Source organism: Entelurus aequoreus, linkage group LG01 (assembly GCF_033978785.1).
Source record: "Entelurus aequoreus isolate RoL-2023_Sb linkage group LG01, RoL_Eaeq_v1.1, whole genome shotgun sequence".
Lineage (NCBI taxonomy): Eukaryota > Metazoa > Chordata > Actinopteri > Syngnathiformes > Syngnathidae > Entelurus > Entelurus aequoreus.
In genome coordinates, this window is record NC_084731.1 from 25,478,847 (window position 1) to 25,623,025 (window position 144,179).

Below are 144,179 nucleotides of genomic sequence, written 5' to 3' on the forward strand. Positions count from 1 at the left end.
GCATCAAGGAGGGTGACTCCCTCATTACAGACAAAATGGAGGTAGCTAGCAGACTTAACGCCTTTTTCACCAGCATAGCTGCAACTCTTGTCAACAAGCTGTCCCACCACTCTGGTCGCTTTGGTGTAGAACACATTAAAGCCTTCTACAGAAAGCTAGGAGTATCCAACGATGATTTCAAATTAGAAATGGTCACAGCTGATGAGGTGTTTAAAAAATTGAGCGCGCTCCACCCTAACAAGGCCACCGGCCTTGATAATATTCCCTCCAGATTCCTCAGGGACTCTGCCTCCATCATTGCCCCGATCATCACGCACATAATAAACCTATCAATTACACAAGGCCAAGTACCAAAAGATTTTAAAATAGCAAGAGTAACTCCCCTCTTTAAAAAAGGAAGCAAATTGGAACCTGGCAACTACCGACCTGTTTCTATTCTCAGCTCCATTTCGAAAGTAATGGAGAAAATAGTTTATGAACAGGTCGATAGTTACCTTGCCACTAATAAACTCATGTACAAATTCCAATCCGGCTTCAGAACTAACCACTCCACTGACACATGCCTTCTCTATCTGACCGACCACATCAAACATGAGGTGGACGCGGGCAAATACTGCGGCATGGTCATGCTGGACCTTCAGAAGGCCTTTGACACCGTTAACCACGCTATACTGTTGGATAAGCTCAGAGCAATCGGATTTAACAAAACCTCTTGGAGCTGGATGCAGTCTTACTTGGAGGGGAGGGAGCAGGTGGTAGAGGTGAACGGCACCGTGTCCCCTCTCGGTGAGCTGTGGAGTCCCCCAAGGCAGTATATTGGGACCTTTACTGTTCCTAATATACATAAACGACATGTCATCGGCATGCGACTGTGAATTGTTTTTGTTTGCGGATGACTCTGCCCTGCTGGTATCCGGCAAGGACAAGTCACAGGTGGAGAAAATCCTCAGTGCTGAGCTCTGTAGAACTTGCACCTGGCTCGCTGACAACAAGCTATCCATCCACTTGGGTAAAACAGAATCCATCCTGTTTGGGTCCCACATCAAACTTAAGAGAGTCAATCACTTCACCATAAAAGTAGGTGACAGTGTCATCACCAGGAAAGATGAGGTCACCTACCTTAGTTCCATTCTAGAGGCTAACCTTTCCTGTGATAAAATGGCAGCCAAGGTAATCAAAAAGGTTAACCAACGAACGAGATTTCTCTACAGAATTTCCTCTCTGGTCAACAAAAGCACCTTGAGGATTCTGGCGGGAACTCTCGTTCAACCCTTTTTCGATTACGCATGCACCTCCTGGTACCCTAGCACCTCCAAAACCCTCAAATCTAAACTACAAACATCTCAGAACAAGCTAGTCAGGTTACTTCTAGACCTCCACCCCAGATCCCACCTCACTCCTACCCACTTCTCTAAAGTGGGCTGGCTCAAGGTGGAGGACAGAGTTAAACAACTTGCACTGACCCTAGTCTATAAAATCCGCTACACCTCCCTGATACTGAAGTACATGTCAAACTACTTCCTTAACGTAAATGACCGCCATAACCACAACACCAGGGGGTGCTCCACTAACCACGTTAAACCCAGATTCCGAACTAACAAAGGTCTTAACTCATTCTCTTTCTATGCCACATCAATGTGGAATGCGCTCCCAACAGGTATAAAAGAAAGGGCATCTCTATCCTCCTTCAAAACCGCAATAAAAGTTCACCTCCAGGCAGCTACAACCCTAAACTAACACCCTCCCCGGATTGCTAATAATCAAATGTAAACAATCAAATGCAGATTCTTTTTCTTATGCCTTCTGATCTCTCTCACTCTCTCTCTCTCTATGTCCACTACTTGATGTCCATATCCCCCCCCCCACCCCCCTCCCTCCACACCCCTGATTGTAAATAATGTAAATAATTCAATGTGATTATCTTGTGTGATGACTGTATTATGATGATAGTATATATGATAGTATCATGAATCAATTTAAGTGGACCCCGACTTAAACAAGTTGAAAAACTTATTCGGGTGTTACCATTTAGTGGTCAATTGTACGGAATATGTATTTCACTGTGCAACCTACTAATAAAAGTCTCAATCAATCAATCAAAACAAGCTTTGCACACCTATCTTTGGGTAGTTTCGCCCATTCCTCTTTTCAGCCCCTCTCAAGCACCATCAGGTTTGATGGGAAGTGTCGGTGCACAGCCATTTGGGATTCAAATCTGGGCTCTGCCTGGTCGTTGGCCTGCTGAAAGATGATCCATCGCCCCAGTCTGAGATCAAGAGCACTCTGGAGCGGGTTTTTATACAGGTAGTCTCTATACATTGCTGCATTCATCTTTCTCTATATCCTGCCTAATCTCCCAGTTCCTGCCGCTAAAAACATCCCCACAGCACGGTGCTGCCACCACCATGGTTTACTGTAGGAATGGTATTGGCCTGGTGATGAGCGGTGCCTGGTTACTTCCAAACAGGACGCAAAATAATTTTGTTTGTCATGGTCTGAGAGTCTTTCAGGTGCATTTTGGCAAACTTTTACGAAGGAATGGCTTCCGTGAAGTGAATTATATTTATATAGCGCTTTTCTCTAGTGACTCAAAGCGCTTTACATTGTGAAACCCCATATTTAAGTTACATTTTTAAACCAGTGTGGGTGGCACTGGGAGCAGGTGGGTAAAGTGTCTTGCGCAAGGACACAACGGCAGTGACTAGGTTGGCAGAAACGGGGATCGAACCTGGAACCCTCAAGTTGCTGGCACGGCCACTCTACCAACCGAGCTATACCACCCCGTCTGGCCACTCTACCATACAGGCCTGATTGGTGGATTGCTGCAGGGATGGTTGTCATTCTGCAAGGTTCTGCTCTCCTCAAAGAAGATTGTTGTAGCTCTGACAGAGTGACCATAGGGTTTTAGGTCGTCTCCCTGACTAGGGCCCTTCTCCCCCGATTGCTCAGTTTAGACGGCTGACCAGCTCTTGGAAGTGTCCTGGTGGTTCCAAATGTCCTCCATTTACGGATGGTGGAGGCCAGTGCGCTCATTGGGAACTTCAAGGCATCAGATATTTTTCTGTACTATTCCCCAGATTTGTGCCTCAAGACAAAGAAAGTCTCAGACGTCTACAGACAAATTATTCAACATTATTCTTGGTTTGTGCTCTGCCATGCACTGTCAAGTGTGGGGCCTTATACCTGTTCCAACCAAATGAACTTACCACATGTGGACTCCAATTACGCTGTCGGAACCGCTCAGGATGATCAGTTAAAACAGGATGCTCCTGAGCTCACTTTCGCGTTAAAAGGCTGTGAATGCATGTAATTTCTTAGTTTGTCATTTTTAATGAATTTTCAAAAATTTCTAAAAAAAAACGTTTTCACAGTGTCATCATGGGGTATTGTGTGTAGAATTTTGAGGACAAAAATGAATGTATTAAATTTCGGAATTAAGCTGTAACATAACAAAATGTGGGAAAAGTGAAGCGCTGTGACTACTTTCCAGATGCACTGAATGTATTTGTTTGTTGATTCATACATCTTTTTACTGCATCGGTATATAAAGTCTTTTTGGTGGGATCTGATCATCATTCATGAAATTACCTTTTTAGACTGACCTGGTGATACCGAAAATGGTAAAAACAACTAAACGTATCCACAGTACAGTCTAGCGGGAACTACAACTCTCGTTCAACCCTTTTTCAATTACGCTTGCACCTCCTGGTACCCTAGCACCTCCAAAACCCTCAAATCTCGACTCCAAACATCCCAGAACAAGCTAGGCAGGTTACTTTTAGACCTCCACCCCAGATTACACCTCACTCCAACCCACTTCTCCAAAGTGGGCTGGCTCAGGGTGGAGGACAGAGTAAAACAACTTGCACTGAGCCTAGTCTATACAATCCGCTACACCTCCCTGATACCGAAGTACATGTCAAACTACTTCCATAACGTAAATGACCGCCATAACCACAACACCAGGGGGAGTTCCAAAAACCACGTTAAACCCAGATTCCGATCTAACAAAGGTCTTAACTCATTCTCCTTCTATGCCACATCAATATGGAATGCACTCCCAAAAGGTGTAAAAGAAAGTGCATCTCTATACTCCTTCAAAACCACACTAAAACAACACCTGCAGGCAACTTCAACCCTTGACTAACACCCTCCCCCCTCCACATCCCACCTCCCCGGATTGTAAATAACGAAATGTAAGTAATCAAATGTATTTCTAATGAATATACTTGATCTTATGCTACCTGAACTCACTATGTTCTCTGCTCGCTGTACATATCCTACCAAGTCAGACCTACACTGTTTCAATGCCCATTTCTCTGATGATGCAATTGTTGATGACCGAAGTGCTGATATCAACCAAACCCTCCTCATCCCACCCCCCAGAATGTAAATAATGTAAATAATTCAGTGTATATACTCTGATGATTAACTTGTGTGATGACTGTATTATGCTGATAGTATATATTTGTACCATAAATTGATTAACGTGGACCCCGACTTAAACAAGCTGAAAAACGTATTCGGGTGTTACCATTTAGTGGTCAATTGAACGGAATATGTACTGTACTGTGCAATCTACTAATAAAAGCTTCAATCAATCAATCAATGTGAATACTGTCCAGATGCACTGAATGTATTTGTTTATTGATTCGTACATCTTTTTACTGCATCGGTATATAAAGTCTTTTTGGTGGGATCTGATCATCATTCATGAAATTACCATTTTAGACTGACCTGGTGATGCCGAAAATGGTAAAAACAACTAAAGGTATCCACAGAAAAATAAATAAATAAATAATAATTGGTGAAGTAATCATATGAAATATAACTTACTTCACCAATTATTATTTATTTATTTATTTTTATTGTGATTACTTATGTAGTATATTGTGAATAAATTGAGATCAGGAAGTGAACAAAAGTTTTAGCAACTGTTATGTAAAAGAAAAGGGGTAAAGAGAAACTGGAAATTGTGATGTATCATGTTGTATGCTTGCATGTTTGAAATAAACTCAAACTCAACTCAACTCACCATTAAACCCAGATTCCGATCTAACAAAGTTCTTAACTCATTCTCTTTCTATGCCACATCAATTTGGAATGCGCTCCCAACAGGTGTAAAAGAAAGGGCATCTCTATCCTCCTTCAAAACCGCAATAAAAGTACACCTCCAGGCAATTTCAACCCTAAACTAACACCCTCCCCGGATTGTTAATAATCAAATGTAGATACTTTTTCGTATGCCTTCTGATCTCTCTCTCTCTCTCTCTCTCTCTCTCTCTCTCTCTCTCTCTCTCTCTCTCTCTCTCTCTCTCTCTCTCTCTCTCTCTCTCTCTCTCTCTCTCTCTCTCTCTCTCTCTCTTTATGTCCACTACTTGCTGTACATATCCTACCAAGTCAGACCTACACTGTTTCAATGTCAATTGTTGATGACTGAAGTGATGATAACAACCAAACCTAACCCCCCCCCCAACCCCCCCTCCTCCACATCCCACACCCCGGATTGTAAATAATGTAAATAATTCAATGTATATACTCTGATGATTATCTTGTGTGATGACTGTATTATGATGATAGTATATATCTGATAGTATATATCTGTATCATGAATCAATTTAAGTGGACCCCGACTTAAACAAGTTGAAAAACTTATTCGGGTGTTACCATTTAGTGGTCAATTGTACGGAATATGTACTTCACTGTGCAACCTACTAATAAAAGTCTCAAACAATCAATCAATCAAACCGTCTCTGAGAAGGCAATGGAGAGAAAGCCTGACATCTAACGGTCAAATAACATATTGCAATTATCGGTGTAATTATTTAAACAGCTTTCGGTATCATTTTTTCATTTGATAATTATGCTTACTTTGGTATGTTATTTGTGTTATCACATGTGCACTATTTATGATTTGTATTTTTCCATTGTTGCTATTATTCTTTTTTTTTTCTCGTTTGAGCACATTATCGTAAATATTATTTATTTTTGCTTTTTCACTTTTATTATAGTAAGTTAAATACCATTAAAATATATGAGAACGTGACTAGAATTGTTTGTGCAACATAATTGTGGCGGGCATAAATATTAATACAGTGAGTGTGGGCGTGGTAACTTTGTAATAAAAAAAACAAAAAATATTTTTTTTTTAATGCTTGATTGCGGTAGTTTTGAATAGACGCACATGTTGATTTGTGTGGCGGCGAAAAAACAAGCCACTGCAACATTGAAATAAAAAAAGAGATTCAAAAAACGGATGTCGCCATCTTTAGTAAGGGACAATAAACCTTGGACGATATTGCAACTTGTTGTAATTTGTTCTAACTCATATTAAACTGTGCCGCCGTGGTAAAAATCGAGTGTTTGAAAAATCCCCTCGTCGCAAGTGGAATCGTACACCGATTTAATGGCGCAAAAATAAAACCGTATATTCGTTTATTTCCAACATAGTCAGCAAGTTGGTTCTCGGTCGCCATGTTTGCTTTGGGTGACGCCAAACTCTCTGCCATTTTCCTCCGCCTCTGGTTGTCAAGAAGATGGCAGCTTCCAGGCAGGCATGAGAGGAAATATTTCTTCGCAAATTGAATGAATCTGGATTATCACCACAACCTTAGACCGCCCGTCAGTGCTTTTTCAACTACTGCATCGAATTAGGTACGTATGGGTTGCATAGATCCGCTCGTCTGCATTCTGTGGTGTTTTGTTGTTGCAAACCGCCCGGCCATTTTTCTTGAGGGAGCCGTAGAACTAGGCCAAATGGTGAAAAGATGGCTGCTTCCACTGACGGCATGAAACACAATAACATTCGGTTTATGCACTTGGACGCGGTTTAGCTACATTCTAAGAGTCGTGTTGCAACGTTGTTCGTATAAGGTAACGTGTGCATGTCGGAATAGATTAAAAACACATTGCATTTAATTGTAAAATTGCGCGACGCTTTGACAGATGCTAGCCGCTCAAGCTAACGCTGTTAGCACATGCTAATGGTTGAGCAAGTAGCCGCTAGTGTGAACAAAAATGCGAGCTGTCAAATGTTTTGTTTGTTTAACTGTAAATGTGTGTTGCAACACTGGACCTTTGCAGTACTTTGTGTGGTACAGGTGAACTTAATTGCCGTGTGCTGTTGTTAGTAAATGCTTCGGAACGGCTCTAGCGAATGCTAAGTTTGTTAGCTACAATATGGCGACTTCCAGAGAGGCATGAAAAAAGCCGACTCCTGTTTATGAGTTTTAACCGTGATTTAAACGTGAGTTGTCGTTTTGTATGCGTCTCCGTGTTGACACGGTGTGTTATTTTTCCAGTTGCTGTATATTTTAACGGTTCTATGTAAATGTATTCGGCGGTTGTGTATTTTCCCCTTTCATTCGCTTCCGCCATTTTTCAGACTGGCACTAAGCGTAAGCGGGGGCTTGTTTGGTTACAAGATGGCTGCTTCCATGAATCGTATTCAATGGTTAGAAACAACTCAAACTTGTTTTAATAGAGATTTTATTAATCCACTGTTTTGTCCTACGAAGTATCAACAAGTGTACGTGACATTAATTTCTCACATTTTGTGAGAGGGGTTTATCTCAAAACAAAGCTAACTGTAAAGTGAGAGGCGCACCAACTGTCAAGTTATAATTATTTTCATTCTACGGGTTATAGTCGTCATTTCGGTGAATTAATTCCCCGGTTTTATTTTCTGACAGAATCATGTCTGTCCCTGGTTCTGCGGTGACTGGGACCTCGGCGTCGGTTCTGCAGCCGCGGTGGAAACGGGTACTCGGATGGTCCGGTCCTGTCCCCCGGCCCAGACATGGCCATAGAGCCGTGGCGATTAAAGAACTGATGGTTGTGTTTGGCGGAGGAAACGAAGGGATCGTGGATGAATTGCATGTCTACAATACTGGTAAGAATCATTTTTTTCAACTTATGTTTACTCCTTTTAAAGCAGAAATGTACATAGAAACATCACTATAAAAATGTTAACCCTAACCCTTTTTTAATATGTATTGTTTACGTCTAGAAATGAGACTAAAATGAATGATTTGAGTGCGTGATATTAAGTTCAGGCCCTAAACAGTGTAGTCTACTGTGTCGCCCCCTGCTGGAGAAGGGTCACTACTGATTTATTAAAAAAGGCGGGCTAAAGTAAAATGGATGATGCTCGTTCAAGTACTTGCACAAATGACTTGACAGCTGATGTAAATCTGTTTGTATGTGGCTTCAGGGCTTACATACATTTAATGCTCCATTGGGGGCAAAATGCTATTCGATTTTTTTCATGACTAAATGTTAGGGGTGTAACAGTACACAAAAATTTCGGTTCGGTACATACCTCGGTTTAGAGGCCACGGTTCGGTTCATTTTCGGTACAGTAAGAAAACAACAAAATATACATTTTTTGGTTATTTATTTACCAAATTTGCAAAATCTTCCACCAAAAATATTTTTCTTAGTGGAATATTTGATGTGAAATAATTGGAATCTTGGATAAGTCAATAATTCATAATAACATTGATTTTGATTCAATATTATGTTTTGAGCAATGACAGTTTGAAAGAAAAGAAAACAGCTTTGTTTTATTAGTCAACATTGCCACTTTTTCTAAATTACATTTCACCTTTAAGCTTTTTTATTTCACTTTTGTTATGTTTTTGTTTATTTTAATAGTATTTTTAGAATTTGCCGTGGGCCTTTAAAACATTAGTTGTGGGCCGCAAATGGCCTCCGGGGCACACTTTTGACACCCCTGCTATAGATAATAAAAAATTAAATCTGATAAATCTATCGATAAAAAGCAGAGCCTTGAGACTCATGCGCGTTTATCATAACTCTCTCTCTCTCTCTCTCTGCTCCTCCCTCACGAATGCTGCTGCGCACACAATTTGTTTTGTTTTTTAACCCTGAACGTACATTGAAAATACACACAACCATAACTCAAAATGCCGGACATTTGAGGCATTTAAGAAACACCGCCCGGACAGCCCTGCAAAAGAGGACATGTCCGGTGAAAAGAGGAGGTCTATACCTAGCCCGGTCGCAGCGATCGGTTTCACCGGACATGTCCTCTTTTGTGGAGCTGTCAGGGCGGGGTTTCTTAAATGCCTCAAATGTCCGGCATTTTGAGTATTGTTTACACTACTTAATATGTCCGCGTGGAAACTCGTTCGGTACACCTCTGCACCGAACAAAACCCCCGTACCGAAACGGTTCGATACAAATACACGTACCGTTACACTCCTACTAAATGTCCCTCTGATATAATTGTTTTTAATTCCCAGCAACAAACCAGTGGTTCATCCCTGCTGTCCGCGGTGACATCCCACCGGGTTGTGCTGCATATGGATTTGTCTGTGATGGCACGAGATTGTTGGTGTTTGGTGGTATGGTGGAATATGGAAAGTACAGCAACGATCTTTATGAACTCCAGGTAACTCATTTATTTCCACTTGGCTGTCTGCAAATTGTTTTTGTTTGCACGCACACAAATATATATGGAGTAGGGCTGTGAGAGGCGGTCAATTTCACTTCAAAACACACTCCAATGGAACTTTAGAGAAAACTCGGGTAATTTGCTGGAAATGCAGCGACAAACTTTTTTTGGTCGGCTCACAACAAGATTTGAATAGCATCTTAAAGCAAATCACTTACATGACGATGCCGCTAGAACAGTGGTTCTTAACCTTGTTGGAGGTACCGAACCCCACCAGTTTCACATGCGCATTCATTAAACCCTTCTTTAGTGAAAAATAAAAATACAAATTATTTTTTCAAATTCAAGACATTTATGTTTTTTTACTGGTGCACAAAATGAACCGTGCATGAACATCAGCTTGTTCAAAGAAAAAAAACAACACAGTGCATGAACTCACAACAAATTACACACCTGCAAATCAGATGGAAAATTAGAGGGAACATTGTTTGGGGGTATCCATAATACGCCGATAGGGAGAAGTTTTTATTTACACGATGAGTCGAGTGTGTCTTCACCGAACCCTCAGGGTTCGGTCGAACCCAGGTTAAGAACCACTGCGCTAGAATGAATGCTACATCGATACCAACTTAACCAAATAGAGAACGACAACTTCAACACTGGAGTTTACCTGCGTCAATGTTGCACAGATAAGTTAAACGTAGCCTTTCGCTAAATGGGCAGCCAGCCTATGTAAGCTACTTAGCATCAGTGAAGACAAGGTGCTGAAAGAAGTCATTCATATCACCACAGCTGATAGCATTGTACCAAAAATAGAGATCAGCACTTTCATCTGAAAAGGTAAATAGCTTGTTTTAAGAATTGGTTAAAGAAAGAGTAAATGCTGATTTAAATAGTGCACTATGTAAAGTTCTTTATGCGAGTTTTTTACTGTCTGTACCTTGTTTGCTATATTATTGCAAATATTTTGATAATGTCAACTTATTTCTGAATATACTTACTGTCAACAAAGTTTTGAGCAAATTAATGACTTGCAGTTAAGTAAAATGTTCCTGACAACAAAATTGCATTTGTGTCCAAATATTGGGGTTTTTTCTTAAGCAAATTTTTAACTATGCAAGCAAGTAATACCCTGTGATTAATCATGATTCTTCACAATTCAAGCTCGTGATTAATCTGATTTAAAAAAAATAATAACATGACAGCCCCAAAATATACACTTTCATTAATGAGTGTTGAAATGGCTTGAAATTCTGGTTGACACAATCTTCCACTATAGTTAAATCATCTTTAAGTGTCTGGAATTTGCATGTACATCAATTTAATCAATTAACAAATTTGCGGTTGGTTTCTTTTTTAGGCCAGCAGATGGGAGTGGAAAAAGTTAAAAGCCAAAAATCCCAAAAATGGCCCCCCTCCCTGTCCACGTCTTGGTCACAGTTTTTCTCTGGTGGGAAACAAATGCTACTTGTTTGGTGGACTTGCCAATGACAGTGAGGACCCCAAAAATAACATTCCCAGGTACTGTCACTGATGTGTTTGACCTTGTGTTTTTCTGTTCTGCGACGTGAGCATGACTAATGTGCGGTATGATTGTTCTCAGATACCTGAATGATCTGTACATACTCGAGCTCCGTGCTGGATCCAGTGTGGTCACATGGGATAGTCCCATCGCTTACGGAGTTCTGCCTCCTCCCCGTGAGAGCCATACGGCGGTGGTTTACACAGAAAAGACAAGCAGAAAATCTCGGCTTATAGTCTATGGAGGGATGAGTGGATGCCGTCTTGGAGATTTGTGGACTCTTGATATTGGTAGGCTTATGACCTGTTGGTGTAATATACTTGAGGGACAGTGGATGACAGCCCTTTTAAGACATTGTGATTTTTTATTTTTTTTTCATAATGTTGAATAACAAATGTATTATTCTTACCTCCAGATACCCTGACGTGGAACAAACCGTCAGTAAGCGGTACAGCTCCACTTCCCAGGAGTCTTCACTCTGCCACTACCATCACAAACAAGTGAGACAACTACTGTTCCTAGCCACCACACACTTGCTTATTGGTGGTTTGTTTTGAATTCCCCAGATAACATGCTGTCTTCCCAAGCATCTCAATGTGATTCATGTGTTCGCTGTGCAGGATGTATGTTTTTGGTGGATGGGTTCCATTGGTAATGGATGATGTTAAAGTTGCCACACACGAGAAAGAGTGGAAGTGCACAAACACTCTGGCTTGCTTGAATCTTGGTAAGTCTGACTCCATTTTTATATATTATCTTAAAAAGTATTTTGAGGGTGCAAGTTAATTTTTGTCAATTGCCTGTAGACACTATGTGTTGGGAGACCGTGTTGATGGACACCCTCGAAGACAACATTCCCAGGGCTCGTGCTGGCCATTGTGCTGTGGCTATCAATTCCAGGCTGTATGTTTGGAGTGGCCGTGATGGATACCGTAAAGCATGGAACAACCAAGTCTGTTGTAAAGACCTTTGGTACCTGGAAACTGGTATGCTTGTCTTGAATGTTTTTTTGTTTTTTTCCACCATCTTGTCTTAATCAGATTTGTTAACATTTATTGTTCTTTATGCCACCAGAGCGGCCGCATGCCCCTGCTAGGGTGCAGTTGGTCCGTGCCAATACAAACTCCCTGGAGGTGAGCTGGGGTGCTGTATCCACTGCAGACACGTACTTATTACAGCTGCAGAAATACGACATCCCTGCAACTCCAGCTGCAGCCTCGCCAGCCATGAGTACAACCCCTACACAGCCTCTGAACTCTCCTAGGAGTCCTGCACTGGCTGTTGCAGCCCCCTCCCCACAGAGCCTGACACAATCTGGTATTACAATTGTCCTTCCCCCTCTAAAAGGAAGCTTGACTATTTACGCTTTGTACATAAAAGCTTATTGCATATTTGTCCATTTTTACAGCTGTGCTGAAGGTTGCTCAGCAATCTGCCACAGGTGCATCTCTTGTCACAGTCCGCCCAAGCCAACCTGGGAAGTCCCCTGTCACGGTGACGTCCCTTCCCCCAGGTGTCAGAATGGTTGTTCCTGCCCAGGCCACCCAAGGAACGGTATGTCCATGTTTAACATTTGTTTGTAATCGTGTGGAGCGATGTGTAAGATTACTTTCCTCTGATTTCAGCCAATTGGAAGTAGCCCACAGATGAGTGGTATGGCAGCACTAGCTGCTGCCGCCGCAGCAACACAGAAGATTCCGCCTTCCTCTGCAGCAACCATGCTCAATGTTCCTGCAGGCGCCACAATTCTTAAAACCGTAGCCGTTTCCCCTGGCACAACCACAATGAAAGTGGCTTCCCCACTCATGGTACGTATTGAAACTGTTTATTTTTCAAATGTCCACCCACGTACAGCAGTCTCGAGCCACAACATGTGTTTGTGTGACTTCAGGTCAGCAACCCCGCCACCCGCATGCTGAAGACTGCTGCAGCCCAGGTGGGCACAGCAACTGGCTCCTCTCCCACGACGACCACCAGGCCTATCATCACTGTGCACAAGTCTGGTGCGGTCACTGTGGCTCAGCAGGCCCAGGTAGTAACCACTGTGATGGGAGGAGTCACAAAGACCATTGCCCTGGTAAAGAGTCCCCTTACCATGGGCAGTGGTGGCACTCTGGTAAGAAGAAAAGCAGATTCTGCACAACTAGGAATGTGTGTAATTAACAATCAGTGTCAACATTTTTTAGATCATAAAGATAATATTGTGCTATTGGCTACATGTTTAAGTGCTGGAGAGACAGGCATTTGCATGCTACATGGCAGCAACATTTTTTTGCTCAAACTTGTTTGCAGACTAAACAATGAGGTGTTGGTTGGGATTATTTTAAACTAAATATTTTTGTTTTCAGCTGTCACTGGGTCACATTTTTCAGAGCTTACTGTACTTTGCAAATGCCCATCCCTAGATAATGAATGGTGTTGTGAGCATCATTTGATGAGTTCATGCACTTTATGAAAATTTCAATTACACTCTTGATAAATGTGTTTTTAACATGCTGCCATACATTACAATGGTATGTTTTGTGCATGTTGAATCACTTGTGAGTTTGTAAAGGCCTTAGAGACACTTGTGATTAAGGACTATATAATTAAACTTGGATTGATTGATGAGTGACAGCTCGTGAGCACTGGGGGAGTAAGGAAATGTTGACCTAAAGAGACTGCGAAATGTTAGTGATCTGAATGACAATGAGTCTGTTAAACTTTGATGAGTTCAGTTTTTATTCTTATGTTCGTAGATCTCCAACCTTGGCAAGATGATGTCAGTGGTTCAAACCAAACCAGTGCAGACATCGGCTGTCACAGGCCAGGCTTCCACTAACCCTCTCGCCCAAATCCTACAGGTCAGTTGTCTATAGTAGAGTAGGAAGAATAATTTTAGATTCTTGCTCAGTACCTCAAACGGGCAGAAAAATATTTTTCGCCAGACTGTTTGCGTAACTTTTGCCTTTTCGCTCACTAGTCCAAGGGTTCCCTGCCAGCCGGCACCATTCTGAAGCTGGTGACCTCGGCAGATGGAAAGCCTGCAACAATCATCACCACTTCCCAAGCTGGAGGCGCAGGAAACAAGCCCACAATTCTCAATATCAGTGGGGTCTCTCCAAATACTACTAAACAGGGCCCCACTATCATTAAAACCATCCCGATGTCGGCCCTCATTAACCAGCCTGGAGCAACAGGTCTGAATTTCTTAACTTTGTTACAGTCACATAACATTTAAACTGTTAAACAACAACACAGTTTATCACATTTGAAACCAGATTTAAAATTTCTCTTATTGTTGGTCATTACATACTAAAAAATACTACAACTTGCTTTTTAGGGCTAAGCTTGTAACAATTACGACCGTGACATAACACCTAAAAATGAATGTCCATTAATTGTTTTGTCGGCCCTGTAGGTGTAACGAGCAGTACAGGCATCAAAACCCCAATAACAATCTTTACGACTAAGGTGATGACCACTGGAACACCTGGTAAAATCATCACTGCAGTGCCTAAGCTGGCCTCTGCAGCGGGCCAGCAGGGATTGACCCAGGTACACAGCATTAAATTCAATAGAAAAAAACAATTGCTGATACTTTGTGATGCTACAGACTGTGTGTGTTTTATGGCAAATAATACTCATACTGAATCTTGCCTGTAGGTTGTGTTGAAGGGCGCTCCCGGCCAGCCCGGCACTATTTTGCGCACTCTTCCCATGAGCACAGTTGGTGGCGTTCGACTCGTTACGCCAGGGACAGTATCCGCTGTTAAACCCACAGTCACAACCCTCGTTGTCAAGGGAACTACTGGTATGAAAATAATTAAGTAGCAGTATTTATTTTATATTTTTTTAAATAGCCTTTGCTTTTTTTTTGTATTCAACTCTTATTTATCTCCTACCTAGGTGTGACGTCTCTTGGCTCAGTAACCGGTACGGTCTCCACGAGCCTGGCAGGTGGTGCTGTGAACACGACTAACGCATCACTGGTTACTCCAATCACCACGTTGGGGACCATTGCTACCCTTTCCAGCCAGGTCATCAGTTCACCTGCAATAACCGTGTCAGCTGCCCAGACCAACCTAACGTCTGCCACCACACTGCCCTCGTCCACCATCACAGTGCAGGTGACATGCTGATATTTTTTTGTGTGCTTTCAGCCTTGACAATGTAATATTTTTTCAACTGAACAAAATATAGGCAACCTTTTATTTATGCCTTTTTAAAGTAATTTAATTTCTGAAATTACAAATAAACTGCCTTCAGAATAAGAATGGCAATCAAAAAGTAAATTAATATTTCAAGTAGCTAGAATGATTTTTAAAAATGCTTACATTTTTCATGATTTTCCTCTGAAGCAGCCCACCCAGGTGACATTGATCACAACTCCCAGTGGTGTCGAAGCCCAGCCGGTGCAGGATCTCCCAGTGTCCATCCTGGCTTCACCCACCTCGGACCAGCCCAGCTCCTCTGAGGCTGGAGCTGCTGGAGACGGGTCGGGGACAGTAACATTGGTCTGTTCTAACCCGCCTTGTGAGACACACGACACAGGAACCACCAATACAGCCACGACATCCTCTGCCACCATTGGAGCAGGGCAGGTGTGCTCCAACCCACCCTGTGAAACCCATGAAACGGGAACCACCAACACAGCTACAACGGCGTCATCAAATATGACTTCTCTGCGCGTGTGCTCTAACCCGCCATGCGAGACACACGAAACTGGGACAACCAACACGGCTACCACAGCATCTGCCAACATGGGAGGAACCCAACAAGTCTGCTCAAACCCTCCCTGTGAGACCCACGTGACCGGCACCACCAACACATCCACCCAGGCGTCTTCCAACATGAGCGAAGGCCAGACTAGTACAGTGCAGAGGGTTTGCTCCAACCCGCCTTGTGAAACCCACGAGACGGGGACAACTAACACGTCGTCCACAGCCACCTCCAGCATGGCAGGAGACCAGACCAGCACGTCAACTGGTGCAGTTCAGAGGGTTTGTTCTAACCCACCTTGTGAAACACATGAGACTGGGACCACCAACACAGCCACTACTGCCACCAGCACTCTTGAGACAGGAGAGACCACAGGTACTAAGACTTTTATCTTTTATTATCACTGGTTTTTGCATCGTGTGTTTATTCTAGGAATGTAACGATATGAAAATTACGTATTACAGTTATTGTGACCAAAATGATAAATGATAAATAAATAAATAAATAAATAAAATAAAAATGATCACAGTTATCATTAGGGATGCTTACCAAATTTGATACTTTCAAAGGCACCAACCGAAATCCGTCAGTACTACCGAGTATCGATTCACGTGAAATCAAACAGTGCCATATTTCGATACTTTTTGTTGCACGCGACATCACGTGCGGCTGCAGTCTAAACACCGACTCACGTACATAATCATTCAAGAAGCACTAAGGACGGACTCAGTCAAACTCCTTCCAAGTACCGGTATGGTACAACTTTTCAACACCAACAAAAAGGTATGCTTGGTGGAAAACACTCAAACGTAAATAAGGCTCCACTCTTCCAAAATGCGCTAGCTTGATGCTAATTTACATTGGATTTCCCAGGGCAGGCTACTATTAGCATTAGCCATTTGACATGACGATTTCAACACCTCCAAATGTGGTAATGAAATCTACAACTAAGATGAAAGTTACAAACAGCTGGTGTGTAAGCACAATATTTGCAGTGTAAACACTTTTTCAGGCACAACAAAACACATTCAGCTTCCCGAAAAAAGCTACTTCAGAGTTAGCTAGCCTATACAGTACTGCCATCCAATGTCTTAGAAGTGCAACTGCAATGCAAACTCAAACGGTATAGGAAAACAAGATGTAACAACTGGACAGCAGTTATCATAAGTAGCTAATTTTTAAATGTTACATTGAAAATAAAATGTTATTCTCAAACAATTAACCTTTATCAACACACAAAGTATCAAAAATTGCTATTGTTGAATACCGGTATTGATTCCCAGGAATGTGTACTTTATCGGTTCAAATGTAAATGGTACCCATCCCTAGTTATCATTATCGTAGTTTTGTGCAATGATACACACTAAAATCTTTTGACCAAGTTTTTTTTTTTAATACCTAAAATAGACACACTATTAGAAAATTCACTATGTTACATGTTTTGTGTTTCTTATGCTTCACTGATAGTGTTTTAGTCTCAGTATTTTATTATTTTATTGGCTAAGCTTTTATTGTTTTAAATATAAGTTTGTACTGTAGCACTGTAAAGATTTATTTAAATGAAAAGTGCGCAACACATATATTCTAATAATATTCCTGGCAAGTGTTGTGGTGTACTTCAACGCACCGATAAAACACCTTGGTTTCGTAATCCTCTGAGTATAGAACGATCACTTTGTTCTATGAGAGCACAACTTGTAGGTTAAATATGCACAATTAAATAGCATTGTTGCTCAAACAGCAATGTGTTTATATAAGAGTAGATCGGGGAATGTTGTTTATTAATGGGTTAAGACTTGAATAAATCTTGTTTTCATGTTAGCAGCCAAAGTAGTGGCGCCAGTCAGTCCAAGAGTTTATCAAAGTGCAGTTACCATCACAGTTTTTCAATAATTTAAATTTAAAACAGTAACAGTAACCGTCGGGAGTATTACTGCGGTTATCAATATTATAATTTATTGTTACATCTCTAGTTTATTTACATGTTCTTGCATATTTTATTTATATATATATATATATTTATGTTATATTTGTCTGTCAGCAGCACAGCAGCCAGAGGATGTAACTGAAGGCACCAGCAGCACTGAAGAAGCCTCCTCCACCGCAGCAGCTGGCGTAGTTACCACCACCACCACCACCCAGGGCAGGGCCATTACGACTGTCACTCAGTCTACACCTGCCCCCGGACCCTCTGTACCTGTAAGAATAGCTCCCATTGTGTAGCAAGATAAAGCGAATCTTGAACTGTTGAAGCTGCTGGTGGAATTTAGTTAGATTTTTTTTCAATGTCCATTCTCCTCTAGTCGATTTCATCAATCGCAGAAGGCGGGAGTACTGCTCCCAGCTCAACAGACGAACCCATGCAGACTGAAGAAGCAGCATCAGCAGAAGCCGCACCTGCAGTGGAAGGAGCGACTCCCATGGAGACTCAGGCAGAAGTATTTTAAACTTTCATGTTACTATGCATGTTTAAGTAGAGAAACTATTTTTGTAAATGATCAAAGCAGACAGTTAGGGATGGGAATTGATAAGATTGTTCTGTTTCTGATTCCCCTTTCGATTCTGCTTAACGATTCGGTTCTTTATCGGTTCTCTTATCGATTCCCTTTTGGATAAAAAGATAACAAATAGATGGATTACGATCAATTGTGTTTAGGTCAGAGCTAACATGACCTTACAAAGCCAACAGTGGGGTCTTAAGGGGCACATAGCATAGAAAAAAACTTTTGAAAATAAATATATAAAATAAATTCTGGAGAATTCAACAAAATAAATCCTGTGGAAATTACACAAAAATTTAACATTTCATAACCTTTTTTAAAACTTTTAAGAATCTTTGTCATCTACCTAGGAAATATATCGTGCAAAGGTTTGTTTAGATATACATGGTGAAATTAATATGACATAAGCTCATAACAGGCAAAATGAGATATTTCAAACCTTCTTTTGATATAATGTTGATGTTTACTGCTTACATCTTATGAAAACCTTAGAATTATTATTTTTTTCTTACCTCAGCAGTGATCATCAGAATTATATTAAATAAAGGCTTGACATATGTCACTTTGCATGTAATGAGTTAATATCACATATTAGTTATGAATTAGTAATGAATGGACTTTTACATGATAATTTTGTGGGTTTCACCTGTATAATATAATGACTGGGCGAAAATGTGGTTGGTGGAAAACATACAACTTTTCTCTGACAACAATTGAACATTCACTTACCGATGGAGCAAATTGTTGTAAGCTTTTGACCACAAACTTAGTCACTGCTCAGTGACATTCGTCGTTCCTGGTGGAGTGGCACTCTTCCCTGCCGCAGTGAAAGCTCACGGCAGAAGTGAACTGGAGTTATTACTCCACGCCTCCAAACCAGTCAGAATATTTCTTCTCATGCTCATTTGAAGGAGAAGACATTTATTTCAATTTAATAGGTAATAGCGCTAAAATAATCGGCTATATTTTACCTGTTGTATTTACGTCAGATGACTGCTGCTGCCTGGGATTAGATTGACATTGCTACATTTATGTTCAAATGTTTCAGCATATTGCTTGTATGTCCTTCTCTTAATGAAACCGCAACCTTGGAATTATTAAAAGTAGTGCGGTTGCTTTCTTTTTTAGTAAAATGCTGGTAAACTTTGGTTCGCCCTTTCCACCCGTGCAGCACCGTGTTGCTGACGTCAGTAAGCACGTTGCATAATGACGTCATCCCCACCCGGAATAACAGTTAAGAGAACTGCAAGATAAAATACAAAACGATTCCAAGGAATTTATATATTGGGAACAGAACCGGTTTTCGATTCCCATTCTCACAGCATTACCACTGGTACCCAAACAAACCTCTCCAGTCCATCACTCAAATACGTCCGTGTGCAACATTAAGCAAAATGTCCTAGATCTTACAAAAGCCTGCTCAACAAGGTAAATGCGGAACATTATTTTTACATAATTTCAACTACTGTAGTTTGTAGTACAGCTATTGTGACAAACAATATTTTGTATCTAAAATTGTGTTGTTTTTTTTTAAATGTAATTTTAAGTGTTAAAATTATGGTGTTTTGGAAGGGCACAGCACGAATAAAATTGATTTTAAATTAATTTTCAATGGGCGAGGCTGATTTGAGATACAAGTTTTCTAGGATGCAACGGCAAATGGTATTAATGATAACTGCAGTGAAACGCCTGACGGTTAATATCACCATTTAAAATTAAAATGATCGAAAAACAGTGATTGGTAACTGCATTTTGATAAAATCAAGGACTGACTGGTGCCAGCTTGCTAGCTTAAATGCTAACATGAAAACAAGAAACATTAACATTTTTCTCCATTTAAAAAAACGACATTCCTCGTTGTAGACTTGCATAAACACTGTTGTTTTAGCATCTAAGCTATTCAATGGTGCACACTGAACCTACAAGCTGTGCTCTCTTAGCACAGATTGATTGTTCTCTTGATCAAATATGAGATGGTGGTTTTTAACGTGGCGTCCTGCTCTGTTCAGTGGTCCTAGAACGCACCAACGCTCGCCAGAAATAATAATATATTTTCTTTGTCACACACTTTTCATTTAAACAAATCTGAAAGTGCTACAATACATACAAATATTTAAAACAATAAAAGCTTAGCCATTAAAAAAGATAAAATACTAAGTCTAAAACACTATCAGTGAAGTATAAGAAACACAAAACATGGAAAGTAGTGAGTTTTGTAACTGTCTTTTTATTTGTTATTTAAAAAAATAACTAATATTTCAGTGTGTGTGTGTAAATGTGTACTTTTTGAGTACATTTAACAATACCGCGATAATTGTAACTGTGATAGTTTTGGTTTCACGATAACTGATATCAGTACATAGGGTTGTAACGGTACACAAAAATTTCGGTTCGGTACGTACCTCGGTTTAGAGGTCACGGTTCGGTTCATTTTCGGTACAGTAAGAAAACAACAAAATAAAAAAATGTTGGTTATTAATTTACCAAATTTGCAAAATCTTCCACCAAAAATATTTTTCTTTGTGGAATATTTGATGTGAAGTAATCGGAACTTTGGATAGGTCAATAATTCATAATAACATTGATTTTAATTCAATATTATGTTTTGAGCAATGACAGTTTGAAAGAAAGAAAAAACAGCTTTGTTTTATTAGTCAACATTGCAACTTTTTCTAAATTACATTTCACCTTTAAGCTTTTTTATTTCACTTTTGTTATGTTTTTGTTTATTTTAATAGTATTTTTAGAATGTGCCGTGGGCCTTTAAAACATTAGCTGTGGGCCACAAATGGCCTCCGGGGCACACTTTTGACACCCCTGCTATAGATAATAAAAAATTAAATCTGATAAATCTATGGATAAAAAGCAGAGCCTGGCAACGCACGCGCGTTTATCATAACTCTCTTGCTCTCTCTGCCCCTCCCTCACGAATGCTGCTGTGCGCACAATTTGTTTTGTTTTTAACCCCTTCTTAACCCTGAACGTACATTGTTAATACACGCAACCATAACTCAAAATGCCGGACATTTGAGGCATTTAAGAAACTCCGCCCGGACAGCCCCGCAAAAGAGGACATGTCCGGTGAAAAGAGGACGTATGGTCAGTCTATCCTAGCCCGGTTACACCGGACATGTCCTCTTTTGCTTGCGGGGCTGTCCGGGCGGAGTTTCTTAAATGCCTCAAATGTCCGGCATTTTGAGTATTGTTTACACAACGTGCAGTACACTACTTAATATGTCCGTGTGGAAACTCGTTCGGTACACCTCCGCACCGAACCGAAACCCTCGTACCGAAACGGTTCAATACAAATACACATACCGTTACACCCCTATCAGTACATCCCTAGAGTGTTTTGGGTTACATGCTCAGTCAAGGAATGGAATGTGCTTTTAGAGTTGAGGTACTACAGTATCGTCAAATTGAAGAGTTTCGGCTGTCTCTCAATGTTATATATAATTGCTATAATGTTTTTTTATCAGGGTGACGCGTCAGCAGTAGCCACAGCCACAGCCTTGAACCTGCCATCAGAGCTCATGTCTGAGGGCCAGGGAACCACACTGATGGTGACGGGCCTGTCTGACGAGGAGCTGGCTGTGACTGCTGCAGCAGAGGCTGCCGCCCAGGCAGCAGCTACTGAAGAAGCTCAGGCCCTAGCTATCCAGGCTGTCCTTCAGGCTGCACAGCAAGCCGTTATGAGTAAGTCTTTATTTACCGGTAAATAAATCATTTTGCAAAAACCCAAAATGTTGTGTCTGTATGTAAAGACACTTGACAAAAAACACTGTTTGCGCAGATGAAGGTAATGCAGCTAGAGATGCCCAGCAAACTACCACCATCCCCATCATGTTGACTCAGCAGGAGCTTGCAGCGCTGGTGCAGCAGCAGCAACAGCTGCAGGAGGCCCAGGCTGCTGCCCAGCAGGCCGCCGTAGATACAAGCGTGCCCACTGAGGGCCTCGCTCCTGCCGACAGTCTTAACGACCCATCTGTAGAGAGCAACGGACACAGTGAGATGGCTGCTGCAGTCACGAGTGCGGTGGCCTCCCTGCTGCCTCGTACCACTGCAGAGAGTAAGAGAGAGCACTTTTTTCTTCTTCCATTGGTGACGTTATAACCATCACATGTGGATTGATCCTGTGTTTTCCCTCTACCTCAGCGCTAGCTCCTTCGAGTACTTTTGCACCCTCTGTACCGGTGGCGAGTCCCGCTAAACTGCAAGCAGCAGCTGCACTAGCTGAAGTAGCCAATGGCATTGAAGGCGAGGTGAGTCACACTCTTGCCGACTATGGTACAAAAAGTCAAATTGAACTGAATGTGTAGCATTTTGTCTGTACACAGAAGCCAGCCCCACAGCCGGCCCCAGTTAAGCCCGTTGTGAAGAAAGATAACCAATGGTTTGATGTTGGGATTGTCAAAGTGACAAATATGGTGGTCACTCACTTCTTTGTGCCCGCTGATGATTCTCAAGGAGACGTAAGTATCTCCAGTGGCCCCTTTTTTATGCTTCATTCACTAATATGTACTGATCCTACCTTTTTTATGTCCAATAGGATGACTCGGGCGTAATGCCAGACTACGGCCAGATGAAGAAAATGGAGCTTCAGCCCGGGACTGCATACAAGTTTCGTGTCGCTGGAATCAACGCTTGTGGCCGTGGAGCCTTCTCAGAGATTTCTGCTTTCAAGACTTGCCTACCTGGATTCCCTGGGGCACCCTGCGCCATCAAAATCAGCAAGGTAAGCTCACAAGTAGTGACTGTGGTTCTTCTGTGTTGATTAACAATCCGTTCCAAAAGGTCCAATGAAATATAAGTATACTAAATCAATTTTCTCAGAATACGAACATTCAAATATAACTAAGCTGTTCCAACTGCAACCTTTTAACTAGGAACCTTTGCATTACAATCCCACTGCAAAAGACACTACCTCTGTACTTTGCTACCTGTGTTTAATCTTGAATTCAATGGTGTTTTTCACTTTATTCATCAAAGTGCTGTCACTCGAACTCTCTTTGGGCCCCATTGTGGCTTATTTTCCAGTTGCACTCAATTTACAAAAGTCACAGAGAGTTGATTTGCCAACGCCTGGGGTTCTTTGGAATGATACATGGGCAGACAAACTAATTTGTTAAGCGCAATGTTACGCTGTATGAAAACTAGGGATGGATACCTTTCACAGTTGAATCAACATGGTATTAATTCCCGGTAGCTGGGAATCGATATCGGTACTCAGTGGTACAAATATTCGATACTTTTGTGTGTTTGTGTTAACAAAAGTTAACAAAAGTTAATTTAATCATTAAAATGGTTTTTATTAATGAACATTTACCAATGTTAGATTATGATAACTTTGCCGTACAGTTTTGATATCTTGTTTTCTTACGCTTTTGAGTATTGTACAGCAGAATTTGCAAGCAGTTACAATTTTAATGTTAGTTAGCAGTAGTATGTGTTGTTTAGTCGGGAAGTAGTCTTTACCAAGAAGCTAAATGTGCCAGTCTAGCTTTATGCTGAGTCCTACAAAGTGTTTATACTGTAAGTATTGTACTTATTAGACACCAGCTGTTTGATTGTAACGTGCATCTTAGTTTCATTACCAAATTTGGAGGTGTTGAAATTGCCATGTAAAAACGTTAATGCTAATCAGTAGCATGTCTGGCAAATCCGATGTAAATTAGCATCAAGCTAGCACATTTTGTTAAAGTGGGGCCTTACTTTACGTTTCGAGTGTTTTTTTATCAGGCATACCGGTACTTGCTTTGTTGCCATGGAAAATTGCAATATTACCTAGAGCCCATTTGGCTGGGTCCGCTACGCTAGTTTCCCCACCAAGACATCACAGGCAACAAAGGTATCGAAATATGGTACCATTTAATATTACGTGAATTGATACCTGGTAGTACCTACCGAATTTGGTCGGTGCCTATAAAAATACCAAATTTGGTACCCATCCCTAACGATAACCAAGACTGCATACGATTCATACGAAAAATGGAGCATACAAAACCGAGGCACTACTGTAGTTCCTCAAAAGTTTTTGGCATTGAAGTTTGGACATGTGAATACTGCAACACTTCCTTGTCTCATACAGAGCCCGGATGGCGCTCACCTGACCTGGGAGCCTCCCTCCGTGACGTCAGGAAAGATCATCGAGTATTCCGTTTATCTGGCCATCCAGAGCAACCAGACAGCTGAGGCCAAGGCCTCCACCCCGGCGCAGCTAGCATTTATGCGTGTGTACTGTGGACCCAACCCTTCCTGCTTGGTGCAGTCGTCCAGCCTCTCCAACGCCCACATCGACTACACCACCAAGCCTGCAATCATCTTCCGTATCGCTGCCCGTAACGAGAAGGGCTACGGTCCAGCCACTCAAGTTCGATGGCTGCAGGGTAAGATCCACCTTTTCACAAACTGATTGTTGGATAAAAGACTGCAACAGTGAAAATGTTGAAACTAGGGTTGCGTGATGTACAAACCCTGTTTCCATATGAGTTGGGAAATTGTGTTAGATGTAAACATAAACGGAATACAATGATTTTCAAATCCTTTTCAACCCATATTCAATTGAATGCACTACAAAGACAAGATATTTGATGTTCAAACTCATAAACATTATTTTTTTTTGCCAAATAATTAACTTAGAATTTCATGGCTGCAACATGTGCCAAAGTAGTTGGGAAAGGGCATGTTCACCACTGTGTTACATGGCCTTTCCTTTTAACAACACTCAGTAAACGTTTGGAAACTCAGGAGACACATTTTTTAAGCATCTCAGGTGGAATTCTTTCCCATTCTTGCTTGATGTACAGCTTAAGTTGTTCAACAGTCCGGGGGTCTCCGTTGTGGTATTTTAGGCTTCATAATGCGCCACACATTTTCAATGGGAGACAGGTCTGGACTACAGGCAGGCCAGTCTAGTACCCGCACTCTTTTACTATGAAGCCACGTTGATGTAACACGTGGCTTGGCATTGTCTTGCTGAAATAAGCAGGGGAGTCCATGGTAACGTTGCTTGGATGGCAACATATGTTGCACCAAAACCTGTATGTACCTTTCAGTATTAATGGCGCCTTCCCAGATGTGTAAGTTACCCATGCCTTGGACACTAATAGACCCCCATACCATCACAGATGCTGGCTTTTCAACTTTGCGCCTATAACAATCCGGATGGTTCTTTTCCTCTTTGGTCGGGAGGACACGACGTCCACAGTTTCCAAAAACAATTTGAAATGTGGACTCGTCAGACCACAGAACACTTTTCCACTTTGTATTAGTCCATCTTAGATGAGCTCAGGCCCAGCGAAGCCGACGGCGTTTCTGGGTGTTGTTGATAAACGGTTTTCACCTTGCATAGGAGAGTTTTAACTTGCACTTACAGATGTAGCGACCAACTGTAGTTACTGACAGTAGGTTTCTGAAGTGTTCCTGAGCCCATGTGGTGATATCCTTTACACACTGATGTTGCTTGCACTTACAGATGTAGCGACCAACTGTAGTTACTGACAGTGGGTTTCTGAAGTGTTCCTGAGCCCATGTGGTGATATCCTTCACACACTGATGTTGCTTGTTGATGCAGTACAGCCTGAGGGATCGAAGGTCACGGGCTTAGCTGCTTACGTGCAGTGATTTCTCCAGATTCTCTGAACCCTTTGATGATATTACGGACTGAAGATGGTGAAATCCCTAAATTCCTTGCAATAGCTGGTTGAGAAAGGTTTTTCTTAAACTGTTCAACAATTTGCTCACATTTGTTGACAAAGTGGTGACCCTCGCCCCATCCTTGTTTGTGAATGACTGAGCATTTCATGGAATCTACTTTTATACCCAATCATGGCACCCACCTGTTCCCAATTTGCCTGTTCACCTGTGGGATGTTCCAAATAAGTGTTTGATGAGCATTCCTCAACTTTATCAGTATTTATTGCCACCTTTCACAACTTCTTTGTCACGTGTTGCTGGCATCAAATTCTAAAGTTAATGATTATTTGCAAAAAAAAAATTGTTTTTATCAGTTTGAACATCAAATATGTTGTCTTTGTAGCATATTCAACTGAATGTGGGTTGAAAATGATTTGCAAATCATTGTATTCCGTTTATATTTACATCTGACACAATTTCCCAACTCATATGGAAACGGGGTTTGTAATAGGCTATATACACTACAGGTCAAAAGTTTGGACACACCTTCTCATTCAACACGTTTTCTTTATTTTCATGACTATTTACATTGTAGATTGTCACTGAAGGCATCAAAACTATGAATGAACACATGGGTAAAAAAAACTGAAAACATGTTTTGTATTCCAGTTTCTTCAAAATAGCCACCCTGTGCTCTGATTACTGCTTTGCACACTCTTGGCATTCTCTCGATGAGCGTCACCTGAAATGGTTTTCACTTCACAGGTGTCATAGTTTTGATGCCTTCAGTGACATTCAACAAGGTAAATAGTCATGAAAATAAAGAAAACCCACTGAAATGAGAAGGTGTGTCCAAACCTTTGGCCTGTGCTGTATATCCATTCATACAGTATATCACTTCAATTTTGTTTTCAAGTTTAAGCTGTGGTGGCTTTTATTTTGCCGTGGCGGGGCACCACGATTAACTGCATGTGGGCCTCACCATGATATCGTTATGGCAGGAGGCTGCAGTACATATATTTTAGGCCGTATTGCCCATCTTTAGTTGTGACCCATGTTCTGCTTTGTAGAAACTGGCAAAGATGCTGCCTCTGCAAAACCAGCTCCCAAAAGACCAGGCACCTCTCCTGACACGTAAGTACCTCGTTTTCCCTTCAGAGAGCGTGTGGCCCATGCTGTACTTACTCTGCTGTTTACATCCACTCTTCCAGCAAGGCTACTGGTCCAAAGAAAGCAAGGACGGACCAGTGAGGTCGGCCAAGCGATTCTTCCCCTTTGTCCATTTCCTTCTCCTTTTATCAGGAAGACTGAGCTTCACCCCCTCTTCATCCTCAATGCCATCCTTTATCTCGTCGTCCTCCACCTCCAAGTCTCAGACCAGACGGCAGAAGAAGCGAATAAAGCTGAGATGAAAGTCAATCTGAGCGATGTTTCTGTAGATAAAACCCTCTTTCGTCCTCATTCTGTTGGCCGTGCTATTTGTAGAGCAACATAAATCTAGAAGCACATTATCCTTTAAGTCCAAATCCCCCCTGCCGTCATTTTAATTTTTTATTTTTGTGGCTTGTTTCAGTAGTTGAGCAGTATAGAGAAGCATTTACATCTTTCACAAACTGGGAGGCAGCCTGAGTGCTATGTTACTACTTTTTTTTGTCTTTTGTGAATCGTTGGGGATGTAGAGAGAGACTACAAGAAATGTACAGTGTTGGAACGAGGCATTCGATTAAATGAGAGGAAAAATCGGTATGGAAACAAATAAAGCACTTGTCCTTAAAGAGAGGACATCATCCACCCCCCTTCCTGTATGCTCCACTTTGCTTCATGGAGTCCATCAAGTCATCGTAGTGGACTCTTGGTTGCGTCATCACTGTGCGATTTTTACCCCAAGATGAGGACTGGTGGCATCTGGACGTGGACAAAAAGGAACATATTTGTAGAGTCGACCGTGAACTTTGCTACGACTGAGACTTGCAGCACACACAAAAAAAAAATCTTAAAAAAATAGCAAGCAAATGGCGCCTTGTGTAGTTTATTTTTGTATTTTTTACGCTTTTTTTTTTTTCTTCCTTCGTGTGTGTATGTTGTCTGCATTTTAAAGAAAAAACATCACTTTTTTTTTTTTTAAAGTATTGTTCTCACCTCCCCCATCTTCCGATAGTTTGTGGGCAGATTGGTGGCCGTTGAAGTTGCCGCTATATTTTTAAAAAGTCAGCATTCGGTGGGTTGTATTTTCTCGTTAACAAGACGGGCCGTGAGAGAGTGAGACTTTTGTATTTGTTCCAAGTAGAACCGCAGAGGTTATAGGACTGAAGGGAACTTTAAGTGGACCCAGGGAGAGATTTTACTTTTGTTTACTGCAACTTCTTTAATGTGTTGCTTTGTTTTGCCAAACATGGAGTTTCATACCCACCCCTTTAACAACCCAATCAGTTGCTTTTTACACTCATGAATGTGGTTTCTCTTTCTTTTCTTTTTTTTTTTGTTTTAGAATGTCAAATTATATTAGCATTCATATTTCCCTGATCCAGGGATGTATGTGAGTCCATATAATGTTTTTTTTTTCTTTCCTTCCACAACTGTATTACAGACCAGGCCAGCTGTGATGTGCAAACTTGGGCAGAAAGCTTCCAGAACGTGTAAACTAGTTCATTCATACAGCAAGAATAAAACAAAAACATCTTGGCCTTTTTGTATAATTACTGTTTTTACATCATGGTCTTCTCGATTGCCTTTTTGTGTCTTTACTTGTGAGAGGAAGAAATTCTATAAAATATATACATATAAATATATATATAGTCTCCCTAATTGTTTTCAGCTTGTGTCCAGTCTGAATGACGTCACAACGTACCAACTTGTTCTGGGAAAGCACATGTCTGTTTTTAGCCAGGCTCATTTTTCTTGTGATGATTCTGGCCAAGCATTGCCTTTTTTTTTTCCTTTTCTGATCGCATCTGCCCCACTTCATTTTTCTGTGTGTGTTGGTGTGTCTGTTGAACAAAACTAGACATGCATGCAAAAGCAGTGTATTTTGGTAGTGATGCCTTAAGTTAGTTCATAAACTGAAGGTTGTACAAGAAAAAAAAATACATTTAATAAGTTTGTTCCTCTCTCCATGTGGTATACAATTGTGTCCTTTCCTTCCTCAGTACCTTTGCAGGGTCACTCTTTTTGCACCCTTGTTAAATAGGTCATCATCAGCGGTGCCCAGATGTCGCTGAACTTTGACCTCCCGCGTTGGGACGAGTGCTCCTCCCAAGCACTGACGGTTGTTTCTCTCGGCCGATTGCAGGTTACCTGGAAATGTCCTGTATTTTCCAATGTGTGTTTTTTTGTACTGTAGGAAGTAATGTATCTTTTATCATCGAAAAATAAACATGTTAAACATACGGGTGCTTTGTGTTTATGCGTCAAACTGTGTACTTCACAGGTGTCAAACTCGAGGCCCAGGGGCCAGATGTGGCCCGCTACTTCGTTTTATTTGGCCCTTGAAAGCCTGGAAATAATATGTATTAATAAAGTACTGTAACCTTTCTCATTAAATGTATTCTTTATATTTTTTTGGGGGAAAAAATGTACTCCATGTAATTGCAAATTATGTTACCTTAAATATTCTGTAATTATGCAAAAATATATTATCAAACATTCAAATCATTTTTTTAAATAGAAATACATAATAATAATGATTTCAAAGCAAGTTATCCATCAAATTGTGCAATGTAAAAGTAGCAATATATTTCATTGTGAAATTTACTGTGTTTTTTACAGCATTTTTCTCTACATAAAAAAAACTACTTTTTTCACAGTAATAAACTGGTGCCGTTTTTGGCATTTACAGTAATTCACCGAAAAATTTACAGTTGATCTGCGGTAAAAAAAAAAAACAGAAAACAAACTGGCAGCTCAGGTGCCAAAATTTTACTGTAAAATTGATTTTTTTTTAAATTTACAGTAAAAAAAACAAAAAACATTTTAGAGTACAATTCTGGCAACTGAGCTGTCTTTTAAAAAAAATATTTATTTTTATTTTTTTTTACCATAAAAACAGCAGTACTGTTTTTCCATGTACAGTAATAAACACTACATTTTGAGGTGAAATTATTGCAACTTACCATATTTTTTTTACATTTTTGTTTTTCAAAAATCTAAAATCTACTAAAAATGCATAAAAGAATTGTGCGATGTAGAAATAGTAATAGATTTCATGGTAAAATTGTGAAATTTACTGTGGTTCTTACAGCATTTTTCTCTTAAATGAAAAAAAAACAGTACTATTTTTCACTGTAATAAACTGTGGTGCCGTTTTGGCATTTACAGTAATACACCAAAAAATTTACAGTTGTTGATTTGCGGTATTAAAAAAAAACAAAACTGGCAGTCAGGTGCCAAAATTTACTGTCAAATTTCAGTTTTTTTTTATTTACAGTAAAAAAAAACTCATGTCAATTTTACAGTAAAATTCTGGCAACTGAGCTGCCTTTTTTTATTTTATTTTTAACATAAAAACAGCAATACTGTTTTTCCATTTACAGTAATATACACTACATTTTGAAGTGAGATTAATGCAATTTACCATATTTTTTTTACATTTTAGTTTTTGAAAATATATTAAAAATGCATAAAAAATTGTACAATATACAGTAATACACACTATATTTTGAGTTGTAATTATTGCAACTTACCATATTTTTTTTACATTTTAGTTTTTCAAAAATCAAAAATCTACTAAAAATGCATTAATAAATTGTGCAATGTAAAGGTAGCAATAGATTGCATGGTAAAATTGTGAAATGTACTGTGGTTTTTACAGCATTTTTCTCTGAATGGAAAAAAAAACGGTACTTTTTTTTCTTTAATAAACTGTGCTGCTATTTTGGCATTTACACCGAAAAATCTACAGTTGTTGATTTGTGGTATTAAAAAAACAACAAAAAACTGGCACTCAGGTGCCAAATATTTACTGTAAAATTGCATTTTTTTAAATTTACAGTAAAAAAAACGAATGTAAATTTTACAGTAAAATTCTGGCAACTGAGCTGCCTTTTTTATTTTATTTTTAACATAAAAACAGCAGTACTGTTTTTCCATTTACAGTAATATACACACCATTTTGAGGTGAGATTATTGCAATTTACCATATTTTTTTTTTACATTTTAGTTTTTCAAAAATCTACTAAAAAATGCATAAAAATTGTGCAATGTAAAGGTAGCAATAGATTTCAGGGTAAAATTGTGAAATGTACTGTGGTTTTTACAGCATTTTTATCTGAATGTAAAAAAAACAGTGCTTTTTTTTTTACTGTAATAAACTGTGGTGCTGTTTTGGCATTTACAGTAAAACACCGAAAAATCTACAGTTGTTGATTTGTGATATTAAAAAACAAAAAACAACTGGCAGTCAGGTGCCAAAATTTAACTGTAAAATTGCAGTTTTTTATTTACAGTAAAAAAAAAAGAAGAAGTAAATTTTACAGTAAAATTCTGGCAACTGAGCTGCCTTTTTAAAAAAAAAAAATTTAAACATAAAAACAGCAGTACTGTTTTTCCATTTACAGTAATATACACTACATTTTGAGGTGAATTTATTGCAACTTATGTTTTGTTTTTTTTACATTTAAAAAAAAAATAAAAAAATAAAAATACATATAACATGCATTTAAAAAATTGTGTAATAATAGTATTCACTGTTAGAAGCGGCCCTCTGGGGCCAAACATAACTGCGATGTGGCCCCTCAGTTAAAACGACTTTGACACCTCTGGTTTACTTCCACTGACAAAGGATGTGAAATCCTCTCTTGCATCATTATCATAAACTAGTACAACCACGTGGTTTCTCCCAGCCAATCAGAGAAGAAAGGTCATCGGACGATAATACGAAACATGTGTGTAGTTCATCAGTTGATCAAAGCAATTATTCAACTTACTGACAGTTGGTTTTCCTATTTTAAAAAGATATATATTTTTCTTCTTTGTAAACTATAATCATCAACATTATTAGAAAATATAATCTGAAAATGTTTTTCTCTGAATGTAGTGAATTAATGCGAGATTACACATTGTGCATAATGTTACATTTTATTCATGTATTTAATTTGTATTATTGCATCTTGTTTGTTGAAACACAAATATTTGTTTCATATGTTCTGAAGACCTCCAAAAACTAATAACTGTGCAGGCGGTGTCGGAATTTGCCACTAGAGGGCAGTATAGTCTATAGTTGTGGCATTTGTCTTCTGGAAAACTTCCTTGTCCGTCAGATTAATTCAAATTTAAATCTTTCGCACGAAAATGACTTAGTGTTTCGTTCGACTCTTTAGAATAATTGTACTAAATTTGACTTTGGGACCTGTTATGTATATTTTCAACTACCTCTTGATAAATGTCGCCACCTTGTGGTCTTTAATGAAAACGACCGGTCATTGCGTTTATGTTACGTAACACAAGCTTGAGCAGTACAACATTTTGGGTGATTTTAACCTGCAAAACAGGCTTGTAGGGAGGATATAGCCTCTGTATTTTTTCCTGACCTGAAGTATATATATATATATATATATATATATATATATATATATATATATATATATATATATATATATATATATATATATATATATATATATATATATATATATATATATATATATATATATATATATATATATGTGTATATATATATATATATACATACATATATATATATATATATATATATATATATATATATATATATGTGTGTATATATATATATATATATATATATATATATATATATATATATATATATATATATATATATATATATATATATATATATATGTATATATATATATATATATGTATGTATGTATGTATGTATGTATGTATGTATGTATGTATATATATGTATATATATATATATATATATATATATATATATATATATATATATATATATATATATATATATAAATAATTGTGTTTATTTTTATTTTATATAATTACGTTATACAATGTAGGTCAATTTATGCTAATATCTGAACAAAATACCCACATATTAGCCTCGTATTATAGATAACAAAGCAAATTAGATTAATTCATGATTCTTTTCATGTTGATTTTATTTTTATTTATTATTTTATTCACCCTCATAATTTTATGCATCATTAAGGCACTTTCATTTCATTGCATTTTATTTTTTTATTTATCTCCTTCATTGATGTGCATCTTTGATCAATAGACAATTAAACCTCAGCAACTAAACACACATTTACACACCAATGCCTGAGAAGGAGCAGGATGAAGAAAATCTTATATTTTCCTGCCCCCCTTCAACATAATACGTAGCCTTACTTAATGGATAGCATACAAACCAAACAAATATATCCAAATATAATGAAAACAAACAAAAAACACACAAAAAAAAAACCACAACAAGTGCAAAACTTCATTAAGTACAAACCGAACAAAAAAAAGTAATATACACCTCACGGGATGATACAAAACAAATACAAAACCAGACAAAAAAATAGGTAAAATAATAAATATAAAGCAAAATGTAAACATTTATGTCCATATGATCTTATTGTTCTGTCTTGGGCCAGTTACATGTTTTCATAGTTTTGTGTGTAATAGTTTAATCTGGAATGGGTTTATTTTGACTTTAGAATATGTTGAGGGCCGATAAAAAAATAAAGCTCAGAGCCGCAAATGGCCCCCGGACCGCACTTTGGACACCCCTGGAGTAAACATTGAATGAGTAAAAGAAATCACATTTTTAGACGACAAAATTAACTGCAAATCTCATATAAAAATATCTAAAATAAAATAGTGAGAAATATTTCAATAATGAATAAAGCAAAACATGTTCTGGACCAAAAATCACTTCATATTCTTTACTGCTCGCTAGTGTTACCATATCTGAGTTATTGTGCAGAAATATGGGGAAATATCTACAAAAGTACACTTCATTCACTAACAGTGTTACAAAAAAGGTCAGTTAGAATAATACATAATGTTGGATATAGAGAATATACAAACCCTTTATTTATTGACTCCAAAATACTGAAACTCAATGATTGTGTGCATTTGCAAACAGCTAAAATTAGGCACAAAGCAAATGAAAACTTGCTACCCAAGAATGTACAATTCTTCTCAAAAAAAGAGGAAAAATATAATCTTTGAGAAAAATGTAACTTACAACATTTGTATGCACGTACAACACTTACAACATTTAGTATATCAGTAATCATCCATCCATTTTCTACCGCTTGTCCCTTTTGGGGTCGCGAGGGGTGCTGGAGCCTATCTCAGCTGCATTCGGGCGGAAGGCGGGGTACACCCTGGACAAGTCGCCACCTCATGCGGAATTAAATTATGGAATGGATTAAGCATTAAGAGGCTATACAAACTAAAAGTGTTTACTTATTTATGAGAACTTCAATTATTGTTCATTTATCCATCCATCCATCCATCTTATTCCGCTTATCCGAGGTTGGGTCGCGGGGGCAGCAGCCTAAGCAGGGAATTATTGGGAATTATTATTGGAATTATTATTAACAAATTATTGTTGATTTATGTATTTTGTAATTATTTAAAAAAATTAATTATTTTTTTTTATAAATGGCTGTAATGATAATGTCATCGAGGGATTCCTAATCACTCCTATGTTGTAATTGTTATTAATATCGATGCTGTTGTTGATGTTATTAATTTTTGTTTGACTACTTTTGGATTGTTTTGTGTCATGTTTGTGTGTCCGCTCAATTGCTCTGTAGATTGCTATTCCGAATGTTGCTGGGCCGGGTTTGGTTTTGGAATTGGAATTGTATTATTATGGTATTGTTGTGTATTGTTTTGTTGGATTGATTAATTAAAATAAATAAATAAATAAATGAAATAAAATAAATTATTGTTGATTTATGTATTTTATAATTATCAATTCAATCCAATCCACTTTATTTGTATAGCACAATTAAACAACAAAAATGTTTCCAAAGTGCCGCACAACAATAATGATTTTATTTTTCATTTAATATTAATTAATTTATTTACTGCTGTGTTACAAATAAAGAACAAACAAATGTGTTACAAACTGCTATAATACGAAAAAAAAAGGTAGGATTAAATAAACTCTGATTCCTCCTACTCCTTTTCGGACATGTTAGAATGAAAAACTGGAAATATGTGATGCAGCACATTGTAATTGTATGCATGTAGGAAATAATGTGACACCATAACCAAAACCAAAAGTCTATTCAAAATGAACAAACCTTCCTTCATTCCACTGAAAAGTGGTGTTTTTATAGCCAGCATGGACATAGAATGTCATGTAAAAGTCCCCAACATACTTAAAGTCAAGTGTGTGCACATGTGTGTGTGTGCGTGTGTGTGTGCGTGTGTGTGTGTGTGTGTGTGTACTGTGGTGGACGTCCCAGTAGGTCCTGCGTGGCAGAGATAAGACTATTTTCTACACAGAAGTTGATTTCCAGAGAACTGGCCGTCAGTCCCATGAATCCCCTGCAGTGACACACCACACGGTCCATCTCCAAAAGTAGTGCCACCACTACCCCACTACCCCACTGGCCCAACGGGGCCGCAACTGCCTCAACTTGTGTCGGCCGCTTTGCAAAACCAACAGACGCTTTGCAATGCGTTGTGTGTGTGTGCGTGTAGTGTGTGTGTACGCGCATGTGTGTGTGTGTAAGTTGTGTACGACAGCGAGCGGCTAATTCCTGGCCTCCCTCCTTTCATCGTGATAAGCTCTTATCTGAGGGCAGCAGCACACTCACACTCCCTGCCCAGCTATCCTCATCTCACACACACTGACTGCTGCCCTGCCTTTCCCTACACACACACGCACACACACACACACACACACACACACACACACACACACACACACACACACACACACACACACACACACACACACACACACACACACACACACACACACATATGCACACACACTCTCCTCACAAAAAAACTTATTCCTGCTAAACTTCTACATTTTTGCACCCACCAATATTCCGTACAGTCTCTCTCTCTGTGACACTCTAAGGCAGGGGTGTCCAAACTTTTTCCACTGAGGGCCGCACACGGACAAATTAAAGCATGTGGGGGACATTTTGATATTTTTCATTTTCAAACCATAACAAAATATATGGATTTTTTTTTAATTTTACTTTTAGGGGACCCGGGGATCATAAAGGGTCTCAGTCATTAAAATGTTAAAAATAAGTCAGATTATTATTTTTTTTTAAATTATTTAACGCTTACAGTAAATCTCTATATCAACTTCAAGTTGATATAAAGTAATACAAATTAAAAAAAATGTTTTATGGCTTTTCTGTCAAAAACAACTTAGTTTTTTTTATAGTAAAACTGAAATATGCAATATTTAGTAATTAGAGCCCTAAAAGATCAATAATGCAGGACACCATGGATTTTAATTCTTTCATATTTTTGAGTAATCACAGTGAAAAGATAAATAAAAAATCACTAAATATATTTGGGAAAAAAAAATTCTGTTAAAAAACGGTCATCTACTGGCAGCTACGGCTGCCAAACGAAAACCATAAATATTAAAGTAAAACATTGTAAACCAAATAATGATCAAAAACATTATATTTACAGAAATTTTCATGAAACGTTGTGCGGAAAAATATCGTAATTTTACAGATTTTTACAACATTATTTAGATCAACCACCTTTAATAAAGTGATGATGCAAACAGTTATGCAGAAAAATAACTTTATTCTACAGATTGTTAGTATGGACATAAACTTTTATATAACAAGCTACATATTTAATGAAAGATAATTACTGTAATTTTACATGAATTTGAAAGTAATTTAAGAAAACAGAAAATGCTATGTATAATTAATTTGGTATTTTTCTGTAAAAGAAATAGAAATATACATAGTTTGTCATTACTGGCATATTACTTAAAATAACAGGGGGATTGTTTATTTACAAAAAATGTCTTCAATTCTACAGTTTTATAAACTACTTAAAAAAAATAGAAAAATTACAGTAGAAATTTAGAGTAAATTAACCATAAAAATAGGATTTTTTTTTTTTACAGTGTAGGTTTTTCTTTTACTTTCAACACTTAAGTTACGAGATCAACTTCAGATATATCTGTCGATTTTATGCTGGAACAATTATTTTGTTTGTTTGATGCGCTTTTGTCAAAGAAAACATTGATGTTTTTATATGGCAACCACACAATATATGCAATATTTACCACATAAAACATTTTAAAGTGAAATATTTGAAGTAATTGGAGCCCTGAAAATAATTCATTGTAACATGGATTTTTTGTCATTATTTTTTTTTTGGAGCAATGGCAAAAAAAGAAAAATAAAGAAAGACAAAAGAAAAAAAAAACAGCCTACGTGGCAGCTTTTGTGTCAACATTGCAGCTTTTTCTCGTTAGATTTCACCGCATTCCAATTTTTTTAATGTTCTTTTTTATTTTTACAATAGTATTTCCAGAATGTGTGGCGGGCCGGTAAACAATTAGCTGCGGGCCGCAAATGGCCCCCGGGCCGCACTTTGGACATCCCTGCTCTAAGGCAAGGGGTGTCAAACTCCTTTTTATTGAGGGCCACGTTGCAGTTTTGGCTACCCTCAGGGGGCCGGCCGCTTGTAACATTAATTTAAAAAAAACATACGTGTCACATGATGACCTCTGCATTTGATTAATAAATGTATATTTTTCCTATACTGTAAGGGGAAACAATCTGTGGATTTTGCAGTAAAAATAAGGCAGAATTTTACCTTAAAATGTGCAGTAAAATGGTCACACTCTATTTTACTGTAAAATTCTAGTGATTGAGCTGCCAGTTTTTTGTTAGTTTTTTTTTGCATAAAAATATGGTTGCTGTTTTCACAGTGTATTTTGATTGATTGATTGATTGATTGATTGATTGAGACTTTTATTAGTAGATTGCACAGTACAGTACATATTTTGTACAATTGAGCACTAAATGGTAACACCCCAATAAGTTTTTCAACTTGTTTAAGTCGGGGTTCACGTTAATCAATTAATTTACTGTAAATGTAAAAATGGTACCACAGTTTTTTTCTTACGGTAGGCTTCTGTTTTTAAAAAAAATACAGTACAGGCCAAAAGTTTGGACACACATTCTCATTTCAATGTGTTTTCTTTGTTTTCATGACTATTTACTTTGTAGATTGTCACTGAAGGCATCAAAACTATGACAACCATCCCAGGTGACTACCTCTCGAAGCTCACCAAGAGAATGCCAACAGTGAGCAAAGCAGTAATCAGAGCAAAGGGTGGCTATTTTGAAAAAACTAGGATATAAAAATGTTTTCAGTTATTTCACCATCTTTTGTTAAGTACATAACTCCATTCATTCATAGTTTTGATGCCTTCAGTGACAATCTACAATGTAAATAGTCATGAAAATAAAGAAAACGCGTTGAATGAGAAGGTGTGTCCAAACTTTTGGCCTGTGCTGTATATTGTCATGTTTACAGTGTACAATTTGATGGATAACTTGCTTTGAAATCATAAGGTTAAGTAGATATTTACGTATGTTTTTACCCCAAAAAAATGTTTCGGATGTATATGATAATATAATATCTGTTGCATTATTAGATGGATACATTTTAAAAGATATATAATTGCATGCAGTACATGTCTTTTTTTCCCTGTCTAAATAAAAAAAGAGAGAAATATAAACTACTTTATTGATGCATATTATTTCCAGGCTTTCACGGGCCATTCAAAATGATGTGGCGGGCCAGATCTGGCCCCCGGGCCTTGAGTTTGACACCTGTGCTCCAAGCTCACTGGCCACCATCCTGTTTGAAGCCTCAATGTGACACACATTTTTCGCACTAGTGCTAATTGTTCTTCATCAAAATATATTTAGATAAATATGAATAGTTCAAATTAAAGCTTAAAGGTGAAACTGCACTTTTTTAAAAATGTTTGCCTCGCAGTCACAATCCTTATGAAGGAAAATAACACATTTTCTTTTTTTATGCATTTTAACTCGTAAATAAATGTGAGTGTTTGTTTATGGGCGCTTAAAACAACACTCAAACAGCTCCATTGAGGTTGTATAAACATGCTGTAAGTATAGTGTATATGTAATGTAGCAACAGCCAAATTCATAATGACATTTAATATTTACATATTTTGCTCAATTTAAGCATAGAGCGACAATATATATATGTATATACAAACGTATATACATATATATATGTATATATATATATATTAATTAATATATATATATATATATATATATATATATATATATATATATATATATATATATATATATATATATATATATATATATATATATATGTCTCTCTCTCCCCCTCTCTCTCCCTCTCTCTCTCTCTCTCTCTCTCTCTCTCTCTCTCTCTCTCTCTCTCTCTCTCTCTCTCTCTCTCTATACACATCTGAAAACAGTTTAGCTCGTTACAGAAGCTACAAAACTGACCTTTCTTTGAGCAGATTGAGTTTCTGGAGCATCACATTTGTGGGGTCAATTAAACGCTCAAAATGGCCAGAAAAAGAGAACTTTCATCTGAAACTCGACAGTCTATTCTTGTTCTTAGAAATGAAGGCTATTCCACAAAATTGTTTGGGTGACCCCAAACTTTTGAACGGTAGTTTATATATACATACAGACATATACATATGTATATATGTATGTATGTATATATGTATAATTTGTATATATGTGTGTATATACATACATACGTATATATGCATGTATATACAGTATATATATATATGTCTCCCTCCCTCTCTCTCTCTCTCTCTCTCTCTCTCTCTCTCTCTCTCTCTCTCTCTCTCTCTCTCTCTCTCTCTCTATATATATATATATATATATATTTATACTTTCACTTTTATACATAGATTTTTATATATAAATAGTTGTCTTTTTGTTTTTGTTGTTGTTGTCTTGCCCCCACAATTTCCCTCTTTGTCTTGTTTTTTTTCTTCTCTTCTTTCTCTCCGGTCCATCTGTACTAATTATATCCAAACATTTAATAAAGTCAAATACAAATGAGGCAACAAGAGAAGTATCCCCCACTTCTCTTTTGTAAATCCGTACAGCAGCTATGATCATCTACATCAACAATATGATTTGCCTGAGTGGCTGGACAGGACAGATTAAAAAAAACAAATAAATAAATTTAAAAAAAGTTATTGTTTTACTTGGGACGTCCCGTGGGCCATGTTGTGTGCACTGGCCCCTGGTAAAATCTTCATTACCTACTTAATTTACAGTGAACCCGAGGGCGGTGTGTACTTCCTAATAGTTAGTGGTCAGCCTGTTGAAGCACCGACCTGCAGGTTTGGAGCATTAATGTACAAAGATGCTAATACTGGCTCTCACGCCCCCCTAAGGGTGCACCCCCACTGTTTGAGAAACCCTGGCAAAATATGTGACAACAAACCCCAACCCTAAACAAGTAGCACAGCAGCTCTATAAAATAATCACATTCTTTGAACATATTTGTGAAGTGTCTTAAAGCAAAATGTATTACTACATTTATTGCTACGTTACACCCCACATGGCTGAAGATTTCACATTGGTCACATGTTTTGGTCTTGTATGTATGTTTGGTATGATTATTGCAAATCTTCAAGATGCAATTTACTAATCACATTTGAATAATAAGATATTGAGACTGATCGGGTGGATTAAAAGCTTCCTTCTCAAAAAAAAAAAAAAAAAGTATAATATTTATATATATATATATATATATATATATATATATATATATATATATATATATATATATATATATATATATATATATATATATATATATATATATATATATTGTATTTATTTTGTATTTATTTATTTATTTGTGTTTTATTGTATTTTGTAAAAAATATTTTGGGGTCGGGGAGGGAAACACAAAGTGTCTGTTTTCTCAGTATCTGTATTATGATTTCCCTATCAAATGAATAAATAAATACTATTAACAAAAAAAAAAAAGATTCCTTCTCTGTAAATGTAAACATGTTGGTAGGTAATAGTCGATGGGTATTGGGTGGGTAGATTTTGAAATGAATCGTATTGTACTGTATATTATATGAGCCATAAACTCTATACTTCAATTTCTGCTTGACTTATGGTTTTAGAGCAAGTTATCCATCAAATTGTACACTGTAAAAATTACAATACATTTTACTGTAAATTTTCTGATGTTTTTTTTTACAGGAAATGTTGCCAACTGAGCTGCGAGTGTTATTACTGTAAGATCTATGGTTGGTTATTTTTACTGTTAATGGTAAAACTGTGAGGAACTCGCATGGCTGCGGTATTAGCGGCCCCAAGATGCAGGAACCAGGAGAACGGGGAGCAGGTAAGAAGAGTTTAATATACTCAAAACAGAAAAGGAAGCTGTCTTGCATGTAAAAGTCCAACAAACATAAATCAATCTTCGAGGACTGAGGAGTGCTGGAGACAGGCATAAATAGAAACATGCTGATTGGCAGCAGGTGTGGACCCTGGACCGGCTGCCAATCAACAGCAGATGAGGAAAAAACACAGCACTCAACGGGACGAGCAGGAAATGGAAACAAATAAGAGCACTAATGGGAAGTAAATACAAAACAAAGAAGCACAAACAGACAGATCGTCACAAAAAAAAGTGTCACCGTTTTTTAGTGGTAAAAAATTGGCAGCTCAGTTGCCAGAATAAAATAAAAACGATGGTAAAGTTTTTCCATTTAATTTAATATGTTGCAAAAAACACTGTACATTTTATAGTAAAATTCTGGTGATTGAGTTGCTAGTTTTTTACTGTAAAAAATACAGATTTTTTTTTACGATGTATGTAAAAAAAAAAAAAAAAAATCAAATGCACAGGCAAATGTATATATAATTTGTTGTTACAAGAGCAGCCATAACTACAATGTGGCCCTCAATGAAAATGAGTTTGACAACCCTGGACTGTTTACCAGTCAATCACATGACACAAACAACTAGTAAAGATGAATCTTTTAAGTGTGGTTTGATTGGCATACTTTTCACAAATTATTTTTCTTCCCGTCCCCTAATTTCCCTGAAAACTGTAAATGAACAAAGAGCAGAAAGTTGCGGAGCTGCTTTGACTATCAAATGGCCGCCAAGCACAGCGGACCGGTCCACGTGCAGGCCGTGCGCTATCAAAGCGTATCTCTCTCCATGGCTGCAGTGCTTTGCATCGCCATGACAGTCTTTTGTATTTTAGATTTGTTTTATTCACTTGTCTGTCAAACTCTCCATGCGGTGCTTGGGAAGTCGGGGGATCCAAATAGCAACACGGTCGACGTGTTTATCTCCTTGATGGCTACAAGTCAAAGTTTGGAGCTTTTTTTTTTTAGTTTTGCTGTGACACCAGTCAAACTATGAACGATTTACAGCCTTAAAGGCCTACTGAACAGAGATTTTCTTATTTAAACGGGGATAGCAGGTCCATTCTATGTGTCATACTTGATCATTTCGCAATATTGCCATAATTTTGCTGAAAGGATTTAGTAGAGAACATCGACGATAAAGTTCGCAACTTTTGGTCGCTGATAAAAAAGCCTTGCCTGTACCGGAAGTAGCGTGACGTCACAGGTGGTGGAGCTCCTCACATCTGCACATTGTTTTCAATCATGGCCACCAGCAGCGAGAGCGATTCGGACCGAGAAAGCGACGATTACCCCATTAATTTGAGCGAGGATGAAAGATTTGTGGATGAGGAAAGTGAGAGTGAAGGATTAGAGGGCAGTGGAAGTGATTCAGATAGGGAAGATGCTGTGAGAGGCGGGTGGGACCTGATATTCAGCTGGGAATGACTAAAACAGTAAATAAACACAAGACATATATATACTCTATTAGCCACAACACAACCAGGCTTATATTTAATATGCCACAAATTAATCCGCAAAACACCTCCCCCCCTCCGTCCATATAACCCGCCAATACAAATCAAACACCCGCACAACACACTCAATCCCACAGCCCAAAGTATCGTTCACCTCCGCAAAGTTCATACAGCACATATATTTCCCCAAAGTTACGTATGTGACATGCACATAGCGGCACGCACGTACGGGCAAGCGATCAAATGTTTGGAAGCCGCAGCTGCGTACTCATGGTAGCGCGTATCTAACTCAAAGTCCTCCTGGTAAGAATCTCTGTTGTCCCATCTCCACAAGCATGCGTATCCAACTCAAAGTCCTCCTGGTAAGAGTCTATGTTGTCCCAGTTCTCCACAGGCCAATGGTAAAGCTTGACTGTCATCGTTCGGGAATGTAAACAATGAAACACCGGCTACGATGTAGCCGCTACGTGTTTGTGTTGCTGCAGCCGGCTGCTAATACACCGCTTCCCACCTACAGCTTTCTTCTTTGCGGTTTTCATTGTTCATTAAACAAATTGCAAAAGATTCACCAACACAGATGTCCAGAATACTGTGGAATTTTGCGATGAAAACAGACGACTTAATAGCTGGCCACAATGGTGTCCCAAAATGTCCGCTACAATCCGTGACGTCACGCGCAAACGTCATCATACCGAGACGTTTTCAGCAGGATATTTCGCGGGAAATTTAAAATTGCACTTTACTAATCTAACCCGGCCGTATTGGCATGTGTTGCAATGTTAAGATTTCATAATTGATATACAAACTATCAGACTGCGTGGTCGGTAGTAGTGGGTTTCAGTAGGCCTTTAAATTGAGAATTCAGGACAGGGACCGGGGGAGCATACCAGCCCCACAAGTTCAGTTCAAGACGTGGGAGCCAAAACACCATCACCCCACACCAAAGTGCTCCTGTTGTGTAGAACAGTGTTTTTCAACCACTAGTGTGCCGTGGGAGATTATGTAATTTCACCTATTTGAGTTAAAAGTATTTTTTGCAAACCAGTAATTATAGTCTGCAAATGATGTGTTGTTGTTGAGTGTCGGTGCTGTCTAGAGCTTGGCAGAGTAACCGTGTAATACTCTTCCATATCAGTAGGTGGCAGCCGATGGTTAATTGCTTTGTAGATGTCGGAAACAGCGGGAGGCAGTGTGCAGGTAAAAGGCGTCTAATGCTTAAACCAAAAATAAACAAAAGGTGAGTGCCCCTAAGAAAAGGCATTGAAGCTTAGGGAAGGCTATGCAGAACAACACTAAAACTGAACTGGCTACAAAGTAAACAAAAACAGAATGCTGGACGACAGCAAAGACTTACTATGGAGCAAAGACGGCGTCCACAATGTACATCCGAACATGACATGACAATCAACAATGTCCCCACAAAGAAAGATAAAAACAACTGAAATATTCTTGATTGCTAAAACAAAGTATTTATCGCTGAAAGGAAGACATGAAACTGCTACAGGAAAACACCAACAAAAGGAGAAAAAGCCACCAAAATAGGAGCGCAAGACAAGAACTAAAACACTACACACAGGAAAACAGCAAAAAACACCAAATAAGTCATGGTGTGATGTGACAGGTGGTGACAGTACAACTACTTTGAGACAAGAGCTATAGTGATGCATGCTTGGTTATGGTTTAAAGTCATATCCAACAATTGCGACAACGACTTTTTACTGTCAACTGAGTTTCGTTTTTTAATGATTTCTGCTGGTGGTGTGCCTCTGGATTTTTTCAACGCAAAAAATGTGCCTTGGCTCAAAAAAGGTTGAAAAACACTGACATAGAAGACCTTGGACCATTGTAAAGACATTGGCAGATCCTTGCATCGACGTTCAACCTTGATAGCAAACAGAACACTGGGCTCCAAACTTACATAACTAAGACATTCTTCAAGGCACCTTTAAGTCCTCTCCTTTTTGGCAGTTACCAATATTTTTCGCAATGTCATTTAACTAAAGTGTTGCTGTAGTTTGTTTACTTCAGTCAGTCAGTTGTTCGACTTCTTTAGTTCTGCTAGTGGTGTTCCTCAAAGTTCCGTTTTAGGTCCTCTCTTTTTCATCATGTAAGCCAGGAGTGTCAAACTCAATTTAGATCAGTGGTTCTTAACCTGGGTTCGATTGAACCCTAGGGGTTCGGTGAGTCGGGCTCAGGGGTTCGGCGGAGGTCAAAACACACCCGACTCATCGTGTAAATAAAAACTTCTCCCTATCGGCGTATTACGGATACGGTAACAACAGAAGTCAGACTGATTTGCAGGTGTGTAACTTGTTGTCAGTTTATGCACTGTGTTGGTTTTGTTGTTTGAACAAGGTGATGTTCATGCACGGTTCACTTTGTGCACCAGTAAAAAAACATGGTAACACTTTAGTATGGGGAACATATTCACCATTAATTAGTTGCTTATTAACATGCAAATTAGTAACATATTGGCTCTTAACTAGTCATTAAAAGTACTTATTAATGCCTTATTCGGCATGGCCTTATTATAACCCTAACCCTCTAACCCTGGCCCTAACCCTAACCCTAACCAAATAACTTTAAAGTAAGTGTTTGTCACTTACAATATGTTCCCCTACTGTCCAAAAAACTCTAAATTAAGTCTTTGTTACTTAGAATATGTTCCCCATACTAAAGTGTTACCAAAAACATATAACTTTGTCTTGAATTTGAAAAAAAAAAACATTTTATTTTTCACTAAAGAAGGGTTCGGTGAATGCGCATATGAAACTGGTGGGGTTCGGTACCTCCAACAATGTTAAGAACCACTGATTTAGATCATTTTAGACTGGTAAAATCACGGCACGATAACTTAGAAATAAAGACAACTTCAGATTGTTTTCTTTGTTTAAAAATACAACGAGCACAAATGTACAAATCATAATGTTGTGTTTTTTTTTTACACTTACATGTTGCGTTTAATCATTTATTTGTCGCTATTTATATTTTCTGAATAAATTATGTGATAATGAGTCAACTCATTAGTGTCTATCAAGATTTTAAAAATTCTATCAAAATCAAATTACAGGATGTTATTTATGTAGTTTGAACATTTTCCTCGACCGATGTACTAACATCATGTGGTTTATTTTGTACATATGTAGCATCATCTACAAAGATACAAAGAATTGCTATTGCGACATCTAGTGGACACATTTAGAACAGCTGTTTCTTTCATTCAAGAATTTCAGGTCAATTTTTATACTTAGCAAACTCATCCCGTGGGCCGGAGAAAACCTGTTCGCGGGCCATACGTTTGACAGCACTGATTTAAGCTATTCAACTGGCGAGTTCAATTCAAACAACTTTTGAAAGACTCACATTTTTGCAGAAGGTCCTTAAAGACGGCAAAGCACTCCTGTAGCTATGACCAAAATATAATGTCTACTATAGAGGAAGTTAGTATACAATGCATACAAAATAAGAATAATAGTAAAGAAATGTGGCCCCCGAAATAATTTAGTTGAATATATTTGATTTAGGGTGTTAAATGTGCTCCTGTTACACACATTGTAGGACTTTTTTCAGTCTGGATGGAGGTGTGTCTCTCTAAATGCTGTCCCCAATCCCTCCCACACGCTGTTGGCTTGAAACTTTGCTGATGGTTGGAGAAGCTGTTTTTTTTTTTTTCTCCGTTTTTTTTTTTGAGTCAATGAGAAGGCCATTGAAGTTGTGCCACCCTCCACCTGACAGAACACATTTCACCCTAAACATTTTAAGCCCAGTCCAACTCTCCCTCAAGCGTGACTTGTCAATAAGGTAGGTGACCCCCTAAGTGTGTGTGTGAGTGTGTGTGTGCATTTCAAGATGATTCAAGAGATTCATATCTTTAATTTCTCCTAATATTGGAGCATTTATTGACTTTTAGCTCATTTAGATCCATGTCTAGGTTGTATACCGGTTTCAATTTCATTTGAGTTCTTGGATAAAGTTGACTATTTTGTCTTGTTTTGTATTTGTTTGTCCCTGAAGGTTGATGGTGACTGTGGAGGATATTTTGTCGTTTTAAAATGTGTTTATTCCATGTTAATATATTTAGTTGCAGAGACTAAAATAAGGTCTGCACTTTATTGTGAAAATATGATATTCAAACGTTAACATTTTTTTGGAGTACATTAAAAACTATATATTTTTGGGATTTTGTGCATTTAAACAATTCAAATGATGTACAGTATTAGAATAATAGCATTATTAAATAATAAAAGGCATAATAAATAATATCATAGATAATATCAAGTATAATAAATACTAATATAATAAAAAAATAGAATACATAATTGATAATAAAAATAATACTTTTTAAATAGTATGATTTTCACTGTAATAATAGTAATATTCATATTATTTTGCATGGCTTTCATGTTTTTGTTTGTTTGTTTTAAATAGAATAAAGGTGGAGAATTGTTTGAAAATGAACCTATTTCCTGTATGATGCTGGGAAAGCGCACATTTTTTCCCAAGTCATTAAAGAAAAAAGACAACAACATAAAACAATACCAGTGAAAATGCTATTATCCTAATAATAAAACAATTAATAGTGGTCAGGGTCAAAGATTATATAAAAAGCACATTTAAAAACAACAGTTCAAGATGCCCAAAGTGCTGTATAGTAATAATTACAAAGAAGAAAAACAACAAATTGATAAAAGACTAAATAAATAAATAAATAAATAAAAACAATCTGAAAGTTTAGATATAAAACAATTAAATAGCTGATAAAAGCAAATAAAACTGAATGAAATATTTAAACGAGTAGTAAAAAGTGCTGTCAAATGATCAGTTTTTATAATCAGATTAATTACACTTTTTAATTTGGATTAACCGTGATTAATCCCAGATTATAATTTACTTGCAAAATTTAAATTGACCTAAAAAGACTCTAATATTTGGACACAAATGCAATTGTATTATCAGAAGGTCATTCAGGATTTTTTTTAATATATGTTATATTTAGTATTTATTATTAATATATTAATACATTTTTTTTAGCATATTCTAATATTACTTGAATGCACTACGTGTATTTTCTCAAAACTTGCTAACAATTTTATCTAAAATCCAGTCGCAATGTACTTTGGATTGAAATTGAACCTGACCTGATCACTCGCCGTAAAACAACTGTCGCCTCTCAGGTAAAAATCTGCAGTTAAGGTAAAGGAACATGTTTGGTCCAAAAAATTGCGTGATTAATCTGCTTATTTACATGATTAATGCAATACTTTTGTTGTGATTAATTACATGTCTTAACTTGTTATTTTTAGCATCTTTAATTTTGTATTTTCATTTTGGATGATTGATTGATTGAAACTTTTATTAGTAGATTGCACCGTACAGTACATATTCCGTACAATTGACCACTAAATGGTAGCACCCGAATAAGTTTTTCAACTTGTTTAAGTCAGGGTCCACGTTAATCAATTCATGGTATGATGACTGTCCAGCATGCTTATTTTGGCAATTTTTTACAGAAAGCTATTCTTTGAGACCATTGCTGCTGTGTAGTTGCTCAGAAAGACGACTTTAATTTGTACTTTTGCACTTTTATCAGAGTTAAAAATGTCAAAGAAAATAGCCTTGTTATGCAAAACACAAATGTCCACTGCAGAAGACGGTGGTTCTCAGGAGACATGTTGGCCTACACAATGTTTCCAAGTGCCAAAGAGCCCAACAAAGTATTGGTTTCATCCAACAGTTTGTGTAAATCTGTGTTCAAGTATACTTAAAGTGGTGTTTATTTACCAAGTGCTAAAAGACAAAACAATCCTGTCTTTACTTGGTTGTTGTTGCACTGGACTGATCACCAGTCAACCACAGGATGGACACTCAACCTATGGACAGATTATTACTTTTTATTTTCACTGAACCACACCTTCTTTGGACTGTGTCAAATACTTTATTTGATTTAATACACATTTTGAAGTTAATCCTCAAAACACACAACCGGTTTCCCTAAAGTGACAAGTGAGACATATTCCACTAGGTGTAACATGGAGGATTGTTCAGAGCCATCACACTGGGTGTCTTCATCACTGCTGGGCTCGGATCCTCTGGCGGCCTTCTCCTCTGAGTCCGGTCTGCTGCCTCCAGGAGAAAACGGCGACACCTTCTTATCCTGTCAGGACACAGATTACACCAGCCTGTCCTCCTTCTTGTCCAGTCCCAGTCAGAGTCGAGCACAGTCCACCTATAGACACAGCTCGGGTCAGTGCTCACCGCTCACCTATCAAGGCATTCAATCGATCGCAACTGGACTGTTCAGTTTGTCATAGAAGACTGATTGGTCAGATGGAATCCTCATTTGGACTTTAGGTCAAATCAGTTACTTTTTCGGACTATTGGTCTCGTCCAAAGGAGGACTAGATCTGACCAATCTATGTCTAAGAGCATAAACTGATGAAAGCTGCTAGGTTCTAGTACCATAGTTCTGACTAAATCTGAATCTATGAGCATGAACTGATGAAGCCTGCTCTGATGAGAGGCGAAACGTCTAAACCAGTGGTTCTTAACCTGGGTTCGATCAAACCCTAGGGGTTCGGTGAGTCGGCCTCAGGGGTTCGGCAGAGGTCAAAACACACCCGACTCATCGTGTAAATACAAACTTCTCCCTATCGGTGTATTACGGATACGACAACAGCTGACTGATTTGCAGGTGTGTAATTTGTTGTGAGTTTATGCACTGTGTTGGTTTTGTTGTTTGAACAAGGTGATGTTCATGCACGGTTCATTTTAGGCACCAGTAAAAAAACATGGTAACACTTTATTATGGGGAATATATTCACCATTAATTAGTTGTTTGTTAACATGCAAATTAGTAACATATTGGCTCTTAACTAGTCATTATTAAGTACTTATTAATGCCTTATTCGGCATGGCCTTATTATAACCCTAACCCTCTAACCCTGACCCTATCCCTAACCAAATAACTCTAAATTAAGTCTTTATTACTTAGAATATATTCCCCTAGTGTCCAAATAACTCTAAATTAAGTCTTTGTTACTTAGAATATGTTCCCCTAGTGTCCAAATAACTCTAAATTAAGTCTTTCTTACTTAGAATATGTTCCCCTAGTGTCCAAATAACTCTAAATTAAGTCTTTGTTGCTTCGAATATGTTCCCCTAGTGTCCAAATAACTCTAAATTAAGTCTTTGTTACTTAGAATATGTTCCCCTAGTGTCCAAATAACTCTAAACTAAGTCTTTGTTACTTAGAATATGTTCCCCTAGTGTCCAAATAACTCTAAATGTAGTCTTTGTTACATAGAATATGTTCCCCTAGTGTCCAAATAACTCTAAATTAAGTCTTTGTTACTTAGAATATGTTCCCAAAGTGTCCAAATAACTCTAAATTAAGTCTTTGTTACTTAGAATATGTTCCCCTAGTGTCCAAATAACTCTAAATTAAGTCTTTGTTACTTAGAATATGTTCCCCTAGTGTCCAAATAACTCTAAATTTAGTCTTTGTTACTTAGAATATGTTCCCCTAGTGTCCAAATAACTCTAAATGTAGTCTTTGTTACTTAGAATATGTTCCCCTGGTGTCCAAATAACTCTAAATTAAGTCTTTGTTACTTAGAATATGTTCCCCTAGTGTCCAAATAACTCTAAACTAAGTCTTTGTTACTTAGAATATGTTCCCCATACTAAAGTGTTACCAAAAACATATAACTTTGTCTTGAATTTGAAATTATTTTTTTTAAAATTTTTCACTAAAAAAGGGTTCGGTGAATGCGCATATGAAACTGGTGGGGTTCGGTACCTCCAACAAGGTTAAGAACCACTGGTCTAAACAGTCCAGTTGTGATCGATTGAACGCCCTGAAATTGCAACGACCTGGATGAATGAAATCATCCTCACCCTTTGCACCCTCAGGGCATTCAGTTGATCACAAGACTGTTCAGTTTGTCTTAGAAGATGTTTCACCTCTCCTCCAAGCAGGCTTCATCAGTTCATGCTCACTGACTCAGATTTGGGCAGACCGAATCCTTGTTAGAACTTTTGGTCAGATCTAGTCCTTGTTCGGATGTTGGGTCAGATCTAGTCTGAGTGACGACTTTAAGTCTATAACCATGCACTGATGAAGCCTGAGCCTAAACATTTTCTGACACAAACTGAACAGTCCAGTTGTGATCGGTTAAATACCATGAAAAAAAACCATGACCTGTATGAATGAACGCATCCAAAGACATCCTTGGAATCATTTCAGAGTTTGATAAAGGATTTACATGACTTCTGTTCTATCTAAAAGTCCGCCAGGTGTTTTCCTCACCGAGCCTCTTCAGTAACTTCCAGTTACTGGACGGATCGACCGGTCACTCCTTGGGCTTACCCTACGACTCCACAGCCAGCACCTGGAGCAGCAGTCCTCTGACTAAAACCACACTTCCGACTTCTTTGTACACGGGGGTCTCTTCCTGTGTCAACCCCACCAGGGATGGATACTTGTCTCCAAGCAGGGAGAACAGGGATAGCCCCCAGCCTCAGGAGGGTCTCAAGGCAGAGCGTTTGAGCCCGCTGGAAGGGTCGACGTCCTGCGGCAGTTTTCTCAACCTGACCCCCGCCGCCGGGAGTGTGTACACGCCGTCTCCCCAATCCCATCCGCACATGTTGAGCCCTTACAGCTCGTACATGACGGCCTCGCAGGAGTACGGCGTGGCCAGCTACTACAGCAACCCCGGGGCCTGGATGAGCCCGCAGTACTCCCCGAAACTTTGCAACAAGATGAGAATATCCACGCCGGGTAAGAAACCTGATTATAATACTTTGAAAACCATCTAATCCAGGGGTGTCAAAAGTACGGCCCACGGGCGAACAGGTTTTATCCGACCCGCGGGATGAGTTTGCTAAGTATGAAAATAAGCCAACATTTTGGAATGAAAGAAACCGCTGTTCTAAATGTGTCCACTAGATGTCGCAATAGCAAGAAGATTATTCTACATATGTAAAAAAAAACCAACACATGATGTTATTGCACCTGTCGAGGAAAATGAGCAAACTACATAAATAACATCCTTTAATTTGATTTTGATATTTTTTTTATCTTGATAGATTGAAAATGAACACCAATGAGTTGACTGATGAACATTATCACATAATTTATTCAGAAAGTATAAATAACGACAAATAAAGATGCAATACTATTAACCGCAACATGTAAGTGTAAAAAAACCCTAAAAACATTATGATTTTTACATTTTTAGAATGTACTTGTTCTGTTTTTAAACAAAGAAACAAAATTTGAAGTTGTCTTTATTTTTAAGTAATCGTGCTGCGATTTTACCACTTGGGAATAGATTTTTCTCCATGTGGCCCCCGATCTAAAATGAGTTTGACACCCCTGGTCTAATCATTCGTGATGTCACCCAATTCAAGAATGCAACAAGAGTGCGTCTACACGCACACACTGTATTCATTAAAATACTAACTAATTGTACATTAAAACATTCACAAGCAATAGGAATAGTCTCGTTTAAGTGTCAATTATTCACATTATTGTTGGTAATGGTGCCAATATAAATAATAACAAAGCAAATCCAACATTTTTGAGACCCCAAAGATAAAACGCTTGCTTTCATGTTACATTTTACAAATGACAAATTGTTTCGAAACGTAAATAATCGTACAAAATATTAGTGTGACCATATTTGGGGCCATTGATGCACGCCGTAATAGGATAAGATAGGACCAACTTTACTTATCCCCCAATGGGAAAATGTTGTGTTTGGGGTGCAGAGTAACAAAGTAAAACGTAACGAAAAACAAGGAAAAACTAAAAACTGAAAATGAGTAATAAACTACATGAGGCAATTCCTGAAGGAATTGCGCGTGAATGCTCCAATGCTGAAGTTGAACTGAAATCCTGGAATTTTTTATAATTGATGAATTAGAGCGCACAATTCCCAAACAGGCTGAATATTTTGGAGTTCGCACAGTTAGAATCAGATGAAAAATGTGGGACTTGTGGAACTTTGAAGAATGTCCCATTGATTTCAATGGAAATTTCCCCCAAAATTGGAATTTTGGGAAAAGCGGGAATTTTTTGGAAAATGGTAAAAAACTTGTATGGTCTGAATGAGTTGAAATTGTTGGTGTTAGAATTTTTAAATCAGTCGAGAAATGTTGAAGTAGTAACATGTTGGGTTGAGAAATGGTATTACGGAATTCCTGAAACTTCAGGAAAACCAGGAATTTGTCCAGTTCAAAAAACAACTTCCTTTTTTGTCCTGATTAAGAGAAATGTTTTGACGGTGGAACGGTTGAAATGCGTTGAAAAATGTAGAAGGAGTAGTCGCCAGAATAAATGGTGGAAATAGGGCTTTGGAAAACCAGGAATTCTGGAAAATCCTGGAATTGTTTTGAACTTGGAAAAAAAGTAGTTTAAATTTCCAGGATGGTGCAATGTGTTGAAGGTAGAATAGTTTGAATCGTTTGAAAAATTTGGAAATGGTGGAAGTTTGAAAAAATGGCCAATTCATTTTGAATGGGAAATGCTTTGGAGCATTCACACAATAATACATGTATGTATCAATGATACAACCAAAAACTTGTCAGGTGATTACTACGAAAGGCGAAAACTTGCGATATGAAATCTATCTTTTCCGACACACCCCGGATCCAAGTCGTTAAACTATTGATCAAATATTTTGTTTTGTTTGTACGCCAGAAATGCAAAACTTTACTGCCTGCCTTCGACGCCTTTGCAGACGAACCCAAACAAATGCCACAGTTCCTTTCAAAGCAGTGAGCATTCGCTTTAACAACCTAATAATCCAGTCACGTGCATTTTGCCAATGTTTATGTTCACATAGCCCAATTATAATCAGACTAATAATGGCATACACCATGGGTCTGAATCTGTTTTTTGATATCTGTAGAATTACCTTGATAGGGATAAAAATGCCTCAAATGTACATATTTTAAAAAAGTATTCAGTTCAATAGAGGAAGATTGTGTTATTATTCTATTCTATTATTATTTTCTGTCACATCCACTTCTAGAGACCTAAAGGCGTCCCCCATCTTCAAAAAAATCTATTTTTTGTTTGTTTTTGAAGCGCAACATAGACATTCTTAGAAAAAGTTGAACATGACAGGCTAATAAAAGGCTAACATAAATCCCAGAAGTTGTCCACCTATTCTTAGGATCGGTAATGTCAAGTCCATGGACAACAAGAAGATAGCAAAAGCGAAGTAACCTGCCAAACAATAAGAGCTGAAGTTATTCTTAAACTGGAGGAGTCAGTTCCTTCAAAGCAGTGAGCAATCGCATGAACAACCTAATATTAACCTAAAAATGCCTCAAATTTACATTTTAAAAAAAATATTCCGTTGAATAGAGTAAGATTGTGTTATTATTCTATTCTATTCTATTATCATTTTCGGTCATATCCTCCTGGAGGACAGAAATGTTCCGCAACACCCGTGGATTGAATTGCCAACTTGATACTATTTATTTATACAAGGCACTGTGTGAGTTACATTCACCTGTTGATTAGATTGAGCACGGCTGCCACCTAGCTGCAGGCTTGTCTATCGTTCTAACATAAATACTAGATCAGTGTAACTTAAACATAGGACCCATTGTTGGGCCTCGAGCTCCCCCTACAGGGCCGCCAAAAATATCTTTCTCAGCTGTGGTCTGTTTGGGCCGCATCGTTACTCAGTTGTAATAGACTTTTTCCACCACTTGTGGCAGTAATGACAACATCAAACGAACAGAAGAAGTCTGGAGCTAAAGCCAGAGATGTTTGTCAAGCGCAAAAATTATGACTAAAGTGGTGAAGCTATATTTTCATTTGCGCTTTAGTTTATTGACAGTTAGTTAACAACCACATTCATTAGTCATTTAGTTTATTTTAATTCAACACAACATAATTGCATTAAAATATATTTTTGTCATTTATTTTTGAGTTACTTCCTTTGCATTAAAATGGTTAGTATGTATTTTTCTAATCAGCCTGACCTGAGATTTAGACCCTAGGATTTAAGTGTTAAATCAATAATCTTTGTGATTACACATGTTTTTATATAATTTGACATAATTGTAAACTATAAGTAGGTTAAATAAGCTCGGGGGACGCTGGGGACGGCGTGGCGAAGTTGGTAGAGTGGCCGTGCCAGCAATCGGAGGGTTGCTGGTTACTGGGGTTCAATCCCCACCTTCTACCATCCTAGTCACGTCCGTTGTGTCCTTGGGCAAGACACTTCACCCTTGCTCCTGATGGGTGCTGGTTAGCGCCTTGCATGGCAGCTCCCTCCATCAGTGTGTGAATGTGTGTGTGAATGGGTGAATGTGGAAATACTGTCAAAGCGCTTTGAGTACCTTGAAGGTAGAAAAGCGCTATACAAGTATAACCCATTTATCATTTATTATTATAAATATAGTTATTAAAAACGGTTAAAATCAAGAGTAAGATTACTAACTCAGTGTTCATATTTGAGTTGGCCTCGAGGCCCTAACTTTCCACTACAGAGGGGCCCGGGACCAACTCAAATATTGAGTTAATAATCTTACTCTTGATTTTAATCATTTTAATTGATTGATTGAAACTTTTTTAGAAGATTGCACAGTACAGTACATATTCCGAACAATTGACCACTAAATGGTAACACCCGAATAAGTTTTTCAACTTGTTTAAATCGGGGTCCACGTTAATCAATTCATGGTAGATAACTATATTTGGCCTACTAATAGTTTACAGTTTTGTCAAATGATATAAAACCATGTGTTAATCACAAAGATTAATGATTTAACACATAAATCTTAGGCTTAGGTCAGGCTGATTAGAAAAATATGTACTAACCATTTTACTGCAAAGAAAGTAACTCAAAAATGAATGACAAAAATATATTTTCATACAATTATGTTGTGCTAGATTAAAATAAACTAAATGAGTAATTAAACTGTTTATAAACTAAAGCGCAAATGAAAATATAGCTTCACCACATTAGTCATAATTTTTGCACCTGAGAAACATCTCTGGCGTTAGCTCCAGACTTCTTCTGTTTGTTTGATGTTGTCATTACTGCCACAAGTGGTGGAAAAAGCGTATTACAACTGAGTAACGCTGCGGCCCAAACAGACCACAGCTGAGAAAGATATATTTTGGCGGCCCTCTAGGTGGCGCTCGAGGCCCAACAATGGGCCTTATGGTTAAGAAACACTCATCTAGTATTCATGTTAGAACGATAGACAAGCCTGCAGCTAGATGGCAGCCGTCCTCAATCTAATCAACAGGTGAATGCAACAAAAAGGTTAGGAACCACTGTGTTTGTGTCTATTTGAGAAACACTGGTGTAACGGGTGGCAGAATGGTGAACCGCATTCCCTGATGCCTCAAGAGTCGCACTGCACGATGAGCTGACAGCTTGCATGTTTAGCTAATTGGCTAGCACACTTGGCTCTCAAACAGGGAAACTGGGGTTCAAGGTGATTGATTATATGATTGAGGCATTTTTCCTGTGACAGGACCACAAGTCCGACAATAAACATCCAACATTCTGCCTTTAAAAACATTGAAAATGTTGTGTTTCTAGTATGAATCCAGCATTATGTTCATTGTTAAGGTTTCGCAGCAGTGCAGTCCTACACCATAATAAACATTATAGTTTGTTTTAGGGTTGTAGGGTATACCGGTGTTAGTATTGTACCGCGATACTAATGAATCATATTAGGTACTATACCGCCTCTAAAAAGTACTGGTCCCCCATCCCCCCGAGCCCCCATCATCATCACGTCATGACATTGCTGGTTTACAAGCAGAGGAGCATGTTCGGCAGCGCACAATCACGGAGTACTTACAAGCAGACAATGTGTGTAGACAGAAAAGGGAGAATGGACGCAATTTGGCTCAAAAACTAACAATAAAGGAGAAGTTGTAACACTGAAATGCCCACTGGAAGAGGTACTTTAAGACATGGCTAGCTAGTTAGCGGCTAACATCCAACCCCAGTCGGCAGAGTTTTAGCTTCTTCTAAATCACTTATTCTCGTGTCCATGGCGACAAATAAAGTATGTTTCTTACAAGTATCATCCCTGCAGGACAAGGAATAGCTAAACATGCTTCACTAGCTTCAAAATGTAAACAAACGCCATGGGTGGATCTACATCTAACAGCCACTGTAATGATACCAAGTACAGGCGCGTATTAAGTCAATGCTACTATGATTACGTCGATATTTTTTGGCATCACAACATCTTCTTTCGTTTTTAAAAAATGTATATTATGTTTATAAACTCATGAAATATGTCCCTGGACGACTTGCATCAAATTGATACCCAAATTTGTGGTGTCATCCAAAACTAATGAAGAGCATTCAAACAAGAGAAGAATAAGTGATTATTACATTTTAACAGAAGTGTAGATAGAACATGATAAAAGAGAAAGTAAGCAGATATTAACAGTACCGGTAAATGAACCAGTAGATGAATAATTCATTTTCTACCACTTGTCCTTGATAATTTTGACAAAATAATAGAATGGAAAATGACACGATATGTTACTGCATATGTCAGCAGACTAAATTAGGAGCCTTTGATTGCTTACTTACTACTAAAAGATAAGTTGTCTTGTATGTTCACTATTTTATTTTAGGACAAACTTGCAATAAGAAACTGTCACGGCGGGGGTTTTGCAGCTTACTGCGAGGTTTGTTCTCCCAGGATGCAAACGGACTATTCCGGACAAGGCGTGCAGGTAAAAACATGATTTAATTCTCAAAAACTCAAAAAGGTACAAAAACGGAAAACAAGGCGAAAGCACAACGCGCTGATCGCACTTGGAGTTAAAGTAAATACTTAGCATAGACTATGGACATAGAGAACTTATGAAACTGTGGCATGAAAGAAACACGACTTACGTAGTCCAGGCATGAGACAAACAATGACGTCAGGACGACTGACTGGCAAAGGCAGGCTTAAATAATGTCTCTAGATTGGAAACAGGTGCGCGTCCCGAACACCAGAGGCAGGGGAAAATCATAAGTCGCCATGGTAACTAAAACAAACAAGGGTGCACAAAAACAGGAACTATTGGAGTCTAGAACTAACAGAACATAACAAAAACATGATCCGGACCACGGATCATGACAGAAACATAGGTTTAATGTACTCTAAGATTTTTTAGTTAAAATAAAGCCAATAATGCAATTTTTTGTGGTCCCCTTTATTTAGAAAAGTATCGAAAAGTACAGATACCAAAATATTGGTATCGGGACAACACTAGTTTGTTTATTATCATATTTTCACTGGTTCTGGAATAAAGTATTGAAATTAATAGCACTTTTTTGTAACACAGAGGCCCGAGAGTGTGTAAACTGCGGAGCCACAGCGACCCCCCTCTGGCGCCGTGACGGAACAGGCCACTATCTCTGTAACGCCTGTGGACTGTACCATAAGATGAACGGCCAGAACCGACCTCTGATCCGACCCAAGAAGAGGCTGGTAGGACAACCTGGGAGGGGTGCTTTATAAAAGCAGGGGGGGTGGAAAGAAAAGAAAGAAAAATGTATTTGTGTTTCAGATCGTGAGCAAGCGGGCCGGCACGCAATGCGCCAACTGTCACACGAGCACGACAACGCTGTGGAGACGCAACGCCAGCGGCGAGCCAGTGTGTAACGCTTGCGGATTGTACTTTAAACTACACAACGTGAGTACTAATCGCCCGTATGTTGCAACATCGCAAATTAAACACAGACAAAACCCTTTCACAGATCAACCGGCCTCTCACTATGAAGAAAGATGGCATCCAAACACGCAATAGGAAAGTGTCCAGTAAGAACAAGAAGAGTAAGAAGGCAGCGATGTTGGAGACGTTCGGAGAGATCCCCCAGCCGTCCTCCATGGAGGACAACGGCGGGCCCTTTGGCCTCAACCCCGCCGCTCTTCTGTCGTACAGCCACGCCCCGCACCTCATGCCGACCCAGTCGCACCTGCACGCCGCCGCTCCTTTACCGTACACGCACCACCGCAACATGGGCATGGTGCCAACTTTAGTGTAAACGAGACCCAGTTATTATGTAAATACTCAAGCATACTTGATCTAACTGTCTTTTTCTATTATTCACAGCGTGAAGTTGTTCGTATTTGTGGTCAAGGCCTGTTTGTTCAGTGTGTCAGCACATGTAAATAACAAGCAAATGAATAAAATGTGTGAATTGAAATCAGGAGGGCTGCGGAATAATTTAAATGATTAGTTGCGTAAACTGCCTTGAATGTTTGTTTATGTTTAATAAACTTAATTGCACCATAGTGGTTTATTCAAATTCACCAAAAGCACATTCAATCGAGCTAAATTACACCTAAATTATGCGGGGGGAAAAATTGATATTGTTTTTTTAATTTTCAGAGGTCAAAGGGTAATTTTTTTGACCTTTCAGTAAATTGTTGGTCATAATTTTTGTTGTGTTACTCCAAAATACATGATTTTTAAAATGTTATTTATGTTTATTTCAACGTTCAATTCTTTATACTGGCAGTTATTCAACAATACCCCCAAAACCAAACAGGACATATAAGTCCTTTATTCTTCAAAGGGCATAAAAAAGACATTTTGGAAGCATATTTTTTTTCACTTTTTTTTGCTTAATTAACTTTAACCATAAACAAAAAATGCTAAACATTTAATGTTTTTTATTTATTTATTATTATTAACTCTTTGAAGGCTTTTTCATCAAATGATAACCCTGATCAAAAGGCTTTTAAAATGGTCAACATAAAATATAAAAATATGTTTATATTATTATTATCCTTTTTTTTTTTTAAGACCGAATTTTATTAAAATTTTTAGCAAAAATTAAAAAAAAAAAAAAAACACCCTTCAAAAACTTAAAGACTTTTATGTCCTGTTTTGTTTTGAAGATAATTAAAATTGAAGACGGGGAAATTAAAAGTGTAGTGTCAGCTTTGGATCGATACTTCAGTGGTTTAGTTGACATTTTTGTTGTTGTTTACAAACTCAGGAAATAAATCCCTAGAGACACATTAAGTCTTTAATAGCAAAAACCAAAGGCTTTCAATCAGAGCTAAATAGTTGGAAACAATTTAAACATGTAATTTATATTGATATTTCTTTTATTATAATTGTGATAGAAAATGTAATTATTCATCACTATCATTCACTATCATGAATGATAGTGAAAATATGTAGTATCAGTATCCAATATATCTACTGTATACTGTATATAGTTCATAACTCCACATGTGTTCATTCAGAGTTTAGATGCCTTCAGTGACGATCTACAATGTAAATAGTCATGAAAATAAAGAAAAAGCATTGAATGAGGAGAAGGTGTGTCCAAACTTTTGGCCTGTACTGTATATCCATATACCCAAATTTTTAGTATTGCTCAAAACTAATTTAAAGTATCCAAACAACAGAAAAATAAGTGCCTATTATATTTTAACAGAAGTGTAGATAGAACAATGTTACAGCACAAAGTAACCAAATATTAACAGTAAATTAGCATGTAAGTTAAGAATAGTTTTGAGTAGGGATGTCCGATAATGGCTTTTTGCCAATATCTGATACTCCGATATTGTCCAACTCTTTAATTACCGATACCGATATCAACCGATACCAATATCAACCAATACCGATACATACAGTCGTGGAATTACCACATTATTATGCCTAATTTGGACAACCAGGTATGGTGAAGATAAGGTCCTTTTTAAAAAAGATAAATAAATAAAATAAGATAAATAAATTAAAAACATTTTCTTGAATAAAAAAGAAAGTAAAACAATATAAAAACAGTTACATAGAAACTAGCAATTAATGAAAATGAGTAAAATTAACTGTTAAAGGTTAGTACTATTAGTGGACCAGCAGCACGCACAATCATGTGTGCTTATGGACTGTATCCCTTGCAGACTGTATTGATATATATTGATATATAATGTAGGAACCACAATATTAATAACAGAAAGAAACAACCCTTTTGTGTGAATGAGTGTGAATGGGGGAGGGAGGTTTTTTGGGTTGGTGCACTAATTGTAAGTGTATCTTGTGTTTTTTAAGTTGATTTAATAAAAAAATAAAAAATAAAACCGATACCGATAATAAAAAAAACGATACCGATAATTTCCGATATTACATTTTAAAGCATTTATCTCATCTCTAGTTTTGAGAAAATAATACAACTGAAAATGAGGCTATATGTATGATGTTTGTCATGCCAGGCTCCAAGCATGTCCTTTCAAAACAAGGCTCGACCCTTCACGAGGACATATTTGATGCTGAGATGCAGGGCTGGTTGCACACATAAATGAGGCTTGGCTGATAAGTTATCAGTGACATTGCAGACCTCAGACCAGTCACCTGCTGCTGGCATCGCCAATGTTCAAACTCCCTGCACTTTGGTAGAAAAAGCCATCTTTCCTTTAGGGATTTTGTTGCAAGTGTAACAGCAACAGTAACAGTCTTCAACTATGTAAATACAAACCTCTTATTGTTTAACAAGTTGGCAGACTAGGACATATCATTTCATTATTTCATTGACAAGCACGATTCATATTTTTTTTCCCCCCTAACTGCTCATCTGCTGTTTATCTGCAGCAAGCAACTACTCTCGGGGGAACAAATGACAGGAGAGATTAGCAACCACAGGCCTTCTGAAATGCACACACATGGATACGTTAGCGGCCCTCCCTGGGTTTGTACTGATGATCACATCTAAGTGTGAGAAAGATCACTTTGGTTTGACTAATTTGGAATCCCAACTGAGTTTCCATGCATATTGTGTTCTATTCATAACTCAAGAGATCGCACATACACACACAATCATGTGCAGGCAATGCCAGAATATACAAATGCTGGCAAGAATGATTAAATCACCAGACTTGGAGTGTTCATTCAGTTATTTAAATTTGTAGAACAGACATGACAAAAAAACTATTGTCATTTCACTTTCTGGCTTTAAAAAAACACCATGGTACATGTTTAGTCTACTTAATACCTGCATTATCCTTTCCATCCTTTGAAACTAAGCGACTGTGTGGAACAATTTCCCTTGTGGATCAAGAAAGTTTGTCTAAGTCTAAGTCTAAAAAAAATAATATATACAGTACAGGCCAAAAGTTTGGACACACCTTCTCATTCGATGCGTTTTCTTTATTTTCATGACTATTTACACTGTAGATTGTCACTGAAGGCATCAAAACTATGAATGAACACACATGGAGTTATGTACTATGTAAAAGGTGAAATAACTGAAAACATGTTTTATATTCTACTTTCTTCAAAATAGCCACCCTTTGCTCTGATTACTGCTTTGCACACTCTTGGCATTCTCTCGATGAGCTTCAAGCACACCTGTGAAGTGAAAACCATTTCCGGTGACGACCTCTTGAAGCTCACAGACAGAATGCAAAGAGTGTGCAAAGCAGTAATCAGAGCAAAGGGTGGCTATTTTGAAGAAATTAGAATATAAAACATGTTTTCAGTTATTTCACCTTTTTTGTTCAGCGTGTTCATTCATAGTTTTGATGCCTTCAGTGACAATCTACAATGTAAATAGTCATGAAAATAAAGAAAATGCATTGAACGAGAAGGTGTGTCCAAACATTTGGCCTGTACTGTACATTTTGGTTTATAGAAAATATGGTATCACAAAAACAAAAAAGCACTACAACAACCTACTAGTACTTTGCTGCACCAACTCTGGTTTTTATAACATATTGAAGTCTCTAAGGCAGACCTGGGCATTCTGCGGCCCGCGGGCCACATCCGGCCCTTTGTACGTCCCTGTCCGGCCCGCGTGAAGCCAATTATAAATTACAAAATACATTTTAAAAAGTATCTATGTCGAGTGTGCAATACAACGGTGCTGCTTTTGTTTTGAAAATCGTTATTTGTATTACTTCCGTGTGGACGTATGCGTGTGCGTGATTGTGAGTGAATGTGAACAGCTGCAATTACAAATTACAAAATAAAGTTGAAAAAACATCTATGTCGTGCGCGCAATACAACTGTGCTACTTTTATTTTGAAAAGTATTATTTATGGGCGTGTGTCCGTGTGTAACCTGCGAGTGAAGGTGCACATGCAGCGACAAGTGATGCACGGTTTACACCCGAGACGCTAAAAAGAGAAAAGTTGATGAAGAATGACGTGTTTCCAACAAGACATGGACTGCAAAGCAACGTTCCCTCTAAGGTGCGTGCCTGCGCAATTGCGCACTGCTCAAGCGTCTGCTGCGTGCAGCAAATATATGCCGCGCACCAAATCAAATCCCATCTGAATTCTAAACAAAATAAACATATTTATTCTATGTAATTTTGCAATGCAACTTTGAGTGACAGTGACAACAAGCGGCCCTAACGGTGTTCGTCAACACCGTTCAATTATTGTAACGTCTATCGAGATGCTTCGAGGACAGGAATTATATCGATCACTTTATTGAGCAAAACTGTTTATATTCGGACATAACCACACCAAAAACATGAGTAAAACACTTCTATCTCGAAAAACTAGTCATTTTCTGCCGTACAAACCAGGCCAAAACCAACTTGTCATCTGTCACCAACACGCATAGCACTAAACCACTGGTGCGTTTATGGCCACACAAAAAGTCAGACAACTCAAACACCACACAAAGTTACACTATGACTCCTCAGTCATACGTGTGCTTATTTTACTGTCATTTATTATTAATGTTAATTTATTTATGTTAGTCATGGAATGCTGTTACACACACTATGTTGAAGTATTACTATTATTATTAATTATTATTATTATTATTATTTATCTTACGGTATATATTAAAAATAATATTGAGCAAAATTTAATTGAAATATTGTCGATGTGGCCCTCCAGCAGTGCTCGGGTTGCTCATGCGGCCCCCGGTAAAAATTAATTGCCCACCCCTGCTCTAAGGCATGGACTTAATTAGAGACAAACAGTACTCCTAATCAATCTTGTTTTAACTTTCTCTGATTGCGGTTATCAGATCAGCTTTGCAAGTTGGAATCTTGCCATGGACCATTCTCTTCAATTTCTACCACAAATTTTCAATTGAATTGAGATCCCTGACTATTTGACCTTCTATATTTCTTCAAGGAAAGTTGTTCACAGTTTTTTCTCTATGGGAAGATGCATTATCATCTTAAAAAATGTTGTCATCATCCCCAAACATTCTTTCGATTGATGGAATAGGAAAAGTGTCCAGAATGTCAATGTAAACTTGTGCATTTATTAAAGATGTTATGACAGCCATCTCCCCTGCCGTTACCTGACAGGCAACCCCTTATCATCAATGACTGTGGAAATGTGTGTGTTATCTTCAGGCAGTCGTCTTCATAAATCTCATTGGAACAGCACCAAACAAAAGTTCCAAAAGATTTGCGATTCATCACTGAATATGACTTTCACCCAGTCATCCATAGTCCTCGATTGCTTTCGCTTAGCTCATTTTAACCTTGTTTTTTTTGTTTGGTTAATGACGGCTTTTTTTTAGCTTTTCTTTATTTAAATCCCATTTCCTTTAGGTGGTTTCTTACAGAAGGTGGCTCCAGTTTCCGCACATTTATTCTTTAGTTGTTTTGCTGTGCATTTATTGTTTTCAAGACATATTGGTTTAAGTTTTCTGTCTCGACGCTTTGATGTTTTCCTTGGGTCTACCAGTATGCTTGCGTTTTACAACCTTCCCCAGATTTTAGACACAGCTGACTGTGAACAATTAACATCTTTTGCAACATTGCGCAATGATTTACCTTCTTGAATACGTCTGATGATCCTCTCCTTTGTTTCAATCGACGTCTCTTTTGTTGGAGCCATGATTCATGTTAACCTCCAAGGTGTGACCACTGCTTTTTAACCCCAGACTAATAAACATATTTATTCTGATGCAGGTGTTGTCTGTGGAAATAGAAAATGACATCCATAATTTTTTATCCTCAGAATTGAGCGATTCCATAATTAGTTTACTGTGCTTGATCAAAATATTAATATTGTTACTGACTACCACAATTTATTTTCTTGATTTCTTTTAGTGTTTCTTAAAACCAAAACTATTTTAAATGACTAAAGTTTTGTGTCATGTCTGTTATCCGTTTTTTTTCTACAAAATTGAACAACTGAATAAACATCCTCCCAGTATTTGGGAAGCTACTTGGTAGGTCACCGGTAAGTCGTGAGTTCAAACCCCGGCCGAGTCATACCAAAGACTATAAAAATGGGGCCCATTACCTCCCTGCTTGGCACTCAGCATCAAGGGTTGGATTTGGGGGTTAAATCATAAAAAATGATTCCCGGGCTTAGCCACCGCTGCTGCTCACTGCTCCCCTCACCTCCCAGGGGGTGATCAAGGGTGATGGGTCAAATGCAGAGAATAATTTCGCCACACCTAGTGTGTGTGTGACAATTATTGGTACTTTAACTTTACTTTCAAATGTAATAGGCTAAGCTACAAGTTACTCTTGATTAAATGTAACTAAGCTACAGGTGAAGCTATCCCGGAGAATTGTAGCAAGCTACACTACAAGCTACACGGCAAAAGTAGCTTGCTACATTAAACGGCATTTATAGATATACATGTATAATATCAATGTTAATGTAACTGAGAGTGTACAAATGGAACCAATAATGGTCCATTACTATTAACTACCTGTCATTTAACTGGGGACACCCTACCACTACCTCCAGGGGTCCCTGCACCCCACTGTACAGCCGTGCTCATAAGTTTACATACCCTGGGAGAATTTATGATTTCTTGGCCATTCTTCAGAGAATATGAATGATAACACAAAAACCTTTCTTCCACTCATGCTTAATGGTTGTGTGAAGCTATTTATTGGCAAACAACTGTGTTTACTCTTTTTAAATCAAAATGACAAAAGAAAGTACCCAAAAGCCATTTCTGCGCAAATGTCACAAAGTATCCCGCTTACATTACGCCAAACAGCGCAGAGACAAGCCTCAAAACTTCTGGAACAAAGTAATTTGGAGTGATGGCTTTCTTCTGGTGACTCAACCATGCAGCCCATTTTTCTTCAAGTGCCTCCTTATTGTGCATCTTGAAACAGCCACACCAATTTTTCAGAGAGTCCTGTATTTCAGATGAAGTTATTTGTGGATTTTTCTTTGCATCTCGAACAATTTTCCTGGCAGTTGTGGCTGAAATCTTTGCTGGTCTACCTGAATCCCTCATTTTCCACTTCTTAATTAGCGTTTGAATACTGCTGATTGGCATTCTTAATTCCTTGGATATCTTTTTATACCCTTGTCCTGTTTAATGCAGTTCAATTACCTTTTTTCGCAGATCCTTTGACAATTCTTTTGCCTTCCCCATGACTCAGAATCCAGAAACATCTGTGCAGCACTGGATGAAAGATGCAATGGTCGGTCAGAAGCCCAGAAACTCACTGACCTTTTATACACACACATTAATTACAAACAAACATGTCACAGGTGAGGATTGCAACCTTGGTTAGCCCTTCAAACCTGTTTGTGTCAACTTTTGTGCATTTTATCAGATCAAAGTCACTGGGGTATGACAACTTTTGATCAGGGTCATTTGGGTACTTTCTTTTGTCATTTTGATTTAAAGAGTCAACACAGTTATTTGCCAATAAATAGCTTCACACAACCATTAAGCATAAGTGGAAGAAAGGTTTTTGTGTTATCATTCATATTCTCTGAAGAATGGCCAAGAAATCATAAATTCTCCCAGGGTATGTAAACTTATGAGCACGACTGTATGTATTTATTTAGTTTGCCTTTTTTTGGCCCACCCTCTATAATGTTATTCATTTTCTCTACCTACAGTAAAAAAAAACAGCATTTATCTATATCTTGACAAAAAATGTGTTTGTTTGGGAACAGTTGGTAATGGTTATGTGCAGTAAAACTTTTTATGAACTCAACTCACCTTAATGTGTGTTCCTAAATTTGTGTTGGACGTCTCAGATGACGAGAGCAGTTATGATTTTGGTTTTCAGAGTAAACAACTAAAAACTAAGGTTTTGGGCATTGTTTTCTCTAAGCGCACACCTTTGTCTAAATATAGCTAAGGACACACAATATTGTTGGTTTCCTAGACGTCGTTTTCATCACGAAAGAAAAAATATAATCTGGGGGAGAGAATTCCTCTGCCATTTTCACTTGTTTCGTTTTTTTTTTTGAGTGGTCAGCTTGAAGCGTTCCTCTGTCTCCGACTCCCTCGTTGTCATGTGACATGATCATTGTTGTGATTTTGCTTACTCGTACCGATGACCCACCTTATCTTGCCTCTGATTGGCCAGTCTGTAATGTTTCGCCCTAACTTTAGCCAATTGTGACCCATCATACGAACACCAACCAATCATCATGGATTTTCTCCATATGTATGGTAGTTCTCATTTATCCAGGTCATTTTATTTTCTCCATATTTTTTTGGGCCTGGATTCGCTGTCTATTTTCTCTCTTTGTAGCTTTGATGTAATCTACCACACTACATGGGTCTAAAAGTAGCTAAGCTACCGCCAAGCTACTGGAAAATGTAGTTAAGCTAAGCTTAACTACATAAGCATAAGCATAAGCTTAAGCATAAGCTACAAGTAGATTTTTTCTGCCCGTCACTGCATCCTCTAAGTCTTTTGATTCCAGAATTGTTCCCAGGGGTTGAAAGGACTTGAAGCACTGACCATGTTCCAAGTCTATATGCCCTCATTGAACCCACTATACTGTGTAGTTTACCTCAATCAGCACTCCTCTATCACTCAGTATGTTGCGTTACATATTAAGTTAGTACACAGGTGTCACACCAAGGAAGTCAAGAGGCAGTGAAATTTTCACTCCCCAACTGACAAGGCAGGATGTAAAGACTTGATTTCTGCTCTTGAAAGATAACACTTAGAGTACGGTATGTTGTGTGTGTACTTCACTGTCATGCGTTTGGCACTACTACTACTACGTTATTCACACTTGCGCTTCATTAGGATAAGTAACATGCTCACGGTCAAAAACCCAATTAGATTTTCTATCATTTTGTTTCTAAATTTAGGACAGTGGTGCCCAAAGTGTGACCCATTGCACATTGTAGTGCTAAAATTAAACAAACTGAGCAAAAATCGGCGAAAAAAAGACAATGTAAAATAGACAAGGCTGGTATATCGATACTAATAGGTGATAATAACATAACTTCTTTAAATATATATCCTCCTGAGAACCAGTGTAGTATGCAGTGCACATTTGTTTTTTGTTCTGTCTTTTTTCAGTCGCACTTTTGCTGAAAATTTTCACTGCAGAAATCCGAATTATTAATAAGGTATGGAACTTTAAGCCCTTTTACAAATTTTTAAAAATATAAATATATTGTAAATATGTAAGTCATCCTTTGATTTTTCAGTAGGTGACCCTCTGTGGAAAAACTTTGGGTGCCCCTGACCTACTGTACAGCACAGACGTCGAACTCAATGCTCGGGGGCAAGATATGGCCCACATCATTTAATCTGGCCAGTCACATCATCTAACGTGGCCTGCCTCATTTAATCTGGCCTTGAAATGTGCATCAATAAAGCACTTTATTGTATTTTTGACAGAATAATTGCATGTACTGCAAGCAGCAATTGTATATCTTCTAAACTGTAATATTAACTGATCATGCTACAAATAGCATATATTCCCTGTAATATTTTTTGTTAGAATAAAATACTACATACTGTTTCCGCTTGTCACCTTGATTCCCAATTTCGAACCAAGTTATCCATCAATCTGTACATGAGTAAAAATATAACAATGGACTGGCGATTGTGTAATATCATGAAATTGTACATTTATATTCCTATATATTCACCATTACATGAGGCCCGCCGAAGGCAGTTTTAACTGCGATGTGGCCCTCAATAAAATATATATTTTTTTTAATATTCCTGACCTAAATAAAGAATGCATTTTCTTATGATAGGTCTGAAAATTGAAGTTAATTGATATGTACTGGATGTAATGCCTATCACGAAAAGGTTAGCAAAATGTGATCATTTTAAAAATGCCACAGTAAAATAAAGATGATATATTAAATGTGTAATTAATTTTAAATGGTGATTCTGAATGTGCGGAAACTTAACACTGTAAAAAAGATGTTCATGTGAGGTAGTTTGAGCAAACAGGTTCATTTTAGACAGAATGTTGTGCAAAAGTTGTGATTTCAGGTGTTCGAATAATTAAGTCACCAATTAAAGGCTCAACAGGTTTGTTCCCAAACCAGTAGTTTACAGTGTTAACCTTTCTGACAATTTTTTACATTTTAAGAGTTTTTGTTTTTTTAAATTACACGTAAGCAGTTAGCCTCGCAATTAAGACACGTTTAAAACATTTGAATGTAAGATTTGTACTTTTTGAGTTGACCCCTTAAATACACGCTATTTACCGAGACCCACCTGTAGATGACCTAATGCTAGGCCCATGGAGAAAGTTTTAAGGAATTTCTCAAAACATTTTTGAAAAAACAGATTTTTTTAAATGACCTGTGAGCAATAAGCGTCGCAATTAACACACATTTTAAAATAAAGTTGCTTTTTTAATTTAACCACTAAAATAATATTTCAATTTACTGAGATGTGCCTGTGAACCTAATACTAGTCCCATTGGGGAAGGTTTTAATGAATTTTTCAAACATTTTACTTCTTAACACATTATTGATACTGAATGGTCATGAGATTTAATATGAAAGCTGTATCATAAAACATTCCCCTACAAAGCCAATACTAATCAGTTTTTATTGACACAGTCACTTAATTTAAAATATTAGTTTATTGCATTGTAAGCATACACCCCCCAGTGAATTTTCCACTCACTTCACAGGACAACTTGTTTAAAGTGTGCATTATAAACACACAAGAAAGTTGTCTACACATGACTGCCCCATGTTGTTAGACTTAAGTACTGCATGCACAATCAATTTTCTGAGATCAACATTTTTGTGGCATTGTCTCACAGTATCTCTTTTGACTTCATGTTTTCAAGCCTGTTACTGTTACATCTGCTATCTAAACCATTAAGTAAAAGCAGGACTAAGAGATCAACATATTAATATTGTTGCTGACTACCAATTAGTTTAGTTTTTCTCAGATCAACAGTGTCCCATATTAGTGCATCAGTTAAACTCTTTAATCATAGTGATAGCGATACATTCACAAATTGACCTTTTAGATCAGTGGGGTGGGGGGTTAATTTGTCATAAAAAAATACAATCATGTGTGCTTATGGACTGTATCCCCGCAGACTGTATTGATATATAATGTAGGAACCAAAAATATTAATAACAGAAAGAAACAACCCTTTAGTGCGAATGAGGGGGGGTTTGGGTTGGTGCACTAATTGTAAGTGTATCTTGTGTTTTTTATGTTGATTTAATAAAAAAAAATTATTGTGCGGCCCGGTACCAATCGATCCATGGACCGGTACCGTGCCGTGGCCCGGTGGTTGTGGACCACTGTTTTAGATGACTGAAAAAATGATACAGAAAAAGTACTTTTGATTTTATTAAATAACTGTTTATTAAATTTTGTACATTAGCAAGTTTCCAAATGATCACTGGCAATACAGTTCAAATATAAGTCCGCTCATCAAAAAATATATATCTCAGAAATGAGACCACATGTTTTTTTATAAGTGATACATAAAGTATATTCAACAATAACCTTTGGAACAATGTGAATGGTCATTTGACATTGTTGCCAAACAAAACGCATGCATCTTCACAAGTTTTTTTTTAATATATATACACTGTATACATGTATATATAAATCGACTCCCCCTGGCCCCTTTAATGCAAAAAGAGACACACTTTTCATTTGACAAGACAAAAGGGGAATGAGACTCCTTGCTCAGACAAAATATATTCAAGGAACACTTGCCAAGAAGGGTTTCAAGCGTCTGTATTGGTGCTCGAAGGATCAACTTTGTTTACCTGTTCTGAGTTTTCTGATGATTACGCTGGCTGCTGGGACTCAGTTTGCAGGTCCGAGTCACCACTAGTGTCAAGAATGGGCATCGGTTCCATTTCTGGTTCACTGTCAACTGTGTCTACCTGTCCCGATTTTTCTGGCTGCTGGAATTCAACCAGCAGACCCAAGTCACGGCTTGTGTTAGCAATAGGCATCGGTTCTATCTCTGAATCTCTGTCAATCTTCTGCAGGTCCGGGTCACCACTTGTGTTAGCAGTAGGCATCGGTTCCATTTCTGAATCACTGTCAATCTTCTGCAGGTCCGAGTCACCACTTGTGTTAGCAATAGGCATCGGTTCTATCTCTGAATCACTGTCAATCTTCTGCAGGTCCGAGTCACCACTTGTGTTAGCAGTAGGCATCGGTTCCATTTCTGAATCACTGTCAATCTTCTGCAGGTCCGTGCCACCACTTGTGTTAGCAAAGAGCATCCGTTCTATTTCTGATTCACTATCATCTTTGTCAACCTGTTCTGATTCCTCGGTTGATTCTGCTGGATGTAGGGGTTCAATCTTCTGCAGGTCAGAGTCACCACTTGTGTTAGCAATAAATATCGGTTCTACTTCTGATTCACTGTCATCTTTGTCAACCTGTTCTGATTCCTCGGTTGATTCTGCTGGATGAAGTGTTTCAATCTTCTGCAGGTCAGAGTCACCACTTGTGTTAGCAATGAGTATCGGTTCTACTTCTGATTCACTGTCATCTTTGTCGACATGTTCCGATTTCTCGTTTGATTCTGCTGGATACAGGGGTTCAATCTTCTGCAGGGCTGAGTTGTTATCGGTGTTATCAACGGGCGAGTTGTTATCTGTGTTATCAACGGGCGAGTTGTTATCTGTGTTATCAACGGGCGAGTTGTTATCTGTGTTATCAGCGGGCAGCAATTCCTTTCCTGGTTCACCATCAATCGTGTTTACATGTTCCGAGTTGTCCGTCGATCGTGCAACCTGTTGGGATTCGATCTTCTGCAGGCTTGAGTCACCATTTTTGTCTGCAACAGGTATCGGTTCAATTTCTGGTTCACTGTCAGAGTCAATTAGGATGGGCTCAGTGCATGGGCTCGGCCTGGTAGAGGAGATGCGTTGAGGTAATCGTTTTGTACAGTTCTGTGTCTCAAGTTGATCAGTTTGGGTCATGTTTGGAGTACCAGACTTGAGGCCACCAGACTTCCCTTCTGCCGAGCCATCACGCGGGGTGTTCTCAAAGACCATGTCATGTTTCAACTTCTTGAGTGCCTGCATGTCAAAACCCAGCAGCACAGACACGTCTGATGTCTCGCATTGTTTTTTGCATGCATTTTGCATGGTTTCAAAATGCTTACAAATGTCCGCTTTCCATATCCACAGACTAGCAGAAAGTTTCTTTTCCTCTTTAGGGGAAATGTAAGGTTTTTGATTGAAGTAGGCTTTTAGGAAGTTTTTACGAGCTTCATAAGTCTTATGCTCATTGGTTTTAGGATCTAGAGCAAGGTCTACCTGACCAGCTTTACTCAGCTTACTCAGTTTGATCTTCTTGGGGTTAGCTGTCAGATGTGTTGGTGTCTGCCTCTTAATGTTGCCTACTCCTGACATTTGAAGGGGCAACGCTGACTTAGGACCTTGTGTTGCCAGGTTCCTTCCTACTCCTCTGCACTGGACAAGATGCAGTGTAATTGTGGAAGCCACCATGTTACTAGTGTACACTCCCAAGCAATGAACGCACTTGTACGACAATCTTTTTTCAACGGGATGCATTGTTTGGAGTACTTGATGTCGGTGCCTCAGATGAATTGCCAAAGCATTAGGGACAGGATCTTTTAATGTGGCGCAACATAGGGGACACATACTCCTGTCCGGCTGGTTGGCATCCATGACTGTACAATAAAAATTATCCAGCGTTTGAGTATTTATCTCTGAAAACGTGGAAGGGGCTGCTTTGCCAAGAGGGGTGATCATGTTCAAAGGAGCTAAAGGCTGATCGCTGCTATCGGACTCTTTCATATTAAAGGTGAGAACATGAAGCTGTATGTTTTCTTTGATGGCGAGATCAAAAGTTAAGGGCGATGCTCCCGGTGGTCCGACGTACCCTTCCGGGTGAACCCGGCGTTCATGCTCAAGGAGTTTTTCAACACTGTGGAAAGCAGAAAGACACTGCGGACAAGTGATGCCATGTATTAGCATGTGGTTGAGAAGAGTATCACTCGGCAGGTAGCGGTTACAAAGCAAACACTTGCTAGTGAAATTGTGGATTTTCATGATATACTTGGCCAGAGCCCACACTATCCTTGCCTTGTGCGCACTTTCAAAATGAGCACTGTAGAGGTTCTCTGGAAACAGCTCATTGCATACAGTGCATATCTTCCACTTCTGTGTTTGGGCTGTATTGAAACCAGGACCATTACTTTCAGCAGCAGGGGTGCTCATTGGGGGATTGAACATGGCCTTTTTAGCCACACCCAAAGACTGACCTTTATAAACAGGGGCCGCTGGCTTTAAGTAGCCAATGACTTGTTGTGCCTTTGCATTAACGCCAAGTGAGGAGCCCCCGTTGACCATCATAGAGGATTTCTGAGACATGCTTGGCAAACTTGAGACCAAAACATTAGAATGCCCTATCATGGCAGTTACTTGAGCACCAATGCGCTCATGGTATTCGATGACATGCTGCACAAGGGACTCGTAGCTTTTGGTGGTAAACCTGCATCGTTTACAAAGTATGTTATCGCCATTGAAAGGAGCCCCATTTTGGACAGATGCCTTGGAAACCGTACCCAGATATGGTGTGGCAACATGTTTAAAATGGTCCCGATAAATGTGTCTCTTCACGCCATTGTAGAGTGTGTCACGGTACAGGCATTTTTTGCAATAGTACATAGGCCTTGCACCACTGGCGAGAGGCTTCCTTGCCTGCATCTGTCTGACTACATCGCTCCTTTTAAGCTGCTGTGCAAATAATATATCCCTGTGGAATATTCTTACATGAATCTCCAATGTTGTCTTGTTTGCAACAAATGCGCAAGAAGAGCAATTAAGAAGAAGTCTATTCCGCACCGTTCTTTTGTGCGCATTGCGGAAGTGATTCTGGTAGCTCTCGTAGTTTCCGGAGGAAAATCGACACACTCCGCAGCAAAAAGGCCTCGACCGATAGTCCTAAATGGCAACAGGGGATACAACATATTACAATTTCATCTAAAACAATGCACACACATTAAACAAAAATATGTTTACCTGTGGTTTAGAGTGCGCAGGATTCCATACACAGACATCAGTACATTCTGTCTCGTTGAAAGTTTCATCATCCGGACTAAAGTCCTTAAAATCCTGAGACAGGAAACAAACCACAAACAAAGAAACAAAAACAACAATGAATTAGAATTACCGTATTTTCCGCACTATAAGGCGCACCGGATTATAAGGTGCACCTTCAATGAACGGCCTATTTTAAAACTTTGTTCACATGTAAGGCGCAACACATTATAAGGCGCATAGAATAGACGCTACAGTAGAGGCTGGGGTTACGTTATGCATCTATTAGATGGAGCTACGCTAAAGGGAATGTCAACAAAACAAATAGTGATTGTACTGACACTTTTACTTGCTGCTCTCTGTTCAACAACCCACTGTTCGAGTTTGTCCTCCAACTGTAGCCATCTCGCTTTGTTCCCTCGGAAACTCTGTTTAGTCTTCTTTACTTGGCGCAGGTCATCATGTTGCTTCCTCCACTTCCGCACCATTGATTCGTTAATGTTAAATTCTCTCGCTGCTGCTCTATTCCCGTGTTCTACTGCGTGACTGATCGCCTTGAGTTTAAACTCTGCGTCGTAAGAGTGTCTCTTAATAAGAGCCATTTTTGGGTCTTTACATAAAGTTTAGGTCTCGCAACTACGGGATTACATTTTCCCCCTTGGAAGAACTTCTTCTACGGTAAGCAGCCGCCGACTTCATTTTCCCCCGTAGAAGAAGAACCGCTTCTTCTTCTACGGTAAGCAGCCGTAGAAGGGGGAAAATAAGGTCGGCGTAGTTACCGTAGTAGCGAGACCCGTTGTGGCTCAATATTGGTCCATATATAAGGCGCACCGGATTACAAGGCGCACTGTCAGCTTTTGAGGAAATTGGAGGTTTTTAGGTGCGCCTTATAGTGCGGAAAATACGGAACATAATTACAAAAACAGCTTATTGAACAAATCAAACCTAGACTCACCTTTATTATCTCCTTGCAATACTCCAAACCAATATCTTCAAGGGCAACTTTAACTTTTGTCCTGGCTTTCCTGAGTGTTGTCAGGTCGTTCACTGGGTTTTGATACATCTCTCCTAGCAAACAACAATCACATGCAGTCATGATAAGAGGGATCGTTCATTAATCACACTTTTATTATACTAAATTAGGGCTGGGCGATATACTCAATATATCGTGGGTTTGTCTCTGTGCAATATAGAAAATGACTATATCGTGATATTCGAGTACATGTTCTCACGCAGTTGCTTTTAGCTGCGGGGCATTAAACTGCATGCGTTTCTCACTCTTTCCTGTCTCTCCTTCTCACAGAGACTTAAAACAAGCGCACCTTCTTACATACAGTATGTCACATACTGTCACGTGAGCACCGTCACACGCTCCCGCGGAGCTGACAGGTAGCGACATGGTAACGTTAGCTGTGATGCTAACAGCTAACGGTGTGGTTTGAGTGGTAATACGAGAGAAAGAAGGTGCAAATCTGGTAACAAATGGAGGAATAATTAATTCCCAAGAAAAACAGCACGGGGTCCATCATCTGACGGTGGTTTGGCTTCAAGTGGGAATATGTCTTTACATGGCAACATCTCCATTCGGTGCCACACCAACTACCGGTAAATGCCGAAGCAACTATTTCCACATCAACACCGTAGGACATATACTATTTGATATGCAGCTCATTTTTATGTGACACTTATTGAAATATCCTGTGTGTCATCATGCACAAAAGTGCACTTTATTTGTTTTAAACTATTGTAGTGGCGTTCTGTACAAAAAGTGCACTTTAATTTAGTGTTGTTTTGATAAGTCATCTTAGTGACATCATTCACAAAAGTGCACTTATAGCTTGTTTTAAAATGTCTCTGACAATCTTGCATTTTCTGTTTTGAAATGACATGAATGTTGAACTGTTTAATAAATTTAAAAAATTATACCGCTTATTCCCTTCGGGGTCGCTGGAGCCTATCTCGGCTACAATCGGGCGGAAGGCGGTGTACACCCTGGACAAGTCGCAGGGCCAACACAGATAGACAGACAACATTCACACACTAGGGCCAATTTAGTGTTGCCAATCAACCTATCCCCAGGTGCATGTCTTTGGCGGTGGGAGGAAGCCGGAGTACCCGGAGGGAACCCACGCAGTCACGGGGAGAACATACAAACTCCACACAGAAAGATCCCAGGACTACTCAGGACCTTCGTATTGTGAGGCACATGCACTAACCCCTGTAGCACCGTGCTGACCATGCTCTTCACTCAAAACAACGTAAATTAACATCTCCTATTAAAATGAATTAGAATCAATTTGAATGGTGCTTGGCACTCCATAAACAGCACAATTTTAACATCTAACGTGCCTTTTAAAAAGAAAAAGTAACTTTTTAGATATGAAATATTGAATGTAAACAATGTACTACAAACAACTATGGTAGTGTTATGAAGTAATGTAATAATAATGTACAGCATCTTCCCTGGAGAGTGGACTTCTACGATATCTCCTTCCAGCTCCTTCTCAGTCAAACACACTATCAGCAGCTTTATTGTATTTCCATTGATAAATGTCCGCCGTTTAGAGATATCAACATTCTTGTCTTGTCTAAGTTTTGACCTAAATTAAGCATTTTCAAGCATACAAGTGGCTAAATGAACTAAAAACATCAATACTATAGTAGTATTGGTCACTAGAGATGCATGCTCTGATTGGCTCAGAATAAAAGTGTGCAAAGGTGACTGAAGGGTGTTATTTAATGTCCAGAGGGCTCTCATAATGTTGAAAAACATATTTAAAAAGGTCAAACAGTTTTTTATGCTCCAATTATTAATAAATACAGTTTTGCTAAATTGACTTAGCTGTGATTTCCCTCTCTGCATGAAAGTTTAAAATGAGCATATATTAATCCAGTATTAACAAGAATGTTTTAATGTAGACACATAGAATCATCATACTGCTGTGATTATATGTATCAAGTGTTCATTCAAGGCTAAGGCAAAATATCGAGATATATATCGTGTATCGCGGTATATGGCCTAAAAATACCGAGACATTAAAAAAAGGCCATATCGCCCAGCCCTATACTAAATAATGCTATTAGGAAACAATACTGACCGACTTCGCACCATGTGATGTTCGACAATAAGGCCTAATGTTTAGGCGGGTAAGCCTCAATAAAAGCGCTTTTTTTTATATGATCGAGGATGAATCTGCTAGTAATTGCGATGAGGAGCATGTCATATAGCTATAAGCTGTGAAAGCCCACCATTATCGGAGCTAGTACAGAGTACAATCAATGTAGCTTTTAGTAGCTGCCTTTTTCCCGCCAGCGTTTGCTCATTGTTAGCTTCCCTGGGCTGGGTTAGCCTTTTGAACGTCATCGCATCCTTTTTTCTTTTTTTTTTGCCTTTAACCGTTGTTACTTCACCCAGTCTGAGTCATTTCTACTCACCTCACAAAAAGCCGGGTGGCCCGGTAACACCTCACTACACAAACGGCTAAAAGAATATTTTGCGGCCTGGTGATATTTCTTCAGCGGGAAAAAGCCGGTGGAGATGCTCTGCTTCTCCGCGAGCAGCAAGCTTAGCAGCTAGCTAGCCAGCTAGCTTCACAGCCGCTCGCACGACAGCAGCAAGCCGACCGGAAGACTGATAAGACGCGGGATGTAAGTCATTGATGTCAATGGGGAAAACAACGTCCTCCTTAAAAAATATTTGTCAGCACCACCCAGTGTTCTGTGTAAAATGTTGCACCAGTGGATAATGGAAACCTGCTAGCTCGTGGTGCCAAACCAAAGTAAGCCTCCTCGAAATCCAAAATGGCGTGTGTGAGGGGCGGGCGGAAGTCGTAAGAGGCAGACAGTCTATTGTGCTAGCGATTTTCATATTTAATTTATACATCATTCGTAAAACAAATACTTTTTAAAATCTTGGAGTAAACACTCAGAAACAAATGACACGTGATGCCTTGTACCTACGGGTTACAGAGCAAACATTTCAATTTTTTTTTTGCAGTTTTCAAAGATAGTACAGTAATAGGATAGGATAGGTCTTTATTGTCATTGCACAAGTAAACGAAACTTTGTTTTCAGCACAGACCCGTTCAAGATTAGACAAACAAACAGTGTACAGGGTTACAGAACAGGAACGCTGATGGGTCGCCACAAGGCGCCTCGTAAATGATGGGCAAAAAGGTAAAACGCTGGGGAAGGATGAGTAAAAAAATACAATCTAGACTGGGCTCCTAAGGGGGCCCAGTCTGGAGTGGGAAAAAACCTACATAGCAAAGCACATATACATATTACAACATACATCTCGAGCAGTGACGTGCGGTGAAGTTCATGACTGGTGAGGCACTGACTTCATCACAGTCAGATTTACAAACATGTGAACCCTAAAGAGTATCTTATTCACCATTTGATTGGCAGCAGTTAACGGATTATGTTTAAAAGCTCATACCAGCATTCTTCCCTGCTTGACACTCAGCATCAAGAGTTGGAATTGGGGGTTAAATCACCAAAAATTATTCCCGGGCGCGGCGCCGCTGCTGCCCACTGCTCCCCTCACATCCCAGGGGGTGAGCAAGGGGATGGGTCAAATGCAGAGGACAAATTTCACCACACCTAGTGTGTGTGTGACAATCATTGGTACTTTAACTTAACTTTAACTTTACACATACAAACTGTATCACACAAAAAAGCACATTTAATTAAAAAAAAACGTTATTATGGTCTTACCTTTACTTATAAGTGCGGGAACAGTGGTGTTCGTGTTGGAGGAGTTGTGAATGAATGAAATATGAAATCCGTGCTGCAGTCTGCTGGTGTACCTAATGTTGTGTCCCTGCAGTCGTTCACGGCTCCTCCGGCGCGAGCATTGTTGTTTTTGCACTTTTTGGCTTCTTGTTAAGTCAATCAATCAATCAATCAATCAATCAATGTTTATTTATATAGCCCTAAATCACAAGTGTCTCAAAGGGCTGTGACTTTTTTTGGGTGGATTCGGTCTTGCACGTGGAGGGTTGTGGGCTTTGGTTGGTGTGGCGCTCCCGTCAGGGGGTGCATTCTGCGGCGGTGCATTAACCGGCACCAGGAGGCGGGATTACTGCGAGCCTCACACAGTGCGTCTTCGCAGCAGTTTTATGATTGCTCAGCACAATAAATACTTTATACACATACAGTTGTTGACAAAATACACTGTACATTATATACCTCAAACCATTATATACCTTAAATGGAAAATAACTTTATAGTATAACCACTGAATACATATAACAATTTAATTAATTTTTTTTCTTTTTACATTTTTTTTCTTTCCATGATGGCAGGTGAGGCCCCACATGCCTCCAGTGACCTCACGTCACTGATCTCGAGATATCTAGCAACAGAGGGAAGGGACGGAGTAATGGTGGTAGGCCGCAGCTCTCGGCGCTGACCATCTTTCCATCACCCCTATTGGATTTGCGTCAAGGGCGTTGGGTTTGGGGAGTTGGGGGGGTGTATGTGTGGCGTATATTTTTGTGGATGTATGTTATTTGTATGTAAGCCAACAGTGTGTCTCTGTTCCGCGGCCTTGATTCTTGTGCAGCCGATAAGTCCAAAGTCAACAACAACAGGTGTGTGTCCATGAGAGACAAGAAGGGAGTTTGTTGTGTCTTCGCCGCACTGTCCTTCGGGAAAGTCTCAAAGCCAGGGAAACAATCCAAGTTAGAATGTTTTGTATGCGAGTGAATATTAAAATTTGCTCTTCACTCTAAATTGTCTATGACTGGTCCTCAAAAATCCTGCGAGGCAGACAGTCCGATGTTATCCAAAAGTGTCCACAGTTCTTCTCGCATCCTCCAATCATTCGTGGCAGCTTTGGGGTACTTTGAAGACTGCCAGCAACTTCCAATTTGTGGACAAACCAGAGCAACGCTTACTCCAATCAGCAGATGTCCTGTTGTCATAATTCCGAATAGGTAGATATCTTCACGTCCTCGACTGAAAAGGGTCACCAGGCACGCGGCACTCCTTCTCCCAAGAGTCCGTCGCGTGTCCAGCAACAACCGCTTCGTCACGACAGCAGGTTCCCCCAAAACCAAGATCTTGTCAATTTCGTTGAGGCCAGTTAAATAGTTCCAATGTTTAAATTTGGAGAGCAGTGCAAAAAGAGGCAAGACAAGACAAAGAAGCAAGCAGGAGAGATAAGGGAGAGGGAAGGGGAGCGTCCACCCTCGATGAGTGCCAGAGAGAAATAATTGACCCCAAAATAATTGATGTCATACTATGTGTCCCACGATTCGATTCAATATCGATTCTTGGGGTCACGATTCGATTATAAATTGATTTTTTTCGATTCAACGCTATTCTCGATTCAAAAACGATATTTTTCCAATTCAATAGATTCTCTATTCATTCAATACATAGGATTTCAGTAGGATCTACCCCAGTCTGCTGACATGCAAGCAGAGTAGTAGATTTTTGTAAAAAGCTTTTATAATTGTAAAGGACAATGTTTTATCAACTGATTGCAATAATGTAAATTTGTTTTAACTATTAAATGAACCAAAAATATGACTTATTTTATCTTTGTGAAAATATTAGACACAATGTGTTGTCAAGCTTATTTTTTTTTTTTTTTTATAAATGTCTAATGATAATGTCAATGAGGGATTTTTAATCACTGCTATGTTGAAATTGTTACTAATATTGATACTGTTGTTGATAATATTAATTATTGTTTCACTACTTTTGGATTGTTCTGTGTCGTGTTTGTGTCTCCTCTCAATTGCTTTGTTTATTGCTGTTCTGAGTGTTGCTGGGTCGGGTTTGGTTTTGGAATTGGATTGCATTGTTATGGTATTGCTGTGAAAAATGAGAATCGATACTGAATCGTACAACATGAGAATTGCGATTTGAATTCAAATCGATGTTTTCCCACACCCCTAGCCACCAGACTTGTGTAATTTATTCAGTCAGAGTAAAACAATGTTTTACTCGGAATATATTACACAACAATAACATTGAATTTGACACTAACAAATCAATTAAACATTTTGAACATGTTAAATTAAACAGAAGAAGCATGTTCAGGCTATGATATTTCATAATTTTTTTTTTATCATAAACACATTATGTTATTGTACGTTACAGAGTTTATGAAAATTAATCACCCTGTTGTTGTAGTTACATAATCTATATTTTGCATTATATACTACTGCTGTATTTCCATCCATCCATTTTCTACCGCTTATTCCCTTCGGGGTCACGGGGGGCGCTGGAACCTATCTCAGCTACAATCGGGCAGAAGGTGGGGTACACCCCGGACAAGTCGCCACCTCATCGCAGGGCCAACACAGATAGACAGACAACATTCACACTCACATTCACACTAGGGCCAATTTAGTGTTGCCAATTTTTTATTTTTTTCCACTTACATTTTTTTCCGGACTATTGTCGCAGTTTTTTTCATAGTTTGGCCGGGGGTGCGGCTTATACTCAGGAGCGACTTATGTGTGAAATTATTCACACATTACCGTAAAATATCAAATAATATTATTTAGCTCATTCACGTAAGAGACTAGACGTATAAGATTTCATCGGATTTAGCAATTAGGAGTGACAGATTGTTTGGTAAACGTATAGCATGTTCTATATGTTATAGTTATTTGAATGACTCTTACCATAATATGTTACGTTAACATACCAGGCACATTCTCAGTTGGTTATTTATGCGTCATATAACGTACACTTATTCAGCCTGTTGTTCACTATTCTTTATTTATTTTAAATTGCCTTTCAAATGTCTATTCTTGGTGTTAGGTTTTATCAAATACTTTTCCCCCCAAAATGCGACTTATACTCCAGTGCGACTTATATATGTTTTTTTCCTTCTTTATTATGCATTTTCGGCCGTTGCGACTTATACTCCGGAGCGACTTATACTCTGAAAAATACGGTATATTGAATCTCCTATTTTATTTGATTATAGTCTCTTTATCACCTTTCGAGTATCCATCCATCCATCCATCCATCCATCCATTTTCTTCCGCTTATCCGAGGTCGGATCGCGGGGGAAGCAGCCTAAGCAGAGAAGCCCAGACTTCCCTCTCCCCAGCCACTTCGTCCAGCTACTCCCAGGGGATCCCGAGGCGTTCCCAGGCCAGCCGGGAGACATAGTCTTCCTAACGTGTCCTGGGTCTTCCCCGTGGCCTCCTGCCGGTCGGACGTGCCCTAAAGGGAGGCGTTCGGGTGGCATCCTGACCAGATGCCCGAACCACCTTATCTGGCTCCTCTCGATGTGGAGGAGCAGCGGCTTTACTTTGAGCTTCTTTCGGATGACAGAGCTTCTCACCCTATCTCTAAGGGAGAGCCCCGCCAACCGGGGGAGGAAACTCATTTCGGCTGCTTGTACCCGTGATCTTGTACTTTCGGTCATAACCCAAAGCTCATGACCATAGGTGAGGATGGGAATGTAGAGCGACCGGTAAATTGAGAGCTTTGCTTTCCGGCTCAGCTCCTTCTTATTGATACAGCGTCCGCATTACTGAAGACGCCGCACCAATCCCAGTCGATCTCACGATCCACTCTTTCTTCACTCGTGAACAAGACTCAAAGGTACTTGAACTGCTCTACATGGGGCAAGATCTCCTCCCCAACTTGAAGATGGCACATTCGAGTATTTATATTTTAATTTACTTGAAATTTTTCGACTTATTGACTTATTTTTCTCAACACTTTTCTCTTCTTTTTTCCTGCTTATACTGTGTATGTATTGATGCACATTCCCTATTCTTTTTGAAAATTGTAAGCACAGGATGTGTGAACTCTTGAAAAAAAGTAAGTGTAAACAATGTAAACATTGGTGTTTGTTTTGTCATTGAACCAAATACTTTGCAGTAAAAACATAATAGGGCATAAGGTAAGCATAATTATCAATCAGCTTTCCTGACTTATTTCATGACATAATTCCAATATTCCAAAACAAAATGCAGTCGGCTGAGTGGACTACATAGGTTATTGTTAAATTCAGATTTTTCTACTTGCTCAGATTTCATAAAAAGCTTCTAAAATAGACAGGAGCATGGAGACAGCGCTACACACATTTTCACTAATATACATCTCTCAGCCCCGAAAATAAGGTGAATCATCTTTTGAGACCTATTGCAGGGAAAATGCATTTTTTTATTTAGGTCAGTGCAGTAAAATTATCCCCAATAGAAGGGCAAAATATTAGAAAGACCTTCTGTTATGATGCAATTCAGTGAAGTGTCTAAAAACATCCCTTCAGTATGCCATTTGAACAGCACAGGAAAATGACTGTGGATAAATCATTTTAATACTGAACAGTCTTTTTTTTTTAGTCAATATTCCTGTGGTTCCATCACCTCAAGGACCACAATGCGAGGTCCTGTCATCACCAGTGTGGTCACTGTCCTGTAGTCCAGATAGAGTACACACTGTCCATTCACCTGACACAAGAATTGCTGCACCTAGAATAAAGGGAAATATTTGGTTGTTTTAGTTTTTTGTCACTAGTATATATTTTATTTCCAATTTTAATGTGTATGACCTTTACTCCGGCAGCTGCTGCAGGGCTTCCAGGGTCAACAGCTTGCACATAACAAGGAGCTACTCCCCGAACAACAAAGCCCCAGCCTAGTGCATCGCCGGTCACCTGGGGTAAATAAATGATAAATGGGTTATACTTGTAGAGCGCTTTTCTACCTTCAAGGTACTCAAAGCGCTTTGACAGTATTTCCACATTCATCCATTCACACACACATTCACACACTGATGGCGGGAGCTGCCATGCAAGGCGCTAACCAGCAGCCATCAGGAGCAAGGGTGAAGTGTCTTGCTCAAGGACACAACGGACGTGACTAGGAAGGTAGAAGGTGGGGTAATGGTGAGTAGACATTTTACAATGAATGTACTAGGAAACTACAATAAAAATGGGTTCTGTTTCTATGTTGGAAATACAAATTCTACTTTTTTGTTAAAAAAAGGATTGTACAGCAAAGTTCCTAGACAGACCTTTGGCAACTTTATGGCAACGATAAAAGTATTCATCACTTTTAATTGGAAGCTGTGGTGACCCAAACCATATAATGAGAGACATTCACCTAAGAGGACACTGTAGCTTTAAGAGAAGAAGCGGAGGGGGAGTTAGGTTCTTCCGCTTCCGGTTGAGAGGTCGTTGTTGTTGTCGAATGTATGACATGCTAGGTTGGAGCTAGTAAACTTCCTCGACTACGCTCACGTCTCCTGTCTCGTTGTTTACTAACTCCACATTGATGACCCCGAGAATACGAACTACGAATACGAGTATGTCAGACAATGAAGGCGCTGACAATTTTGTTGACGCGGTACCCGCAGACGGAGTAGCTGCTGCTAACAACAACATGGCTAACGCGGTACCCGCAGGCGGAGTAGCTGCTGCTAACAACATGGCTAACGCGGGAATCTACGCCGCTACTGTGAAGTTACCCGATTTCTGGCAGCATAACCCACGGCCGTGGTTTCAACACGTGGAAGCCCAGTTCCAGCTAAGGGGAATAACGCAGGATGCTACGAAGTACTTCCATGTAGTGGCGGCGTTGGACGCATCAACGACGGCGCGAGCGATGACACTGTTGAAGGCTCCACCGCCTGCTGGCAAGTACGATGCTTTAAAGGCTTTCCTCCTGAAGTTATTTGAGCTGTCGGAGCTGGAAAAAGCGGACCGTTTACTGTCCCTACATGGCCTCTGTGACGGGAAACCGTCTGAACTGATGGAAAAAATGCTGTCTGTGCTGGGATCAGCCGACCCGGCGTTTCTGTTTACACACATTTTCCTGAGGCAGCTCTCCGCACCGGTACGCACACCGATAGCCAGTTCTCCACTCGCCGCCTCCAAGGACTACCGTGCTTTGGCCGCTGAAGCGGACAGGGTTTTCCTGGCCAACCGGCAACAGTTTGTGCATGCCCTGCTGCCCCACCAGGCCGTCCCGCCACGTCCTATGGATGACTATGTGGACGCCGCGGCTGCGGTGACGGCTCGCCGCCAACCTGAAGACGGGCTCTGTTTTTACCATGCCAGGTTCGGGGCCAAGGCGAAGCAGTGTCGCAAACCCTGCAGTTACAGGATTCAGGGAAACGCCAGGGCCGGCGCTCGTTAGCGGCTATGGGCGCCGGCCGTGACTGCAAGCTGTTGTTCATCAGGGACTCCTTGTCGGGCCGGCGGATGCTGGTGGACTCTGGTGCGCAACGCAGTATACTACCAGCACAAGCTGTGGACACGATGACCGGCAGCCACGGCCCCCAGATGGATGCCGCCAACGGCACCTCCATTCGGACGTACGGTGTCAGGCGCGTGGATGTTAGTTTTGGCGGCCGACGGTTCGGTTGGGATTTTGTGATGGCTGCTGTATCCACCCCGCTGCTAGGTGCGGATTTCCTCTGCGCGTTCAACCTGCTGGTGGATATTAAGAACTGTCGCTTGATTGATGCCGTCTCTTTTGCGTCATACCCCTGCACGCTTGGGGGGGCTGGGGCGTTGTGCCTCGCTAACACACTCGCCACCGGGGATCCATACCAACGCCTGCTCGCCGGTTTCCCTGGGCTCACCACGCCCACCTTTTCCTCGGCGGTGGCCAAGCACGGTGTGGAACATCACATCGCCACTGTGGGCCGCCCGGTTTACGCCCGGCCCCGACGCCTCGACTCGTCCAAGCTCGCAATAGCCAGGGAGGGGTTTTCGATGATGGAACGCCTCGGCTTTGTCCGCCGTTCGGACAGCCCGTGGGCTTCTCCGCTACATATGGTTACTAAGGCCGGCGGGGGTTGGCGCCCTTGCGGAGACTTCCATCGCCTAAACAACGCCACGACCCCCGACCGGTACCCCATACCGCACATCCAAGATTTCTCTTCCCACTTGGCGGGCGCTACCATCTATTCCAAAATTGACTTAGTGCGAGGCTACCACCAGGTACCGGTCCACCCGCGAGATGTCCCAAAAACGGCTGTCATCACACCCTTCGGGCTCTTCGAGTTCTTACGTATGCCGTTTGGCCTTACGGGGGCGGTGCAGACGTTCCAACGTCTTATGGACTCTGTGAACCGGGACATGCCATTTTTGTTTGTGTACTTGGACGACATCCTTGTGGCCAGCGCGTCGGTGGAGGAACACATGACACACCTCAGGCAGCTGTTCGAGAGGCTTAGCGAGCACGGCCTCATCATCAACCCAGCCAAGTGTCAGTTCGGGGAGTCGTCCATCACCTTCCTCGGGCACCACATCACTCCGCAGGGGGCCGTTCCCCTGCCCGACAGGGTTGAGGCTGTCGCCGCGTTCCCCCGTCCCCCTACTGTACAGGCCTTGCAGGAGTTTTTGGGCATGGTGAACTTTTATAACCGTTTCCTGCCTCGTGCTGCACAAGTCATGCGTCCCCTTTATGGGGCCCACCGGGGGGAGAAGTCTAAGGACCAGTTGGACTGGTCCCCAGAGATGGATGAGGCTTTTGAGGCTGCCAAGTCTGCGCTGGCCAATGCTGCGCTGCTAGCTCACCCGTCGCCGGCCGCCCCTATAGCCCTTACGACGGACGCCTCCGACTATGCCGTGGGGGCCGTATGTGAGCAGTGGGTGGCTGGTGGATGGCAGCCATTGGCGTTCTTCAGTAAACAGCTCCGGGAAAATGAGCGCAAGTACAGCACCTTTGATAGGGAGCTACTGGGACTTTTCCTCGCAACCAGACACTTTCGGTTCCTGTTGGAGGGCCGGCAGTTCACCGCTTTCGTGGACCACAAACCGCTGACGTTCTGCATGGCCAAAACTTCGGAGCCGTGGTCTGGGCGTCAGCAGCGCCATCTTGCGGCGGTCTCTGAGTTCACTACGGACATACAACATGTGTCTGGCAAGGATAACTTTGTCGCCGACTGCCTTTCACAGGCTGTTGTTAACTCCGTTCACTTGGGGCTCGACTACGCCGCTATGGCAGCAGACCAGGCCAAGGACGCGGCCGTTCAGGACTACCGGTCGGGCCCTACGGCGCTGCGCCTGGAGGACGTGGCGTTCGACGCGGCTAACACTACCCTCCTCTGCGACGTCTCCACCGGCCAACCGCGACCCCCCGTGCCTGCTTCCTGGCGACGCCGGGTTTTCGACACCGTCCACGGCCTTTCACATCCTGGGGTGAAGGCCTCGACCAAGATGGTGAGTGTCAAGTTTGTTTGGCCGGGGCTCCGCAAGGATGTTAGAGCCTGGGCCAGCTCGTGTGTGGCGTGCCAGCGCGCCAAGGTGCACCGCCATACCAAAGCCCCTTTGGCGCCGTTTGTGGTTCCAGAGAGGCGGTTCGACCACGTGAATGTTGACCTTGTGGGCCCTCCGCCTCCCTCCCGTGGTTATACCTTCCTCCTCACTATTGTGGACAGGGCTACCAGATGGCCGGAGGCTATCCCCTTGTCCTCGACGACGGCCGCGGAGGTGGCACGGGCGTTCATCGGCTGCTGGGTGGCCCGTTTTGGCACGCCTGGTGACATCACAAGCGACCGAGGCTCCCAATTTACCTCTGAGCTCTGGACGGCGGTTGCTGAGCACCTCGGGATGAAGATCCACCGCACTACTGCCTACAACCCGCAGAGCAACGGACTGTGCGAGCGGTTCCATCGGGACATGAAAGCAGCTCTGCGGGCCAGCCTCACGGGCGGCGACTGGGTGGACCGGCTTCCGTGGGTCATGCTCGGCCTGCGTTCAGCCCCTAAGGAGGACCTCCAGGCATCCGCCGCGGAGCTGGTGTATGGCGAGCCTCTACGGGTTCCAGGGGCGTTCCTTCCGACTGCTACGGCTCCCTGGTCGCCCGCCTCTCACCTCAGTGCGTCCCGGAGCGCTGCTGACGCCTTCGTTCCCGTTCCGACGTCTCAACACTGCCTTCCCTAGTCCTACGTCCCCAAGGATCTGCCATCGGCGAAATACGTCTTCATAAGACACGACAGCCATCGGTCCCCGCTGCAGCCCCCATACGACGGGCCCTTCCGTGTCCTGGAGGCGGGGGATAAGAACTTTGTGGTAGACATGGGGGGCAGACCGGAGCGGGTGGCTATAGACCGTCTCAAGCCTGCTCACGTGGACATTGGGGAGCCGGTGCAAGTGGCCCTGCCGCCGCGACGGGGGCGCCCTCCTCGGTCGGCCCCTGCGCCTGCCTCTCTTCCGGCCCCAGCTCCACCTGTGGCTCGCGTTTCGGGCCCATCTGTTTCCCCTCCTGTCAGGCACAGCCGTTACGGACGGAAGGTCCGCCCCCCGGCCCGTCACCTGTTTTCCCATTGACTTTGCACTGTGTTGGTTACTGTTCATTTACTGCAGGGTCATGTTTTTCTGTTATGCAATTGCACTTTTTCTGTTTTGCAGGGTTTTGTGTAGGTGAATTCTGGGGGGGCCTGTGTGGTGACCCAAACCATATAATGAGAGACATTCACCTAAGAGGACACTGTAGCTTTAAGAGAAGAAGCGGAGGGGGAGTTAGGTTCTTCCGCTTCCGGTTGAGAGGTCGTTGTTGTTGTTGAATGTATGACATGCTAGGTTGGAGCTAGTAAACTTCCTCGACTACGCTCACGTCTCCTGTCTCGTTGTTTACTAACTCCACAAAGCAGCACTTTCCTCTATCTGCTGTGCTAGCTGAATGAGTTGGTATATTTATTTCATTTTGCACTTATCCTGTGTGGGGGTCACAGGTGAGCTGGAGCCTTACCCAACTGACTTTCAGTGGAAGAGAAGGTATATACCTTGACTGATTCCAGCCAATCACCATTTAGACACACATTTACACCGATGGACAATTTAGAGCAGGGGTATCAAAGTCAAGGCCTGAAGGAATGAATTATCTATGGCCCTGGCCCCCCGGGATGATATTTGATTAGTATTAGCTTCGGCCCGCAGGCCACAGCCGCCTGCTGCTGTTTTGCACGCACCAGTACTCCATCAGTGTCGGCGCTAGGAATTTTCAAAATGGATCCCAGGGACCCCATCAAGTCATAAAAATGGGGTCCCACAGTATATATTTGGGGTGCCACTTTTTTGTAACCGTTTTGAAAACAAATAAATGTATGCATTATCCTGTTATATCTCACATTCTATGTTGTGTTTTGGAAAAAGGTTGTCATAAACGTTACTTAATTCATAAAAAATAATAATACAGAAGAAAACACATTTTTATGCATATGTAAATATATTCAGTTATAAACATTCATTCACTTTCTTCCTTCCTTTATGGATCTAAACTTTACCGCTGCCGGTATTTTTTTCTATATATTTATTGTAATATTTTCAGAATGTGTTTGTTCTATTTTTGGCCAAAGTAAGACAAAGAAAACAATCTGAAGTTGTCTTTATTTTTTAGTTTTAATGCCATGATTTTAATAGTCCGGCCCGCGTGTGCACAGATTTTCCTCCATGCGGCCCCTGAGCTAAAATGAGTTTGACACCCCTGATTTAGAGTCTTACAACCTAAGCATGCAAACTATGCGGAAAAGTCAGAGCTTAATTAGAACCCATAACAAATATGTATATTGATGATATTGAAATAATATTGACTGATGATAGTTTCAATACAGCAACTCACCGTCAACACTCTCTTGGTGAAGGGGGCTCCTGGTGCCAGTAACTCATCACAAGTATAATATATTTTAAGAACTGCAACAACATGAGGGTCATTTCTCCATATACAGTAGCTCAACCAAAAGACATTCATTTTAATTGGGCACTTGCCAGATTTAGGGTTGCATCTTATGATTGGGGTTAATGACAGCGGGACCATAGGGGGAAATCCAGCAGAGTGAAGCTGAAGGGAGCTCAAGCTGCCTCGACGGCCACTGATCACCTGTTTCAGGTCCTTCCTGGCCCCAACTGTCATTCAAAAGTAGAGAAGGAGTATATGCAACCATGAGGGAAAATAATGCATATTTTTCTGACCTAACTGGAAAGCGCCGTCAGCCTCCAGTGGTTGTTTTTTGCGCAGAAGAAATGGACTGTCAGGGTGGTTGTCTTCATGTGTTGACGCCGCTGTGCCCTCATCATTGTCTTGTTCGCTATCATTCAGCAGCTCAGACAGCCGTCGTCTGCGGCGAAAATTGATGCAGAACTGATAAAGCAGTCCACTGTCAAAGAAATCATGTTTTTTGGCAACTGTTGGTGGAAGAGAGAAAGAACAAAAATAAAACAAAGTACTTTTACAATAGGTTAATGAGTTTGAGACTACATTATATTTGTGCTGTTCCAGTGTTTCTTACATGACTGCAATCTATTTGGGGTGGGGGTGGTGAGGGAAGAGGGGTCTAATTTTCATACTTTGTCATGACGCATATATGCGTCATGCATGAAATTATAATAGAAGTTGTAGGAGAGAGGAATACAGTTGTGGGTAGGGATGTCATTGTGACCAAAATTATCGCAGTATTGTTGAACGCATATATGCATGAAATTATAATAGAAGTTGTAGGAGAGAGGAATACAGTTGCGGGTAGGGATGAAAATAAATGGTAAATGAGTTATACTTGTATAGCGCTTTTCTACCTTCAAGGTACTCAAAGTGCTTTGACATTATTTCCACATTCACCCATTCACACACTGATGGCGGGAGCTGCCATGCAAGGCCCTAGCCACAACCCATCAGGAGCAAGGGTGAAGTGTCTTGCTCAGGGACACAACGGACATGACGAGGTTGGTAGAAAGTGGGGATTGAACCAGGAACCCTCAGGTTGCTGGCACGGCCACTCTCCCAACTGTGCCACGCCGTCCCATGTCATTGTGACCAAAATGATTACAGTTATCATTATTATCACAGTGTTGTTGAATGTGCTCAAAAAGTACTTATAGACAAACTGAAATCTTTTAACAAAGTTGTATTTAAGATATTATGAATAATAATAAATAGACACATGTAATATACTCCCGCGACCCCTAATGGGAGAAGCAGTAGAAATGGATGGATTGATGTAATACACTTTCTTGGCAGAATAAACATGTAAATATTGTTCTGGCTTCTTAAGAGCCAAATTATATATGGGGATGGTGTGGCACGGTTGGGAGAGTGGCCGTGCCAGTAACCTGAGGGTTCCTGGTTCAATCCCCACCTTCTACCAACCTAGTCACATCAGTTGTGTCCTTGAGCAAGACACTTCACCCTAACTCCTGATGGGTCGTGGTTAGGGCCTTGCATGGCAGCTTCCGCCATCAGTGTGTGAATGGGTGAATGTGGAAATAGTGTCAAAGCACTTTGAGTATCTTGAAGGCAGAAAAGCGCTATACAAGTATAACCCATTTATCATTATTTTCATTTGAGAGTTTAAATATTCACCTTCTTCTGTTTTAATTTGTAAAGGTTTTAGTTTTTTTTAATGATGAAGAAAAAACAGGTGTTGGAGCATTTCACTTGCAGTTTATGTGACGTCACGCGAGTTCACTTTCTGTTGTTGTTATTCCTTCAAGTATGTATTGGTCACTTTTGTGCGAAGAAAACAGCCTGTAGTTCAATGTGCACATGTAGCTCAGTTGCTCAGACATTTATGTGTTTATACAAGATTAAATTTGGGTTATGTAGTTGCTTAATGGGGGAAGACGTAAATGTATCCTGTATACATATTAGCTTTTAAGATTGCTAGCAAGCTAGTGCTAGCTTGCTTCTCAAGTAAATGAGCAGTGTCAGCAGTCCTTGAGTGTATCACATTTTGGTTATCAATTATGGTTTTATGATAATTTCATCTCAAAACGGTAATACTAACCGTCAGGAGTATTACCGTGGTTTATCGTTATACCGTTTATCGTTGCATCCCTAGTTGTGGGGGAGACAGAACGTGAGTATGGAACACAAAAAGTATGTGTTTAGAAATTGCTTCTTTTTTGTCATGTCACAAACAATATGGCGCTGAGTGCTTTTAGATGCAGGAGAAGAGCAATATTTGCTTTCATGCCAGACTCTCTAATAATACAAAACATCTCAAGATTTTTTTGCTGGCGGCTTTTTGCTACCCGGAAGGGTCTGAATACTCATTAAATAAAGCGAAAAGTCCCTAAATTGGCAACAGTGATCCCTCCTGCTACATCTTCTTATTCTCTGATAAGCCAGGTGAGTATGATGTGTGTTATGATGCATAGAGTACCGTCACTTTTTTGTAAGGAGTTGTACAAACAAGCTACATTCACAGACAGTCCCATTATAAGGAGTTGAGGACCAACAGGTAGCACCAAATCTAATGTAAAGAGAAAATTGTGTTCCCTCACCATGCTGGATGATTCCATGCTCGTGTAAAGCACGGCACAGCTCAAGTCCCCGGCGTCGGCTCTCTGCTTCTCCGTTTTGAAGTAACCAATCGATTAACTGACAGCCAAGAAAGGAGCGTTGATAGGCAACACCTAGTTCCTCTCTCAGCTGCAGAATTGAGTGCTTGTCCCCTATGAGACTACATTAAGAGTATATAATTATGAAACATATGGAGTAAATAGATCATATACATAATAATAATAATGGATTAGATTTATACAGTACTTTTTTCGATATTTGATTGAGAACCCATTAGTCATTCACTTCACAATCACATTGTGGTGGTGGTAAGATACACCTGTAGCCACGACTGCCCTGAGGTATAGACGGTAATGTGGCTGCCAGTTTGCAGCACGGGCTTCTTTGACCACCACCAAACATTCTTATACATTCATACACCATTTTGGGGGGCACTGGTAGCAAGGTGGGTGAAATGTTTAGCACAAGGAAACAACGTCAGTGACTAGGATGGCGGAACATTCATTTGACAGGTGATAGACACCTTTAGTCTGTTATTATCCAATACAATAGCTGCTTTTTAGACATCACAAGGCTCAGGTTTTTTTTTCAGAGTTTAGGATTTAGAAACATGATTGCAAACAGATGTCATGAAAACCGTACTAGTGAACTTCAGTACAGTGAAAGAGCAACTGCAAGTAGAGCATACAATTTCTCTAAACTAAATATCATAGCAGAGCATGAAGTTAAACACAAGTTTTAATGTCAATCTGTGGGGTGTCATAGTCCAAATTATCAATATCCAAGTCAATATTAATAATCATGTTGCTGAATAACTACTTCTCTGAGCGTGTCAATCCAAACAACACACTGTAATCAGTTTTGTGCAGCATCTGTACTAAATATCAATAGATTGGCATTTGTAAAGAAATGCCGACTGGATATAAAATCATGATACAGTAGTTAATTTGTTTTGCATGTTCCTTATCATCAAAGCTCTTACTGCTCATACAATCGTTGTCCTCGCATGAATATTTTTACTTCTGTATTGAAGGGGAATGTGCCATCATCTTTGCGGAAACGGTAAAGCAGTTTGGCATCCTTGAACTCCGACCTCTTATCACACACTACAACAAAACAGAAATATTTCAAAAAATTATTGCAATTTTTCTTTCATTCCTATCACTTTGTTAAGGCGCTTCATTCCTACCATGGTGGACAATGTCCTGGTCCATGAGGTGTTGCATCAGACAAACAGCTGTCACGCGATCCGGCGCCTCCTTATGGCTCACAAGCCAATCTATGAGCTCCTGCGCTACGAAGCAATTTGGATACGTCCTGAGATGGTACCGTCTGTCTTTGATCAGTTTTCCATCATGAAGCCTCAGCCTTGAAGCAAAGTTGACACCAGCTATCTCATTTTGACTGGGTTTGAAATATAACCATGTCTTCCCTCTTACCTGAGTTGTTCTCCAGCAATCATAACTTCAGCCTTGTGTTGCCTAGCCATGGCTTTTCTCCCAATGCTACTTGTCCACTCCATGTTTGTGTATTGACCAGAGAGTAAGTAAAGCAAACGTTCACTTGTATGTGTTTACAAAATACACACTGAAATACACTGCAGACAAATGTCATGCGGGAAAGATGTTATGTATATACACAGAGGAACAAATGCATAAAAGGATGCCACAGAACAAAACAGTTGATAGTATACTTTTTGTAGATATACTTGTATATCTAGGTGTGTACTCTGACATTCAAAGTTGTGGTAATAATCTACTTGTAATCTTAATTCATATACAAATGATGTGTTGAACAATGATTTAGTTTGAATCTCACTGCACTATAGTCCGTGACACATTGCATTTTCTCTTTTTTAACACACCAGTAAGCTTGTTCATAGATGTATGAAAAACTCCTGATGGGAAGTCGCCATTTGTTATGTTCGTGATATATTTTATACATGGGACAATACACATTAACATATAGAATGTAAATGTGCCAGATTGTAGCCAAAGGCTAATTTCCATCCGCAGTTACCGTCAGGTTGGTATTCAACAAGGTCCATAAAAAGTTAAGTTAGACAGCACAATAAGCAGTACAGTACAATAAAATACAAACACTCAGATATAATAATATAATAATAAACATGAAATACAATAGAGACCCATACAAAACAGTAGGTTGCTGCATGACATCAGCTCCGGACAGATCAAGAATAAAGTCACCATAGTAGGCAAATGGAGAAGTGCTATAGTACTAAAGTGCAACTGTGCTAAATTTTTGCACGTAGTAAGTGTGCTGAAGGAAGAAAATGCACATCTACCCTGGCCGAGTAAGTTAAAGTGCTGGTATTGTTGCACTTAGCCCTATTGCACAAGTAGTTAGCATCAACAGATGTATTCACATGGACAATTCAACCAAGAAAGCATCTACAAGTGTATCCATTAATGAACCATTGCACAAAATGTGAATACATAACTTTAACCATAAAAATAGAAATCTATAGAAATATAAATCCTTAGAAAGCCATATACTGTAATGGCAGCTATGCTCTTGTCTTCGACAATGACACATCCTGTATATCGCATCCCATATGTTAGCCTAAAATAAACTCACAAAAGTCTTTGGACAGATTTTTTGCAAAGGAAAAAATACCACCCAGCATGCACAAGACATTAAAAGAACGTTGAGAACTTGTTGAAATAGGTCCTGACGTTGAGCAACTCAAACCTAACGTTGAAACAACATGCTTTTTGAAAATGCTCAATCAATGTTGGGTTCGGACATTACTTTGACCATTTAATTTTGGTCATTACCCAACCAATATTTTACAATACAAATATAACGTTGAAACAACATGGTTTTTGACGACATTTATTCAATGTCAGGTTGTGACGTTGATCTGACCATTGAAATTTGGTCATTTCCCAACCAACAATGTGGAGCCAACGTTCGCCATCAACGTTGTCTCAATTTACAAATACAACTATTTTTCAACGTTGTTTAGAAGTCAGTTTTAAGAAACATATATGTATAATCAATGTTGTATCATGGCTCGTGTCTGCTGGGAAGGGGTCCCACTAATTCAGCATTATGGTGACTTCTATTTTTCATGCACTCATTTTTGCTGTATTTATCTGCCACACGTGGCAGGCCGGCCCGTGAAAATAATGTCTACATCAAACCGCTCCCTTGTGCAAAAAATGTCGGCGACCTCTGCACTACAGCAGTGGTTCTTAACCTGGGTTCGATCGAACCCTAGGGGTTCGGTGAGTCGGGCTCAGGGGTTCGTTTGGCGGAGATCAAGACACACCCGACTCATCATGTAAATAAAAACTTCTCCCTATCGGCGTATTACGGATACGGCAACAGCAGAAGTCACACTGATTTGCAGGTGTGTAATTTGTTGTGAGTTTATGCACTGTGTTGGTTTTGTACTTTGAACAAGGTGATGTTCATGCACGGTTCATTTTGTGCACCAGTAAAAAAAACATGATAACACTTTAGTATGGGGAACATATTCACCATTAATTAGTTGTTTATTAACATGCAAATTAGTAACATATTGGCTCTTAACTGGTCATTATTAAGTACTTATTAATGCCTTATTCGGCATTGGCCTTATTATAACCCTAACCCTCTAACCCTAACCCTAACCAAATAACTCTGAATTAAGTCTTTGTTACTTAGAATATGTTCCCCTAGAGTCCAAAAAACTCTAAATTAAGTCTTTGTTACTTAGAATATGTTCCCCATACTAAAGTGTTACCAAAAACATAACTTTGTCTTGAATTTGAAAAAAAACATTTTATTTTTCACTAAAGAAGGGTTCGGTGAATGCGCATATGAAATTAGTGGGGTTCGGTACCTCCAACAAGGTTAAGCCTTATTATAACCCTAACCCTCTAACCCTGGCCCTAACCCTCTAACCCTAACCAAATAACTCTGAATTAAGTCTTTGTTACTTAGAATATGTTCCCCATACTAAACTGTTACCAAAAACATATAACTTTGTCTTGCATTTGTAAAAAAACAACATTTTATTTTTCACTAAAGAAGGGTTCGGTGAATGCGCATATGAAACTGGTGGGGTTCAGTACCTCCAACAAAGTTAAGAACCACTGCACTACAGAAAGGGAATATATTATTAAAATTGGGGCACGTGTAATGTAGACAAACGACCGCTAGATGTCAGTATTTGTCAGTGCAATCAGAAATTAACAGTTGCCTTGTGCGGTGTAAATATGTTTTGTTCAGTAAAATCATCGAGGCTGCTACATTAGTTTTTATTTATCCATCCATCCATCCATTTACTACCGCTTGTCCCTATTTATTGGTTGATAAATGCATCAGGTAATGATTAAATAATTGATTGGATGCACAAATGTTTCCAGTCTTGCTGGAAACATTTGGATCGTGTTGCATATTTGTTATACATATATGCACGCATTTAATGAATATGATACGTGACAAGCGATGCAAAACAAGTTGCAAACTTGATGCATTAAAGTGAATGACGTTAGCTTGCATGTTAGTCAAGTGATGGTCACGAGCAGCTTGAGGAAGGAGAATGGAAGCAGCTTGTATGCAAATGTACTCTGGGGCATTCCCATTGGACAGGAGCGTGGAGGTGTAGTCAGGAGGGCGGTGACATCGAGCAGTGCAGCTTTATGAAGTAAACGGTGCCCCGCTTGCACAGTCAGACGTGTGCGTCTGAGTCCTCTGACACTGGTGGAGTTTCACTTGGTTCTTATTTCCTAATAAGGCTGACTGTTGCATAGTTTGATGCTGTGGGAGTCATTTTCTCTTCTGGGCGGACATCTATGTTTTGGAGTTTTTGGAGTGTGCGCAGTTTCACTGACTGCATGAACTTGTGGACAGTTTGGAGCTCTTTGCCAAGAAAAGGAAGCCATTAGGATGAGCACCGAGGCACATTCACTTTTGGGACTGCAGAAACCCTCTATGAATTTTGTCAGCGACTTCGACTTGATGAAGTTTGGCGTCAAAAAGGAGACGATGCAGGCAATCGAACGATCCCTAATCGGGCCATGCAGCCAGCTCCACAGACCGGACTCTGTGTCCTCCAGCCCTGGCAGCACACCGAGCAACTCTGTGCCCTCGTCACCAAACCTCCCACCAAACGAGCTACGAAATAACCCAGAGGGTGACCCGTTTTGGATACCCAATAACGGCGCTTTCCCTCACCCGATGTACCCCCAAGCTTTTGGGCTGACACCTGAGGACGCAGTGGAGGCCCTCATCGGGGCGACAGCGCAGCAGGGTCATCCCCCGGCGCCTCATAGCCACCACCAGCCACCTTTCCAAGTTGAGTACGATGGCTACAACCAGCTCAGCGAGACTGCGCATCACTACTCAGAGCTCTCTGCTGCCCCAGAGATGCTCCCTAGTACCCACTGCCAAGACCCCTATCTCAAGAATGACATGGGGTGTGCATCTCCTGAGTCCCTGGACGGGCAGCATGAGGGCAGTGGTGCAAACCACCATCATCACCACCACCACCTCCAAGGGCAGCACAGGCGATCCAATGCCGACATGAACTTTTCAGATGACCAGCTGGTGTCCATGTCGGTCAGGGAGCTCAATCGGCTCCTCAGGGGCCTTGGCAAAGACGAAGTGATGCGTCTCAAGCAAAAGCGTCGGACCCTAAAAAACCGAGGCTACGCGCAGTCGTGCCGCTACAAGCGTGTCCAGCAGAAGCACATCCTTGAGCACGAAAAGACCAGCCTGGTGTCCCAGGTCGAGCAGCTTAAACATGAACTGAACAGACTTGTCCGGGAGAGGGATGCATACAAACTTAAATGTGAGAAACTGTCTGGTGCAAACTGTTACCATGAAACTGGGTCAACCAGTGACAACCCTTCTTCGCCAGAGTATTTAATGTGAAATATGATGATTTTCTGAGAGAACTGATTTTTATCAATAACCAGCAGTCAATTTCGCTCTTAAACAATCAGTCCCATGGATGGATTATCCACATTTAAGTCATGTGAAACTCAAATATCTCAAATAAACTAAGAGATAGAAAGACTCTGCAGGCCCTGATTTAAGAAAAAGCCTAATGAAGCATGCATGCAGGACATGTGTGAGAGACTTATAGAGACACTTCTATCTTAAATCACATACTCAAAATCATCCCTCTGCAAATCATTCTTACTCCTCTTTTTTCATTTGAATTAATTTTGATGATTTTGCGTTTATTTTTTGTTACCGGTTTATGTTCCTGCTTCCTTAAAACATTGACGAGAACGATGATGCCAATTTTATTATCAATATTGAGCTGAGCTGAGAGTCTGCTGGACAGATGTCTTATACTTGCCTGTCTTTTTTAAGAAAACGAACAATTATGCAAATTGTTGTTTTTGTGTTTTACATCAACTATGGATCAATAAACCCTATGTGACTTTTTAAACAATGTCTCATCTCTTCATGGGGTTTGTATTACAGACATGCCGCTTGCACGTCTTTTGTCACACTCTAAGCCATATCAACATTTTGGTCATTCACACAAGCAAAAAAAGAGGATGCAACTAACATTAAAAGTGTGGCGCATGGAAAGGGAATTTAGTTTATGATGTGTAAATAGTGTCCTAAAAATAGAAGATATGCAAAACGCCTTTTTTAGCTAAAAAGTATACCGGTAATAGTAAACAGATTTTTTATGATGATTTATTAAATGCACTCCTTTTTTATGTATTGGACATTTTAATGCCTGCAATTTGTATATATTCACAGTATATACTATATAGAGTATAGAAATATATTCACAATATAACATGTTAGACAGTTGTAGAGTGCTGTGTCTTCATTTTTGTGGTGAATGAAGGGACAAGTGGCTTTCTCTCCTCTGACCTTTCCTCTTCAAGGCGCATGGCTTCCTGTGGGATCCCGACATGTGAAAGCACAGGAGGCAAGCTGGCAGAGGCTGTGGGGGACAGATAAAACAGAGTGGAAACCAAGCTTCCCCTCAACTCTCTTCCTCAGTCAAACAAATCACATCTGTATGTAGCGACAGAGGAAGAGAGGAGCGGGAAAACCGCGGCAGCTGACTCCACGCTGCTTCGAACACTTCCAGGGGCATGTTTGTGCTTGATAGCTTTTTTTCCATTCTCCTTTTCTGTCCTCTTTGCTATTTTGTAATCCATAAGAAAATTTCCTGCAAACAGAAACTTCTCCGTTCACGAGTGCAATAATGTTTGGATGACCGACGTGCTTTTGAGGCAAATGTGATATAAGCGGCGTCTTTGAGAATTTAGTTTTTAACATACAACAGTGAGCCTTCCACTGTCAGAGGAGACTTTCTGACAATTCCTTCCCATTAGTTGTTCTAAACAGGTGGCTGACCTGCAGTAATTGCACAATCTCTTCTCCTTTCTTTTCATGTGTGACCCCTGAGAGTTCTCTGCTCAACCCTCACACAACAGGTGCAAAAGCACTTTCCCCCCTGAAAAATTCCTCCTGATATTGGACTTCTTAAAACAGAAAATATAGTGGCACTGACACTGTCAAAGTGGTTTTAATTGATCAATATGTTACAACTTCTTTTATTCAAAATGTGAATCATTATGGCAAGGATATTCAGGACCACATTTCCAGAAAGCTAAGGACCGGGTGGCCGAACTTATCCTTTTACTATTAGTAATATTTGGAGAACCACCATCCTCTACAGTAGACATTTGATTTTGGTCTATTTATTTTGTTAGAGTTACATGAGTGCGCTGCTATTTTTAAGGACCTTCTACAAAAAAGCTGGTCAAAAATAATCTCTATAGCACAGCACAGTGTTTTTAAGAATCTGCTGCAAAAATGTGAGGCCCTCACACATTTTTTAAACGGAACTCGTGGCTCACCAGATGACTAGCCCAAATGATGAAAAAGACAGGACATAAAATTGAACCTTGAGGAAAACTGTAGTATAGCATAAATAAGTTGAACAAATGACAACTGGCTGCATCTTAAGTAAACAGTAACACCTTAGTTACATAAATCACATTCCAGAAAAAAATTGCAACTGCCAAAAAGTAGAGGACTTAAAGGGGTGCCTTGAGGAACGCCTCAGTTATTCAAATCACAAGTTTGAACTGCAGTGTTCTGTGTTTGCTAATACGGTTAAAATGCCAATGCAGGGATCTGCCAATGTATTTACAGTGGTCAAAGTTCCTATACAACAGGAGCACTCTAAGGTTTTTAGGAATTTGCTGCAAAAATATTTATATCCAACATTTTTAACTTAACTTGGGGGGAGGTATGGTGTCATTACGGCAACCTGGGAGCCCTGGATTATGTTCATTCTTGTGTAAATGACTACTATGGGAGAAGGCTCTTGCTAATCAATATTTACAGCAAATCATTCTTAATGATTAACTTTCTTACATGATATGATCTCACATGTGCATGTATTACATAATCATAGGTGATTTTAACGCTATCGTTGGCGCATACAGTCTTTGTTTATTTACTCAGCATGCTCTGACACGTTTTAGTCTTTTTAAGAAGTGCCTTTCTCATGCGTTACTGACTTTGACTGCTTTCAATCATCGCCTGTGGATTTATAAGCATCAGCCGGATAATTCAGTGCCCCTGTTGGCAGGGAAGAGGGGCTTTGTGGTGCTGTGTGACGACAATGTACAGAAAAACGATTAGCCAGCTCTTTTCTCTCGAATGTGATAGGCCAGAGCGGCTGATGTGAGAGGCACACATTTTCCCCACCCCCTACACCCCGCCACAAACACCCCAAGCCCACAACGCCTGAGGCAGGCTACTGAGTCAGCAGGAGGGAAAGGTGTCTGCACGTATGTGGCATCAGAATGGAGAAAGGGAAGGATAGCACAAAAAAAGAACACGATGATGAAGCAGGTTAAAGAGGAAGCATCATCGCGTCTTGAATGGTTTCAAAATCCCTAGACCACAGTGGCCTTCACTAATCGACATGACCAATACAACAACGTGATACACTATTAAAACAGAACATTTTATGCTTATAGATGCTTTCCAGTGGAGCTTTGCCAATGTCAAGCCGCGTCAGAGACAGTGGACACAGACAGAAGAATGCAGCAGAGAGTTACCATTGTGTGGCGAAAGTCATAGGAATGCAGGCACACACGGACACCAATGAACACAGCCAGAGGCCTAGAGCCTCAAGAGAAGGCCTGGGCCAACAGAGTCAAACCTTACTTAGCTTTTGGACCTGTGATACAATACCCATGCTCCATGAACAGGTTTAAGAATTTGTTGTAGACGGGCTCTTGAGTGACGGTCAGAGATTAGATACAAAAAAGCCTTAGTTCATCAGCAGAGTAAACATGTGTTTGTTTCAAACAAACACTGCTGATCAAGGAGACAATTATTTGCTCACAATGATCATTTTAGCTAATCTTCCATGTTGGCAACAGGTTGGATATTTGAGCCCGAAAACCAGGTGAGCTCCAGTTCCAGGTGCATTTTTTTCATCGTTGTTTTGCAACAGCAAAAGCCCATACTAATGAATGTATGATAGCATGGCTTCACGTGAAGCACTGATTTAGATGGAGGACAGGATGGACACTGAGCTTCCTCTTTCACTTCCTAAATGAGGACCCAGTCAAGTGACTCTTTGTGAGAGCGTTAAGCTTGTATGTCGCAGGAAAACACAGCTTGGATGGTTGTGGTTTCCGTTCAGGATGTCCAGTTGTTTCTGGGCAGTTGTGACACTGTGAATCATGCAGTGATTACACACGCACACTCAAGCGTCTCCATGGATATTGCAAACACAAATGCAAAATCACTACAAGTTAAGAAAACTTTATCCTAAACTAGATTTTGTAATGTACTGTATATGTCTTTAAAAAGGTTTCTCTTCATGGTTAAACCTCCCGCATCCTCACAGATTCTTCAGTAATTATGAATATACTACTGGTAGTGACTAATGTTGTCACATGACATGCATGGCAAAATACAACCGAGCGGATTAATATGTAGCTCTTGAACTACAATAAAGGTTGTGAGCTTATCTTATTGGCTGTAATAAGGCTTCCTGGGGACGTGGTGTTCAGTGTGTTTGTGCATGAACTTCTTGGGATCTGATAGGATGAAGCGCTGATAAAGCGCTTGTCACGTTTCACTGGACACCACGGAGACAGCTTTGACAAAGTCTTGTTTCATTACAGAGCCTGGACTTTGGTCATAGAGCAAAGGGTGAACTTGTAATAATTACACACATTTCTCTCGTCATGAGAAAACAACACTGGGAAGCATTAAAAAAGAAGACGTTGCATATATACTGAAGGATGTTTCTTTTTTTCAACTTCATTAGTATGACACTGCAGCTTTACAGGATAAACGAAGCCAGTCAACACAGGGGGAATTATCCAAGAGAGCCGACCTCTTTCCCTTTCTTTCCCTGTTAGGATTTCCTGTTCTGTTTTATGGGGGTCATGCAGCTGGCAGGCGCCCTCCTGTTTCTGTCCATAAGAATGACAGACATCCATTAGTGCATAGTAGAAACACGAGCTGCAGAGGTTAACTCGGCCACCTTATCCATCCCCCCCCCCCACAGCCTCTTCCCTTTCCTACAGTTCCCGACCCTAGTATACAGCCTACCTATCTTCAGGGCTGATCATTGTGTTTCTTAATTGCCGTTAAGCAGAGCTCCACTGATTTAAGGGTCAGCTTCTGCACAAGCATGTGCAAACTATGTCAGAAGGGCCAACCCCCAGTGAACACTCTATCTTGTCTATACAACGGCATCTGCAGCGTACAGTACAACCAGATTTAGTTGTTTCTTCTGTTTTTGACTATTTTACTCTAACCCTGATGTATTGATCTATGTTTAGGACCTTAACATTGCAGACATGAGACCCTAGCAGTGGTTAGAAATGTTCTAGAGGAGTGTAACAGGCCTGCTCGAAACTGGGTGTGTCACTCTCCCACTAATGTGTCATGTTAAAATCTCTGTGGTGTCATAACTTGTCCTTCATGGTTATCCAAAGGTGGCTGTGAAACTTTAGGCCATTCCGTGTAGCTAGACCATTTGGTGGAAATTGCTGTCTTTCACAGACCCATCTTTTTGGGTTCATTGGCCATTTTCAGCTTAAATTAAGTCAGTATGTTTACATACACTAAAAAAGTTGGATTCACAAAGTAGTTTGGTCTCTTTGTTTTTGTAATTCTATCTGAAGTCCCCGCAACGATCTTCGACCAAACACAGTGTGTTTCTGAAAGGTTGGCAATTTTGATCCTTTCAAATCATTTGGCTTTGTGAGTAGAGGAAGAGAATGCTACATGACAACATATGTCAAATGGATGACATAGCTTTGCTCTAATGTGCGTTCAGAAATGTTTCAAAGGTGTCTTATTATTCAAAACCATTAATTTTTTTTACCAATTGGTACCTGTTTTTGTGTATTTGGGATCTGCATGAGTCCTAAAATTTTGAAATCAAACCATGGAGGCATGACAGAGATATTTATAAAACAATCTTGCCTTCTTTCATACAGTACTTCCTCCAAACAAGCCGTTTGTGAATTTGCCCAACATGTGAAGTTTATCCAATTGGTGACGTTAGCGGATATTTCCACATATTGTAAAGTTTTACCCGAAGAGCTTTGCACGACTCCTCCATTGGAATCAATAAGTTACTTATTTTTCTCTATCCTCTTGCTGTGGGGCAGACTGGCTCGTACATGCACATGCATCTTACGCTTTCGGCATTTCTAATACAAAGTAGCTTATAGTTCTAATTTACCGTATATTTGTCAGTAGACTCGAAATGGAGGCGCTAAAAACTGCTGACGGGCAGAAGATGCAGTCGAATTGAAGGCACATAAATAAGATCGCCCACATAACGGCACATCCTAAAGACAAAATCAGAAAGCAGATGGAAGACAGTCTGCAAAACCAAATCAATGCAAATTTTTGAACAAAGAACCACCATTACATGTTATGTAGACCACAAGAAGTGATTTAAAAGTATACAATAAGACCCCTTTAATGAAAAGCCTGTTACAGACATGCAAAAGGAATCTGGTTTCCAATTGCAAAGTCTATGTGATTAGTTTGTTTACATGCATTTTGAAAAGCTGTGCTATTGCTATGCATTAATTCAATTTTTTTCATTTATGTAAATGCCCTTTTTGTCAGTCAGGGAGAATACACTTTGTGACAGACCAACTACAGTTAGTAAAGGATCTATTTGAAGTCTGTACACTACAGTGAACTCATACAGTTGCTCTTTTGTAGTCTGCATAAAGGAAATGTCGTACGCTAGGAATTAACGACAGAAACAAAACTTCATCATAAAAAAAACATGTTATGGGAGATTGGAAGCTCACTGTCATCATTTGAAACAGAAACGCATCTTATCAATTCATCTCTCAGCAATACATCCCAACAATTGGGGTGTGGGTCATATACATGCAAAAATATTTGTTTTCAGTTTTTAGTTAGTTTTTTACTTTCCCCGCAGTCTAGAAATATGCACGTTGGGTTAATTGGAGACTAAATGGTCCATAGGTGACTGTGTGTATGTTTTTTTTCTGTGTGCACAGTGATTGCCCAGTCACCATTTAGGGGTTATCTCCGCATCTTGCCCAAAAGTCAGCTGGGATAGGATGAATGTTTTTTTAATCTTGCATGTGTGTTACGAGACGCAAGCGTTTCTGCCGCTGAAAAAAATTAAACCAACACTCACAAGTCAATAACTTTATGTTCTGTTGTTAAATAAGGTTTGAAAACATGAATTAATGACGCATTTTTTATGAACTTAACAAAAAACTGTCCGATCATAAACACTAAAGCTGGAGTTTTTTTAAACACTTCACTCTGTCTTAAGTTTTCTAAAAGCTCAGTTTTTGAGAACAAAAACCTACGTTTGCATGTAGACAAGAGTCCAAAATGCATAGAAAAATATGGGTTTTTAAAATATACTTTTTCATATGGACATTGCCTAAGGAGCGATTATTCACTTTACTTTGGTCGTGGTAATCTACATTTGTAGTCACAGCTGCCCTGGGGTATAGCCTACTGGCAGAAACATTGCTACCAATTCATGTCAACTGACTTTTCAACCACCACCAAACATTAATGTACTGTGGGGAAGGTGGACACAACAGCAGTGATAGGGATGCAGGAAGCCAGGTCTGAATTGATCACCCACTGGTTTTCTGGACAACCTAATATGAGACAGAACTCACATTTTTCAATACAAAATGCTTTCTGCTGAAGAAGCTTCAAAAAGATACTTTCCAAGTGCACTGCTGCATTCAGGCGCCTCCACCAGTACACAGGTTTGTGAATCACTCAGTCGTGAACACTACACATACCAAAGACACAGACCAGCATTACAATTACAGCAAAGAACATGCTGAAGTTTTAAATACATGGTATAAGAGAAAATGCTTTTCAAGGAGAAAAAATACTGTCTTACAATTAGGTCGAGAAAGCATATGCAGTATGTACTGAGGATTACAAAATAGTCTGATAATTACCCTTGCAAGTGCACTAATTTATCTGGGCCTTGGAGGGGAAAACAAGAGGTCAGTCAAAGTGAACAGTTCCGAATCACTACTCTATACAGTATTTAAACTAAAATACCTATTCTAAAGGAAGGACAATCTTCTAACCGCTAATTTAGAGACCCAACGGATGTTGATCATTCTGTAACACGACATGATGTAACATACATAGTTTGAATACTTGAACAACATTTCTAGTTAATCATTCAAATTCTTTGGATATTCTTCCCGAAAGTCTAGATGATTGACTCAGCCTTAGCAGAGATACAGCAGCAGCTGTGGTCACTAACATGTCCAGGGTGCTCAATAACATAAGTTGGTAAGTTTTGACTGAAAACCCTGCTTGCACTTGATCTGATATTTGGCAACCTATTTGTCTGCTTCTTGTGTTTGGACTACTTTTCTGAGAAGATGCCTTACACAATGCAGACAAAAGACAAACTATAGGAAGAGAAGATTATTTAGTTATTATTTGGTCAAAATACTTTAATTTATTTGGCTCTTAACTCACCCTTCCACAAGGTTTTGTGGGAATAAGTCGTAAGTTATTTTCCAATAAAACAACATATAAAGTTAATAATTCATACGGGTGGGGGTAACAACATGTGTTTGTGCGCCTGCCCCAGTTTGCCTGCAGTGGTGAAAAACATTTGCTGTAAGAGTGTCAACTTCAAGTCTGTTTTGTACATGTGAGGTCAAAAGGCCAGTGCAAGTGTGTAAGTGACAGCAGTAATGGCAAGTGGGCTATATTTAAAACCTAGAAGGAACAGAGCCTTGACTCATGTGTGGACCCTGTTTCCACGCAACATTTTCAGCATCTAATATGACCTAATGGCAATCATTATTTTAGGACACTTGATTATGACATCTATTGCTTAAATGTAAAATGGAATATTTGCTATCTTCTGTCTTCCGTAAAATGGTAGCTTGCACTTTATTAGACTGTGACAATCATGCTGCCCTTTTGGAATAGGTTTTATTGATCGCTTAGAACATGTGATCTTTTTATTTTAAGGAGGAGATGGCAAAGAGTTATTATTGTCATCGTTGTTAGTGTTAGTGCTGTTAAACTGTGTGGGTACGTAGTCGGCAGCTTAGGTGTTTGTGAGCTTTGGTGGAGCCCAATGGAAAGCACAAGACTTGGGTTTTCCCACACAGCATAGACTTTGAAATTGGAGCAGTTTCTCTGGAGCATGATCAAGCTCCAATCACCCGATAGATCCGTCAGAACTACAGTTCCTCAGCAATAGAATGTATTTATAGTAGTAAAATAAAGTCTACTTCATTCCAGATTTGCTGGAATTGAGCTAACTTGAGTTTTCCACACAAACATTCCAAAACAGTTCACATGTCAAATAAACATGAGATTAACAAAGAGAAGTGTGGCAGATAGCGTGTCAGTTATGCCTTCAGTCCTTTTGTTTTTAGAACAACTCGCCTTGAGGGCTACTTCAACATGCTTACACCTATGCTGTTATCTCGACTGTATATCTGTGTAAGCAGCGGACTGAGACAGAAGCATGAGAAATGGAGGCGAGCCTGGTCCTCAGGCCCACGGATAGGGGCTATGCTCTTAGAAGTAAACAGGTTTTATGTGTCTGTGTGTATTTTATCACCTCTGGAAAGGTGGCAGGACAAGACTTCCCACAGGATTAGCGAGAGCCTTGTCATCCCACATTTTGCTCTCCTGAATCCTCACGTTATTTGATGACGCCCTTCTTATCGTCACATCTGACAGACCACTTGTGTGGGAGGGTTACAAGGTGCTCTTTCAGTACAATACACAAAATCAGATTTTTCATCTTTGAGGCGATCCTGATAGATGGTTATTTCAAATAATCTTTGACTGATGTTTGGAACTACATTGAGGACCATTGACAATGTAGATACAATTTAGATATGAATGTATCATCCAACGCATCATTAAGAGGGTAATATATGGGAGTTGTTACATTATGTGTGTAGGTATGGGCGATATGAACGAGTTATAAAGGCTCCTAATTTGACTGCTGGCCTATGCAATAACGTATTTCAAGTTGTTGTTTTTAAAAAAATATTATTAATCTACTTGCTAATTTACTGTTCAGGTCTGGTTATTTTCTGTTGTAACACAGTTATATATACACTTCTGTTAAAATGTACGAAGCACTTATTCCTGTGTTGTTTAGATACTTTACATTACTTTTAGGTGACGAAGGCAGTATTGGCCATACACCAATGCAGATAAGTAAACATCCAATTTTAAAGATCATTGAATGATTACATTTTAGATCACGATCATGATAAGACAAAAACACAGGATAGCACTGTAACAATATTACTTAAAATAAATATTATATACATATATATATATATATATATATATATATATATATATATATATATATATATATATATATATATATATATATATATATATATATATATATATATATATATATATATATATATATATATATACAGTATATATATATATATATATATAGTCAGGACGCATGCGCGGTAATCACGCGTAGTTATAGGAACTTACAGTTAACGCATAATTATTGCGTTAACTTTGACAGCTTATATATATATATTTAATACAAATATCAATCATTTCCTACTATTGGCTCTGATTTAAATCCTTTGGTTTTTGCCCTTAGTGTGGCCCTTGTCCTCCTTTGCGATGTTTTTAATGCCGTTTAGAATATTCCACAGGCCAGTAAAAAAAAAAAAAAAAAGTTTTCCAGGCCAGATATTGTCCACTATTACAGTTGGTTAGTTTGAGTTTTTTAGTAATTTTCGCAGATCCATGTGAGTGAGGAACACTCTGAGTAAACTCTCTCTGCACATTAGTCATCGCCTTTCCTAATCGAGTCAAGTATAACAGTGGTCTTTCAGCACGGACCAGTCCTGCACACTTCCCGAACTCAATCCCGCAAACACATATCCTCACTGATTGCGAGTTGAGCTGTCAACCCACTGTCCAGCACCTCAAGGCGTCAGAGACTAAGGTTTAGTTAACATAGTATCATACAGGAAAGCTGACTGGCATCTGTTACAGAAGTCAAGTCATTTTTATTTATGTAGCACCAATTGACAACAGTCGTTATCTCAAAGCACTTTACACATAAAGCAGGTTTCAAACCACCTTGCTTATAGGTCAATTCAACTGAAGGTGAAGGAAAACTTTAGGGTAGCGGTCTGAAACTTAAACTTTAACAAACAGTCTTAAACCTCTGGAGGTAGGGTCTGGGTGAGGCCGGGCCGCTTGATGTATTCTCTTCAGAATCATGTTTTACCCATGTGACTAAATCTAACTAATTCTTCGAGCAATATAGTAACCTGAGCTATGGTAAGCCGTGAGTCATTATAGATGTAAAATTTAATGTAAAAATGTTATATTCTGACGCTGTTGAGTTACCCAAGAGATGTTCAGAGACATTTCAGCTTGCTTATAGGAAGTTGCTCCTGTGTGTCATGCTTTAATTTTTATGTTTGCACTGTCATTGTAGTTAATGTCTAATGGAATTCAAGATTGCCATAATACATCTAACTCTTGGCCGCACACGGGCCGCGATTGCACTAAACTATGAAATTAAGTAGAGGGCCACAAAATATGGGCCCGCGGGCCGCAAGTTTGAGACCCCTGAAGTAGGGGAAAAAACCTGTCACAGAACCCAGGCTCTGTAAGGTGGCCATCTGTCTCGACCACTTGAGTTGACGCTAAAGAAGTTAGAAATAAACAATTTCTGTTTTTAGCAAACAGTGATTAGATTCCTTTTTCACTTGTACAAGCATAAATTACTCTATTTAAGTTACTTAAAGCATGGCCTGGACATTTAATGTTTGTTTATGGTGAATGTTTAACCTGGGAATCGGTTCATTCAATTTCTATTATTTCCTGTGGGAAAACTTGATTGATTTAAATGATTGATTGAGTATTGATTGATGTTAAATTAGAATAAATTGTTGGTTGAATAGCATCCCAGAAAAGATTGGGTTTGACCTTAGAAGTTCCACTCTATTTAGTTGTACCCGTTTTCTACAGTATGTGAAATATTTTTAACATGTCTGTAGGAATATTTACATTTACTGCACGCACTGGCTTAAAAATTCTGTTTTAGATCGTATCAAAATATGTTTTTTTATGAGGCTACATTTGACCCAGCCAGGTCCTTTACACCAATGTTCCTTTCTTTTATTTTATAAACATGCAAATCTGGTTTTACAAAAGGAACTGACGGCATCAAAAAGGTGATGCCTTCGCTCCATCGTGAGCCACCATCACAAAGAGAGGTCGACCTTGCCTTTTGCCTCTTGGCTGTCTGACAAAGCAATCCCCATGCTGTCGTGCAGCACGGCCGTCCTCTAAATGAAAGTAGCTGAGAAAAGAAGGGCAAAGAGGCCTATGGAATATCAATGTGCAATGCTCTCATTTAAGATTAAAGCTTTGAATAGAACCCTATGGAGCCTCTTCCCTAAGAAATGCTTGACATTTTACCCTTGCTGACTCTGGATAAAAAGGTGTCCTGCGCCACCAGTATCACCACCTCCGCTAACTAGCTGCCCCTCCTCAACTTGTCCTCCATCCTCCAAATTCATTGTGGAGTTATTGACTTAGACTACTGTCACACTTGGAGCAAATAAGTGAAATGGATCCTCTTAGTGGCAGCCAATGATAAGAATACTGGAATAGCTGAAAGTGTAGGGATCAGCAAAATGACAAAGTATAGAAATATGAGGCCAGTGTGATAAACCCTGAAGAAGAAATTCTTTGAATATGGACTGACAAATGTGGAGAAGAAAAGGGGACAAGAGCAAAGAATGATAGACTCTTAGAATATTTCTGAGAGACCATAATATGTGAGTTGTCTTTTTCTTTACAATAAGCTCCAAATGGAAAACAGCATCTGCATCAATACAGAATGGTCCCTCGTTTTCGTTAATGGGTAACCCGTTCCAAAAGGTCTAACGAAGACCGAATTGTACGAAACCCAAACACATTTTTCCCACAAGAAATTCCGTAAATCCAAATAATCCATTCTAGACACCCAAAAATGTTAACACCACACCCAATTTATAGAAATGCATTATAGTTTTGCATTAGTAAGTACATATACAGTATATGTGGAATAAATTAACATTCAACATTATTTTACCTTTATTAAAGACTGTGGCGAGGTAAGGGAAGGAGGAGGGGACAGTGAAGAAAATGCCACAATCGTACTTTACTACAAGTTCTTTCTGAAAGGGGAAATACACTTTTTCTGAAATTCACAATCCTTATTTGAGACAGGAACATACATACTGTATGTGTTTTGTTGTTATCTTTTTTGTGCACTCTAAGTCGGAAAAACAGACGAGTACGAGACAACTAACAATGTAGCTGATGGTATTCATCTTTAAAGCTTTCTAAAAACCTCCAAAAACCTTCAACAATACTCCATTTACATGCCATGACCTGCATATCAACCAAGTATTAGCGACATAGTTATTAAAGGAGCTAACGCTGAGGAACTACTTTTAGTAACACAGCGCCTTGATCAAGGACGCAACGTAGCCACTGCAGCTCTTGATTGATTGATTGAAACTTTTATTAGCAGATTGCACAGTACAGTACATATTCCGTACAATTGACCACTAAATGGTAACACCCGAATAAGTTTTTCAACTTGTTTAAGTCAGGGTCCACGTTAATCAATTCATGGTAACTGAGTCAGTGAGCTAATGCATTGCCACTGAGTTTGTAAAAGTTTTTGCTGGATTATAAATTATGCCTCTCACCCGAATAGTAGAAGGTTCTGACCAAAAGCCAAGAATTTGGTCAACTTTGAAATTTAACTTGAACCCGAAAACATCGCTACGAAGATGCAATTTGCTCCCAGCAGTTTTATACCTAAGAAGTGAGGGTTATGATGAATGAATCATCTAAACAGGGAACACAAGTCATGTGCTGAAGTATACAAACATCCTATCAGTCACCATCCCAGTGAGAGTGGACATTGTACAGTAAGTGATTATTGTATTATGTTTGCGGTTTATATTTCTTGTTTAGAACTTAGCAATACTGCTACATGATGCTTAGTGTTTGTTAGTGCCACTCACTCAGTTTCTAAAACGTGTAACTCATCATCTGTATAATCAGGCTAAAAAAAAGAAGGTTTTTGATCATCATTTGTACCAAAGTAATCATTGTTGGGTCTCATGAAGTCAGCCTTAATTAGTGGTAGTTGTTGTTGTTGAAGGAGACAGCGAATGCTGCGATGCGCTCTGTGAAATCAAGGGCCCCTCCAAAAAGTACCAGCAATGCTTAAAATGACTATATACTGTTAATATTCCATGTTATCATGAATGTGCCTCTTACTACGTTACATACATACTTACAGCATGTATGTGAAATATTGTTGGAAGTTTTTGACATTCTTAAAGGCCTACTGAAACCTACTACTACCGACCACGCAGTCTGATAGTTTATATATCAATGATGAAATCTTAACATTGCAACACATGCCAATACGGCCGGGTTAACTTATAAAGTGCAATTTTAAATTTCCAGCGACACTTCCGGTTGAAAACGTCTAGATATGATGACGTATGCGCGTGGCGTCACGGAGAGAACGGAAGTATTCGGACCCCATTGGATCCAATACAAAAAAGCTCTGTTTTCATCCCAAAATTCCACAGTATTCTGGACATCTGTGTTGGTGAATCTTTTGCAATTTATTTAATGAACAATGGAAACTGCAAAGAAGAAAGCTGTAGGTGTGATCGGTGTATTAGTGGCGGACTACAGCAACACAACCAGGAGGACTTTGAGATGGATAGCAGACGCGCTAGCCGCCGACCTCACCTTGACTTCCTCCGTCTCCGGGCCGCTGACCGCATTGGTGATTGGGTGAAGTCCTTTGTCGCTCCGTCGATCGCTGGAACGCAGGTGAGCACGGGTGTTGATGAGCAGATGAGGGCTGGCTGGCGTAGGTGGAGAGCTAATGTTTTTAGCATAGCTCTGTGAGGTCCCGTTGCTAAGTTAGCTTCAATGGTGTCATTAGCAACAGCATTGTTAAGCATTGACAGGCTGGAAAGCATTAACCGTGTATTTACATGGTATTTAATAATAATAATAATAATAATAATAATTTAAAAGTATTGTTGATCTTCTGTCTATCCTTCCAGTCAGGGGTTTATTTCTTTTGTTTCTATCTGCATTTGAGCCCGATGCTATCACGTTAGCTCCGTAGCTAAAGTGTTTCGCCGATGTATTGTCGTGGAGATAAAAGTCACTGTGAATGTCCATTTCGCGTTCTCGACTCTCATTTTCAAGAGGATATAGTATCTGAGGTGGTTTAAAATACAAATCCGTGATCCACAATAGAAAAAGGAGAAAGTGTGGAATCCAATGAGCCCTTGTACCTAAGTTACGGTCAGGGCGAAAAAAGATACGTCCTGCACTGCACTCTAGTCCTTCACTCTCACGTTCCTCATTCACGAATCTTTCATCCTCGCTCAAATTAATGGGGTAATCGTCGCTTTCTCGGTCCGAATCTCTCTCGGTCCGAATCTCTCTCGCTGCATTATAAACAATGGGAAAATGTGAGCAGCCCTTCCTCCTGTGACGTCACGCTACTTCCGGTATAGGCAAGGCTTTTTTTTATCAGCGACCAAAAGTTGCGAACTTTATCGTCGTTGTTCTCTACTAAATCCTTTCAGCAGAAATATGGCAATATCGCGAAATGATCAAGTATGACACATAGAATGGATCTGCTATCCCCGTTTAAATAAAAACATTTCATTTCAGTAGGCCTTTAAGAGGGCTTTTTAGACAAACTACATTAAACAAGGATTAAATCCCCATTAGCCACCTCTTGCTAGTGTTTTTTACGATTTAGAATGCCCAAAAAAGAGAGACACATCTGTTTTTGTCTTACATAGGGATTGTGAATTGATTTAAAAAAAAATTCAGTTCCCTTTTAAATTAAATAGTTTTTCCTCACCTTCTTTATTAAAGTACTGCACTTGCAACTTTCTTCGGCCCCATGGTGGGTTACTTTGAAGTCATATTCAATAACAAATCCGCAAAGAGACTCAGTATTTGTATGAGCACTCGATTCCGCGGAATGATACGCCGGCAAATGGACTTTGTCATGCACGATGTTTGGTCGTACGATAAACGAGCAAAATGATGGACAAGAACTTTGTTAAAGCCGAATCGTATGAAAAGTGGTAAATGCAAAAATTGGAGTACGACTATTACTTTCTATGTTGTACTTTTACAAAAAATAAGCAAAAAGGGATCACTTCAGAGCTTCTAATGATTACTGCTTCCGTATTTGTTGTCTGCTTTTTAGCCTCAGTTTGAATTTCATGGTTGTATACTGAACAACTCTGTTGTGTTGATACAACCATGAGGCGCGCATTAAGATCAGTATAGATAAGAACAACTAAGATAAGAAATGAATGCCGGTAATGACACTGTTCATACATAACAAGAAAATCATTTGGTGGTTTCATTTTAAACTAACGCACGGTAGTCCAGTCATGAGATTGATGGTTTGAAGCTCCATTGAAGCATTGCTGTGTGCAGTTTGCATGTATTATACCCACATACCAAAACGCTTAACTGGAGACTCCACTGTAAATTCTAAATTTGAGTATGATGCTTGTTTGTCTGTTTGCTGTTTGTCATAATGATGACAAGCGGTATAGAAAATAATGAATGAATGGATTTAACATTCTACTGTATGTGTATTCGCACCATGTCATATCTTTTTTTTCATGGCTATGAACACAATATAGATAATGATATTAAAATGTAGTCTATGGCTGTAATCCCACTTGTGATAAACAGAATTCCACATCACGCTCCAACTCTGCAGTTAACTGAATCAATGCAATCCCACTTTTGCTGATCTTGCAGACTGAGACCCTCCCCCAACCCCTCTCTCTTGCATACACACACACACTCCCTCGTGAGGCAGGTCTACCCATCGTAACGTATTAAGAGTGGAAGTCATCACACAATCAAGACAAGGCAGGGTATGAGACGTCAGGCCAATTTGTTTCTTTCTTGGCGCTACATCACATTAGCAGGGTAGCTATACCCTTGAGCTAAATCTAAGTTCACATAGAGGCAGCAGGCTGCTGGACAACATTGTCAGCACTTTTTAGACGGCTGCTGACATGTAACCACAGACTGACAAAGGAAGAAAAAAAACAGCACAGTTTGAAATATGGTCCTACGGGTGTTCCTTTTTTCTGAACGTGTAGTTCTTATCCTGAGGCAAGAGCAAGAAGTGTGAACATTTAATAAAAAAGTACCTCAGTCAGAGGTTAGCATCATCAGAGGATTCTGCCAAGTCGATGAAAAGACCTGATTTCTGCTCTCATCAGGATCTCAGCCCAAATGTGCGAGTCAGAAGACAAATACAACTCAAAGAGGCCCGTCAATAGTTCAATTATCTGATATCTGTCTACTTTAATTAAACATATAATTGACTATCCAAGGACAAATTATAGTCATCCCATTACCCATGAATCTAATGGATTTGGCATAACCACCACTTGACCTTAAGTACAGGGTCACAGTCTATCCACTGTTCGCTGCCTTTCCATGCAAAATATGTCTGATGTGGCTCCAGTTTGCTGAAAACAGTTGGAGGGGAAAATACAATGACTGCAAGATTATCATACTGCTTCCGTTTGACTTTTGTAACTGAATTCATGAATATATATGAATCCATCTTGCGTCTCAATCTGAAGCACCCTCCAGCTGCTGGCATTTTCTTTGTTCCTCCGCAGTGTTTTCTCACTGGAAGTTTCTAGTGGTATCCGGAAAAACCTGGCCATGATGGTTTTTTAGGACTGTCAAAGTAACTGTGAATGAATCCACCATTATTATTAATCTGTTAAAAAGAGGCGGGGAAACGTGGTTAACCCATCTCAAAATGTCTGAAATGTCAGTTTGTCCAAGTAGTGTTACTGTCATGCAAGTACAAATGTACAGTTCATCCACTAGTGGCAGGCTGCAGAACCAAAAATCTCAATATGGAAAACGCTAAACAATACGTTCGCCCCTTTCAATGGGAAATTTTAGTACAAAAAATACAGCAGTTATAAGACAGTCACTAAGTTTCCATGGACTAAATTAGTCCGATTTCTCAAATAGTTCGTTTTTTTTTGTATTTTCACACATATGTGTGAAGACCAAGTGTCCATGCACACTCTCTAATGCGACTATTGGTAATATGCTATGTGCCTCCCGTACACTGGGGGCGCCATTTAATTTTAGCGCGGTTGAATAAATTCCTTTTCCGGTTGATCTATGACATCACACTAGCCATCTGCGAATCCTTACAACTTGTTTTAAGTGCTGTCCGCTGTAATATTGGCACAGATTTAAAATATTACGTCTCTAATGGCTATGTTGATGTTAAATAGCAGGCAGCATCACGAAATGATCTTGGATTGCGCTACGAACATCACGCTACTACCAAGAATGTATCGGGGCGGATGCAGGTTCGATGCAAAGAAAGACTGGCAGAAGAGATTTTTCGAAGGAATTTTTGGGCGAAAATTATGGAAACAAAACTTTTGAATGTCTCGAAGTTCATTCAAAAGGCTGTGTGGATTGATAGAACGAGTTTTAAATCCGAAGAAAAAGATCATTCGTGCACCGACTGATATCCAGAGGAATGTTGGTATTGTTCTGGACTATTTTGCGCATTGTGCGAAAAGTTAATTGGTTTGGAGTGCACAGGTTTGTGTACGCTTTGTTATTCGCCTTTGATATACCTGCTTAATTATCTTTCATTGAATTTCTATTTCGATCAGGGAGTCCGAATTAAACCGGCATTTTATATTTCCTTGGCTACCTTCTTAAATAAATCTGAATTTCTTCTTTTCTCCCATTGATGCACTTCAAAATGTTCTGTTTTTTAAATTTGTAAAGCAAATAAAAAGTCTCCTCTTCATGACAATTGTTGCTACGTTTTTATTGTAAGGTATCTGCTTTTGGGTTGCATCCCGCGCATTGAGACTGGCACATGCGCGATACGTAGTGTCTTCTCCGGCGCACACATCCCATCAAGAGATCTGGTTTCCAATCGCATAATCCAGGTGTGTTAGTCCTACTTTTCAAAAACCGAATATGATCGGATTAAGGTGTTTTCATTGGCTGTAGGAGGCTCATTTAGAGCCGAACTATTTGAGAAATCGGACTAATTTAGTGCATAAACACGTACTGATTGATTATCATGCACACTCAGCAGGAAGTAATTTTCTATTCAATCACTATGTTTCTATGCACTAAAGCACTCCCAATTTAAAATACCATATTAATGACACAAAATGAATAACAGGTCCACATTAATGTGGATTAACGCACTGTATGTTTATGACCATGATATTAAAGGTCTTTAATAAATATGTTAGTGCATATTTATTTCCTTCTTTCTTTAGTATTTTTGTTCAACCAAAATGAAACATAAACAGTGCAGAAAAAAAATGACTGATATTTACTTGTGATTACAGTTGTCCCTCGCCACGTCGCGCTTCAAAAATTGTGGTTTAACCACATTGCAATGTTTTTAATTTTTCGTAAAGCATATTCTAAAACATTTTGGGCCTAAATTAAGCTTTCTGAAGCATAAAACATGGCTAAATGAACTAAAAACAGATCAACACTACGGTTGTATTGGTCACTGGATGAGACCATACCAATCACAATTTTGTATTGTGACCACTAATTTGCCCAGCCTCAGGCAGCCTTACTATATTGGATTAAAAGAGTGTTAAGGTGACTAAGGTGACTGTCTAGAGCAGGGTGTCAAAGACAAGGCCCGCGGGCCGGATCTGGCCCGCAAATGAATTATCTATCACCCCCGGGATGATATTTGATTAGTATTAGAACCGGCCCACAGGCCACAGCCGCCTGCTTTGAAAAAAAATTGTTTTCGTCTGTGAGCATGTTGAAAAATGTTTTCACTTGAAATTAGTGACAGAGCCATACAAAAATTTGGGATTATTCATTTAATCATTAAATAAAATACAGTACACTGTGTATGGTCTTGGTTCAATAGGTTATGTGCAATCATTTTAATATATTTTAATAAACATCGAACCGGTCCGGCCCTCGGCTTGTAGCAAATTTGTTTTTTTGGCCCTTTGATGTATTTGACTTTGACTTCCCTGATCTCGAGGGCTTTCATAGAGTGTCCGCCCTGAGATCGGTAGGTTGGAGTTCAAATCCCAGCCGAGTCATACCAAAGACTATAAAAATGGGACCCATAACCTCCCTGCTTGGCACTCAGCAACAAAGGGTTGGAGTTGGGGGTTGAATCACCAAAATGATTCCCGGGCGCGGCGCCGCTGCTGCCCACTGCTCCCCAAGGGGATGGGTCAAATGCAGAGGACAAATTTCACCACATCTAGTGTGTGTGTGACAATCATTGGTACTTTAATATTTAATCTTTAAAGGCCTACTGAAACCCACTACTAGCGACCACGCAGTCTGATAGTTTATATATCAATGATGAAATCTTAACATTATAACACATGCCAATACGGCCGGGTTAACTTATAAAGTGACATTTTAAATTTGCCGCTAAACTTCCGGTTCGAAACGCCTCTGAGGATGACGTATGCGCGTGACGTAGACCGGGGAACACGGGTATGCCTTCCACATTGAAGCCAATACGAAAAAGCTCTGTTTTCATTTCATAATTCCACAGTATTCTGGACATCTGTGTTCGTGAATCTGTTGCAATCATGTTCATTGCATTATGGAGAAGGAAGCTGAGCAAGCAAAGAAGAAAGTTGTCGGTACGAAATGGACGTGTTTTTCGAACGTAGTCAGCAACAACAGTACACAGCCGGCGCTTCTTTGTTTACATTCCCGAAAGATGCAGTCAAGATGGAAGAACTCGGATAACAGAGACTCTAACCAGGAGGACTTTTGACTTCGATACACAGACGCCTGTAGAGAACTGGGACAACACCGACTCTTACCAGGATTACTTTGATTTGGATGACAAAGACGCAGACGTGCTACTGTGAGTATGCAGCTTTGGCTTCTAAACATTTGATCGCTTGACCGTATGTGAGCAACTTTTTTTGCGTATGTACGTAACTTTTTTAAAATATATAAGCTTTATGAACCTTGGGTTAGGTGAACGGTCTTTTGGGCTGAGTGATTGTGTGTGTTGATCAGGTGTTTGAATTGTATTGGCGTGTTCTATGGAGCTAGGAGCTAGCAGAGGAGCTAGGAGCTAGCATAACAAACACGCAGGTGTTTTTATGCAGGATTAATTTGTGGCATATTAAATATAAGCCTGGTTGTGTTGTGGCTAATAGAGTATATATATGTCTTGTGTTTATTTACTGTTGTAGTCATTCCCAGCTGAATATCAGGTCACCCCCGGCTCTCACAGCATCTTCCCTATCTGAATAGCTTCAACTCCCCACTAGTCCTTCACTTGCACTTTACTCATCCACAAATCTTTCATCCTCGCTCAAATTAATGGGGAAATTGTCGCTTTCTCGGTCCGAATCTCTCTCACTTCATGTGGCCATCATTGTAAACAATAGGGAACTTTGCGTATATGTTCAACTGACTACATCACGCTACTTCCGGTAGGGGCAAGCCTTTTTTTTATCAGATACCAAAAGTTGCAATCTTTATCGTCGTTGTTCTATACTAAATCCTTTCAGCAAAAATATGGCAATATCGCGAAATGATCAAGTATGACACATAGAATAGATCTGCTATCCCCGTTTAAATAAAAAAAATTCATTTCAGTAGGCCTTTAATAATGTTGAAAACTGTGTTTAGAAGTTCGTAAACAGTTTTTTTTCTACTCTAGTTATGAAAATATTTGATTCATACTATTCTTACTTCGCCAGTTAGCTAATTAACAGCGATAAACGAAGGATTATTGTAATCAAAATAATACGTGGCAACCGTGTGATGAGTCTGATTAAAGATGTTATACATTTGACAGCACTATTTGGTTTTTATTAAAATATAAAATGCAAACCTGTGTTTTGCTATGAAAGCTAATAAAAGCATTGATCATTTTAGAGGATATTAGTTCAGTGTGCCATGCTAATGGTTGAAGTAACATTATGTCCTAATTCTAACATGAAATAACTATCCAAGTGTTTGGATAGTAAACTGGTTGTAATAATTATTTGAAATAAACATATATGTCATTGCCTTTATGACCTGGTTTTGCCTTCAGAGATGATACTGGTAGACCAGCAGGGACACTTCTCATTTTACAGCTGCGTGCGAGCTTTACTGCACACTAAAATGTTTAGAGGCAAGCAGTGGATCCTAGAGCTCAAAATATAGACATTGCATCAAATGATTCCTCGGAATATAAATAATAAACTGATTCAACATATGTTCAAAGGAAAGCATACCACATTTTATAATATCTATAATAACATTTAAAATATTAATATAATAGTTTCATAATAGTCGATACATAATGTTCTCCTACTAGTCAAAATAGTAATGCCAAGCATGTCAGCATGAAAAAATATTTTTGATATTTTTGTAGAGATACACTTCGAAGTCATTGATATTGTTAAATGGCACTAACTTGCTAACATGCTAACGTTTTTTTTTTCAGCATTAACAGGCAACCTATACCGAAATTGCTTCATCTAGTTATTGAAAGTTAGTCAATGAAATTTGTTGCACTTGTGCAATGACAATAAATATAATTTCTTCCTTCTTAGATATAATCCTTTTCAAACATGTTGAAATGCGTAACTGTAAACACTACTTTTAATTGGTTACATCGAGTTTCATTTTGATTGCTAAAATTTGCTACATTCAATTACATCCGGGATGTCCAAAGTGCGGCCCGGGGGCCATTTGCGGCCCGCAGGTCATTTTTTAATGGCCCCACGGCCCATTTTAAAATACGATTAAAAAAAATTAAAAACATAAAAAGTGGTATGAAAGACCAAACAGGTGAAATGTAACAAGAAAATGTTGCAATGTTTACTCTAATAACACGAAGCTGCCATGCAGGCTGTTTCTTTCTTTAAAAAATAATAATGAATCAAAATCAATGTTATTATGAATTATTGACCTATCCAAGGCTCCAATTACGTCACATTAAATATTGCACTTTGAGATACTTTTTTGGGAAAATGTTGCATATTTTGTGTTTGCCATATAAAAAATTGAGCTTTTTTAAAAATTTTTTTAAAGAAGGTCCTAAAACGAACAAACAAAAAACATAAACAACAATACAACATATAATTGACGGATAGATCTGAAGTTGATCTCGAGATTATTGTGTTAAAAGTAAACAGTAAAAAAAATGTATAATTTATTTTTTAACACTTTCATGAGTAGGACCCTTTTGGTTCCCCAATAATTTTTGTGTGATTTGTTTTTAAGTGTCATTGCTCAAAAAATAATAATGAATTAAAATCAATGGTGTAATGAGTTATTGACCTTTTTAACGCTCCAATTATTATATAATCTGAAATATTCCTCTTAAAAATTTTATTGGGTGAAAATATTGCATATTTTGTGTTTTTTCCATTAAAAAACAGGGTTTTCTTTGACAAAAAGAGCATACGACTTAAATCTTTAAAAACGTTATATTGACAGATAGACCTAATGTTGATCTAGAGATAATAATATTGAATAATGATACATTTTAAATATTTTTTGGACCAAAACCCTTTGGGGTCCCCGGGATCAAGCCTGAGTGGAGGCCTTAATGTATATTTTTTATACATATATTGCATTGGTTTTTTAAAAAAAAAGATATCAAAAAAAGACATATTGCTTTGATTTTTCAGTGTGCGGTCCTCAGTGGAAAAAGTTTGGACACCCCTGAATTACATGGTAAATGGGTTATGCTTGTATAGCGCTTTTCTACCTTCAAAGTACTCGAAGCGCTGTAACACTATTTCCACATTCACCCATTCACACACACATTCACACACTGATGACGGAAGCTGCCAAGCAAGGCCCCAAATAACGACCCATCGGGAGTGTCTTGCTCAAGGATACAGCGGACGTGACCAGGATGGCAGAAGCTGGGGATCGAACCAGTAACCCTCAAGTTGCTGGCACGGCCGCTCTACTAAGCGAGCCACTTTGTACCCAATTACATCATCATTTTATTAATTCTTAATCTGAGGATTACTGTTTGCAAAGACGTATTCATTACCCTCGTTAAAGAGACTCCTTCTAACGGGCATGGTCACATGACTCTGTTTCACCAATCCAACATAAGCACTTGTGACATTTGACTCATTTTAACTAATCAAACAAAGCCTGGCACATTACCGCGCTCATACTAGACACTGTCAAGTGAAGTGATCGCCTGTGTATGGATTTGTTTGTTTATATGTGTGTGTGTGTGTGTGTGTGTGTGTGTGTGTGTGTGTGTGTGTGTGTGTGTGTGTGTGTGTGTGTGTGTGTGTGTGTGTGTGTGTGTGTGTGTGTGTGTGTGTGTGTGTGTGTGTGTGTGTGTGTGTGTGTTTGTGTGTGTGTGTGGGTAATTATTATTGTTATATATATGTGTGTGTATGTATATGTGCATGTATGGATGGATGTAGGTATGTATATGTGAATGTATGGATGGATATAGGTATGCAAATGTGTATGTGTATGAATGCATGTGTGTGTATGTTTATGTGTATGTATATATATATATATATATATATATATATATATATATATATACACACCGTATTTTTCGGAGTATAAGTCGCACCTGCCGAAAATGCACAATAAAGAAGGAAAAAAACAGATATAAGTCGCACTGGAGTATAAGTCGCATTTTTTTGGGAAATTTATTTGATAAAACCCAACACCAAGAATAGACATTTGAAAGGCAATTTAAAATAAATAAAGAATAGTGAACAACAGGCTGAATAAGTGTACGTTATATGACACATGCCTGGTATGTTAACATAACATATTATGGTAAGACTCATTCAAATAACTATAACATATAGAACATGCTATACGTTTACCAAACAATCTGTCACTCCTAATCGCTAAATCCCATGAAATCTTATACGTCTAGACCAGGGGTCGGGAACCTTTTTGGCTGAGAGAGCCATGAAAGCCAAATATTTTAAAATGTATTTCCGTGAGAGCCATATCATATTTTTTAACACTGAATACAACTAAATGCGCACATTTTTAAGTAAGACCAACATTCCTACAGTATAATAAGTCTCTTATTTTTTTTAATAACATTGTTATTCTGAAGCTAACCAATGATAAATAAAATACTTCTTACCGTTGCGACTTCTTGAACAGGTGCGGTAGAAAACGGATGAATGGATTAAAATGCATGATAATGTTTTATATTTTGAACGTTATGTTTAACACTGTGATTACCAGCAGAATTATTCATTACTTATCATGTTAAGCAATGTCAGCTAAGATTGATCTGAGAGCCAGATGCAGTCATCAAAAGAGCCACATCTGGCTCTCGAGCCATAGGTTCCCTACCCCTGGTCTAGTCTCTCACGTGAATGAGCTAAATAATATTATTTGATATTTTGCGGTAATGTGTTAATAATTTCACACATAAGTCGCTCCTGAGTATAAGTCGCACCCCCGGCCAAACTATGAAAAAAACTGCGACTTATAGTCCGAAAAATACGGTATATACTGTATATATTTATGCATATACATGTGTGTGTGTGTGTGTGTGTGTGTGTGTGTGTGTGTGTGTGTGTGTGTGTGTGTGTGTGTGTGTGTGTGTGTGTGTGTGTGTGTGTGTATAAATAAATATATATATTTTCGGGGGAAGGCGCTCTTGGGGCCTGCTTGTACGGCGAGGGTCGGCGCCTCAGACTACTGAGGCCGGGCTGCGTATCTGGGACCCCTGCATCCCACCGTCCACCCCATCCGTATGCCCGTCTTGGTCGGGGCCTGCTGGGTCTCGTTCCCGCGTCTATCGTGGCAGCTCGGTGCGCTGTATTCTGCAGTGCTGCAAGTCGGCCATTCTGCTGGGGTAGTGACCTTGTGTGTCAGCCTGTCTGTGATCTCCTTTTTTTTTCTTTCTTTTTTCTTCCCTCAAGGGTAGGATCCACCAGGGCTGTTGCTGGATGTTCCATCTCCATCGTTGGGATCCCTGCAGGTGGGGGGGGTGGTCCCTGTAGCCCCGTGCTGGGCGGCCTTGCGGCGGCCGACTTGAGAGGGGCGGCCTGGGGCGGACCCCGCCACGCTGTCCTGGGGGGCTTGGGCTCGTGGGGCCCCGGTTGCTGGTGGTACGGGGGCGGTCTTCCAATCCGGCTGCGGAGAGTCTCTGGGCCTGTTGGGGTGGGGCATCCCGTCTTTCTGCTCACGTGGGGTGTGGTCTCTTGCTGGCTTGGGGGCTGCTTCTCACATGCTTTGTCCTCTGTTGGGCGCGTCTATCTATGGCTTGCTGCTGGCCTTACCGGGCGGCGTGGTATGCCCAGCTCTGGTGTTCCTGTCGCTGGCTGGCCTAGCTGCGTGGGGCCGGTGGTCCCTTGTTCCCTGGGCACCGCACCTGCTGTTTTGGGTTGGGCTCTCTGGGTGGCTTGGGCCGTACTTTGGCTCTCACACACACTGGGAGACAAATATATTGTACATACAAATTCACATACATACTCACATAGATAAAAGTATTCATACATACAGTATATACACACATACGTATATTAATTCATTAATACATAAATATGCGCATACATTGGTACTTACTTACATACATAGGTACCTACGCTCACATAGGTACCTACGCTCCCACATACATACACAAATACAGTACATACATACACACTCACGGTACATACATCCACACGCACATTCACTGTACATGTACAATCACATATGCATACATACAGTCACGCATATAATCACGTTGCATCAAACATACATTAACGTTGTTCCCTAGGGGAAACTGGGTAAAACACAGCACGCTGACAAAGCTTAACCTATTGTTACTATAACAGTCTACAAGGTTAATACTGTTCGCTTCTCTTTGTTCCCCTCCATTTACCTGCTTTTTTTTTAAAATTCAAGTTATCATTACATATATGTATTGTTGCATTTGAAACAATTGTATTGTTGATAGTAGAGGTAATTATTGTTATTATTCATTGTCATTAGTGCTATTTCTATTGGTATTTGTATTGCTTCATTTGTAGTGCATTACGCACATTGTCATATATGTGTTATTAATGTTTATTTCACTAACTGCTTCTTTGCTATCACTTTTCATATCATATTTGTACATATCGTATTTGCTGATGCTGTTCTGTTCTTGTTGTGGTTGTTATTGTTGTTGTGTCTCTGTCGTATCCTCCTCTTGTCCCCGCAATTTACCCCTCTGTCTTCGTTTTTTTTCTCTTTCTATCTCCTCCTGCTCAGGTCCGGCTGCGCCAAACATTAATTTGAATCCATTTGATAAAGTCAAATACAAATAAGGCAACAAGAGAAGTATCCCAAACTTCTGTTTTGTAAAGTAAATATGTACAGCAAATATGGGCATCTACATCAACAATTTACCTGAGTAGCTGTTGTAGGACCAAAAAAAAATACTACACACTGTAAAAAGTGACATGCAGTTTCTACAGGACAGCACAACTCTTTAATGTTTACTGATAAACTACAAAACAGAACAGCTGTATCATGCGCTGCACTTGCGCTTAGCATAAAAAGGATCGTCTATGGCAGGGGTCCCCAAACTACGGCCCGCGGGCCAGATACGGCCCGCCAGCGTCCAAAATCTGGCCCGCTAGTAGTCCCGAGTAAAAAAAAAATAAAATAAAAAAAAAAAAAAAATTAAAAAATATATCTAATTATTTTTTTAATCTGTCCTTTCTAGCCCATCCATCAATCCATTTTCTACCACTTGTTACTCTTTGTGTCTTTTAGTTGCTCGGCAAATCATATTGTCTAAAAATGCATTTTTCCATCGATAACGTGTCGACATCACGCTCGCGTCGCAGTGTCGGGCAAGCGCGCGGCAAGTGCAATTAGTCAATTAGTGCAAGAGGGAAAAAAAATGACGGAAACATAAAATAGACTCAGTGCAGAGTTTTTAAACATCAGGTGACATATGACTTTTTTTTTGTTTAATGTAAGGAAAAGGCAATTTGTCTAATCTGCAATGATATTTTATTTATATATATATATATATATATATATATATATATATATATATATATATATATATATATATATATATATATATATATATATATATATAAATAAAATAAATGGGTTATACTTGTATAGCGCTTTTCTACCTTCAATGTATATGTATATATATACATATATATATGTATATGTATATATATATATATACTGTGTATACACATATATATATATATATATATATATATATATATATATATATATATATATATATATATATATATATATAGAGAGAGAGAGAGAGAGAGAGAGAGAGAGATTGCCTGGCCCCTGGCTAAATGTTTTTAACCCAATGCGGCCCCCGGGTCAAAAAGTTTGGGGACCCCTGGTCTATGGTCACCAGTAGGGAAAAGGACCAACTTAAATAGTCTTGATAGCAAACAGAAAACAGGTGAGGGGAAGTGCTCCGAGACAGAAGTGAAGAAGCCAGGGGAAAACACCAACAAAACCGGAAGAGCCGCCAAAATAAAAGCACAGGACAGGAACTAACACAAAACACCGAAGAACACTAACAAAACGCAACATAAAGGCACCAGCCGTGACATATAGTTTGCTTTGTACATCATTTTAGCTGTTTGTAAAAGCACTAAGTCTTTGAATTCCAATATTTTAGATTTTGATAAATAAAGGGTTTGCATGTTCTCTATATCCAACATTATGTATTGTTCTAATTGATCTTTTTTGTAACACTGTTAGTGAATGAAGTGCACATTTGTAGTTGTTTCCCCATAATTCTGCACAATAACTCAGATATGGTAACACTAGCGAGCATTAGAGAATATGAAGTGACTTCTGGTCCAGAAAATATTTTGCTTTATTTATTTTTGAATTATTTATTGCCAACTTGTGTTGTATATTTTTATATGAGATTTCCATTTCATTTTACCATCTAATGTATAAGCCCCAAAATTTGATTTATTTTACACTTTCAATGTCTACACCGTTTACTTAAATTTGTGTTTGACTTTCTCTTCTGCTGTTACCGAATAGCATTATTTTAGTTTTACTGAGATTCAAAGATAGATTGTTTTTGTGAAACCATCTCTTTGAGTTAATAATTTATTCTGTTATCATTTGTATTGACTTCTGTGTGTTCTCTCCTGAACAAAACACAGTCGTGTCATCTGCAAATACTACTAACTTTAAGTCTTTTGTAACTTTACAAATGTTGTTTGTATAGAGATTGAACAATTTGGGTCCCAGTATTGATCCCTGGTGTACGCCACTAGATGTATTTGGAGTTGTAGACGTTTGTTTGCGTAGCTTCACATATTTTGTTCCTGTTGGTTAAGTAGCTTTTTATCCTGTTTGAGACCAGCCATCTGATGCCATACCGTTCTAATTTGTTAATTAAGTTATCATGATTAATTGTGTGAAATGCTTTTTTTTTTTTAGATCCATAAACACTGCAGCTGCACACTGTTTATGCACACGTTGATATATCCTCTGTTATTTCGATTATTGCCATTGATGTGGAAATTCTAGCTCTGTATCCGTATTGGTTATCGACAAGTATACCACTTTTATTCATGAATTTGTCCAATCTGTTGAATATTTTTTTAATGATTTTGAAAAACTGTGGAAGTAGGGAAACAGATCTATAGTTTGTAAATTGGTGTTTGTCTCCGGTCTTATAAATCAGTACAACTTTTGCACTTTTAATTTTATTTGGGAATTTACTTGTTTGAAATGAAAGGTTGCTGATGTTTGTTAGAGGTTCTGAAATTTATTTATTAAACTTTTTTATCGTTTCTATGTTAATACCCTTACAATTTGTTGAGGTATTGGATTTACATTTCTTTACAATTTTGATTATTTCTTCTTCTGTCACATTAGTGAGTATCATCGAGCTGGAAAGTCTGTCTATGTTATCATTTAAGTCCTCAAATGAGAATTGATCTGAAAACTTTTTCTGCAGATTTGGTCCAACATTTACAAAGTAGTTGTTAAAGCTTTCAATTACTTTGTTTATATTGTCCTTTTTTACATTTCCATCCTAGAAATTTTGAGGACAATCTAATTTTAATTATGCTATTTAAGATGCCCCATTTATAGGAATGTTACTTGTTGGACCTGATTGCTTTAAAACCACAATTGCATCCATACAGCAATAACAGTGGAGTAAATGAAATGACACAATTCTATCATGTTTTTTACTTATTATTTAAATGTTATTGCGGTGTGATTCAGTTCAGGCTAGTTCAGGTAGTCTGAGGAGGCCGACACCGTCATTCCTGTTCCTTAAATATCACACACTTGTAGTACTTGTGCCTGACACCACGCAGCAACCCAAGAACACACGCACACACTCGTTCTGTTCCATGAATATATCACCAACCTTTGGACTTCACCACTACTCCTCTTAATAGCTCAATCTTATGGATCATTTGAAAGCCTGCTGAGACAGGCATGCGGGTAATGGATTGCACTGCAAATCAATGGGTGAATCAATGCAAGACATGCATCAATAAATGGATAGGGGGCTGCTGAAATAGACACCCGAGTTAATGGGGAACCGTGTAGAACATCATTGCATGGAGATGGCTAATACAAGTTGTCTTGGCTGAAAAGGCGTCCCGTTGAATAATGCAGACAGCAAACACAGGGCTCCATTTATCGTGGCCAAAAAAACTTTTCCCTACCTTGTTTTACTTTCATACTGAGGTGATTCTACAGCTGGTGCTTTTCTTTTCAACATGCATTTAATATTTATTACCGAACCGTCATTTAAATGAATGTGTACACATAAACCCATGCTAGTTTGTCATTCAAACAGCCTAGTGGGCATGAATGGCATATGACTTTCATTGGCCTAAGGGCCAGTTATGTTGTCGCTGACAACAAGTAGGCAGAACAAAATTGTGTCGCAAGTAGGAAAAATTAGTTTATTTACATTACTACACTGACTAGAGTTTCTTGTATTTATTTAACAACAAATAATCAACATATTCTGTCCACTGTATATGCTATGTTTAATGGTAATGGTTTAGTTTGTTTCATACAAGGTTACATTGTACAAGTACTGCACATCTCATGTTTACAGTTACACAATTCAACATGGCCAAAAGGGACAATGTTATTGGCTCAGGGTGTACGTATCCCGCCTTTTGCCCGAAGTCAGCTGGAATAGGCGCCAACGCCTTAACCCTATTGAGCATTAACCTGATTAGTGGTATAGAAAATGGATGGATGGAAAGATAGACAGACACAATTGGTAATTGTCACGGCAATTACTTATAGTAGTTTCACCTCCTGTGGTCTACATGTACTATCTTAACACACTTTAATACACTTTGAGGTAAGAGCTGTCTCTTTAATTGTTATGCTTTAAGTTGCAATCAAAAATTTGAGTTACAAGCATATCCGTCATTAGTTGGCGTAGTAAATGTCTGAATGACCTTCATAAGAGACGCACAAAACATCTGGTCTTACTCGCTAGCGTTAGCTTGTAGCTAGAGATGGATATAATTGTTTTCCCCCAATCATGGTAAGGAAGAAAGTGAGTGTGAAGGACAGTTCTTAAAAATAAGAAGCAGAATTTAAAAAATAAATAATCAAAAACATGATCGAGTGTGAGGCCAACTTGGTAAAGCAATTCGAGCCTATCACTGCTAGTCTGCCTCATGCTGACGCAGAATGAGTCTAAGCCAAGGATGTTAAATTTATATCTAAATGGGGACATTTATCTATGAAAATATGTAGAAGCTGCTGATGGTGTGTTTGACAGAGAAACAGCTCCAAGGAGATACTGTAGAGGTCCACTCTCCGAGGTAAATGCTGGACATTATTACTACATTACTTCATAAAACTACTGTAGCTATTTGTAGTACATTATATTGTATTGTTGTGATACAAAATTTCAAAGCTAAATGTTCGTTTTTCTTTTTAAAAGGCATGGTACATGTTGAACTTGTGTTGTTTTGAGGAATGGGGTCGAGCACTGATTGATTGCATGATTCCATTGATTTCAATTCATTTCAATTGGAGATGTTGATTTAAGATACAAGTTGGTTGGTTGGAGTCAAGTGTTTTGAGTTAAGAGCTTTGTTGCAGAATCAATTAAGTTCGGACGTTACGGTACTACTGTAGTTAAAAAAAAAAGAGAAAGATGAGTGACGTAGTGGTTAGCATGTTGGCTGCACAGTCAGAAAATCAAGGGTTCAAATCTCAGATTTGGCATCTCTGTGTTTAGTTGTACATAAATGAGTCTTTTCTGGGTACTTACACTTCTTCTAAAACATAAAATATTCATAGTAATTAAAAACTCTCAATTGTCCATAGGTGTAAATATGAGTGTTCCATTTTGTGCCCCGTGATTGGCTGGCGACCAGTTCAGGGTCTAACCTCCTTTTGCTTTATGTCCTACTGCTTGACCCTAACTTGGACAAGTAGCATAAAAAAAGATGAATTGATGTATGGAAAAAGATAAATATTTGTAGGAATAAATTATTTAGACTTTGTTGATTAGAGTGTTGGTCTCAGTCCACAGATTAATGGTTCGAATCTCCGTTTTGGGCATCTCCTGTTGTGTTCTCCCAGTGTGTGAGTGAGTTTTGACCGGGTTAACTTCCTCCCACATTCTTTAATTTTTCCATAGGTGTGACTGTCAGTACGTTTTCATCCACTAAATTAGTCTGATTTCTTAAATAATTAATGTATTCAATGTTCACACTTGTAAGTGTGAATTGTTGTTTGTCTATATGTGAGCTGTGACTAACTGGCGACCAGTTCAGAGTGTACCTCGCTTCTCGTCCAAAGGTTGAATCGTAGAGAAACACAAAAAAGCCTAAGGAAAGGCAAAACACACTTGTAGTGTCAATACTGGAGATTACATAGTTGAAGTCTTACAAGACCTTGAGTTTTTGCTCCATACTTTTCATGCACTTTTTTCCGAGTCACTAAGGCCCCATTTACATTGCACACCAAATCAGATTTTTTTTTTGCCGGTCTAAACACTCCAAAGTGTTTCAAATCTGATATTTTGGCATCAGATTCAGGCCACATCAGGAGGTAGTCCTGAATCCGATTGGAATCTGATCTTTTCAAATGGGACTTCAGTCTAAACACAATGCGACCTGAATGTGATTTTTTTCTGAGCTTTGGGCGAGCTACGTCACTCGTGTGCGACGGGAGAGACGCAGTCGCCAGCGGAAGTGGATATTTCATCACACCATCCGGTTTCAGTGAGCAAAGTCCATTTAAGACGACCGAATTTTCGGTGCATCACTTGTCAATAGTGCTCAAATAACAGGTTATATGTAATAGATAAATATATGTTTTGATTTTGAAGAAATAGCAATTGTTGAACGACCGGAATTGACACTGTGGCGCATTTGCTTACATGTGAGTTGAAAAATAAAGCTCACGTAGATCCACGCTGATGTCCAGGTCTCCTCTACTTAACATCCATAAAAAGATTACAACCCTCCCAAAATATATTACACGATATACATCCATTCATACATTATATTACTTTAATTTATTGTCACGTTAAAAAAAACACTCATTTTAATGCGTTGCGACTTTTATGTTATTTTGTGGTAGTCGCAACTTCCTCCCGGTCAACTTCCTTTGTTTTCACTTTATCGAAGTGCGCCTGCAAGTTAAAGTTAAAGTTAAAGTACCAATGATTGTCACACACACACTAGGTGTGGCGAAATTATTCTCTGCATTTGACCCATCACCCTTGTTCACCCCCTGGGAGGTGAGGGGAACAGTGAGCAGCAGCGGTGGCCGCGCCCGGGAATCATTTTTGGTAGGGATGTCCGATAATATCGGACTGCTGATATTATTGGCCGATAAATGCTTTAAAATGAAATATCGGAAATTATCGGTATCGGTTTCAAAAAGTAAAATTTATGACTTTTTAAAACGCTGCTGTCTACACGGATATAGGGAGAAGTACAGAGCGCCAATAAACCTTAAAGGCACTTCCTTTGCGTGCCGGCCCAGTCACATAATATCTACGGCTTTTCACACACACAAGTGAATGCAATGCATACTTGGTCAACAGCCATACAGGTCACACTGAGGGTGGACCGTATAAACAACTTTAACACTGTTACAAATATGCGCCACACTGTGAACCCACACCAAACAAGAATGACAAACACATTTCGGGAGAACATTCGCACCGTAACACAACATAAACACAACAGAACAAATATCCAGAACCCCTTGCAGCACTAACTCTTCCGGGACGCTACAATATACACCCCCCGCTACCCCCCCCCCCCCCCACACACACACACACACACCTCAACCCCGCCCACCTCAACCTCCTCATGCTCTCTCAGGGAGAGCATGTCCCAAATTCCAAGCTGCTGTTTTGAGGCATGTTAAAAAAAATTATGCACTTTGTGACTTCAATAATAAATATGGCAGTGCCATGTTGGCATTTTTTTCCATAACTTGAGTTGATTTATTTTGGAAAACCTTGTTACATTGTTTAATGCATCCAGCGGGGCATCACAACAAAATTAGGCATAATAATGTGTTAATTCCACGACTGTATATATCGGTATCGGTTGATATCGGGATCGGTAATTAAGAGTTGGACAATATCGGAATATCGGATATCGGCAAAAAAGCCATTATCGGACATCTCTAATTTTTGGTGATTTAACCCCCAATTCCAACCTTGTGACGTCGAGGCCACATTGGGGCCTGTGCGTGTTTACACTGGAGTCTGATAAAAAACACATTTTACTTGCATTATAAAAAGTCAGCTGGAAAAAATCTGATTAAAAAAAAAAACCTAGTCTGAGATAAGGGAATGTTTTTTGCTTCCTCTCTAAGGACTTACATAGTAGCCATCCACCCAAACAACCTGTCTTGATTTGTTCCAGCAGTAATATAGTGTACTGTCCTGGTACACAAAGTGTTGTGTGCATCAGTCACCACCAATGTTGTGCTTGTGCTGGATTCAGGTGGTTCTGTGACCACATTCTGACTCATTGCTTCGGCACACGTTGCGGTTTTCATCGTCTATCAGCAGCATCCCGCTCTCTGATAACTTGCGTTCCACAATGTGTCAGCTGCTGGTAAGAGGCATCGTCGTAAACACAATGCATGCGATGCCCCCAATAGCTCAGCTCTCACCACTTGGACGTGCAAGTGTCAAGACACTACAGCTGCTTCTAATGGGCCCGTGCCATAAATCTCTGGAGAATGGCTGCTTTGAGGGGTGGCTGCTGAAGAGCAGCTGTACCCCGGCTAAAAATAATGCGAAGGCCTCTGCTGGACATGTCGAAGTCAACATGCAGTTCAGCACAGAACGCTTATCAACTATGCCTCCCACCTGCATGGGCCCGCCTGAGGCCTGGCATCAGCACTATCACACAGGAAGTAAACGTCAGCGCATGTCACTTTGACTCACACACCCAAACAACAAGAGGATCATGACCACAAATTCAGACACTTTACTTTTCCAGAGCCACAAATTCACAATCAGCACCTCGTGGCCTGAGGGGTGACAACCACCAGGCAGCCTGGTGGGATGAAAACGAACACTAAGCTCATTTTATCAGTGTTTTCCTTTCAGTCATGTTCATTCTCTAAATGGGAGTACAAACTGTACTGTAAAAAGTGCATGCAGTCATGTGCATTGGAGGGCTCCCACCTGTTTGATCACGTACCGCAGAGCAGATATGATAATCATAGGAAGCCAATATGCTAAGAAGTTATATATTAAAGAAAAAACAGCCTGTATTTTAGATTTATGTTATATGTGCCAAAGCATGGTTTATTAGTTATAACTAGTAACATTTCAACTTCTTTCAGTTTCTGTTGTTGTTGTAGTAGTATGCCTCAGGCCAATAAAAAACAATATAATAACTATCACCTTAGACCAGGGATGTCAAACATGCGGCCCGTGGGCCGGATCAGGCCCTCGAACAGGTTCAATCCGGCCCGCGAGATGAGTCAGTGTAAAATTGAGCTGCATTTTTAAATAAAATAAACTGTTTTTCTAAATGTGTCCACTGGATGTCGCAATAGCAATTCTGTTAGGCAAGCAAATTGTTTATATTGGGGCGAGCAAGTATACCAAGCAAGAGGTACACAGTAGCGGGGCTGGGACTCCTCCCCCCTGACCCAACATAAAACACACAGGAGTAAAATAAACAATTGGTAACCCCACTTAAAATGCTGCATGAGACACATTGATATGGTTCTGTGAAAATTAGTTTCTTCTGTGAAAATTCAAAGAAAGTGAACAGTGGAAAGACAAATGAGGTAGTTGATACATAGAGGAGTTTTTATTTATGCTTTCTTATGTTTTTTGTTCAATCCTACATGGGCTGTGACTTAAAGTTGAATTGCTTTGTAGATACACTGAGATTAAGTCTAAATTCATTGTGTTCTTCATGGAGTTTTTGAAACTGTACCATTTTTTTCCGCAGATTTTTCAACTAACTTGAATTGTTTTGTCAAGAGGATCATATGTGATATGTCCTTATTTCAGAATGTGCTTGTTCTATTTTAGGCCAAAGTAAAACCAAGAAAACAATCTGAAGTTGCCGTAGTTGTATTTTAAAGTTATTATGCCATGATTTTACCAGTCCGGCCCACGTAGGAATAGATGGTTCTCCATGCGGCCCCTGAGCTAAAATGAGTTTGACACCCCTGCCTTAGACCGTCGGTCAGCAACCCGTGGCTCTATGCGGCTCTTTATCGCCGCCCTAGTGGCTCCCTGGAGCTTTTTCAAAGATGTGCGAAAATGGAAGAAAAATAATATATAGATATATATATATTTTGTGTTTTACTATGGTTTCTGTCGGAGAACAAACATGACACACACCTTCTTAATTGTTAGAAATTCCACTGTTTATACAAACCCCGTTTCCATATGAGTTGGGAAATTGTGTTAGATGTAAATATAAATGGAATACAATGATTTGCAAATAATTTTCAACCCATATTCAGTTGAATATGCTACAAAGACAAGATATTTGATGTTCAAACTGATAAACTTTTTTTTTTGTTGCAAATAATCATTAACTTTAGAATTTGATGCCAGCAACACGTGACAAAGAAGTTGGGAAAGGTGGCAATAAATACTGATTAAAGTTGAGGAATGCTCATCAAACACCTATTTGGAACATCCAACAGGTGTGCAGGCTAATTGGGAACCGGTGGGTGCCATGATTGGGTATAAAAACAGCTTCCCAAAAAATGCTCAGTCTTTCACAAGAAAGGATGGGACGAGGTACACCCCTTTGTCCACAACTGCGTGAGCAAATAGTCAAACAGTTTAAGAACAATGTTTCTCAAAGTGCAATTGCAAGAAATTTAGGGATTTCAACATCTACGGTCCATAATATCATCAAAAGGTTCAGAGAATCTGGAGAAATCACTCCACATAAGCGGCATGGCCGGAAACCAACATTGAATGACCGTGACCTTCGATCCCTCAGACGGCGCTGTATCCAAAACCGACATCAATCTCTAAAGGATATCACCACATGGGCTCAGGAACACTTCAGAAAACCACTGTCACTAAATACAGTTTGTCGCTACATCTGTAAGTGCAAGTTAAAGCTCTACTATGCAAAGCGAAAGCCATTTATCAACAACATCCAGAAACGCCGCCGGCTTCTCTGGGTCCGAGATCATCTAAGATGGACTGATGCAAAGTGGTAAAGTGTTCTGTGGTCTGACGAGTCCACATTTCAAATTGTTTTTGGAAATATTCGACATCGTGTCATCCGGACCAAAGGGGAAGCGAACCATCCAGACTGTTATCGACGCAAAGTTCAAACGCCAGCATCTGTGATGGTATGGGGGTGCATTAGTGCCCAAGGCATGGGTAACTTACACATCTGTGAAGGCACCACTAATGCTGAAAGGTACATACAGGTTTTGGAACAACATATGCTGCCATCTAAGTGCCGTCTTTTTCATGGACGCCCCTACTTATTTCAGCAAGACAATGCCAAGCCACATTCAGCACGTGTTACAACAGCGTGGCTTCGTAAAAAAGAGTGCGGGTACCTTCCTGGCCCGCCTGCAGTCCAGACCTGTCTCCCATTGAAAATGTGTGGCGCATTATGAAGCGTAAAATACGACAGCGAAGACCCCGGACTGTTGAACGACTTAAGCTCTACATAAAACAAGAATGGGAAAGAATTCCACTTTCAAAGCTTCAACAATTAGTTTCCTCAGTTTCCAATCGTTTATTGAGTGTTGTTAAAAGAAAAGGTGATGTAACACAGTGGTGAACATGCCCTTTCCCAACTACTTTGGCACGTGTTGCAGCCATGAAATTCTAAGTTAATTATTATTTGCAAAAAAAAAAATAAAGTTCATGAGTTTGAACATCAAATATCTTGTCTTTGTAGTGCATTCAATTGAATATGGGTTGAAAATTATTTGCAAATCATTGTATTCCGTTTATATTTACATCTAACACAATTTCCCAACTCATATGGAAACGGGGTTTGTATTACGTTTACATGTACTACTTTCTCCGATGCTGCCACAGAAAAACGTGTTTTATGCCACTCCTTCTTTGTCTCGTTTTGTCCACCAAACGTTTTATGCTGTGCGTGAATGCACAAAGGTGAGCTTTGTTGATGTTATTGACTTGTTTGGAGTGCTAATCAGACATATTTGGTCAATGCACGACAGCAAGCTAATCGGTCCTAACATACTAAATAGGCTAGCTGTATGTACATATTGCATCATTATGCCTCGTTTGTAGGTATATTTGAGCTAATTTACTTACTGTGTATTTAATTTATATTTGCATGTCTCACGACACATTGTCTGTCTGTAATATTGGCTGCATTTCTGATAGTTGTTTGTGTGCAATGTTGTTCCAGACCACAGCAAATGTTACCCAGCTTGCAAAGATTGTAATAAATCCATTAGAAGAAGACAGCCTGCCGTTTCCATAAACTTGGACACACATCTATACCTTTGGCCAGTCTGAGCCAGTAATTTCCAGGAGTTATCTCACCCTGTGAGAAGCCTCCATTTTCCTAATGATTTCCAATGTCGCACTAATGCGTAGAATAAAAATTTAAATACAACATTTCTGTCAACAAAGATTTGTGTCAGCCTTTTATGGTAGGCTAATATAGCTAATATAGACACTTACATTATGTGTTGACTTCATTATAACACTTATATAAGGCTTTTAATTTTTTTGCGGCTCCAGACAGATTGTTTTTTGTATTTTTGGTCCAAAATGTCTCTTTCAACATTTTGGGTTGCCAACCCCTGCCTTAGACACACGTGACATAGGGAATTATACATTAAATTGTAATCAGATAAATGTGAAATACAAAAAGGCATTTTCAATAGGACATTTTGGACACAAGGAATAACTATGGCGGGTTTTTTTTTTGTTCATAAAAATTGAAGGAACACATATAACAATTTGGAAATGTTGTAAAAATATGCCTATATTCATTTAACACAATGGTTTGAAAATACAAATGTATGGCCCAAAATTACCCCGGGAGTTTAAATTTGATACACTTTGGCATTAAAGAAGCAAAAACTAGTCTTATGTAGATCAATATACAGTCCCTCTGGGATTTTGTGGGCTTTTTTTGTGTGATTTTGGCCTAAATTCAGGGCAGTTTTTTTCAGAAAGTAGCAGCAAAAGTTGCCATTGTTTTGAGGTTGTTTTTTTTTTGCTAATATTGCCAAACTTGTGATTTTATTATTTGTTATTAATGTGTTAAGTTTCTTAACCAGTAGAAGCAGAAGATTTCATGTAGACGGGAACCGGAAGTAGGTCTGAACTATGCAGGGGGGGTTAATTGTTACACGTTAGTGTTCCTGCTTTGCCTACACAAAAAACAAACATACGTTTTGATTGGTGTCAAACTCATTTTCAACATGGGCCACATTGCAATGGCGGTTGCCACTTGTAACTGTGAAACTACTGTTCACAAATGTGTCATCCGATTTTTGTAAAAAAGTAAATGATTGGGGATGGCTTATTAATGCCTTTTAATGCCGATCACAAACGATCCTCTCTGGCTGACAAGCGGCTATCACAGGGTTTCCCACACATTCATTTATTTGTGGCGGCCCGCCACGAAAGAATTACGTCCGCCACAAATTTAAAAAAAATTAAAACATTTTAAAACATTTTTTTATTTATTTTTTATTTTTTTTGTCCTCTCCAGCTTCTCAGGCAAATCATATAGTTGATGTAGATGCCCATATCACCTGTTCAGATTTACTTTACAAAAGAGAAGTGTAGGATACTTCTCTTGTTGCCTTATTTGTATTTGACTTTATTAAATGTATTTATATTAGAAACACAACATGTGTATATAACAAAGGGTGCAAAGTCTGCAGGCAGTAGGAAACACATGGTTAAGTGTAGGGAGTAAAACTGATGGCAGTCTAAAGTTCAAGATTTTTGGAGCTCTTTGTTCAGTGGATCAGATGTTTGATGAAGCTCTGTGTCTATCTACCACCACTACTGTTTTCTGTTTATTTGTTACTGACTGTGGCAGGACACCTCTGCCTCTGTTTCACTTTATGTTGCTGGTAGTAGGCTAAAGTTAAATTATTTAGTATGCACTAATTAAAGGGGCAGAGCTTTGAGACATTTTAGCTTTTATATTTTATAAGATATATTTTTTGTAAGAACCACAATTAATAAATATATTTCAGTGAATAACTTATTGTTCAAATCTGTATATAAATATGTACATAAAGTGTTGCAATTATATTGTAAAATGGATGGATGGATGGATGGATGGACGTTTAAAACAAAACTGTTATTATTAATTAGTAAGTATACATTTTTTGAGCCTTTTTAGAGAAAATCAAATCATTGTAGTAAATTATGCAAATTGCTCGAGGATGTCATGGTGACCACGCCCATAGCCACGCCCATAGCCACGCCCCCACCGCCACAGGTGTCTTGGCAGTTTATGGGAAACACTGTATCAGCTAGTTATGTGTCTCCATACACAGTGTGGTGCCGCTCCCCTAAACTAATAATAATTACCTCCATTATGGCGAATAAACTGCATTTCTTAGTATCCTTAGTCTTAGACTTAGACTTAGACAAACTTTAATGATCCACAAGGGAACTTGTTCAGTTCCTAAGTATCATTATCAGGTAGTAGTATCACTGGAGGACGGGGCTAAAGCTGTTTCCCACTAGACAAAGCCAGGAGGTGACATGCTAATAGCTAAGCTAAGCTAGCTTTAAACAACACCCAGAAATAGCTGCTCGTTCAACTTTAAGAAGTGTAGATGGAACCACGTCACAGCTAGAGATAAATGCTGAGATAAATGCTTTCAAATGTAATATCGGATATTATCGGTATCGGTTTCAAAAAGTAAAATGTATGACTTTTTAAAAGGCCACAGTACGGAGTGGTACACGGACGTAGGGAGAAGTACAGAGCAGTTGCGTCTCCCAGTCATACTTGCCAACCCTCCCGATTTTCCCGGGAGACTCCCGAATTCCAGTGCCCCTCCCGAAAATCTCCCGGGGCAACCATTCTCCCGATTTCCACTCAGACAACAATATTGCCTTAAAGGCACTGCATTTGCGTGCCGGCCCAATCACATAATATCTACGGCTTTTCACACACACAAGTGAACGCAAAGCATACTTGGTCAACAGCCATACAGGTCACACTGAGGGTGGATATCGGCAAAAAAGCCATTATCGGATAACACTAGTTACAGCAGAAAGTAAGCAACTACTAAGAGGAAATGAACAAGTAGATTAATAGGAGTCTAGAGAGAGGGTAATACAACAACAACTACTGGGGTGTCAGCGTTGTCACAGTCAGTACACGACATGTAAAAAGAGGGCGATCAATCCATAAATTGGTGGTGGCGATATTAAAGGTAGTATCAGTATATGATTAATACTAAAGTGATCAGGTCGACATTTTTATTTTCTCGAAATAATTGTTTCGTTGTTTTTGTTTATGTTTACAAATTTAGGTAATAATTCACTGGACACAGGAGGACTTTGAAGGTAAAAACCCAAAGGATTTAAATGAGTAGTAGATAGTAGTTTTTGCTTTTGTTTAGTTATTGTGTACTATGGACTTTCTTTTACTCAAACAATTGTATGTAATCGAAGATAATATGAAACTAGTTTAGATATTGTATTGATGTTGTTAAACTATCAATAAAACTCACCATAAATACATTTTAAAAAATGTACAGTTAATACATGTGATCGATGTCGCTATTGGTATCAGCCGAGCTCACCCATGGATGATCGGTGTCACATTCGGTAGCATGAAACCCTGATCGGCATCCATGTATGATCTTATAACACAATTTCCCCTTTTAATTGATTATTTTTATATTGTATGCCAACAAACTGATGAAACATGATTTCCAATCACAGGTCAAGGTGGCAAGCAGGTATTTAAGTTCAGCTATTAATCTTAGATGTCAAATTAATTTTAAAAAGGGTTTCAATGACCAAAAAGATAGCTTTTTGCATCAAATAATATTGCGTTAAGAATAATTCAAACAAACACAAAATTGACGAAATGCCTTATTTGACACATATTACAAGGTTTTTGAGGGTTACATAAAATGAAGTGGCAGGCCTTGACTTTGACACCTGTGGAGACTAATTAAATTGGAAGAAATTGTGCTGATTGGCCAAAATGTGCCTTTAGCGCAATAATTGGCGCGATCGCAATATCCTGCAGGAACCCATTATATGCTCAGCTATTTAAACAAAATATCAACATCTTAGTTTTGTGGCATTGGTGACAAAGCAAATTAGACTTAGACTTAAACAAACTTTATTGATCCACAGGGGAAATTGTTCCACACAGTAGCTCAGTTACAAAGGATGGAAAGGGTAAGGATGGAAAAGATAACGCAGCTATAAAGTAGACTAAAAATGTACCATAGTAGCAATATAAAGTATAAATATATGTAATATTTACATATTATATATACAGTATTTAATATATACTGATATATTATCTTATTGTATTATATTATGTTTTTATATAATATATACAATAAATAACAAATCCCAATTACCATGTACAATATTACAGTATATGTAACAGCTGCAGCAAAAAAAAAGTATATTATCCAACAATACATCTCATTAACCATGAATGTATCTTATTTTTAAATATAGCTGAGATAGGCTCCAGCACCCCCCGCGACCCCAAAAGGGACAAGCAGTAGAAAATGGATGGATGGATGGATGACTGGATGGATGGATAATAAAACAATAAAAAAAAACAAGCAGCAAAATGCCACCCAATGCCACAGTTTGGACACCTTTACTGTACAGAAACTGTGATTGTTAAACACATTGGTTGGGAGTCTTTAGATATGCCAAATTATGCCTCTGGGAGTCACTGCAGCTCACAATTTGACTAATGAAGGCCAAGTAATCAAGCTTCAAACGCATCAAGCATGTTTGCTATAATTAAAAGGTTAATATCAGGAGGGCTATCACACGCTGCCACATTCCTGGAGCAAAGACACCCAAGATTTGAACATTTATCCTAGAATTGATCATTCACAAGGGCTTCTATAATAACCAACAAATTGTGCCCCAATCCACCCTGCGTATTCTCTGTCAGTAACTAAAGCAGCCTATAAATAAACATGGCGATATATGAATCCAATAATCAATAGTGTGACAAGTGCACTCTGTCTGCATCATTCTGATCTATTTGGTCCTGGGGGACTTGTGAAGAGGGGGAGGCTGTGTAAAATAGCACCATTGGAGGACACAATAAGCCTACTGACCTTATGGTTCCATGTAGCTTCCAAAAACTACAATGTTAGTCTCTGGTAGTCATCGCTGTAACCTCATTATACTTGACTAATACATTTGATTGACCTGCACATTTATACTTGAATAACATTGGCAAGGTACTTATCAAAATTTCAATGAGACCGGTATTGATTGCCAATAGAAAAAACACACATTATTAAATATTGAATGCATTTCCGAAAAGTTAGATTCGATTGGGGTCTCATACTAAAATATCATGATGTTTATATTCCTGTCAAGAAATAATTTCATCTGTAAAATCTTTGAAGCATTTTTTTAGGAATCCATATTCAAATGTACATGTAGAACCAATAAGTGCATGGCGTGTGTGCATGTACAGCAGGGGTGTCGAACTCATTTTAGATCGGGGGCCACATGGAGAAAAATCTACTCCCAAGAGGGCCGGACTGGTAAAATCACGGCACGATAACTTAAAAATAAAGACAACTTCAGATTGTTTTCTTTGTTTAACAATAGAACAAGCACATTCTGAAAATGTAAAAATCATAAAGTTGTTGGGGTTTTTTTACACTTACATGTTGCGGTTGATAGTATTCTACCATTATTTGTCATTGTTTATACTTCCTGAATAAATTATATGATAATGTTCATCAGTCAACTCGTTGATAAATATAAATCAAGATGAAAAAATATCAAAATCAAATTACAGGATGTTATTTATGTAGTTTGCTCATTTTCCTCGACTGATGTACTAACATCACGTGGTTTAACGCATGTAGCATCATCTACGAAGACACAAATAATAGCTATTGTGACATCTAGTGGACACATTTAGAACAGCGATTTCTTTCAGTCAAAAATTTGGGCTAATTTTTTATACTTACCAAACTCATCCTGCGGGCCGGATTAAAGCTGTTCGCGGACCTGATCCGGCCCGCGGGCCGTACGTTTGTCACCCCTGGTGTACAGTCTTGATTGCCATAAATTAATTTCCGTGAAGTAGGAATTAATAATTATAAATGGCAAATTTTAATAGCTGGAGCATAAAAAACTGTTTATGTTTTTTCAACAATATGAGAGCCCTCTGGACATTAAATAACAACCTGTAGTCACCTTTGCACACTTTTATTCTGAGCCAATCAGAGCATAAGTCTCATCTAGTGACCAATACTACTGTAGTATTGATGTTTTTAGTTCATTTAGCCACTTTTATGCTTGAGAATGCTTAATTTAGGTCAAAACCTATGTCGAATATGCTTTACAATTTTTATTTTAAATGTGCGATATGGTGAAACCGCAATAAATAGATCGCGATGTGGCTGAGGGAAGACTGTAACCAGCCTCTTAAAACCTCTTCCTGGTGGAAAAGGGTACAATTAAAAATGGTAAATACACATTTGCATACAACACTGGACTAGTGATTCTAGACATGCCGGCGAACTGGATTAGAGGCTAACACTAACAATATTTGGAAGGATGGACAAGCGGTAGAAAAATGGATGGATAGATGGATGGAATGTACACCTTTTGTCAGACATGCTGACATCTACCAGTTTTTTAGCCAGCACGCAACCAACCGGCGCTCCGTTTCTCTAAGGATGATAAGTTGACCTGAAGAGGATGGTTGTGTCTCATAATAATACCAATGATAATACATTACACTTACATCACGCTTTTCTAAGTATGTACTCAAAATCATCTTAGGTCTAATGGGTAAATAATGAAACTATAAATTAGGACTGTCCAAGATAACGCCGGTAACACCTGTGATTAACCACAAAACATTATAGCATTAATCATGTCGATACGCATGATAATCATGTAATAAATTATTTTGACCGTACATGCTGGTTTACCTTAGCCGCGGATGGTTACCTGAAAGGTTGCGTCGGTTATTAAATGGTCAGTGATCAGATCAATGCATACGTCAGTGCAAAGATAAAAAAAACTGCTGTCCAAGTTGTCAAATTTCTCTACAAAATATACCCTAAAAATTGGATAGAACCGTTAAGTTCTGAGCAACTAAATAACATGCATTCAAGTAAAACAATTGAAAATGTTCCTGTATGACATTCTGACAATAAAATTGCATATGTGTCAAAATATTATTTTTAAAGTTCATTTCAATTTTGCACGCAAGTAATTCACCCTAAATAATCAAAATGCAAAAGTGTGATGTATCTCATTTAAAAAAAATAGTTGTTTGACAGCACTACTATAAATACAATCCAACCACATCTCCTCATTAAAATACTATAGAATTAAAATGCATCCTCTAAATCAGTCATGTTTAAACTGTGGTATGTGGACTCTATCTCGTGGTACGCCAAAGAATCACTTAATTAAAGTACAGTGTTTTATTTTCCTATATTCAAACACAGTGTTACTATTTAAACTATGTGGCCACAATAACTTGTTAAATAAAACCTCTGCCTTGTTTTTAATTTATACCTAGTCCTACTATGCTACTGTATTTTAATGTGGGTCCTTATGGTGGTATTTGGAAAGCCAAGTTTTTTTCTGAGGTGGTACTTGGCAACAACAATAACAGTATGACTATGGACTGGACTCTCGCTGTTATGTTGGATCCACTGTGGACTGGACTTTCGCTGATATGTTGGATCCACTATGGACTGGATTATCACAATGTTATGTCAGACCCACTCGACATCCATTGCTTTCGGTCTCCCCTAGAGGGGGTGGGGGTTACCCACATATGCGGTCCTCTCCAAGGTTTCTCATAGTCATTCACATTGACGTCCCACTGGG

At 39.3% G+C, this 144,179-nt stretch overlaps 5 protein-coding genes across 5 annotated transcripts; 3 read left to right on the forward strand and 2 right to left on the reverse strand.

Annotated features, from left to right (window-relative positions):
• Positions 1-6,394: 6,394 nt before the first annotated feature.
• Positions 6,395-29,160, forward strand: hcfc1a (host cell factor C1a). Its single transcript, XM_062046350.1, has 28 exons — positions 6,395-6,654; positions 7,692-7,891; positions 9,267-9,415; positions 10,779-10,939; positions 11,022-11,230; positions 11,356-11,440; positions 11,561-11,667; positions 11,747-11,926; positions 12,015-12,257; positions 12,349-12,494; positions 12,566-12,748; positions 12,832-13,056; positions 13,679-13,783; positions 13,903-14,119; positions 14,341-14,477; positions 14,586-14,733; positions 14,829-15,049; positions 15,281-16,016; positions 17,683-17,840; positions 17,945-18,079; positions 21,622-21,838; positions 21,936-22,211; positions 22,298-22,404; positions 22,480-22,614; positions 22,692-22,877; positions 24,231-24,528; positions 26,848-26,911; positions 26,989-29,160. Exons 2-28 carry the CDS (start codon positions 7,696-7,698, stop codon positions 27,026-27,028), a joined length of 5,064 nt encoding a protein of 1,687 aa, XP_061902334.1. The 5' UTR covers positions 6,395-6,654; positions 7,692-7,695; the 3' UTR covers positions 27,029-29,160.
• Positions 29,161-46,263: 17,103 nt separating this feature from the next.
• gata1a (GATA binding protein 1a) lies at positions 46,264-58,902 on the forward strand. Its single transcript, XM_062046371.1, has 6 exons — positions 46,264-46,423; positions 48,645-48,865; positions 50,910-51,401; positions 57,957-58,102; positions 58,182-58,307; positions 58,372-58,902. The coding sequence occupies exons 1-6, from the start codon at positions 46,266-46,268 to the stop codon at positions 58,657-58,659; spliced, it is 1,431 nt and encodes a 476-aa protein (XP_061902355.1). The 5' UTR covers positions 46,264-46,265; the 3' UTR covers positions 58,660-58,902.
• Positions 58,903-70,109: 11,207 nt separating this feature from the next.
• Positions 70,110-77,640, reverse strand: adnpa (activity-dependent neuroprotector homeobox a). Its single transcript, XM_062046360.1, has 4 exons — positions 77,244-77,640; positions 74,764-74,876; positions 73,791-73,883; positions 70,110-73,712 (listed from the first exon to the last, which is right to left on the reverse strand). The coding sequence occupies exons 2-4, from the start codon at positions 74,869-74,871 to the stop codon at positions 70,569-70,571; spliced, it is 3,345 nt and encodes a 1,114-aa protein (XP_061902344.1). The 5' UTR covers positions 74,872-74,876; positions 77,244-77,640; the 3' UTR covers positions 70,110-70,568.
• A 5,181-nt stretch (positions 77,641-82,821) lies between these two features.
• On the reverse strand, positions 82,822-93,564 carry si:dkeyp-97e7.9 (DEP domain-containing mTOR-interacting protein). The gene is made up of 9 exons (XM_062046381.1): positions 93,481-93,564; positions 93,231-93,409; positions 93,024-93,147; positions 92,023-92,201; positions 89,716-89,928; positions 89,512-89,649; positions 89,366-89,436; positions 83,344-83,448; positions 82,822-83,263 (listed from the first exon to the last, which is right to left on the reverse strand). The coding sequence occupies exons 1-9, from the start codon at positions 93,561-93,563 to the stop codon at positions 83,135-83,137; spliced, it is 1,221 nt and encodes a 406-aa protein (XP_061902365.1). The 5' UTR covers position 93,564; the 3' UTR covers positions 82,822-83,134.
• Positions 93,565-96,727: 3,163 nt separating this feature from the next.
• Positions 96,728-98,456, forward strand: mafbb (v-maf avian musculoaponeurotic fibrosarcoma oncogene homolog Bb). The gene has a single exon (XM_062046390.1). It carries the CDS (start codon positions 96,941-96,943, stop codon positions 97,925-97,927), a length of 987 nt encoding a protein of 328 aa, XP_061902374.1. The 5' UTR covers positions 96,728-96,940; the 3' UTR covers positions 97,928-98,456.
• The last annotated feature ends 45,723 nt before the right edge of the window (positions 98,457-144,179 follow it).

Coding starts and splice junctions, on each gene's coding strand:
- hcfc1a (XM_062046350.1), top strand. CDS start 7,696: ATGTCTGTCCCTGGTTCTGCGGTGACTGGGACCTCGGCGTCGGTTCTG. Junction 7,892..9,266: donor ATTGCATGTCTACAATACTG/GTAAGAATCATT, acceptor TTTAATTCCCAG/CAACAAACCAGTGGTTCATC. Junction 12,495..12,565: donor CCCAGGCCACCCAAGGAACG/GTATGTCCATGT, acceptor CTCTGATTTCAG/CCAATTGGAAGTAGCCCACA.
- gata1a (XM_062046371.1), top strand. CDS start 46,266: ATGGTTGGAGAAGCTGTTTTTTTTTTTTTCTCCGTTTTTTTTTTTGAG. Junction 48,866..50,909: donor CACCTATAGACACAGCTCGG/GTCAGTGCTCAC, acceptor TCTATCTAAAAG/TCCGCCAGGTGTTTTCCTCA. Junction 58,103..58,181: donor TCCGACCCAAGAAGAGGCTG/GTAGGACAACCT, acceptor TTTGTGTTTCAG/ATCGTGAGCAAGCGGGCCGG.
- adnpa (XM_062046360.1), bottom strand. CDS start 74,871: ATGTATCAAAACCCAGTGAACGACCTGACAACACTCAGGAAAGCCAGG. Junction 73,884..74,763: donor ATTGCAAGGAGATAATAAAG/GTGAGTCTAGGT, acceptor TTCCTGTCTCAG/GATTTTAAGGACTTTAGTCC. Junction 73,713..73,790: donor CTGCGCACTCTAAACCACAG/GTAAACATATTT, acceptor GTTGCCATTTAG/GACTATCGGTCGAGGCCTTT.
- si:dkeyp-97e7.9 (XM_062046381.1), bottom strand. CDS start 93,563: ATGGAGTGGACAAGTAGCATTGGGAGAAAAGCCATGGCTAGGCAACAC. Junction 93,410..93,480: donor ATTGCTGGAGAACAACTCAG/GTAAGAGGGAAG, acceptor CTTTGCTTCAAG/GCTGAGGCTTCATGATGGAA. Junction 89,437..89,511: donor AAGATGCAACCCTAAATCTG/GCAAGTGCCCAA, acceptor ATGTTGTTGCAG/TTCTTAAAATATATTATACT.
- mafbb (XM_062046390.1), top strand. CDS start 96,941: ATGAGCACCGAGGCACATTCACTTTTGGGACTGCAGAAACCCTCTATG.